At 38.6% G+C, this 144,179-nt stretch overlaps 1 protein-coding gene and 1 long non-coding RNA gene across 3 annotated transcripts; one reads left to right on the top strand and one right to left on the bottom strand.

Moving 5' to 3' along the window:
• The first annotated feature begins 36,123 nt into the window (after window positions 1-36,123).
• LOC143271846 (uncharacterized) lies at window positions 36,124-41,343 on the top strand. The gene is made up of 2 exons (XR_013049099.1): window positions 36,124-36,307; window positions 41,179-41,343. It is a non-coding gene; the product is annotated as an uncharacterized LOC143271846 (long non-coding RNA).
• Window positions 41,344-51,747: 10,404 nt separating this feature from the next.
• Smc2 (structural maintenance of chromosomes 2) lies at window positions 51,748-103,356 on the bottom strand. 2 transcript variants are annotated; one of them, XM_006995097.3, is made up of 25 exons: window positions 103,157-103,356; window positions 102,155-102,379; window positions 101,418-101,567; window positions 98,336-98,458; window positions 96,526-96,564; window positions 95,423-95,533; window positions 95,181-95,225; window positions 93,939-94,172; window positions 93,595-93,744; window positions 85,926-86,159; window positions 84,851-85,010; window positions 84,282-84,399; window positions 83,126-83,264; window positions 82,007-82,126; window positions 80,434-80,638; window positions 78,370-78,505; window positions 74,919-75,043; window positions 73,127-73,320; window positions 71,954-72,097; window positions 67,414-67,608; window positions 65,111-65,311; window positions 63,518-63,634; window positions 58,607-58,767; window positions 55,902-56,049; window positions 51,748-53,525 (listed from the first exon to the last, which is right to left on the bottom strand). In XM_006995097.3, the coding sequence occupies exons 2-25, from the start codon at window positions 102,320-102,322 to the stop codon at window positions 53,367-53,369; spliced, it is 3,576 nt and encodes a 1,191-aa protein (XP_006995159.1). In that variant the 5' UTR covers window positions 102,323-102,379; window positions 103,157-103,356; the 3' UTR covers window positions 51,748-53,366. The 2 variants fall into 2 exon arrangements, with proteins under 2 accessions (XP_006995159.1, XP_076420323.1); XM_076564208.1 differs by having other exon boundaries at window positions 103,239-103,331.
• Window positions 103,357-144,179: the final 40,823 nt, after the last annotated feature.

Raw genomic sequence — 144,179 nt, 5'->3', positions numbered from 1 at the left:
TGTGTGTGTGTGTGTGTGTGTGTGTGTGTGTGTGTGTGTGTGTGTAGAAGCTAAAGCTAAGTTCAGAATACAAGTTCCCAAATCAAACCTGAAGGAATATTCCAGGGGATGGTAGGGGTAAAAATTCAGAGATGCATATCCAAGGAACACTTTATGTAGGAGAATCAGAAGCAGACAGGATTCAGCTTCCAAAGTTGGGGCAGGAGGTCAGCTGAAGGATGACTTTTCAGTCAGCAAAACTAGAGAGAACTTTCCAAGCCAATATCTAAGGAAAAGAGTTTTTTGTACTATAAAAGAAAGTAAAACAAAATGACAAAAACATCCAAAGTTTATATCAAAAAGACTGAGTTAAAGTTCAGCCATTTTCTGGGTAATCTGTCCTTGGATATGTGAAAGTTGTGACATTAACATTTCTTGTCAAAGAGTGGGAGAAATATCTGTGACATTAATATTTGGGTTTCTAAGACTTCAAAGCAATATGCACATAAAATATTTGTATCATGCACATTAGGCTCTTAAAAGCTCAACATAAAATCAGATATGTAGCAAAACCCACGCTATAAAAAGCTAGTTTATAGCTACAGAGCATCAGGGCAGGAACAAAGGAAGCAGATCCTATGCTAAGATGGTGAGACCATCCTGCTTTCTCTTTTCCATTTTCTCTATGTTATAAAACTGTGCAAAAAAGGAAAGTTAAGAAATAAGAGCCCATGGGGATCTAGCAAAGCTGAGTCATATCACAATCTATTCGACAGGCCTAATTCTCACTAAGAAGACTGCATGTAGTCTCCAGGACGAATGCCTGGGTTATTTCTTGAGCTGAACTTCCTCCCTTGCAATACTGTGCAGGGGGCAAGGCCAAAGAGTTTAACTCAAAAGTGATCCTGCGGCCGGGCGGTGGTGGCGCACGCCTTTAATCCCAGCACTCGGGAGGCAGAGGCAGGCGGATCTCTGTGAGTTCGAGGCCAGCCTGGTCTCCAAAGCGAGTTCCAGGAAAGGCGCAAAGCTACACAGAGAAACCCTGTCTCGAAAAACCAAAAAAAAAAAGTGATCCTGCAACTGGTGCGGGCAATTAGAGGTTAGTTTTGGAGACACAGTGATTGAAGTATTTGTTAATAATTTTTTTGAGTATATGTCTAGGAGGGTTATTATTGAGCAAGATTTTAACCATTAAACCTATATAACTGTTGCGTCTTATTTCTTAGCCTTCCATTATTTTAAAGTGTTTTTTTTACATTGGAGAAGTAAAAAGTTTGTGGGTATTTTCTTGATTAATAATTGATGTGGGAGGGCCCACCCAGGCCACTGCAGGCAGTGCCACACCTTGGCAGACACTCATGGGTTCTGTAAGAAAGCAGGCTGAGCAAACCAGGAAGAGCAGGCCAGTAAGCAGCATTCCTCCATGGCCTCTGCTTCAGTTCCTGCTCCCAGGTTCCTACCCTACTTGGGTCCGAGCTTTGGCTTCCTTCAATGGTTAACTGTGAGCAAGAATTTTAAGCCAAATAGACCCTTCCCTCACCAACTAGCTCTTGGTCTTGGTACTTATCACATCAGTAGAAAGAAAACTAAGAGAAGACCTACAGTCTTCCCTTCATTCAGTGAATCAAGGTCCCCACACTTTCCAGAATTCAACCTTTTAGGATGGCATTTTGGGATTGAATAATACTCCCCTCACCTTGTTGGAATCAGGTACTCTTCACATGTGATTATAACCAATCCATAGGAAATGTTTATTTTATCATCTCGATATATTAAAGTTAGGACAATGTAATCAGAAGACATTTAACAGATGCCCAATTAATATTTCAGTTTTAGTTTAGAAATGAAACTGTGAATGGACCCTAAAGTGAAAGAATGTGATGTAGTTTGATGTTTTTAAGATGCCTGTGCTATTTCCATATTCATGTGCTCCATCTAGAAATATGGCACCATGGTCAGAATGAGAAGTGGCATGAATCAAGAAGTGTGACTCGGTAAATGAAAGAAAAATGTTAAGCAGAGAAAACTGGCATTTGTGCCTTTCTAATGAATTTGGGCATTATACAAATAAAATATCCATGGGCCTGGCATACAATTCCTAACAAATGAATTCTGTACTGTGGTGGAGTAGTTTTTGGCTTAGAGTATGCTTGAATTCATTTTTCATTGCCCAGAATTCAGCAGCCTAAAATAATAATGAAAGTACATCTTTCCCCATGAGGGATTATGACAATATCTTAATTATAATTGAGGAGCTTTCTAAAAATGAGTGAGTAGGTTATAAATTATATAAGTCTATATTCACCTTCAGGGTATGGGGAAATAGAGCTTTTTGATGTATATAGTTTTGTGGGAGGGGGATGGGAATTGAAGCCAGTGCTTTACCCAGTAAATGTTCTACCATGGAGTATTGCACTATTGCTAAGGAGCAGACTAACTGCTACAGCAAATGGCCTCCAACTTTCATTGCTTTTCTCACATACATTGTGGTGTAATCCTAGCTAGAGGAGAGTCATCTCTCTGGGGATCTCTGGGAACCCAGGCAAACAAGTTTTGTGATCTCTCTCTTCCAGGCCTTTGACATCCTCTGTGGGCTCCTTACATGACTATGGAACAAGACAAGTGAAGGACATGGAATGGGACACGCACATACAAACATGTGAGGTTTGAAGCCTGGCCTGCAAGAGGATTTGTTATTTGGTCATTTGTGTTTCCTTGGCCAGGAAAATAGGAAAGAATCCCAAGATCAGATCTTTTACAATATGGCCTTCTTTTCTATAGAAGAAGGTTACTGGCTTAATATAAATTAATGTGTTGCAATGTATTACCTCAGAGGTCTCCCCTCAATGTTTTCCTGGGCTGTTGGAGCAAGATAAAATAATGGGGGAGGGGGAGACAAAAGAGTTACATAGGGTTCAGCAACCACTTAGTTTATTCTTACTACTCTTTAGCTTTTGATATCAGAAACATTAAACACTGATGTTGAGGTTCAAACACTACTTAATGGTAGAGCTGAAATGGTAATCCAGTCATATGTCTCCTTCAGTGTTCTCTCCACACACCATGTGCTTCCATGAAGAGATTTACTTGTGGTACACATATTTTACAAAAAATGGTGTAACTCTAAAAGTCAAATTGAGAAACAAATGTTTGAAATGAAAAAAAAGTGACTTATTTTTATACAATATAAAATGTGTCCAAAAATAAATGGGCTGCTAGTAATGAATTTACCATTAATGGAATATATGGTGAGAACTTCATAGCTATTTCTAAGAATGTTATTGAAGGGAAGATTTTTATCATCAGGTAATGTCTGGGGTTCAACTAGTACAAACTATAATAAAAACATTGTCTGTTCCCATTTCCTTTTGTGACCAGAAATTTAAGCTTCATATATATATATATATATATATAGATAGATAGATAGATAGATAGATAGATAGATAGATAGATATAGATAGATAGATATAGATATAGATATAGATATAGATAGTTCATGACTAATAAAAAGCTAATCCCTCTATTTAAAAATTGTGTACCTGTGTTTTTTAACAAGTTCTTAGGGTTGGTGAGAATTCATGAGGCTAGTCTACAGGATCTACTAGCAGGTGTGATAAGATGAGAGGCAAAATAGTGAAGTGGGAAGTGGAGACAGGCAGATCCCTGAGTCTCACTGGCTGGACAGCCTAGCCCACTTGGAGAATTCAGGGCAATGAGAAACATAGGTGGATCACACCTGAGGAGCTGCACTTGAGATTATATTCACAAACAGAGAGAGACAGAGAGAGAGACAGACAGACAGAGAGACGGAGACAGAGACAGACAGAGACAGAGAGACAAAGAGTTAGAGAGTTATTGGTCCATTCAGATCCTTCTCTCTCTCTCTCTCTCTCTCTCTCTCTCTCTCTCTCTCACACACACACACACACACACACACACACACACACACAATTTGAAGCTCAAGGTAATCAAAATCAAAGTCAAACATGGTCACATATATCAAGATGCAGAGAAAAGGAAGGAAAACTCAAGCTCAGCCTTGCCTAACCCCAAAGCTAGATAGCATAGCAGAGATTTGGTGTCATTGGCTTCACCAACCATGAAACTCTGAGAGAAAAGAATCAATGGACATTCTCATCCTCATCCCTCACTCAAGATGCCCAATGTAGAACTTCTGAATCATTTTCTTCCCCTTTGATCTTAATGCAACAAGTGACAGAAAAGACCTTAACTCATAAAACTGAAAAATGTTGAAGCCTGGAGTATCCTAAAGGATAAGCTATTTGCCCTTTAGATTTCCTCTGTGCCTCCCAACAGCTCATCAAGATGTGCTTGTGAGAAAAGACACTAGGAAAAAAAACTCTGATTCAATAATGTATTTCATTTTAGACTTTGTGAACAGAAAAACTACTGCATTTGACCAACAATAAATGTCAAAAATAACTTTGAGATCATTCTCTGGGGCAAGGTCTTGTTTCCCCATAATATTCTAATATGCCATATTGACTGTCCTTTGATCACAAATTAATAAATATTTTAATCTACTGAGAAGCTATATGTAACATCAATAGGATGCCCTTTGTTACAAGTGTCGCTATGATGACAGGGTCTTTCTCATGAATAAGAGATGTGTGTAGTGACACACAATGAGATTAGCATTTGGAATCGTTTTTTCTGTCCCACAGTAGCTTTCTTTTCTTTAACCTAGCACATGCTTTTTGATTATGCCTCTGTTCTCTAAATAGGGAAGGAAATACTCTATATTTGCATACAATATTTAAGTGCATATTTATTTATTTATTTATTTATTTATTTATTTTTATTTTTTTTTTTTTGGTTTTTCGAGACAGGGTTTCTCTGTGTAGCTTTGCGCCTTTCCTGGAGCTCACTTGGTAGCCCAGGCTGGCCTCGAACTCACAGAGATCCGCCTGGCTCTGCCTCCCGAGTGCTGGGATTAAAGGCGTGCGCCACCAACGCCCGGCTTAAGTGCATATTTATTATCATATAATTTTAATATTATCTTTTGATAATTATTTTTATAAAGACATGAAGGTGGAACTTTCATAAGCAGAAAGAAATATACCTGAGATATTAATTTAGATATAGCTGACTCTAAAGACCCATTTTAAAAATAAAGTTCAACTTGCAAAACTGGTTTGTGAAACTGAATGATCACATCTTCCTATTTGAATTTCAGCATAAATATAGGACTGCTTTAGAGCTTTTAGATTTATGTAACTTATGGACAGCTATCTTATGGACAGTTATCTTAATCCATTATTCCCCATGAACCCCCAAAAGATATACAGCTCAACAAGGGCAAATGAAACTACCCCAACCTACATATGCAGCTTAAGTAAAAGACAGTGAACACCAAAGATACTTTATGTGTATCTAGACCTTTGATAATAGCATTCATGAGACAATCTTCCCTTAAGGATATGGTACTCCACCTAAGACACAATGAAAATTCGGTAAAGAAAGATAAGATTTGTAACTTTGGGTAAAAGGGAAAGAATGCCTACAATAATGTACAGCAAGAAGCTGTGGTGGGACAGGGGCACATTTTTTGTTGTTTTTGTTCTTTGCTAGTGGTATCACTGAAGGAAACTGGACTCTACATATGATCTATTCAAAGTAGTTCACTCTGTTTAAGAATAATGATACATGAAGCATCTTCACACATTCTATAATTTTACAAAGGATTCTAAAAAGAATGGTGAATGGGCCACTTTTTTTTTTAGCATATTCAAAGGAGCTCTGGCTCTAAGCAAATTGAAGAGCACAGCTATCCCTTAATTATACAGTACTTAAACCTGCCTTTCTTACATGTTTGAAAAACCTTCTCAGCCCACAAAAAAACACAGGCAGCTTTACATGCATTACCTATGCACATTGGTGGACTATTTCATCTTTGCAGAATACTGAAGGCCCTGGGATCTTCTTAAATTTGAATAATATGCTATTAAACATGATTTACATATTTTCTGTGAGTAGCTAGCATTCAGCTTTTATATTGCTTGCTATATTAGGAGGCTTCAAGTTACATCTCTGAAAAGCATTGTTGCTTATCCCGATCAGTCCTTTTTAACATTTACAAATCAGGATGGCATGGAGGATTTTCAAAGTTTATTGTAATGACATGTTTCCATACATACATCATTCTTCTAGCCATTCCAGTTTATATGTTGTGGTTTAGTACAGTGACAGACAAAGGAGAAACTCCTCAATATTGATTGCTTGTGTAATATGGCTAAATTACTCTCAGAATGTTGATGTAAAATTACCCTCTATAAGAGTTAGCCAAGAACCAACTTCAAATCAGGTAAGGGTGCCTAGAAAGAGAGATGACCAAGCCCACGAGAATATTTATAGATGTCATGTTTAGGGAAGTTTAGGATGCAATAAATTTGCAAGGTCTTAGAATGTAACCAAGGACAGCATAGCTAAACGTATGTCTTCTTGCCTCTCCATGTAACTCAAAGTCTACTGATCCCCTAGAGTAGTCCTTCCACACAGGGGTCCCTAAAGCCATGGTGTCCTTTGATTCAATCTTAACTTACTATTACAAGCCAAGCCTGAATCTGCCAGAATGATTACATAGGGAAACACAGAGTTAACAGAGCCTAAAGAGTACAGAGTACAGATTATCAGGTTTGAGGACAAAAGCAAAGTCACAGAGCATCTCAGCTATTAGTTGCAATATCGACTGTGGAGCAGAACACAAAAGGGTACGTAGGCAGCCTTGAGCCACAAATGCATAAAGCAGGAAGTAAAATTGAAGAATTAAAGGGCAGACTGAAGATGACATGTGATAGATTTACAAGTTTACCCAGGATAAGGGACTTTCTCAAAGCATTCCCCTCAGGAATTGAGTCTCTTGTGCTCAAAGTGACTATTCTGAATGAGATAAATACATAAGGTGGCATTAAGCAAGATACTACCCAAACCATCACATATAAGTTATGACTAGAGTTAGACAGGTACTGTGTGGTTTTAAATGTGGAGTCTAAAGGAGTAGAACTTGTGACAATAAAATTGAAGGGTGCTGAAGGGTAGAAAAATGAGGAATTTTGGCAAAGGGGCATGGACTTTCATTGATAAGATAGTAAATTCTGGAGATCAATAATAGAGTGTCATGATGCAGTCAATGTATTATATAGTTGAAATTTGCCAGCAGAGTGATTTTCATGTGTACTTAACACACACAGAGAAGTAGTAACTATAGGGGGTGTTGGATATGTTAATTAGTTTGATTTTGGTGGCCATTTTATTCTGTATGCATATGCTCAAACGTCAAGTATATGTCACTTTTATTTGGGAATCATTTCAGTAAATCCACAAAGAAGGGAGTAAAATGGGCATTTTTTTTCTTCCATTTTGTTCCTTTGTGAAGGCTTGAGACTTGGAACTCTATTATTTTCCTTATATCTAAAGAACTTCTTTTAACATTTCTTCTAAGGTACATCTCCTGACAGCAAATTCCTCCAATTTGTCTGAAAAAGTATTTTTGCCTTCACATTTGGAGGGCAATTCCACAGAGTACAAAATTCTTGGTTGATGGTTTGATTCTCTCAGCACATTAAATATTTCATTCTACCCTCTTCCTGCTTGCACAGCTTCTGAGAGGAGCCAAGTGTAATTCTTCTGTGTGCTCTTCTGGAAACAAGCTGATTTTTTTCTTATGGTTCCTTTCAGGAAATGCCTTTCTCTGTTTCTCATTTTCTGAAACTTGAAGATGATATGCCTAAGTGCTTTCTGACGTGTTCTAGCTTCCTGGATCTGTGGTTTCATGTGTGGCATTTAATTAGGGAAATCCTAGCCATTGCTGTTACAACTATTTCTTGTTCCTTATATTTTTCTTTTTCTTCATTGCTATTTTCTGTATTTGCACATTACACCATTACACATTACACGATATTTTTCACCTGATCCACAATGCTCAGACTTGTTTGGTTGTATGTTATTTACTGTCTCTCCTCCTTGATTTTCTTCCTTTTTTGTCTTTTCAAGTCAAGATTTCTCTGTGTCATTCTGGCTGTCCTGGAACTCACTCTGTAGACCATGCTGGCCTCGAACCCATATTTATAAAACCCGAGATTTGCCTGTCTCTGCTTCCCAGGTGCTGGGATTAAAGGTATGTGCCACCACCACCTAGATTCCCTTTTCTCTTCAGTTGTGAGGTTTTCTTCAAGCTGAAGAACACTTTCTTCAGTTGTGTCCACTCTACAAAAAAGCCCATCAGAGAATTCCAGTTCTGTTGTGATGTATTCATCTTGAATTAAGAAAAGGTGCTGGGTGGTGGTGGCGGCGGCAGCGCATGCCTTTAATCCCAGCACTCGGGAGGCAGAGACAGGCGGATCTCTGTGAGTTCGAGGCCAGCCTGGTCTACAGAGCAAGATCCAGGAAAGGCGCAAAGCAACACAGAGAAACCCTGTCTCGAAAAACCAAAAAAAAAAAAAAAAGAAAGAAAGAAAGAAAAAGAAGGGGCTGGAGAGATGGCTCAGAGGTTAAGAGCACTGACTGCTCTTCCAGAGGTCCTGAGTTCAATTCCCAGCAACCACATGATGGCTCACAACCATCCGTAATGTGATCTGGTGCCCTCTTCTGGCCTGCAGACTTACAGGCAGGCAGAACACTGGATACATTAATAAATAAATAAATCTTAAAAAAAAGAAAGAAAGAAAGAAAGAAAGAAAGAAAGAAAGAAAGAAAGAAAGAAAGAAAGAAAGAAAAGAAAAGAAAAGGCAATAATGCCTAGCATATGAAGGGTTCCAGTGGATAAAGGAGAGAGCATGTGAAGACTTTCTGCTTACATTGCCCATCTATCTTTACATGCTCTTTCCATTAGCCACTGGAATCCTGCATATGCTACTCATTATTGCTTTAAGTTACTAATCTGATCATTCCAATAGCCCTATTACATCTTTTCTGAAACTTGCTCTGCTCCCCTAGATAGATAGATAGATAGATAGATAGATAGATAGATAGATAGATAGATGATACAGGAGTGATAAAGGTTGCACTGGATCAATAGAACTAGTGTTCTATATAATATATATATATAATAAATCCAGTGTTGAGGATTGTAGGTAATCCTCAACAATGGGGTGGTAAGGTATGGAATGAAGATTGTTATTTAAATATGCAGTTCTAGGCTTTAACTACCTTTATTATATTTACTTTGCATTTATCTCAAGTAAGAAGTTCACTATTACACATAGACATGAAAATGCCTGAAAGATGCAGACAGGGTAGAGAAACACACAAGCACAAAAATGGAGTCTTAATCATTAACCCTGTCTGTTCAACAAGCAGTAATAGTCCCATCTCATGGCTAACCCCGACTGTCATAATCCCCCCAGCACTTGTCACATACTTGTATCTCCCCAGGAGGTGGTGCAGACATTTCTTATAAAAACACTGGAGGGGTCTCCTATGTTGAGAACCAAATATGTCTCTATCATCCAGCATTGGAGACATGAAGGACATTCCTTTCATTGCATATATATCACTTGCTCTTTAACTCTTCTTTCCTAAATTGTACTGACATGCTTGGTCCTTTTAGACTCATACTTAGAAATATGTTGAAGTCTCCCAACTGGCTAACTTTCACAGTACTGCACGGTGCTATGCAGGCAGCTGGGGAGAAGATGTCGATGGTCTTCTATCACTGGACCTATCTCTATACAACACTGGCCTGCTGGGCAAGATGTGCAATAGTGGCAAGACTATTATGGGGTTGACCGACTGCTTTTGTAATTGGCGTTGAGCCTTGCTCCACAGGAAAGAATTCATAACTGTGCTGTGGTGTAAACAACATTAAAACCTTGTCAAGGGAAGTCATGGGCACAAGGGGTACATCTATTGATGTTGTTCTGCTAAATGGCACTATTTTCAAACTGACTTCTAAGTATTTTTGAATGTCCACAGAGTTCTGCTGTTCCAATCTTGGTCGTAGGAGTTTGTTTTTTTTTTTTTTTCTAATTACAGTGGTTAATGTAGAGACTCATAACTATTAAAAGTCTTAAGAATAAATGACTATGAATACTCAGCTGTAGATAAGACCCCTACGTTAATCCCTTCCCCCAGGCTCAAGGAACATCATGGAAAATGGGGCAGGAAAAAAACATAAGAGCTAAAGGATGGGGAAGAGTGTTGAGAAATGCTGTCCTCTGGACAGCATGGCTGTTGCTCACATGACTCACAGCAGCTATGGTTACATACACAAGACCAAGCAAGTTTAAAATTTCAGCATGGAGGGGTTAGGGTCTCCTAAACCCCCACCCCTAGCAAGTAGCTATTGGCAGTTGATGGCTGCTGGGGGAGGATGAGTCACTTTTCCTTAGTAGGTGGCCTCTGGTAGGCTGCCTATGTCCCAGGGTGTAACAGCTATGTGCACATGGGCAGCACTAATTGTATTTTGTGAGTTATTAAAAAACAAGGAATAAAAAACGACATGGTGTTGAGGGAGATGCCTTGGGGGTAGTGGTAGGGCAGAGGAGTTGGAGGGAGGAGGTCAGGGGTAGATATAAGATACATTGTAATCATGTATGAAATTGTCAAAAACTAGATAAACAAAATGTTAAACTTTCTTGCTACTTCAGCAGGCATATTGGTGCCTGCCTTTCTGCATTTACTGCTACAGGTGTTTAGGTAATTTTTATGAAGTTTCTTAAGCACACTGCACCCTAGAGTATCTACAGGGCTGGATGAAAAAGTCTGTAACACTGCTGTTCAAATTTCTTCAATGACGCCAGTCATGGAAATACCCTGTAATTCTGAACCCTCCAATACAACAACCACTACAGAGGGGCTCCTGAGCACTTGAAATTACAAACAGCAAACGCATCGCATAGTAGAGTCATTGATATTGAAAGGGGATGTTAAGCTATAAAGTATTTCTTGTGAAGTTATAAAATGATTCCCATAGATTGCCATACTCCTTAAAGCTCTATATGGCACCTCAAAACTCTTTGTTATTTTTTAAAACTCACTTCTTCTTGACCCTAGAATAGGTAGAAATTCCAAAGAATGTAGAAGTTTACCTCCATACACCAGGATTTCTGCAATACTCGATGAGCATGCGTTCCTCCTACATAACCTGTATCAGGAAACTATGGAGGTCTGATATTAAGTCCTGTTGTACTTTTAGACCAAGAGATCTCCTTTGTACTATAAAGGGGGACTATCTGAGAATGGGAGGATGCCAATGATAGGCAGCTTCCAGCTTCTGTGCATTAGTTGTTCATTCATTCCAGATAGTCTGCAGTTATTTTAGTCATTCGGTGAAGATATGGAGTGAAGAGAAGGGTTTCTGCTTTCATGAAGTTAAGGTTGTGGTTAGGGGAGCTTACCAATAACTAAGCAACTATTTATTAAAAGAATAAAACTATGTCAATAATGTCATATGTTGATATGTGACTCTAAAATTTAAGGTAAATTCAATTTGAAGACATCATGGCTATGTTAAGGTAATGTTGGAGCACAGACTGGAATGAGGTGAGTCAGAGGAAATGTTCTCTAGTTATCTGGAGCAGGAATTTCAGGGAAGAATCTAAAGCAGATGTGAAATTCCCCGAGCCTGAGATATTTTTTTCTATATCCAGGAATAGTTCCTTGAGAAGATGTCTAGCTAAAAATGAGAGTATGGTCACAGCAGAGTGAGAGGGAGGTGGGCTGAGAACAAGATAGCCCTGAGCTGTAGTGGAAGCTCCTGGGAAGGTCCTGAGAACAACCATTTAAGTCAGATCCACACCTACACCAAGAGCTGAGCTATGTCAAGGATCCCTTTCAGCCTGTCCCAGTAAAGCTCTCTGGTGACTCAATGTCAGTGCTTCTCAGAGATTAATGGCATGTGACTTATTTGAGGATCATTACAGCTCAGAACACACAGGTCTAGTATGGAGTCTGAGGCAGAACATAATTCTGCACCAACCGCTGTTTCTCCCTTTTGAAATTACATCCTCAAGTCTAGGTCACTCTCAGGCTCGGGTCCAAACTCCTTTACACAGCTTATAGAGCTTTCCCTTGAATGACGTGTTCAGCTTCACCTCTTGCTTTCTATTCCTACTCATCTTCTCTTTCACTGATTTGTTCCGGGTATGACTCTTTAACATCCACAAGCACTCTTACCCCTTGTCCTTCATACAGTCAGTGACTCTCTTCCTACTGCAAACATCTCTACTCATTAGGCTGTTACTTAGTGGCCTGTTCTTAGTTTGGTTCTTAGTTCCCTAATGTGTGGGCTAGCTGCCTTCCCACACGGTACCAAAGAACCTAACATTCTCCAAAGCACAACCTTCACTCATTCTTGGACTATTTTTCACTTAGTCTGGTCCATGGAGAGGGAAAGGAAGAATCATGTCTGTGCCTTCATTTTCATAGTTCTAATACATAGTGTAATGTTTAAAACAAGTTTCCAGTGCATATTTAGTGAGCAAATGTCTGATTGAAGGAATTAACTGAACCACCCTGTATCAATCTACAGAGAAAGTGTAGCAGATTAACAATTATATAGGCTAAAAATATAATGAATAATTTTTCAGTGAACAATTCAGCATTCTGACAATTTTTGCTGTTAACCTAGATTAATTAACCTTTTTAAATTCAATGATACATTGTGAATTATCCTCACATTTTAATAAAATATGATAAATAACAAGGATGACTAATGCTTTCATTAAATTTTAAAACCACTTAAATGTTTTCTCTGTAAATAAAATCACTGCTCCATGAATATGTTCCATATTTTTTATAGTTGATTCAATGTAATTGCTGTGCCAGTAAGTCCAAAATTAGAGGTCAGGTAGAAACTCACACAGAAGTTGATAAAGTCCTGATCTGAATCGCCTAGAAATGGGGGAGAAACTGACCTTGGAATCTTATTAAGAATGTCTTCCCCAGATGACAAACACTAAGTAATGGAGCACCCAAAAGACAGGAGATCACATGGCAGGAGGCTTGCTATAAAGAGGATACTTGTGAAGTGATGTGTTTTAAAGTCAGAGATGCTGAACATAACAACACATACCTGTAATCCCAGCACCTGGATCAGAAGAATTGGGTTCAAAGTCATGCTTGGCTATACAACAAGTCTGAGGAATAACATAAAGTATGTGTTTAAGGTAGTTCTCATAATAAATCTTCAACTTTTAAAAAGCCTTTCTTTTCCTCCCGATCGTTAAGGAAACAAAATGAGATTGGAGTAACTGAGGACCCAGGTAGGAGCAGAACCAACAGCAAGCAGGCACAACTCCAAGCTGTAATAACTGACAGTCTCCTTCAGCTTCTCCTTCCCATGCCTCAAAAGTCTACAGCTGTTTCTCAGTAAAGGTAAGGTGTGGTCCTGACTCAGTGATAATTATGAAAGTTGGAAATTTTTCACAATTAAAAAAAATCTATTGTATCTAAGTTGAGTTGTGATCTTTAAATCCCATATGCCTCCCAGTCAGAAGTTTCCAATCATTACTCAGTACTTACTGAGCAGGTCGGTAATTCCTGTAACATCACCATCGTATGGTCCCAGATGGTAATCCAGGAGCTAACACTGTAACTGTAAGACTCATTTCAAGGATGAACACCACTAGGTCACTTAAGGGTTATCTGAGAGAACTAATTCCTTCAATTCATGCTGCAAACTGGCCATATGGTCCAGACTCTCTGAGATGATTCTCCCAGGGCAAATGCCACTGGGTCATTTCACACCATTAGTCAGAATCCTCTGGAGGTACAAAGTGTAACTGACTCATCTCAGTATTAAAGTCAGGTACAAACAGAGGAGATGAAGTGCCTTTGAGGTTTGCACACAGGCATTTTACCGGTTGTTAGGACTTGTATAAAATCCAATGAGAGAATGAAGGCATCCCATCTTCCCATCCTCTGTACATCTTAAACACCTCCCCAAAAGAGTATGCAACAGTTTTCACAAAAGAAGCCAAAAGCCAAGCAGAAAGTCATGAACACAAGTAAACTGTTATTGTAGTACTGTCAATGGCTAGAGGAAGTCACGGGGACTCGAGACATCTAGAGGGGACTGCAGGACTCTTGGACTAGCACAGCAAGAGAGACTTTCACTCAATTCAGTGGGGGAAGAGCCCGCTGGTTTTGTGTGAAAGACATGCAGGGGCGTCTTTCTGTTTTGACTTTTAGAAAACATTAAGAAAGTTTAGCCAGAAAGAACCATAATCGTCCTTTATAAACTAAGCATCTGCCATCTATGGTTTTCCTTCATACACCATATTTTAGAGTTGTAACCAGTGGCTGACATTTCATACTCTGATAATTCAAAAACTGTGTCAGAACAGTGTTTTTTCACTACAACAAAAGGTTAAAATTGTTATATTTCTGGTTATTAGTGCCTTTTGTTGTTGTTACTCTCCAGATTGTTAGAGATAAGTCTTGCGGTGATTCAATGCCTCGCTTCACATGGAAAACTTTAGAGGATCCGATTGTCAGCAGCACAGTGGGACATCTACTTCAAAAGTAAAAGGAGTTAATGCCATGGAGAAGGGCCAGTGTTGGCAAGGCTCTTCCGGTAATGGATGCAGCCTATTTTATGCCTACGGATAATACATAGTTAAAACACAGTAAACGTAAGACAAATATATTTGAGTGGGACCATCTCTGAAATAGGACCAGTTTCTAAGTTCAAGGAGACCTGTTTTGAGAGTGATACAGCCTGGTAGATTTCATAGCAATGGAAATATCTAATATAGGAAAAGATGCTGTGTAGAGTTTGTGATAGGTTCCCATCAGGGAATCAAAATGATTACCTTGGAAGAAAGGCCAAACATAAAGTAAAGAAAGTTGATATACAAATCACACTTCAGGGCAGGCACCATGCCAGGCAGTAGGTAGCTAACACAAAACAAACCCAATGATATTTTGGGAGGGTTTTTGTCTCATAATGCTTTGTCTGGGCATTTTTTTTTTTTAAACATTACAGGTCTTTGGGTTATAAATTATGTTTTCTGGTTTTTTTATTGGGATTTCTGTATGTACCAGAGTATGTGTTTCTGCATCTGCATGTGTTTCTTTTCTTTTTTGGTCTTTTAAGGCAGGGTTTCTTTATGTAGATCTGGCTGTCCTGGAACTCGCTTTGTAGACCAGGCTGGCCTCAAACTCACAGAGATATGCCTGCCTCTGCCTCCCAGGTTCTAGGATCAAAGATGTGCTCCACCACTGCCTGGCTCTATATGTGTTTCTTGTCCTTTTTCTTCGGCTATTTTTTTTTTCCTGTTTTATTCTGGTTGATTGCTTGGTTGGTTGCTTGCCTGGTTTCTAGTTGCCTGTTTGTTTTCTAACAAGAGGGAAAAAAAAGGGTGTTGATTTGAGTGGATGGTGGATGGAGAGGATCTGCGAGGCCTTGGAGAAGAGGAAACTGTGATCAGAATATACTATATAAAAATATATTTCCAGTAAAAATTAAAATTATACAGAAAAGAAAGTTAATAATTAAAAGTGATGATTTATCATCACTTCTAACTTATATGACTCTTAAGTATTTTTTCAATAGCCTTTAATGTAAAATTTTGTCATAAGATTTGTTTAAATTCAATCATCACTTTATTAGAATGCCAATAGCTTGTTCTTCTGACTCCTACTTCTTTTTTAGATTATCATAGACTTTCCTAACCTTCCAATTATTCATTCCTTAATGTATCTACAGTTACTTTGGTTCTTGTTTACTTTCATGTAGTACATGGTGTTTGAATAAATATGGACCCAGACTCATGTGTTTAAATCCTTGGCTCATAGGGACTAGCTCTATTAGGAGGTGTGGCCTTTTGGAGTAGGTGTGACCTTGTTGGAGGAAGTGTGTCACTATGAGGGCAGACTTTGATGTATCTCTTATATGCTCAAGCCTTGCCCAGTATGGCACACACTCTCCTTCTGTTGCCTGTGGAGCAAGATGTAGAACTGTCAGCTCTAGCTCCAGCATCATGTCTGCCTAAACACTGACATGTTTCCCACCATGATGATAATAAACTAAACCTCTGAACTGTAAGCCAACCCCAATTAAATATTTTCCTTTGTAAGAGTTACTGTGGTCATGGTGTCTCTTCACAGCAATAAAAACACTAGGTAAGACACATGGCAATAATAAGTGTTGAATAAATAAATATTATTTTCTACTGTCTTTTTTATACCTTCTTGTATATAAGTATCATAAAATGCATTAGTTTAATGGAAACAGAAGATGATCTAGTTGGACACGTAGAAAGAATCAACTGTACTCAGAGAGCCAGACAACAAATAAATAAATCAGGTAATTTTCAATAATAACCATGAGTATAAACCAAAGCTTATGTGGCTGTAAACCAAAACTATATATTATTATAGAGCACAACTGTGAAGAGATGGGAGGGGTTTTTTATTGGATAATTTGGAAAAACTTCTTTGAGAATGTGGCACTCTAGGGTGTAGGTAAAATAGAGAACTGCCCTGAATAGTGGGGTTGGGGCAAGGAACATTCAATGTGGAAATAAAAGCAAACGGTGGAATCAATCTTGAAAGATAGGACAAAGAGGAGGGTATCCAGGGGGTCCACAGATGAGAGTAACAGAGTTGATTCCACAAAATGAAGCCAGGAAGGTAGGCGGCACAAGAGTTACTTGTGGAGAGTCATAAATGCTAAGCAGAACAACAGTATTCTATTTCATCTTGAAACTATCATTCTTCCTTTAAAGAAAATAGAATAAAATGAGATGTGTGGGAAGCTTGAAAATAAGGCACCAATTAGGAGAGGTTTTGTCTTCATATAAGAAAAATATGGTGATTAAAAAAACAGAAATCATTTGGAAGCTCAAGGACAATATATTACCTAGTCATATTCTCATTAATGGGAATTAAAGGTGCTGTTTGTGACATGCTGAAGGGAAAAAATGAATCAAAGATGACTCACATTTTGACTTAAGAAAGGAAGTGGGCATGAGAGTCATTTGTTGAGAGTAGGCAGATGTTCGGTTGATGGCAGAATTAGAATTCAAAGCTTCTATTAGGGTACATTAAGTTTGAAATGTTTACGAGAAATCTAGATGAAGATGACAGTTGGGTAGCTACATTTAGAGACAGGAGAGGGCTACTGTACGTGTTTGGATACTATCAGCTGGAGCTGAGAACAATGAAATGTGAGATGAAGAAACAGAGGAAAGAAGATGAGAGCCAGCCCAGCTCAATGGCTTCAGCCCATTAACATTTACAGATTCACTAGAAGAGCAGCCAACAGTGGAGACTGGGGAAAGACAGTGAGGTTGGATGAAGGGAAATCTACATCAAAGATGCGAAGAGAGGAGCCACAGGGTGAATAATCTTTAAAAACCTGCTGAAGAGTAGGGACCATCAGATCTAACAAACTGAAGCTTGCAGGTGGTGTGCAGGTGACGGTAGCAGGGTGCTTCTGGGGTCTGGAAGACTGAGCCCTGCCACTATTTGACCCTCCTATCCACAGCAAGTCAGAACCCTACCCAATAATTCCACAATGCAGTCAGCCACTTGACAATTCTCTATGAGTTGGACGTGAAACTTCAAGATAATTAACAGATAGCCCCTGCCTTTGAAAATATTTTATTTTAGGTAATTCAGAATGGCCAGGAATGTATCATTCAAATTAATGCCATTGTCCAGTTTTATTTCTACCAAAAAAAAAAGGATTAAAAATGTAACATTTCCCCATACCTTTACTCCGTGAAGATTGGTACTGATGTTTGATTTACTCACTTGCCTTCTCCCCTTTCCCATTCTTTGCCTTGGGTGTTTTTAGTCACTTGTCTTCCCATGGCTAGTACACATTAAAAAAAATAAATCCTCTTGTGGATTGAAGTTGAACAGAAAAGGACTGCTCATACAAAGACTTTCTCTAACAAGTTATCTTCATTTGCTCTGGATCTTGTCTTAAATGACTTGGCAGTTTGGGGTCAATAACTGACTATGAATAGATATTGTGATTAAATCCCCAAGCTCTTCGATAACACCAGAGAATTTATTACAATAAATGAGAGTTTCTTAGTGCAAAATTAGAGCTTTTGACAATGACTTCCTATGCTTTGACAATTGCTGGCATTTCTGTGACAAAAATAACTACCATATTTTGAGAATATTGTTAATAATAGAAAGAAATATAAGATTGAAACCTAGACATACCAATTATTTTACCAGAAGTAGTTAACTATTTTCTTTATCATTTAAAGCTATAGAAGCATTCTTTTCCCTCCTTACTTGAGTACAGGTAAAAAACCTTTTCACAGTTGTTTACTTTCAATTTGGAAGGTGCTTTGCTATTTATTTTCGCTGATACTGGGTAACAATTAAAATTTTTGACAGATAGAAATTTAACAATAAAAACATGGTTTGGGATGCTTATCGGTTTGCATAATGTTACACCATGCACAGTCCCTGGGTTCTATCGACCAATACCACAAAAACCAAGTGTGGTGGTATGTGCAACTTAGGAGGTGAAACTTGAAGTTCAAGGTCATTTTTTAGATACATAGTAAGTTCTAGATCACTCTGGAATACTTGAGGCCCCTGTCTCAAAAATAATTTTTTTAAAGTGACCCATGATCTCATCAAAAATATTATTTTTTTATGTTTTATATATGACTCCTTATAAAAGTTTTGGTATGCTTATGGCTTTAAATTTCACAGCTAAGTAAAAGTAGACTTAGCTTCATAAAATAGCACTTACTGCTTTTCTTTGCTTGTATTGATTTTTTCTATTTTTAAGGAAAATAGTTGTTTTTATAGGACTCTGAGTTCTCAAGAGACGCCTCTCAACACCCATCTTGTCACTATTAACTTTCAGGAGCACTTCCTTCCAGGATGCATTTTGCATCTTTAGTTATGACATTTTTTAATGGCAGTGAAGATGTAGCAGGGTCTTTCCATGGCTAAAACTTGTCATTTAGTCAATTAATATTGAGCACTTAAGTACTTTTCCGTGACTTTTTTTTTTGTGTGTTTAAGTTGCAGAGGGACATCCTTACGTTCTCATCAGTTTATCGCCTTTTCTGCCCTTTATATCATAGTAGCTCTCTCTTAAGTTATGGTTCAGCTGCTCTTGAAATTCAGATGATGGCAGCAATAAATATTTATGATATTAACATTCTCCCATAGGGCATTTTGGTCCTTATTCTTCTCCTTGGTTTTCTTTTGTAAGGAAGCCAGCATGGTCAGATGCGGTCATTAAATATTAGAATGAGTAAGGGAGACCTAATACTGCTAGACAACTGAGTAAGAAGTAAGTAATTTCATGTGCATAAATTGCCACAAAATGCAAATAAATCTATGGATTCAGAAGCCTTGTTTTGGCTGGAGATGAGGAGGGGCAGAGGGGAGATTATGGAGATGAGAGACTTTGGAGGTGATGAATGTGATGACACATGCCACAGGTTATTATCTGTATATCGTACATCATCTGTCAATCATAAATCTGTTAAAACAAGCCAAGAAGAAACATTAGTAATTTTCATTGACTTTTCAAATAGTGGCTGAATTATTATCTATTAAAATTTGCTTTTTACTGTATAAAGTATTTTAATCACAATTTCCCATTTTTTTGTTTTCATGACAGCTTGGTGATATGTTAAGTAGGCATCTTATTCACAGATACAGATGAGAAAACTGAGACTCAGGAACATGAACTTTCTGGAGCAAAATCTGTCAAAAACTGGGCTTAAAAACAAGCAAGATGGCTCAGTGGGAAATAGAGCTTGCAGCCAAGTCTGACATCTGAGACTGATCCCCAAAGACCACATGGAGGAAAGAGATAACAGACTTCCAGCAGGTTGTGTCCTGACCTCCACTCCTCTGATATAGTATACACTCACCTTCCTCTAAGTTAAGTAACTAAGTAAGTAAGTAAGTAAGCAAACGTAAAAAGGTGTTTTAAAGCATTGGGTTTAATTTTTACCTTCTAGGTAGTTCTACAACACATCATATCCAAATGAATATATCTTTTGTCTCCTCTTTTCATAATCCCTAATTTTACTCTAGGTATTGGCCAGTATATGAATTTGGAGTTATCAGGGAGGTGTGGTGTCATATATTGATAATCCCAGCACTAGAGGGACTGGAGCGGGAGGATTGTGAGTTCAAGATCAGCCTGGGAGACTTTGAGCTCCATAGAGAAAAAGAAAGAAGGAAAAAATGATATTAAAGCTATAATTGTAAAAAAAAAAAAGTCATTATCAAAGCATACCAAGTTGTCATCTAGAAGAACTAAAACATGGGCTTTACAAAATATGTACCTTTCACTTACATTCACAGCATTTATATTAGTTAAAATACCACAGGATGGAAGCGACCCAATAGCTGAGTGCAACAACCATGGATGAATGCAAAAATGGGATATTTGCATAGACTAGAATAAAATCCAGCCTTGAAGAAGACGACTCTGCCAAGGGCTGCCACGTGAAGGAGCCTAGAGGACATTCTACTAAGTAAGATAAGCCAATCAAAAACGGGCAAATAAATTATTCTGCTTTTACCTGAGATGTTTAAAAGAGTCAAGAACATTAGGGACAGAAAGTAGAATTTTAGTTTCCAGGAGTTAAAAAAGCAAGGAATGGGTACTGAATTTTACTTCGGTAAAATAGAGTTTTGGAGATAAATAGTGGTGATCAATACACAAGGAAAATGTCATTGAACTTTAAATTTAGAATAGCTAAAATTGCAAATATTGTGTGTCTTTTACCACAATGAATTTTTAAATATATGAGTTACTTTTAGTACTTTTATTTACTTGTAAACTGAGGTATTTAGTGATTATTTGGTCTTATTAGAAAATAGACACAAATCTTCAATTATTTATTTTATTTGCTCTCCAAATGCTCTGAGCCATGACAGAGCCCTCTAGCAAACTCAAGCTGTGGTGAATCTAGCTGCTGTCAGGTGGATGAGGACAGCATGTGTCTGTCCTCTGTTTGATATGAAAAATCCCGTAATTTGGAGCCCTATTCAGTTAGTTGCAAAAGTCAACTTCTGTGCTTCACCAACGCTACTTCAGGCTTTAACTGAAGAATGCATTTCAGTCGGGTGGTGTGGCACACACCTTTAATCCCAGCACTCAGGAGGCAGAGCCAGGCAAATCACTGTGAGTTCGAGGCCATCCTGGTCTACAGAGTGAGATCCAGGACAGGCACCAAAGCTATACAGAGAAACCTTGTCTTGAAAAACCAAGAAAAAAAAAAAATCTCATATCCATTCACTTCTCTTTATCTCAATTCCTATTACTCAAATCCAGTTCATTATGTCTCAGTTAGACACTGTAACATGCTTTCTTTGGATCACTAACCAGCTCCCAAATCATGACATGAGACTTACTATTAGTTATCAATGCTTGGCCTTACAATCCTTTCTAGCTAGCTCTTATAACTTAATTTAACCTGTTTCTATTCATCTATATTTTGCCTCAGGGCTTTTTACCTTTCTTTCATTCTGTATGTCCTACTCCATTTCTGGCTGACTGGTGGCTGCCTGGCTGGCCCCATGTGTCTCCCCCTCTTTCTCCATCGTTCTCCCTCTCTCTCCTTTTCCCCAGAGCCTAGATTCTTTTTTCCTACTTATTCTCTCTGCCCACCAGCCCTGGCTAACCCTCTGTTGTTCCCTAGCTATTAGCGGCTCAGCTTTTTATTAGACCAAACAGGTGCCTTAGGCAGGCAAGGTGAAACAGCAACCCATCTTTACATCATTAAACAAATGCAACATAAACAAATGTGACAAATCTGCGCCTTGTTAAACAAATATTCCACAACAAAATACAGCCCGGATTCTCGCTTTACTCTCTGAATCTCCTTTTGGATAGTTCTCCACACAGCTGAAGATTGTACTGTACTGAAGATTGTACTGATTGCTTCCGGCTTCCAGTTTCATGTAGGATAAGATCAGAGTTCCTTGCAGCTGCTCATAGCTCTCACTGATACTCTTAGGACCTTATACCATCAACCATTCATCTTTCTGCACTCCACAAGCTCTTGCCATGGGTCATCTACAGATGCTAGCCCAGTCAAAACAGTTCTCTCTCCTCCACATTTCTTATGGGGCATTTGTGTATTTGGGTCTCCAAAATTTACTCTTATCAAGGTTTTACTGAACACTTTATCTAACATGTGATTTCTCATTATTCTCTGTCTTTCTTCATTTTTACATCATAGCCTTTTGTTTTTGTTTGGCTTTGGTTTTTCAACACAGGGTTTCCCTGTGAAGCTTTGGCTGTCCTGGAATTCACTTTGTGGACCAGGCTGGCCTTGAACTCACAGAAATCCACCTGCCTCTAGAATGCTGGAAATAAAGGTATGAGCCACTATGCCCAGCTTACTTCACAGCATTTAACAAGAGAAGATTAACTTTGTTTTCTGTTTCTCCTCTTGGAGGTCTGGAAATGTATTTGTTTTATACTTAGCCTGTGTACCAGACAGACAATAGGTACATAATAGGAAATCAGTGAGCTCACTAAATGAATGAATCAATCACTCAACAAAAATGAAATGACACTTAAGTGGACATCAGTGAAGACATGCTTTGTGTATCAAGTAGGCATTAATTATTTATAAGGATGAGCAAGATGTAGCATGAATCTTAGAGGGTCATATTAATAAAATCAAACCCAAGGCCAGTTATTGGGGAACACTGGAAGATCAGAGAGACAGAACAGGCCACAGCTAACCTCACCTGGCTAACTTCTTAGCTGATCCTGTTTCCTCAGACTGGAAGCTTCTGAGTCCTCATCTAGAATGAATGTCAGCTGAACTGTGCTGCTCAAAACCTAAAAGCTTAACCAGCCAAATGCTTCTAGTTTCTGGTCTTCATGCCTTATATATCTTTCCTTTCTAACATCACTCCCTGAGATTAAAGGCTCGCTTTCTGGGATTAAAGGTGTGAGTCACCATGCTTGGCTGTATCCTTGAACAGATGGATTTCTGCCTCTGGAATGCTAGGATTAAAGGCGTGTCCTACCACTGCCTATCCTAAGTATCTAGTGGCTTTTCTGTTCTCTGACCCCAGATAAGTTTATTAGGGTACACAATATTTTGGGGAACACAATACCACCACAGCAAGATTTCTGTGTACTGTCAAAAGAGCAAGTTTACACAGCAATGTATTACAGCAATATTTTTACAAAATTTGAATAAACATATGAATATAATATGTGTGTGTGTATATATAGAAACAGGTAATATTAACATAATACTAAAATAACTGGTTATAGTCAGAGAAAGAAATTATTTCAGAGAAGAGGAACTGGAAGATAGCAGATTTCAGCTTTTCATTTTATTTATCTCTATTACATGTGAGTTTTTAATTCAGTAATATTTAGTTTTGTGTGTATGCTTCAAAATTAAATTTATATTTTGTTTGTTGTGACTTAATTAACTGTTTTGCAAAATAATTGGGTAAATTAAGTAATCAAATAGGAATAAAACATAGCCAGAATCAATATATGGTGTAAAATAGGGATGTTATATTTAGCGATTAAGGCTTCAACCTGAGATTGTTAGATAATAATAAATTTCCAATAATTTTCACATTTTCGCTGCTTCAAGAAAACAAGTTGTTTGTCACTGTCATGAGTTTTCAGGCCTGAAATATTGATTTTTTCATTTCAACAGAGAATAAATATACTTGTAAATTTTACATTTTATTTAGCAGCACCACAATTGATGACCAGCATAGAGACATGAGAAGATTCTGCAGTCAGGCAGAGAGGATATGTTCTGTCATAGCCACCCAACTTCTAAAGCAAGCTGCCATACGAAAGCTTTACCTATCTGTACAGAATGTTGTCTCGGTTTGGTAATAACACATACAATCTTTACATAAATGTGAATTCAAATAGAAAAATGATTGCAAAAATTCACTGTGGGCTTCCTGAAAGGATGTTAAAAAGTCATCATAAAAGATAGATTAGAGACATCTTTAAGAATTCTACCATGGAAACCCCCAAACATCACAGGCCAAAGCTATTGGTTGTTCTCTACAATTTGATGGTTAGGACCTATTGCTGATGATAATATTTACTTCTGTTATTGGACATGGAGAAGTTAGATGATGCCTAACTAGAAGTTTCACCCCTACTGATTAGCATTCATAGTACTTACTAGAAGGTACTCTGCATGCTACCAGAGGAGAGAGGTAATCATCAATATCACCCAGCAACAAATCCTTTGACCTACAACAGTGATCTACCTGCAATATAATAATGGCATGAATATAATGAGAGTAGCAAACAACTTTTTAAAATTGGATTTAAGTTTCACTCCATGAGATCGAACTGGTACTTGATACTGCTAAGTGGCCAAGAACTTGAGACTAGATAGGTGATGGGCCTAGGGAAAAACCTAATGCTATTACTCTGCTAAAGGCACAGAACAATAAACCAGATCCTAATGACTTGTTGCTACACTCACAGATCAGTGCCTCGCTCAAACCACATCAGAGATGCTTCCTCTTGCAGTAGATGGGAATTAACACAGAGGCCCACAACTGGACAGTATACAGTAAGGAAGAGACTTTGGAGTATTCAGTCCCAAATGGGATGTCTTCATTAAAGCCCTCCTCTCAAGGCTCAGCAATCTATGCAAAAGAGGGAAGCAGAAAGATTGTAAGAGCTAGCAGTGAAGGATAACTCCAAGGAAACAGTGGTTTTCAGATACAACAGTACATATGAACTCACAGAGTCTGTGGCAACACACACAAACGAACTTGTTCCGTTTTTTGTTTTGCTTTGTTTTGTTTTGCAGATATGGGGGGGGGAGGGAAAAGGAGGAAGGGAAAGAGAGAGCAAGAGAGAGAGAACATAAAGATGGGTGTGGAGGGTCTAAAAGGAGTGGAGGAGGGCAAAGGCACATGAAAAAAATCAAATTAGAATATTTTTTCAAAATTAGACAGCTGACCCTTATTATTTTAAGCCCCTCAATTTAATGAAGTTATTATTTAGTTATGTTTTCAAGAGGAATCCACTTTATTGGCGGGATTTGAAACGTGCACCTGCTCACACAGAACAGGCACCTGTGCAAGAAAAGCCTCCATGCTCCAGGAAGAGCACCAGGCCACCCTGGGGACTTCTGCAGTGCCGCCGAGCTGCGGGTGGCTTCTTTTACCTTTATCTTTGTTCAGTAACAGAGTCATTCTTTAATCCCTTTCATTTTCCCTGAAGGGCAGAATAGTCTCCCTACCATCTCCTTCATATTCTGAAAAGAGGATCACCCCTGTGCCTGGTGGCACAAGGTAGTTCATGAACAGTGCCTCAGGGTCCCAGGTTAAGTGCGAGTGGTGGGGGAGGTCATTTTAATGCACTAGAAGGACTGCATGAAACCGGGCTATACACCATTTTAAATCGGGGCTGAAAGAACAATTTCCAGCACAGTGTGGCTGGCCATCAGCGCACTGCTATACCATGAGCTTGGATTTCTAAAGAGCATTTTCTTGTTGTAACTGGAGGCAAATGAAATCTTTACCTCCAGTTCCTGACTATAGGAAGAACAGTCCTCCTCTTATCCTGTGAGCCCTGCAGCTGACTCTAGGACAGGAGATTCTCCTTTCTTGAACATATTAGAAGAAAATCCTCTGCTCTCTCCCCCTTGCTTGCCACCTACAGACAGAAGGTCTTAACAATGCAAGGGTATCACTAAGAGGAAGGTCACCACCCTTCTCCAAGGGCCTGCTCTCCCTAAGGTTATACACACCCTCTTCTCTCTGGAAGACATAGATTATTCTAGTTGCTCTCTTCCTGAGCAGACAGCTAAATTCAATTTGTAGAGAAAACAAAAAACAAAAAGAAATAAAACATTGAGCTCATTCAGACCTTGAGTCCAGACAACAGATATTTTTCCCCCATCCAAAGTAACATTGATCAACATCGTAAATGCATCTTCTCCTTATTTCTCTCACTAATAGCATAAAACCCTGGGAGTGTTATGTGTAAAATAAATATTAGACTGAAAGCTAAGAGAAAAACACAGACCTGCTAGAGACCACATGACTCAATAAAATAATGGTGAGTTTATACCTTGTATGATGAACTTGGAAATCTGGTAACACTAATAAAAGCAAATAAAAAAACTCCAGGTCAAGACCAACCATATGTGTATGGCCACAACACCAGGAAAAAGGCAAATGTAAGAGGCAGAAAGTTTAGATAGTACCACCTTATGCCAGACAAAGAAAAATTAGAGCCACTCCTATCCCATTCAGAGGCCAGGTTAAAGTGTAAGCTATACCTTCACAAGATTGCCATGAACGTTTTCAGCCCTCCAGTGTAGCCAAGATAGTATTAAGTGGAGATAGCTGAGATTTTTATCCCCACACATTAACCACAAGGTCCTCTTCCTTCATCATGTCACTGAAGGCCATGTGGGGATCCTGCTCTCCCACCCCCTGCCTGGTGGCAACAAGGCAGCTCTTTCCTTCACTGCCAGTATCAGACAAGGCAGAGTCCCCACACCCACAATTGACAAAGCCATCCTCTTCCTTCCTTGCTGGTAGTGGAGAACACAGGAGGAAACACTGTGTCTCCTTTTCTCCCAGCCATGGGTCAGGAGAGACTTAACACAGAGAGCCTCAGATCCCTCCATCATTCACCAGCCATTATCCAGCCCTACCCTTACCATACCCTGCCATAGGCTGTCTCATAACACAGTGTACAAAATGTTCAGGCTTCAAAAAAATCACCCATTACACCAAGGACCAGGGAAATCTCAACAACAAAAGAGAACCAACAGGCGATAACAGATGGGACAGAGATACTACTGTAGTCTTGTAGATTTTTAAAATGCACACTTCTAACAACCTTTCATAAGGCCTTGCACGAGAGAAGACAGCTCTGAAGATGATGGATGGGTCAGTGACGGGTAGACCACATACTAATCATGTGTTGCATATCACTGCAGAGCTTTGAAAACAGTCTTTCAAGTCAATAGACTATTTTTCTTTTCCCATTGTGGCCATATTGCATAAAACTCTTTTTTTTTTTTTTTTTTTTTTTTTTTGCTTTTCACTACTAATTTTCCTATAGAGGGTAGGTGGCTGAGCCTAGGACATTAGGGTTGCCAGAGCCATAGGAATCAGCCTGCCAAGGGAGTGTTGGCAATGTCTATAGAAATCTGCTCTGGGACACAGCAGATCTTATAGGAAGGCAGAGATTGGGAAGGCAACCAACAGACATGCATAAAACGTAACTAAACTTTCAAAACTTACTTATGAGACAGAAGCAACTATTCTCATTTTAGAAGTCTAAGCTGATATTCAAAGATGGTTAACAACTCATTCAACTCCTAACACTATGGTTTGATGGCTATATGTCCTAGACATACTGTGTATCTCCCCAAATATTTGCTTCAATAATTAATTATTTGGATGTGGTCTATAGTTGGTGTGATTAAGTATGCATTGTCTTTCCATATGTAAGTTAATTGACTACAGAAATTATTTGCTGATGCAAAAGAAATGACTTTCCTCCCCAGAGATACCAGAGGCTAATTAGGATTAGGAAGTAAGTAAATGACTGTTTAGGATTGAAGTTCAAGAGCAGAGGAAAAGGACAAGTTCACTTTTCCCAGGAATCTGACAGTGTACTTCTTAACTGAGGTCCCATAAGAGTTCCTCTGCCCCATCCTGTAGTTCAGACAGTCATTCTGGTGTCCTGAAGATGTAGCCCTGTCCCTAAATTTCTGCTTTTGCACATGCTGCCCTTGAACCTAGGCTCTATCTCCTCCCTCTTTACCTGATGTAAAAATCCCCCTCTTCATGCTTCAAAGCTAAGTTCCAAGCCATTTCTGTGTGACACTTGCCACCTGCCTGGAATACAAGGAAAATGCCTTGCTTCCATGTGCTCTCTGTGTCCCACAGATGGTCTGGGAAATATACATCAGTTGGCAAATTCATTAAATGAATTAAAGAGGGAAATGAGAACTGGCTGTGAAGGGTGTACTCTTTAAGGGAAGCAGTGGGTAGGGGCTTGACATTGAACTAGGCTAAGTATTAGAGGCAGAACAAAAAGAGATTTAAAATAAAGATTGCTGAGCAAAATGTATGGCCTCCCCTCACAAACATACTCCTTCCTTTAGTTGCTCCTAAGTCTGCAAAGGGCACACAGCACTAGCTAACCAATGTCTCCTTTATATTTGTTTTTCTTTGAATAATTTTGTCTTGAGCCATCTTGCTTTTTGTGTTATTCATCCTTTATCAATTTACAACAAAATTGCTTGAATCAATTATTTTGATAATGAGTGAAAATATATTAGTTTTTTTTCCCTAAAACAGTGATTCTCAACCTTCCTAATGCTGTGACCCTTTAATACAGTTCCTCATGTTGTGGTGACCCTCAACCATAGAGTTATTTTTGTTGCTACTCATACCTATAATTTTGCTACTGTTATGAATTGTAATGTAAATATCTGTCTTAGGTGACAGATGTCTTAGGTGATGGTCTTAGGTGACACCTGAGAAAGGGCTGTTTGACCCTCAAAGGGGTTGAGACCCACAGGTTGAGAGCAGAGGTAGCAGGCTGCAGGTGGCTGGAGCAGCAGCTGAGAGTTTGGATCTTGCACCACAAGCAGGAGGCAGAGGGTGCACTAGGTCTGTCAGGTGGCTTTTGAAGCCTCAAAGCCTTCCCCCAGGAGCTACATCTCCTCCAACAAGGCCACACCTCCTCATCCTTCCCAAACAGTTCCATCAAATGGGGACCAAGTATTCAAACATGAGTCTATAGTAGCCATTCTCATTCAAACCACAACATACTTTAATATAACAGGAGTTTCTAAGTACAAACCTAACTGCTTACTGGTAAAAAGATGAGGAACTCACAAATGAGCCAAAAATCAGTAAGGAACCCTTTCTGGAATTTATTTTTGTTATTTTTCCATGAAATGTTACTCATTTATATCTACTATGTATTAGCTTATGTGCTGCATATTAGTGCTCTATAAATAAAAGAGAAAGTTATTTTTTCCATAGACAAATTTCCATTTTCTTATGGGCATATGATTGTGTGGGGAGCCATAGTGTAAAAGAAGGACGCAGGAGCTGGGAATACAGCTCTGTCACTGGAGACTGGCCTAGCATGAGAAGAGCTCTGGGATCAATCCTCACTACCACATAAACTGGGTATGATGGCACATGCCTGTAATCCCAGCACTGGGGAGACTGAGAAAGAAGGGTCAGAAGTTCAAGGTCATCCTCAACTACCAACTAAGTTCAAGGACAGCCTTGGCTACAAGACTACCAAGTAAGTACAAAGACACCCTGGGCTACAAGAGACCTGTTCTCAATGTAAACAAATAAACAAATAAAAATGAAGCACTTATCTACATTACACTGGACTCCTTAGCCACTAAATAAATACATAAATAGAATGAAGTGCTCATCTATGTTACACTGGACTCCTTGATGCCTTCAGTAGAGATGACAGTGTATTGTTTCTTCTGCTGTGGACAAATACAGTTCCCATATGCCACTTAGAATTTGAAGAGAGACTGAAATATGATTTGAGGATCCTTTCACATTAATTTACTTTTCAAAAAGTTTCTGTTTAACTTTAAGATACTTAGTGATCATCCCTTAAATTATGTCATGAAGTTAGCTCATATTGTTGCCAAATACTGAGAGAAGTTCTCCCATTTTTACAAGCTTGATAGAACTGGTTTGAAAAGCTCTAAAACTGTCCTCACACAAGGCATTTGCATACAGACTACAGTGAAATCAGGACTGTGCCACCTCATAAAATTTCCTTCCACCAAATCCCTTCCCTGTACCCCAATTTATTGTGCACAGCAATGGACCCTGGTTCAGCATCCCAACACCTATACCACCGATGAAATGGAGACTGGAGAACTTTAAAGACAAATATCATTCTGTCATTCATTCTCTGTCTGCTACAGTCCTCCATAGAGGAGGTCAGCAGGGAGATTTATGCTCATACTCCGTGGATATCCTCTAAGTGTGCCAAGGAATTAGAAAGCTGAAGTAGTCATAGTAATTGTAATTATCACTTAAACAACCCTACTGTGCTCAGCCATTTATCTTTATAGACATTTTAGCTTAATACAAAACCAAAACCAAAGAACACTGTGGTTATTTACCAGTCTTTCTTCCTTCTCCATTACTTCTTCCATTTATTTTTTTTTCAAGTTCTTGTCTTGGTAATGGCAACCATGCAGACAGCATACTTTCCCTTTTTAAAATGTAATGGTCCTTCATGAGAACAACTCCATGCTCAAGGGTCCACTCAAGCTCAGGGCTGTTAGAGGCAAAGTGGACCCCAGAATGTCAGTGCTGGTGACAGCGTCCTAAGCGGAGGAACAGACAGGTATAGAGAAGTGTTGCTATTGGAAGTATTGAGGGTTGTCAGAGGATAGAAGCCCAAATTCAGCATTCCTCTGGAACCCCTTAAAATGGCTTTCTGATTGACCAGGAACCTCCCTCAGTCACCCCAAAGGTCAACTGCCTCACGCAAAGGCATCTAGTTGCTGATTTATCAGCCCAGAGATCCCATGCCCACTGTTATAGAAAATCCACCTGCTTTCTGCCATTTTGTTTCTCTCTGTCCCCAAGAGTTAGCTTTGGCAGTTTGATACCCAGTGGACCTTTCTTTCTATACATGGAGTGGTCTAGCTCAGTGGTTTCACTGTGCCCTCATTTACAAAGACCACTTTTTTTTTAATTAAGATTTTTTTCATTCATTTTACACACCAAAGATCCCCCTCTTCCCTCCTCCTGCCCCCCCTAAGCCTCCTTCCCCAATTCTCCCCCACAAGAAGGCCAGGCCTCCCATGGGGAAGCACATCCAGTAGAGGCAAATCCAAGCCCTTCCCCCACCTCAAGGTGGCACGAGGTGTCCCATCATAGAAGTGGGCTCCAAAAAGCCTGATCATGCACCAGGGATGGATTCTGATCCTACCGCCTGGGGATCCCCTAAGCAAAGCAAGCTACACAATTGTCTCACCATGCAGAGGGCCTACTCCAGTCCCATGCAGGTTCCACGTCATTAATCCAACTTTCATGAATTCCCACTAGTTTGGTTTGGTTGTCTCTGCAGGTTTCCCCATCATGATCCTGATGCATTTGCTCATAGAATCCCTCCTCTCTTTCTCTCCAACTGGACTCCTGGAGGTCTGCCTGGTATTTGGCTGTGGATTTCTGCATCTGCCTCCATCAGTCATTGGAAAAAAGCTCTGTGATGACAGTTAGGATATTCACCAATCTGATCACTGGGGCAAGCCAGTTCAGTTCAGGCACCCTCTCCACTATTTCTAGTAGTCCAAGCTGGGGTCATCCTTGGGGATTCCTGGCAACTTTCCTAGCACTGGGTCTGTCTCTATCCCTATGATATCTTCCTCCATCATGGTATCTCTCTCATTACTTTCCCACTCCATCCCTGTTCCAGCTTGACCATCCCATTCCCTTATGTTCTCATCCCCCATCCCCTACCCTCTATTGCCCACCCCTGACAACCAGTTCACTCATGGAGATTTCATCTATTTCCCCTTCTCAGGGTGATCTATGCATCCCTCTTTGGGTCTTCCTTATTAGCTAGCTTCTCTAGTCTGGTTATTCTTTGCTTTACTTCGAGTATCCACTTATGCATGATCACATACCATGTTTGTTTTTCTGAGTCTGGGTTACCTCACTCAAGATGGTATTTTCTAGTTCCATCCATTTGTCTGCAAACTTCATGATGTCATTGTTTTTCTCTGCTGAGTAGTACTCCATTGTGTATATGTACCACATTTTCTTAATTCTTTCTTCAGTTGAGGGGCATCTAGGTTGTTTCCAGGTTCTGGCTATTACAAATAATGCTGTGATGAATATAGCTGAGCATGTGTCCTTGTGGTATGATTGAGTATTTCTTGGGCAAAATTCTCTATTAGGAAAGTCTAGATCCCAGAACCTTTGAGATCCCATCTCACTCTTATGATTTTAAAATAATATTTTATGTTGTATATAACCAGAACCTTAAAAGATGTCAGGATGTGGAGTTGAAGGGACACACCAGAGCTGTGATAAATCCTTCATACTATAGCCATTTACCTCAGCACTCACTGGAGAGCAGGCCTATGCACTCACAGCTCTTCTGTAGATTTTTATACTCATCGACTACTGTGAGACTGGAAAACTTTACTGTAACTGTAAAGAAACTCTTCACACTGTAAAAGGAATTATCTTCTTTAAAATATCAAGTATCTCTTACAGGTTAATTTCTTCTTTCCCCAAGAGCCAGAGCTGGACCCATCATCCCAGGTCTTCCCTGATGTAGCTTAAAGCCATCTTCTGTAGAAAGGTAAAAGAGACTCAAAATTGTCTCCAGGTCTACACTTTCTACATTTTCTACATGCTGACTACATTTCAAGCCTTTTTTTTTTCTTTTTGGTATCCTACCCTCCTGGGTTTTCTAAATATGACAATTTTCTTTCATTCTTGCCAATTGGTAGCCATTTTCTGTCTTTCTTTTCATGATGACTGTCTTAGTTAGGGCTCCTACTGCTGTGAAGAGAAACCACGATCATGGCAACTCTTATACAGAAAACATTTACAGTTCAGAGGTTCGGTCCATTATCATCACGACAAGGAGCATGGCAGAGTGCACGCAGACACGGTGCTGGAGAAGTAGCTGAGAGTCCTACATCTTGCAGGCAACAGGAAATGGTCTGTGTGTCACATTGAGTGAAGCTTGAGTGAAAGAGACCTCAAAGTCTGCCCCCACAGTGACATACTTCCTCCAAGAAGGCTACACCTACTCCTACCAGGCCATATCTATAGTGCCACTCCCTGTGAGATAATGGGTCCAATTACATTCAAACTACCACATTCTACTTCCTGTCCTCCATAAGCTTGTAACAATATCATAATGCAAAATGCATTTAGTCCAACTTCAACAGTCCCTATAGTTTCTAACAGTCTCAAACTTATTTAAAAGTCTAAAGTTCAAAGTCTCTTCAGAGATTTATGCCATCTCTTAATTGTAATCACCTGTAAAAGCCAAAATCAAGGCCGAGTGGTGGTGGTGCCCACTTTTAATCCCAGCACTTGGGAGGCAGAGGCAGGTGGATCTCTGTGAGTTTGAGGCCAACCTGGTCTACAGAGTGAGTTCCAGGGAAGGTGCAAAGCTACACAGAGAAACCCTGTCTTGAAAAACCAAAAAAGAAAAAAAAAAAGCAAAAGCAAAAAGCAAATCACATACTTCCAACATAGGGAAGGGAGCATAGTGAGGAAATGCTGGACCCAAACAAGACCAAAACCAGCTGGGCAAACTCCAAACTCTGCATCTCCATGTGTGATGTCAAATGGCTCTTTAGATCTCCAGCTCCATTTAGCTTTGTTGACTGTAAGACACTCCTTTCTCTTGGGCTGGTTCCACTCCCTGTTAGCAGTTTTCCTTGGTAGGTATCCCACAACTCTGGCTTCTCTGACATCTTGGGTTCTTCAAGGCAATCCAGGCTTCAACTTCACAGCTTCATGTAATAGCCTCTAGGCATCGATTCAAGTACACCCCTGATCCAGAACTGATTTCAGCGGCTTTCCTTAATCTCAGGGGCAGATTTCACAATCCCTTTCTTCTGTCCTTAACTCTAAAGCCATTCCACTTCTTACCTAATCCAAAGTACCAAAGTCCATATTACTCCAAATGAAAACTTGATCCAGCCTATCACAATACCCCAGTCCTTGGTACCACCTTCTGTCTTAGTTAGGATTCCTGTTGCTATGAAGAGACACCATGGCCATGGTAACTCTTATAAAGAAAACATCTAATTGGGCTGGCTCACTTCGAGTTCAGAGGTTTAGTCCATTATGGTGGGACATGGCAGAGTGCAGGCAGACATGGTGCTGGGGGAAGTAGTTGACAATCCTACTTCTTGTTGGCAATAGGAAATGGACTATGTGTCACACTGAATGAAGCTTCAGCAAAAGAGATCTCAAAGCCTGCCCTCACAGAGACATACTTCCTCCAACAAGGCCACACCTCCTAACAGTATCACTCCCTATGAGATTATGGGGACAATTACATTCCAATTACCACAATGATCAATAGCAATAAACAACTGATTCTTACTGTCTTTCATATTTTCTTTCCTACTGTATCTGTTATGTTTGGCTATAAAGAATCTCTTCAGAAGGCTCCTGTGTTGAAAGCTTCCATTCCCTGCTGATCAATTACTGAGAGGACATTACAAGTCGGTGGCTCTGGCCTGGTCTATGGGTTATCTGCAGACAGATTTGTAATTGGACAGTAATTTGGGGAGATTGAAACCTTTGGAGGTGGGGCCTAGTCAGAGGAAGTCACTGGAGCTATGTCCTGGGGGTTGCAAATATTGTTACAGACCTCTTTGGTCTATTTCTGTTTCCTAGCTGACATGCTGTCTTATGCTTCCCGCCACCATGTCTTACCACAGATGCAGAAACATGAGACCAAGCAAACATGGGCTGAAACCTCTGAAATTCAAACCAAAGCAACCTTCCTCTTTTAAATTAACCTCATGTCAGATGCTTGTTGCAGCAATGACAATGTGATTTATATCACACTGGAGCATCATCTCAACTAACTGCTCCATTGATTTGTCAGTCTTTGCTTTCCCAGAGCTGTGCTGAAACGGCAAAGCTATTGTTACATATTTGCATTCAGGGATTTATCTGAGCTATATGAGACTGCTGATATTCTACCATTTCCAACCTGTAGATATGGCTCCTCTTGTTTATATTTTTATCTTACTCTAAAATCACTTCTCAAAATTCTGTCAAAATACGCCAAGGGGGCTGGGCACATGGCCCTGTGGGCAAAGTGCTTGCTTTGAAAGTATAAGTATGGTTTAGGTCTGATGGCACCCATGTAAAAGCTAGGTATAGTGCTGCAGTCTGTAACTCCAGGATTGCATGGGTGTACACACAAGTGAATCCTGGGCAATTCCTGGTTGGCCAATCTTGCCAAAACAGTGAGCTCCAGGCTCAATAAGGGACCCTGTCTCAAACAGTAAGGTGGAGAGTGAGAGAGAAATACACCAAATGTCAAACTCCAGCTTCTACACTTCTATGTACTGACAAGCACACCCACAAACACAACATGCACAATACACATGCACACACTTCTATAGATGGAATTCTAAACGGTTTTATTAAATAAGAAACACAGAGCCCAATGCAGAGTTAAAAGCCCCAGAGGTCAGAGAGCAGTAACCAAAAGCTGAGACCACCTTCTTACCACCCAATGCCACTGCCGTCCTTCCCCTGAGAAAGAGACCTACTTCCTGTGTGTCTGTCTTTTTATTGATTTTCTGTTCTGCCTTCTCATTGGTTGTAAATCCAACCACATGACCTCAACACTGCCTGTCTATACAGGCCTCCAGGTCTTCTATGGTTGGTATTGAGATAAAAGGCGTGTGGTGCTATCCTTGAACACACAGAGATCTGCTTGTCATGTGACTGGGATTAAGGGCGTGTGCTACCACTGCCAGACTTCTGCTATTGCTTGCTATTAGCTCTGACTCCCAGGCACTTTTATTTATTAACATACAAATAAAATCACATTTCAGCACAAATAAAATATCACCATACACTTCACTAAGACAGAGATAGTATACTCACCAAATATTTTTTTTTCTGAATCTTTACAGTTCCTGACTCAATTGCCACTGGCTGGAAACTTGTCTGCAGTCTGGTCAGTAAAACAACAAAAAGGCAAATAGGCACATGCTGTTTTCTGAAGGAAAGACTGATAATAAATGTGCATCTTTCCCAGGTACTAGCTTGCTACGATCATGAAAGAGGCATGATTCTTGATAGGACTGACAGAGATGGCAGAACTTCAGTCTGGTCTTCTGAATAACTCAGGGAACAGATTCCTACACCAATATGTCATACCCACAAGCAAGGACTGAGCTGCTACTGTGCTGAGCCAGGGGGATTTCTGCTTTACTTACAGACAGTCAGATGAAATAAGACTCAGAGGAACTGAAGTAGAGAGAAGTAGAAAAAATAGACATGATCAGATTACATCCAATGGAAAAGCCATGTGTCCTCCATGCTCTAAAGCTATGCTACTTCCTTCCTTCCAAGTTTCCATGTGGTTGACAAGCATGCCATCCCCTTTGCAAAGTTCTAGAAGTCCATCAAACAGAAGTAACTCATCACAATGCTTCCAATGGTCACTATACATAAAGTGAGTGCAATATTTCTGTTACTATTCATGTGGAAATCATATTTCTGGAGAGTAGAGAATAGCTGCATTACCTTCAGAGGGCTCAGAGCATCCACACGAGAATACCTGACTCCAGATCGACTGCTTTTCTATCTCTAGAAGTTTTGACTTATAGGAGACTCAAAACAACAGAAGGATGACAAGGTAAACCACTTTTAATAAGCTTTTTAAAAAGGTATTACTAGTATAGGTAATGTTCAATCAAAATTTAACAAATCCATGACATCAGATTTTACATTAACAAATTATTAGGTGGGAGGTGAAAGTAATACCTCCAATAATTTTGTGAGAATCATAGGGCACAGAAACCAACAAGAAGATATTAATAACTTTATTCTCCAAACTTTTCTTGAAACAAAGAATAATATCTGAGCTGTTACCAGTTAAATATTTTCATATTAAGATACAATGTGTGGATCTATAATACTTCTATATGGAATAGAAATACTTCACATGGATAGAAAGCTTCTAACATTTGGTTACATTTTTAATATCTCCTTTATATTATGTAGTATTCAATACATTCAATTACAAACTCACTTTTTTTTATATTTTTTTATTTTTTTGTGTCTGTGTATCTATAGGCATGACACAGCTTGTGTGTGGAGTTCAGTGGACAAATTGAGGTAGTCAGTTCTCCCCTTCCCACCATGCAAGTCTGAGACCCCATTACCATAGCAACTCTCATAAAGGAAAACATTTAATGGGGATTCCTTACATTTCTGAGTTTTAGTCCATTATCAACATGGTGGGACATGGTGGCATGTAGGCAGACATGGTGCTGCAGCTAAGAGTCCTATATCTTGATTGGCAGACAACAGGAAGTGGTCTGTCTCACTAGGTGTAGCTTGAGCATAGGCGACCTCAAAGCCCACCCCACAGTGACAAACTTCCTCCAACAAGACCACACCCACTGCAACAAAGCCACGCCTCCCATTAGCACCACTCCCTTTGGGGGCCATTTTCTTTCAAACCACCACAAGATCCTAGTGATTGAACTCAGGTTGTCAGGCTTGGCAGCAGGCACCTTTACCCACTGAGACATCGTGCTGGCCCCTAATCTGTTTTGTTTGTTTGTTTCCCTGAAGAAATACAAAAGGCTACAGGGATAATACTTGGTTACACAGAGCTGGTAGTAATATTTGGTACAACTTCTTTGGAGGTATTTTGTTTGTTTCCCATAATTTATTCTGGTGAGGCAATAATAAATTATACCAGTGCCTACATAGGATTATCCACATTCTAAACTGCTAAATTTTATTTCAAGATTCCTCCTTGAAATATTTTCTGCATATTTAAAATAATTTAAACCCTTCTTTCTGTGTTTAGATATAAGAATTTCAGTTTCTGATTTGAGAGTGGATCTTGTCCAAAGGCAAAAGACAGAACTGGTTGTCTCTTTTCTTAAATTTTGTTTTTGTTGTTTGGTTTTGTTTGCTTCTCATTGAGGTGTGTGATTTCCTTATATGTTTTGTACATTAATTGCATATTCCACGTGGCCCTGCAAACAATCTTCCCTTTTATGGGTTACTTTGCCGTGCATTGCTTTCTTTGCTGTGTGAAAGAAAGCTTTGTGGTTTTGGTAGTTCTTACTCACTTGCTCTTATTACATTGCTTATGCTTTTGGAGTCATAGTGAAAAAGTCACTGGCAAGGTCAATATCAAAGACCTCCCCATGTTTCCTTCAAGGAAATGTATGGTTTTCAGTTATGTCTCAAATCCAGCACAAATGGCTAACTGAAATGCTCATTATCATATCAAAGCTGAAGCTGGCTGCCAGGTTGTCCCTTCTCCCCACAGGCCCTACCTCTTACAAGACCCCCCCCCCCACTGGCTGGCATACCTCACCCCTACCATAAACTTCTCCAGCCTAGGGACTGGGCTGCCCTTCCCTATATAATCTAGTCATTTTGGTACCTGGCTTTTTGGTCTACCCTTTACTCTCTTGGTCAGTCTCTTAGTCCAGGCTGCCCCTCTTTGTTGGCAGCTCCTCTCCCCTCTTCGCTTTCCTCACATGGCTCAGGGTCATGTCTACTCTGGACTCTCCCGGATGTCCCTGCCTCTGGCTATGCTCTCCCTTTTAATCTACAATAAACCTTCTCCACTATACCTAGGAGCAGCCATGTCCTTCCTTTTTATTTCTTTTTTTCATTTATCTGGTGCTGAAACCAGGGACCAATCATGTCCTTTCCTTTTTTATTTCTTTTGTTTTTATTCAGTTTTAATCTCTAATCCATTTGATTTGATTTTTGTGAATTGTGTTGGCTAGTTTTTATGTCAACTGGATACCAGCAAGAGTCATTTGAGGATAGGGAAACTCAGTTGAGAAAAATACCTTCAAAAATCAGGCTGTAGGGCACATTGAGGGTGATGCCACCCTCGGGCTGGTGGTATTGGGTTCTATAAGAAAGAGGCTGAGCAATCCACAAGTATCAGGCCAGTAAGCAGCACCCCTCCATGGCCTCTGCATCAGCTCCTGCCTCCAGTTGCCTTTCCTTTCCAGTTCCTACCTTGGTTTCTCTTAATGGATATGTAAGTGAAATTCAACCCTTTTATCTCCAAGATGTTTTTGATCATGGTGTTTTATCACAATAATAATAACCCTCACTAAGACATAGATAGTATAAAACAGTTTTGCTATATTCTTTCAGAAGTAGATGTCTTGTTTCCCCAACATCTAAGACATGTTCCCCTTGTGCTTGTTTGACCATGCCAAGGGAAACTCACCTCCTCCAATAAAATTTTACCTGTAAAGGACTGTGAACCTGAAGAGAATAGACATATCCAGACTTTCACGTAGTGAAATCCACTGAGGACTTAATGACAGACATGTGGTCCTGGGTGACAGACAGCAAGACTAATTTGAGTCAGAAGACAACAATTTATGAAGTGCTTGGTACAAAAGTGACTTTATCCAAACTGAAATGTACCTGGTGTAGCTAAAGCTAATATCAGTTAACTGATACCAGGTTCTGATTGGAGAGCTCAAAATACAGCTGTAACACCTTTGCCTGTCTATAGTCTGGTAAGATTGTGTAGGAGAAATCACCCAGTGTTAACCCAGGGCAATCACTGTGGTTACCAGTCAAGATGGTTGTGGTTAGGTAAAACTGAATCCAGGCCATGAAACTTCTGTCAGAGATGAATTTAAATGTTTGGTTTTGCATTCATAGTCTGTACTTCTAACTCTGTGTATCTGTGTTTATGACAATATCATATTCTTTGATTAATAAAGCTTTATCATATAGTTTGAAATCAGGTAGTCTTATTCCTTCAGTTTTGTTCTTTTCTTTTCTTTCTTTCTTTTTTTTCTTTTTGGTTTTTCGAGACAGGGTTTCTATGTGTAGCTTTGTGCCTTTCCTGGAACTCGCTTTGGAGACCAGGCTGGCCTTGAACTCATAAAGATCCACCTGCCTCTGCCTCCCAAGTGTTGAGATTAAAGGTGTGCGCCACCACCACTTGGCATTCTTTTCTAAAGACTACTTTGACTCCTCACATAGTGTGTGTGTGTGTGTGTGTGTGTGTGTGTGTGTGTGTGTGTAGGGGGGTGTACATGTGTGAGTATATAATAATTTTGGACTGTTTTTTTTACAGTTTTACTGTATTTGTAGGCACTTTCCCCAAGAAATCATACAAACACGTGTGTGAAAAGATCCTATTAACTACCAACAAAGTGGAAATCAAAGCCACAATGCCTTTAACACCTCACCTGTTAAGATGGCCACTATCAAGCACACAGGAGATGGTATACATAATGGAATTTTAGTCTGCAGTGAAGAAAAATGAAATTTTAGGGAAATAGGTGGAACCAGAAAATATTATATTAAGCGTGGTAACCCAAGCTCAGAAAGAAAAATATCATGTCTTCTCCTATGTTTTAGCTTAGCCTCTGGACTGTTAACTATGTGTGTCCAGGTGGAGTGAAATGTGGGTAAATTCCAGAAAGCTACAACGGAGGCCATGAGAATGGAAAGAGGAGGCATTAAGAGAGGGGTTGGGGAAGACAATAGAGCGAAACAGAAGAAGGGGAGCAAAATGGGCGTCACAGAGATGGGAAGGCAGTGTGGGGACAGTCTACCAAAGTGCAAACTGTGAAAAGTGCCACACAGAAACATGTTACTCTATAAGCCAATTTAAAACAAAAGATGAGAGATAGTAAGTGTTGATGAGGGTTTCCTTTAACATTGCTGGAGGAAGATACACGGTAATAGCCAGGATGGAAAATAGAAGTTCCTTGAAAACTAAAAACAGCATCAGCATACAACCCAACAATCCCACTTTGGGGGATATATTCAAAAGAAGTGAAATTAGTGTCTCAAAGAAGTAATTGCACTTTGCTATATAATTGCAGAATGATCCATAATAGGGAAGATTCAAACCTAAGTGTTCAATGACAGATGAATGGATAAAGATCGTGTGTGTGCACATGTGTGGGAGTAGGTACTTAGAGGAAGAGAGATGATAAATATTATCCAGTCATAAAAACATGATTCTGTCATTTGTGAGAACACAGGGGAACCTCAGGGATGTTATGCTAAGTAAATAAGAGGACAAAGAATATTCTGTGTGATTCATTGATATGAATTCTGAAATCAAAGATTTCATGCAACTATAGGGAGAACTGTGGCTGCTAAGGGTGGGGAATTAGGGAAAATGGGGAGACTGATAAAAGACTACAAATTTTCACTTCTATAGTGAGTTCTGGCAGGATGATGTCCATAGGTCCTATTTAATACCGATATTGAATGTTTATTTGAAATTTAACAGGAGACTAGATTTTGTGCATCTTCACCTCACACACAGAATAACTATGGGTAACAAATCATATCAAACTGAGTATTAACATTTTTATTTATCAACTAATATTTTACTAACAGCATGATTCAGATAATGATGTGGAGTAATCTCACTTTTTTCTTCTTCTTCCAGACTGAAGAGAACAGTGTTATCAAAGTCAACATTTGTTTTAACAAGTGTGCATCTTGGATACTGTTGCTTTTTTTTTTTCTTTTTAGAAGACCTACATTCAGTTCCAAGCACCTACTTCAAGTGGCTCACAACTACCTCTAAGTCCAGCTTCAGCTCCAGCTCCACAGGATCCAATGCCCTCTTCTGGTATTTACAGGCAACTGCACACACACGAGACATGTACACAATTTAAAATAATTTTTCAGTGTGTATCTTGGTCAGAGAGCTCCTATATGTAATGAGTGATGGTTCATGCACTGGTAGCTGGTCAAAGTGCTGAGAATAAGTTATTCTCCAGCATTTGACCCTAAACTAGATGACTTTAGTCTAGTCACCCTCAAGAACCAAGGAACATTAAGGAAGAGGGATGGAAAGAAAGTAAAAGCCAGAGGATGTGGAACATTGTCTACTAGACATGCCATGCCCATTGCACTCATGAACTCATAGCAAGTGTAGTGATGTGCATAAAAACCCGAAAAAGTCTGAACCTGTCAATATTCCATGATGGATGAAGGAGTGGCACATGAGACCTCACTCTCCCTGGAGGAGTTACTGGCAGTTGCTGGTTGCTGGGGGAGGGGGCATTTTCTTCGGTGGTATAGCACTATGAGGTTGTCCATGCTCCAGGAAAGAACATGCAAGTAAGCCTAATTGTTGTTTTTGTATTGTTTTGTTTCAACACAGGGTCTCACTATGTAGACCTGGCTGTCCTGGAACTCACTATGTAGACCAGGCTGGCCTTGAACTCACAGAGATCTATCTGCCTCTGCCTCTGCCTCCTAGGTGCTGGGATTAAATGAGTGTGCCACCACACCTGGCTAGGCAACCCTAATTAAGCTCAACAGATAACATTAAAAATACGGCAAATTAATAAAAGGACTAGAAAATAGCAGGGGGACTTGTTGGGAAGAAGTGTTAAGAAGGGGTAAGAGATACCAATGGGGACCACAAAGAGCAAAATACATAATATATCTGTGCCAAATTGTTAAACAATAATTTTAAAAATGGAAATCAGGGTATGAAACATTTAGATTTCCAGTACCCATGTGAAAACACAGCAAGAAGAGAGCCATCTGCAAGCCAGAGGGGCCTCAGAAGCTGCCTCTAAACTAAGAAAATACATGTTGGTTAAACAAACAAACAAAATCTGTTCCCATCTGAAACAGTCCCTGCTGGAGTCGCTTTTAGCTGTTCAGTTTGGTGATCTATACTTGCTCTTTTGTACACTTATAAATCACCAGTCTCCTGGTTTAGTTTAATTGCTAAAAAAAAAATGCCTCAGTAGCAGCACAAATATAGAATCATTGTTCTGCAGATTAATGTTCTTGGGAATAACTACTGGCCAAAGGTGATGGTAGCTGGCACTTAATGAAAGGACTGGCCTATGCCAAGATATGAACTCCTGAAAACTATTTCCTCAATCAATAAATATCTCTGAAGTCATATTTCAACTTCAGAGTTCTCCAGGGAACTGACTGGTGGAAGAGTAGGCTGAAGGCCAGGTCAGACTTACTTGCAAAACTCATATTTAAATCCCCAGGGAAAGCACAGTGGACTTCGTAATCAAAAGACATGAGGATTGGAATCTGGTTTGGAAACTACCTTGGTCATTTGAACAGAATTATTTAACCTCATAAAGCCTCAGTTTCATCATTCATAAGTGGAATAATTACTACCTCCCCCCCCCAATATTGTGAGGTTTAAATAAGAATATTTTGGAACATAATAGATATTTGTTAAAACAAAAAATACACCAGCAGAAACAGTAGTCAGCCATGAAATAATCTGCCAGCATGTCCAGTGAGTTCTTGAATGTCTCTTTTATAATATACTTTTTTTTCCTGTTTCTTGTGACATTCTTTTATTGAGAGGGACATGCACAGGAAAATAATACTGTGGTGGAAATGAAAAGACACAGGCTTCTAGGCCAGCTGTGATATGGAATAACCCTGTCTGGTTTATAATGACCTTACCTGCAGAGCAGGGCAGTTATGACCTTGTATTTTCTATATTTTACACACAAACTTCATGATGAATCTGGCATGAACCAACAACAGCAGCCCTCCCCAAGACTGCCTTTTGCTGTCTTTAAATATCCCAGCCACGGTCAGCAGCAAGGATGTAATGAAGGCTCCAGGAGGGAACTTGGAATGCTGCAATGTCAATTTCGGCATAAACCGCTGCCCATGAAGCCACTGGCACACGGACCTTTCTCTTCCTCAATTTCCATATCGTGCACTGGGTACTGAACTAATTGTGTCTGACTTACTAGATGTCTCCACTGACCTTCTAGCTCACTGGCTAAGATTTTATATTATCCTTGAAATCAGTAAACGTTGGGTCCCTCTGGTCCTCAATCGGGGCCTTGGGCATCATACAAGCATCATTCACCTTGATTGTCTCAGTCAGTGACCTTTCTTTTGAACTCACTAGAGCTTCTGGGATGTTTTCTTTTCATGTTCCCAAATGAAAACTCTTCCACAATTGAGATCTCAGTGCCTCAGATAAGAAACCATCTAAGGTGCTTTAGGCCTTTTTTTTTTTCCCAAGAAGATATTATTCCCATAATATATTACTTTCTTCCAACAGAATTTCCCCTGTGAGACTTCTGTGTGTCTCTTGGCGCCTTTGAATAGAAGCTTTCTAAATTTAATACAAAAGATCCACACTGACAGTCCATGCCACAAGTCTAAGGTGCTTTGCAGATTATGTTTATAAATTTACCTGGCACCTCTAAAATTGATTAAATGTTTCTTTTTGGCTATGAGGCCGCTACTTTAACTTGGTTTATTTCCTAACAGAAATTTTATAATTTATTTATGAGGCCACATGGTAAGGAGGAAATAGGCTATTATTTTGAGTTATGAGCTGAACGTTGGGGCTGTAGGTTCTAGACAGTCCTCAGCGGAGAAAATCCAAGTGAACTCTGTAACAGCTGAAGGCCCTGCTGCCAGCAAGGCTTGCATCAAGTGTTTGTCGACAGGATCAAGTCCAAGGTGCAGGATTACTATGAAAGAACTGGCATCTACACACATCCCAAGGCAAGGCTTTAGCTACGCAAGCCAGTCTCTCCAGCCGCTGTGTGGAAGCACACGCCTGCCCCACCAGACAGTGCAGCAAAATACGTCTCTCCAAGAAGAAGCTGAGAGTTTTGTACCGATAAGACAAACTTGGGATTATCACAATGGGGTGTGAGTGCTTTATGTCAGGACAGTATCTGTGTGTTGGAGAGTGATGCCAGGACACAAGAAATCAAGGAATCTGTGAAATCATGGAGGTGATATGCTATCTGTTCAGACACAGCTAACAGCTCACAGCACCCCTCATTGTGACCTCTGCAGTGCTACCCATACATCACATTTTCCTGCTCTGTCTGATCTAAACCTAAACAACTCAACTTGGAAGAGAAAGGTTCTTCCTTCTATGGGTCTTAGCTGAAGAGAATTTGGTTTAGTGTGAACATTCACCAGCAAAGTGGTCCAGGACAACTTCAATTTTCTACATCTTGATTTAGATTAGGTAGAAGAGATTAAGCCAAATAATACTAGATTAGACAAAGTAACAGTGAAAGTCAATGTGAGGATTAAATTGCATAGCATATGTAAAATATATCCATTAAAAAAAGTGCTGTTTTTTTTATGATAGTCAGTTGTCATGAGGAAAAAGATGAGGCTAATACTTAATTTTGAAAAAATACTTAGCATACTTTGGTATACTGTAAGAACTCAATATTCACTTCGTGTGATTATCTCATGTCAAATAGTTACAGTATATGATGCTTACAGGCTTCCCCTCTAAAGCCCCAAAGAAATATATATTGTACATTTCACTTACAGTTATCAAAATCTTCTTTTCAAATTCTTCTCTTCACAAAACAATCTATTTGGGGGTAATTTGTAGGAAGATATGAAATTGGAATTTAGAATAGCTGGATTATTTATTTGTCACTAGTCTCTGGGGATTCATGAACATCTGTGTTAGAGTTACTTTTCTCTGATAGGCAAAGAGCATTAATTGCACTGTTTCTCAGTCTTGACTCCACTGAAATTATAATGACTAGCTACCACAAGAGAACACTTACCATGAGTGGGTGTAGTATCTCATTTAATCCTTGCAATTCCATTAAGTGATTACTATCACTGTTCTCATTTTACAGATAAGTGCAATTTGGCTAATAATAATAATAATAATAATAAGATAAATCTACACATGTAGGTAATAGGCCAGAGTTGGGATTTGGATTTCCAAGTCTCACATCTTTGCTTACACCCATTATGCCATTAAATCTCAGTGAAGATGGAAACTCCACCAAAGTTTATTCTCTTAGTGAGCTATAAAATAATAAAAATCGAGTGCATCAAATGTCAGCTTGTTCATTAAGACACGAAGTACAAACAATATAAAAATGATAAATCACAGTTGACTTTTTACAACCTCGGTGTTCCCTGAGAAAACTGAGCTCATCAATCTTCCTCCCAACTAATCTTTTCAACATTAATGATTTCCTAAAGTAAATTAGAAACTGGGAATTAATGAGTTTTTCTTCTTAATGACACAAGCCTCATATCATTCCAGTTTCCAAACCAAATTACCGGTTAAGTTATCAAAGAATATGTGGATCACAATCCTCTATGGGCCTTAGTTAAATACAGACTTTAATAATTAAAATTTCTCACTAAAGTGGACACTTTCCATTCTCAGAAAAATCATGTGCTTTATTATAGAGGCCTCATTTCCTCTGCAGTGTAAAGTTGTTTGTTTCTTGTCATATGTTACGTGGTCCACAAAACACATGCTTTCAACATAAAATATGGCTTATATGCATTTTTAAATACACAATTATAATTTTCAATGAGCCACGTGCAAGAGATGCATTGATCCATGTCTTTTGCCTGGAATGCCAGTCAAACTGGCAGCTTCTTCACCCTTTTGCTGTCCTTGACGCTGAGCACAGACTGCCAAACCCCACACAGTCATTAATGATGCCAATCAGAACAGGAACCACTTACTTTTAACAAGAGAAATGAAAAGTGTAATCGCCCCAGATTTGTCCAATCATTTCACAAAGTAACAATACCACTAATAAATCATGGAAGCCCTACAAAGAGACCAGCATTCCCAGTATTACATTTATGGGCAAGTCATTATATTGCAGAAAGAAGATTAAATCAAAAGACTTGGATACTTTAAGCAGTTCTCGAGAAGATTAGATAAATCGTAGCAGTATCTTTCTAGTTACTTTATGTATTTTTTATTTTAAAATTATACCCTTTCTAGAAAGCCAATACTAGAATGGCTAAACAACTATAAGGTGTCCCTAGGATAAAGTATTCTAGCAAGTTTATAGGAGAGATGGAATAAGATGTTAAAAATGTTGCAGCATGAGAGGAATGATTGAGCTAACTCAAACACTGGGTTTGGATTGCTTCCTGTCATTTGAAGAGTTCCCTTAGGAATAATCTCTACAAAAGAGTTAAAAGGAAATAAGATTAAATAGAGGGTCCAGTCAAACCTACTCTTTTAAAGTTGCTTCTCAGTGCTGGAGAGTTGTGTTAAGACCAGACTTCTCCCATTCTGCATGTGATCTGTTACTTTGTCTGAATGACAGAGTCCTTTGCCATACAGAAGCTTCTCAGTTTCATGAAGTCCCATTTATTGTTTTTCTTAGTGTCTATGCTAACAGTGTATTTAGTTCAGAAAGTTCTTTCTTGTGCCAATGAGTTCCATACTAGACCCCACTTTCTCTTCTATGAGATCCAGTGTAGCTGTCCTTATGTTGAGGTCTCTGATCCATTTGGACTTGAGTTTTGTGTAGTGATAAGTATGAATCTAATTTAGATCAAATCCATAAATTTGGATTCTTGTTCATGCAGATATCCACTTTGACTAGTACCATTTGTTTAAGATTTTTTTTCCAGTGTGATTTTCTGGCTTCTTTATCAAAAACCAGGTGTCCATAGATGTCTGGATTTATGTCTAGGTCTTCAATTTGATTACATTTCTCAACATGCCTGTTTTTGTGCCAATACCATGTTGTTTTTATTATTATAGCTTCACAGTACAAATTGAAATCAGGGATGGTGCTATCTCCACCAGTTTTTATTGTTCAGGAATGTTACATCTATCTGGGTTTTTTATCTTTCCATATGAAGTTGAGAATTGTCCTTTCAAGAGCTGTGAAGAGTTGTGTTGGGATTTTGATGGGGATTTCACTGAATCTGTAGATTGCTTTTGGTATAGTGGCCATTTTTACGATATTAACCCTACCAATCTATGAGTATGGGATATCTTTCCATCTTCTGATATCTTCATTTTTTTTCCCTCCAACATCTGGAAGTTTTTATTATACAAGTCTTTCACTTGCTTGGTTAGTTATCCCCACGATAATGAAGCTATTGTCAAAGGTTTTGTTTCCCTTATTTCTTTTTCAGTCTGTTTGTTGTTCTTTGCATATAGGAAGGTGTCTTAGTTAGGATTTTCATTGCTGTGAAGAGACACCACGACCACAACTCTTATAAAGAAAACATTTAATTGATGGAACTCCCTTACAGTTCAGGGTTCAGTCCATTATCATCACGGCAGGGAGCATGGCAGAGTGGGAGCAGACATGGTATTAGTTATACATCTTGGCTTGCAGGCAACAGAAGTTGACTAAATGCTGGGCGGTATCCTGAACATAGGAAACCTCAAAGCCAGTCCCCATAGTGACACACTTCCTCCAACAAGGCCATACCCACTCCAATAAAGGCACATCTCCTAATAGTGCCACTCCCTATGAGATTATGGGGGCCAATTAATTATACTAAAACTACCACAGGCTACTGATTTTTGTATATTTATTTTGTATCTTGAGTTTCTTGCAATTTTTAGGGTCATTTCCTTCAGTTGTCTTATTGCACTAGCTAAGACTTCACATACTGTATTGAATAAGTATGGAGAGAGTAGATAACCATGTCTTGTTCCTGACTTTAGTGGAATGACTTTTGTGTTGATATTGACTATGGCTTGTTTCACTGAATCTCTAGGACTCTTATCTTGAAGGGGTGTTGGTTGAATTTTGTCAAAGGCCTTTTCTGCATCTAATGAGGTGCTAATGTTTTTTTTTTCTTTCAATTTCTTTATATGGTGGATTATGTTTATCAATTTACATATGTTGAATGACTCCTTCATTTCTGGGATGAAGCCTACTTGATCATGGTGGATGATCTTTTTGATGTATGCTTTGGTCTGGTTTGCAAATATTTTACTGAGAATTTTTGCATCTATATTCATAAGGGAAACTGATCTGTATTTTTCTTTGTTGTGTTTTTATGGGGTTTGAGTGTCAAGATAACTATGGTTTTGTAAAAAGAATTAGGCAATGTTCCTCCTATTTCTTTTTTGTAGAATGATTTGAGTACTGGCAGTTACTCTTTGAATAATCTGGTAGAATTCTGTGCTAAAACCATCTGGCTCGGGCTTTTTTTTTTTTTTTTTTTTTTTTTGGTAGAGAGATTTTGAATTAGTGCTTCTTTTTTATTGGGGATTAGAGGTCTGTTTAAATTGCTCATCTGATCTTGATTTAACTTTGATAATAAGTAGTATATATTGAGAAAATTATCCATTTCTTGTGGAGTACAGGTTTTTAAAGTATGTCCTTATGAGTCTCTGGATTTCCTCAGTATCTGTTATGTCCCCTTTTCATCTTTAATTTTCTTAATCTGGATATCTTCTTTCTGCCTTTTATGGCTAAGGGTTTATAAATCCTATTGATTTTCTCAAAGAACCAACTTGGTATTACATTGATGATATGTATTGGGCTTTTTGTTTCTATTTTACTGATTGCAGCCCTGAGTTTATTTCTTGACATCTACTCATTTTTGGTGTTATTTGTTCTTTTTGTTCTAGTCTTTATGTGTGCTTTGAAGTTACTAATATATGATCTTTTTTTAAATGTAGAAACATAGTATAATGAACTTGCCTCTTAGAACTGCCTTATGTCCCATGTTTGACTATGCTATATTCATTTTCATTCAATTCTAAAAAGTGTTAATTTTTTTTCTTCATTTCTATCTTGACCCATTTTCCATTCACTAGAGTTGTTCAGTTTCCATGAGCTTGTAAGTTTTCTATTGTTGTTGAGATCCAGCTTTAATCTATGGTGGCCAGACAGGATGCAGGGTGCTTTTTCAATTTTCTTGTATTTGTTGAGAACTGCTTTGTGTCTGAGTATGTGGTCAATTTTGGAAAAAGTTCCATGAGGTGCTGAAAAGGTGTACTCTTTTGTGTTTGGGTGAAATGTTCTGTAAATATGTTAGGTCCACTGGGTTTATGACATAATTTAGCTCCAGCATCACTGTTTTGATGACCTGTTTGTGAAAGTGGGGTATTGAAGTCTCCCACTATCACTGTGTGAGGGTCTCTATGTGATTTAAGATGTAGCCGTGCTTCTTATGAACTTGGGCGCCCTTGTGTTTGGTGCATAGATGTAAAGAATTGCAATACCCTCTTGGTAGATTTTTCCTTTGATGAGTATGTATTATCCTTCCCTATCTCTCCTGATTAGTTTGGGTTTCAAGTCTATTTTGTCAAATATTAAAATGGCTACAATGGCTTGTTTCCTGGGTCCATTTTAATTTACCATTTGTTAGATGTAGGCCTCCCCGTGCAGAGATGCAATCGTAGGTAAAGTAATTCTTGGGAGCTAAACCAAAACCTGCAAGATGACAGCTGAAGACTCCAACCAGTGGCATTTGCAACAATTGTGATAAATAGTCCCCTAAACCAAATCTATCCCATCCCAATCAAGTTTATTTATAATCTGGTAAGTTTCTAAAAGGTCACAGCAAACCTCTTATTGTATAAACTCTGTAGCATAGTGACAAACAACAGCCATAGTAGCTAGTTTCCAAACCAAGGGTGAAGCTTATCTCCTTCCACATGCTGGACCATTATCTCCAGTAGACACCCCTCAGCAGCACCATGAGCTGTGATAAAAAGGTGAACACACACCAATGGGCAAAACATAAATCCCATTGCATTCTGCACCTCCATCTCCATACTAGGGAGGCTGGAAGCACCATCTTGCTGATAGCTGCCCAGCGCACTGATCATTTAGCTCTTTGGTGCCTCTTCCCTGGTAGAGTCTCTGGTGGTGGTAGTGGTTAAATATTTTTACATCTGTTACCATTCTTATACCTACTTACATACTATCTGTGTACCTTGGAGGATGGATTGCACTTAGTTGGCCAAAACTTCTCCTCCTAGTCTCTACATAGCCAGACAAGCCATTCACCATTACCTAGGAGTCTTTGTACATTCTAATTTCAGGTCTTGTTTTCACACAATGTACACTACTAGGTGCAGTATTTAAATCTCCCCATTGAACTTCCACTTGCCAACATCTTTCAACACATTCATATCTCAGGCATTTACTGTAAATTTCATCCATAAGCAGTGTTTTCATCTGTGACTGGAGCTCATGCTTTCTCCTCTTGTCAACCGGCAGGATAGGATTCCCAAGTCCTGAGTGTGACAGGCAATGGTGGATTACCTGGGAATATTAGGCCCACTGAGGGGACTTATTCTTAATGCACCAACTTCATCCTCAAATCTATTGTTTTGACTATTTGACATATTGACTATTATGAGTTGGCAAATCTGGCAAAATAGAGCTAAAAATGGACTTTGGGGCTATATGATCATTTTCTACCCCATGGTTAGGTGCTCCTCCTCTACAGGGGTCTGGTAACACATCAGTGTCCTTCAGAAGATAGTGAAGTTACTACTGTAGATGGCATGGCATGGTCTTGCCTTAGGGATGGATCTGTGTTGTGAATATCCCACTAGAGTTTACTGTAAATTCTACACAGTGCCCTTTACAATGGTACTCACACCATGGAGTCTCTGCCTTGTCAAATGTTCTTAAGGGATAAAGATGCTTTACCTTTTTACCAAGCCTTTTCTTTCTGTTACATGGTACATAGGTCAAATAGTATTCCCAGCTGTTCAATCTGCTGCCTTCAGAATCAGATTAGGCCTAGAAGGTACTGTTTCCTCCTTGGCAATAGAAAGTATAAAATGTAACCTTACAACATTCATCAATATAAAGTTTGTCACTATAGTTTTTTCAAAAACTGGCAGTTACTCTGGATCAAAATGTGAGCTCATAGCTTCTACTCCTATGTCATGCCTGCCCACTTACAGCCATGTTCCCTGCCATGACAGTCATGAACTCTAACTCTCTTGAACTATGGGCTCCAAATTAAATACTTTCATGTATTAGTTGCCTTGGTCATAGAGTTCTATCACAGTATTAGAAAAATAAATAAGGCATCTCCCAAATCTGATACACTTCTGGCCCCAAGCATTTTTGGATGAGGCATGGTCATTCTAAGTATCCAGTGCTTCTAGAGTTAGCCATCCACTAAGTGTTATTACTGTGTGCAAGTTACTTAACCTCTCTTCAGTTTCCTCAGTGATAAAGATTACCTCACTGAGTTACATAAGGACTAAGTAAGAAAATACATACAAATGAAAAGCGTCTGGCTTAAGGTATTGTTAGCTCAACGTCTTATGGATATATGAAATGCCGCAACTTTCTTATATTGAAAAAACACTACTGCAAAAAGTTAATATATGCCTTACAGAAATTTAATATATGCACAAGAATTTTCAAAGAGCAAAATTATACATAATACAAAAAAAAAAAAAAACAACAACAGAAAAGCATACAAGGAAATAATTTATAGCCAAAGAAAGGAAATCACACAAAATGGTTAACCTTATAAGTCATTTTAAAAATGCTGGCTAAAATAGCAATTCAATGCTATTTTATAACTGCCTAATCCAAAATATTAACAGCTGACGTTGATTAGATTGTGACCAAAGTAGAATACTGTATCAGTGACAGTGTGAATAGATACAACTGTCTTGACCAACAGCTTATAACACCGTGGGAAACAAAACACTGTGTAGGTCCATTATCTGTGCTCCACACTGTCTGTAGGTCAGTATTTACAGTTTAGTGTCTCTTCCCTCCCACAGATGAAATCATTTCCAATATGTCACAGGGTAAAAATTACTTAAAAATCACAGATATGTATGGCAAATGAAGTTGGAGAAATATCCAACTCAGGGCCTGGATAATGTATCAGAAAAAGTAGAACACCAAGGAACAAATGCTTAAGTATCAGGAAGAAATATGGGCCCAAACATGTAAAATCATATTAGATCACATCAGAGCTCTGAGAATTCCAAGTGTGGAGGTGTTGATGTGGAAATGTTATCGAGAGAGACTAAGAACTGCAGATGAGGATCTCAGGGCGAGTATTAGCTCTGCCTCCTGCTTTCTAAAGGAGTGTCACCCTTTGACCTGGACAAGCAGAAGGCACTAAGAATTACATCAATCATCAAGCCTTTGAGCTATTTTGGTAGAAAAGGTAGATTTGTTTAGGTTTATCAGATTCTTAGAAAATATACTTTTCACTTAATCTGCTAGGTCCTATAATCACCAAAAGGTTAATGATTAGATTATGAGAAGTCTGATAAAAACCTTAAAAAATATTAGAGGACTTTAGATAGAGCAATACAAGTGTAATATGGTGCAACACATTTCCCGAGCTTCTATTAAAATACTCAAAAACCAATTATTGCACACACACAAACATGATAGTCCAACATCATTGAAGTGAAAATGTTTCTCAAGTTCCATTTCCCATCTGAGAATCTGGCATGGTATCCATCCCTACAGGACTGGACCAGGACTGGCCTCAAACAGCTCAGTGCATGCATAATTGCTGTGTTCCCTTTGTTGGTCCAAGGACATGCTTTATACATATCCATACTCAAATGATTTTATAAGCAAAAGAAAATTCATCAATACCGTCCTTAGAAATTAAACTAGTTAAAAGCTGACATCAGCTATATTTTTTCCTATAACTTCATCTGTTTCTTTGTATTTTGGCTTTTGCATACAGAATTTACCAACTAGGCAGATCTCAGGTTCCTTAATACATAAAAGATTTTTGTAAGAAAAAAAATTGATGATATTCATGTAATCACAGCTACAATAATTGGACCACAATCACACTAGGTAAGGAAAGAGGATTCTTCTTTTACAAGTGATAAAAGGAATTAAGTAAGAAAATAATGATAATATTACCATATAAACAACTTAGACTTCAAATTCTTGAAAGTTCATGAGTAAAAAACAGGTCAATGGGAGCAGTCTGTAGTCTGAACTTCTAGCACGTGCTCATTTGGGTCCTTTTCCCTTGGACTTTGCTTCCTTTGGAATCCTCCCATTTTGACTCTGAGTAAATCTGGCTACTGTAGAAACACCATCCACGAACTTAGTTTTGAAGAGAACGTTTGCGTTGTTGAACATACCTTCTTTGAGGGACACCACAATGAACTTAAGGGAACAGAAAGAAAGCAAAAACATTAAAAGAGAATATTCTTAAAGAAGTTTACTCATACCTTCTTTGAGGGACACCACAATGAACTTAAGGGAACAGAAAGAAAGCAAAAACATTAAAAGAGAATATTCTTAAAGAAGTTTACTCTCTTAAAGAGGATTTAGAAATTGAATGGGACACAGAAATCAAGATGTCAAAACAACGTGGGGGACAGGATGGGGTACAGTAGTGGGAGGACAGCACAGCAGGATAAATGGTAAACTGTGGGTGGTGGTAGGCTTTAATTAGGAAGGAAGTTCAATACAAGTTCAATATTGTATACACACACACACACATACACAAATCTATACACAGACATAAATATACACATTAAATGAAATTATCCCAACTGGGCTGACAATGCGCTCCTCTCCTTAGAGCTAAGGACCAATAAACTAATATTTTCGAGTTGTTGGTCAGGATTGTCTAAGAAACTCCTAAAACATTATATAGGCTATTGTTGTTGCCCCTGGTGGAAGGTACCCTACTGCTAAGGACACCATGCACTTTGGACACAGGATCTGAAGATACTCGATGGTTTTGACCTGAAAACCTGTTCCTTGAGGCTTAGCTTTCATGGTGTCAGAAGGTGCTATCCAAGTTTCCAAGGAAAAGAAGCAACCAACAGTCCTACCCAGCATGGCAATGGATACAATAGTGGCATGCATATCTTGGCAGTAATCAACAACTCTCTAATTATACTTAAGGCCCACAACAAGAGGGAAATCACGTATGGCAGTGGGAACCTGGCCAACTAAACAGGGCTAATGAGGTCGTGGATCTCCAGAGAACCTACAACTGCCATTTACTAAACTAGCATAATTCCTGATTCTGAATGGTTATCCTTATATCCACAGATAAGTGTACCTCTCAGCACTCATCAACAAAATTTCTCTTAGAAAACCACAACTGATCACAATGCAGAGAACAAGTGACTTATGGTGCACAGCTGTGATGCATCTGTAACACAAGTCTTGCATCAAAGGTCAGACAATACTGAGGAAGGGGAGGGAAGACTGTTAGAGCCAAAAGAACAGAAAGGCTGCTATGAGAGTGTGTCCCTTAGAAATGTCTAAGAAGCTACACCCATAAAGTCTCAGTAACATGACTGCCTAAACAAGATCTAAATAAGGGCAACACCAACAGATGTGCTTATACAGAAGAGGGAACCATCATGGGAATCCACAGCAGACAAAGAACTACAGGTAACTAAAAAAGAACCTCTGCAATAATTGTCTGTTCAATACCAAGTAGTAAGCCTTCTCATATGGACTAAGCAGGCTACATTTACATATTTAGGAATATAAGTTTGTGGTGTGTAATAATTAAAAAAGAGACCATCAATTTGAGAGCGCAAGATAGAGGGTTACATGATAAGGGAGAAGAGAGTAAAAGGAAGGGAGAAATGATGTAATTATATTTGAATTTAAAAAGAGAATTATCTGGAGGTCATTCTGTTCTTTCCTTAAACACATACCACCAAAAAAATGCACAACCTCAAATGCTAACTGAAAACAGTTATGGTCCTATGCACCCAAATAGATAGTAATGTTCTTTTATCTTAGAAGTTTCTTCATTTTACCTTCAGTGTTTCATTACTTAAGGTTATTATTTCCCAGTAGCTGACTCTTGTGGCTAGCATTCCATATTTTATTATTAACTCTAATCATTTAGTGAAATAATTTTCTATGTGATGAATTTAATAATACCAAAGAAGATTATAAATTCTTACAGTTCTACCTGAGTCCAAACACCACCTTCACATACTTAGGAAAAGGCACCACTTCACTGCAGGTACCCAAAATCTGCCATAATAAACACATATTCTAGAATGAGTAGAGACTCCAGAACTGTACAACATGTAGTTTTATTCAACCGTATATGGCAGCTAAAGCTCTACAGCAACAATTAATTTTTTTAAAGGTCTTTTTAGCTTGAAGGGTTTTCTGTTAGCCGAGCGAAACCACAGTCCCCTATTATGTGCTACATGTTTCTGATACCTTAAGTATATTCTTGAAGCAGCTTTAGTTGATTGGCATCCTTGTGGCAAACAGCTAGAGAAAGCAGTTACATCATCACTAAATCAATTATACGTTGTGTTCTCCATCATGCTTAAATCAAGAGTGTTAATGTCTGGTTCTTTCCTTCAAGGGAGACTGACCCCTTTTTTTGACAATTTGCATAATGGGCAAGGACTCCAGCATTGAGCTACAGTCCAATCCAATCCCAAATATCTAACTCAACAATGATTACTAATAAAAAGACTTGGTTTCATAAAATAAACACAAAGACCATTTCACTTCTACTGAGACATTTTTTGGAGTGGTCCTTACCTGAGAATGTGTGAAGTGAGTACGCAGCATCTGTCCAATATTCTGGGTATGAGAAAGATCCAAGGCAGCATCCACCTCATCCAAGATATAAATTGGAGCAGGTTTGAAGAGGAGCATGGACAATATTAGTGACAGAGCCACTAGAGACCTGAGAACAGGTTGGGGGAAATAAAGTCATAGACATTTATAGACATTCTACCAAAACACTAAAGCAAATCTGCAATGTCCTTAAGATGATATATAGTGTAGACTCATCTGAAAGTCGTAAGGAATCTGGGTTCCAAAGCTCTCTTTACAAGCATACAATTTCCATGAGACAATTTTAACACTCTCATTACATTTGGCATTTATACTTCATTAACATGAAGAACATGTCACTTTTTGAAAATAAATTTATTACATGTATTGGTGTTTTGTCTGCATGAATGTTTGTGCACCACATGCATACCTACTGCCCTCACAGGCCAGAAGAGGGTATCTTAACTGCTGCGATTGGAGGCACAAATGGTTATGAGTTGCCACGTGGGTGCTGGCAATTAAACCCAGGTTCTCTACAAGAGCAGCCAGTGCTCTTACCTATGAGATATCTTTCCAGCCCTAGATCTTGCACCTTTTTATCAAGTGACATTTATCCTTATCTCAATTGCTTACTTAAAGCCTAGACAATAGGTAAGAGAGTGGCTATATATTTATTAAGGAAGCAATAACAACTTGGTTACCCCTTTAAAATTTTTATTATACACATACCCACACAAATACATATATACTATACTCATTATATACATATACATATGTATGTATAGATTATATCTCTATTCAAAAATGACAAAGGGCTTCATAAGAAAAAACAGGTCTCATTTTTTTTAAATAATTTTCTGAATTATCAAAGTCTTTTGGCTTTTGTCTACAAAAGTTTATTGGCTTCAATATGAATGCTTTTCTTAGATACGTAATTGTAGGTTGACTCATTTTCTTTTGGCACTTCTAAATGCTCTAATACTTCCACCAGCTGGAAGTTTAGGATAAGAAGTCTGAAGTCTCAAATCATCCTAACATCTATGCTATGTGCTTTTTTGCTGGCTTTCAAAGTTTTATAACTATACAGGTTTCCAATAATTTTGTATATGCCTTGCTGTATCAGTATGTCTATGTGCTTATCTTACTAGCTCAAATGGTGGTCTTCGCAGAATTCATCATATCTGGGAGATCTGCTGTCATTATTTTTTTAAGTATTTCTGTTTCTTGTTTTCCTCTAATTTTCAAACACTAATGTCATGTGTACCAGGCAGCTTCCACAGGACACCAAACTGGTTTTGAGTTGTTTTTTTTCCCTCCTCAGTTTAGGTTCAGTAGATTTGACTGCTACATCAAGTTAACTCTTCTTCATTTTATGGTGCCTAATTCATTAATTTTGCGAACTTTACATTCAGTTATATTTTATATCTACAGTTTCACTTGATTTTTTTAAAACAGGTTTTATCTAATTATTTGTTAGTATTTTTTTCCTGCGTAATTCCTGAAAACAGTTACTTTAAATTTCACATCTATTAATCTCACCATTTCTAGGACTGTTTCTTTTAAGGAATTATTCTTCTCTAGATCAGCAAACTGAATTTTCTCTTGCAAATTTACTGATATTATTATTATTATTTTAAATAGAGGACTTTGCTGTGTAGCCTAGGTTGAGCTAGCTCACTGTTGTATATCAAGATGGTCTCAAATTTGTGTAATCTGAGCCAGGCAAGATGGTCTCAAATTTGTGGAATCTGAGCCAGGCAGTGGTGGTGCACACCTTTAATCCCAGCACTTGGGAGGCAGAGACAGGAGAATCTCTGTGAGGCTAGCCTGGTCTACAGAGCAAAGACAGGCTCCAAAGCTACAGAGAACCTCTGTCTTGAAAAAAATCAAAATACTACTGCTATTACTACTAATAAAATAAAATTATGTAGTCTTTTTCCTTTGCTTTTGGCATTTTGGGATCACAGGAGTGAGGCAGCACACTGGTGTCTTAGAATTCTTATTAAAGGCTGGACACCATGTTTAGTGTCTGCTTTGCTATCTTCTTTAAAGAGCACTACTGTGTATGTGTGTGATAAAACTGAGGTCAGGGTCCACTGTTCAGTTTTCCAAGGTTTGTCTAAAGCAGTGTTCACTTCAGGACCATGCAAACCTAACACTTAGTTCTCTGTGGCTTCCTCAAACAAAAGTCCAATTGTCCTAAATGTACTGAGACTATTAAAAGCCAGTTGGCTTCCCTCCCTGCTTTTGATGACCAGTAATTGTCACTAAGGAGTATGCTGGGTAAACACAGGATTGACATTTCCATTTTACTTTTGGGTATTCAGAGACTATATGACTTGCTCATTTTTAAATGTTTAATGAGTGTTTCTCCTATATTTTGTTTAGTTATCTGGTTGTTTATTCTTTTTTTACAGTGTTAGGGAATCAAACTCAGGGCCCTGTATATGCCAGGCAGGCACACCAACACTGAGTTATACCCAACACTGAGCTATATCCCTAGCTCTAGTTGTTATTGTCTACTAATTTAAACAAATATTTCAAACAAATAGTTCTATATATTAGGCTTCTCAAATTCTACAAAGGCAGCCAAACAAATCAAAATTGAAAGAGAATTACAGAGTAATGAAATGATGAATTATATTAAATAGCCATAAGAAATTATAAATTGCAAAGAGATTACTTACCTCTGACCACCACTAAGCTCAGTTAGATTTTCTTTCCATGTATTTCCTAAGGCAACCTTGAACTCCAGACCATCTAAAACTGTCTGCCCTTCTGGTGGTGCAAGCATAGCATTGGCACCAGGCAAAAGGGTAGAAAAAATAGAGCCAAAGTCTTTGTTTACCTAGATCAAATAAGATTAAAAAAAAATCACATTAAATCATCAGAATGCTTTCCAATTATTAATATACATACATGCAACTCAGTAGGTCCACTGTCAGAAAGAAAAGGTCTCAGGAAACTGTTTGGCCTGTCTGAATTGCCTGATTACACAGAGATTAGGCCCAAATTCATGGCATACAGAATGGTTCAGTGCATATACATGTACACCTGATCAGCATTTAGCCATCTGTCTATAAATATGACAAATAACTTCAGCATTCAGAAGACAAATGTGAGTATACCACAGAGAAACCAGCATTGCTCCTTGTCAAATCCATGTCCTCTAGGATTTGATAGCCATGGTCTCTAGGGAAATCTTCAGATTCAGTGGTAGGCACGCAAAATAAACAAGTAAATATAATTAGGAAATCTCTTAAGAGGCAAGCAGTATTCCTGGATATGGAAGTAACTAGATAACATGCTACCTCAGCCAAAAGAAATATATATGCCAATATTAATAGCTTCTACTACATTAGGCTAGTTGAAAATTGAGAAAATGAGGAATGATGAATCCCATTCTGAATAACCAATAAACATCAGTTGCAATGCAAGAACCTTGGGAATTAGGAAAGAGAAAAATCAATTTACAAAATATTCTCATTTGTACTAAATTTGGGAACCACTGGGGGCATCTCTTAGGACCCATTATTAACTCTATATGTATTATAAGAATACTTGAATCAAGTTTCTGCACACAAGGAAATTGACCTATAATTTTCTTTTTGTTTTCAGTGTGTGTGTGTGTGTGTGTTTCACAGGATTTGATATGATCAACAGTGACTTGATAAAGATAGGTTGGCAGCACTCCATCCATCTGATTTTACAGAATCATTTCTGAAGCACTGGGATCAGTTCTTTAAAAGTTTGGTGGGATTCAGCAGTGATTCCCTCCGGGCATGGAATGGTTCTACAAATTATATAATTGTTTAGATATTATATAAGTACCTTAAAGATGCAGCTTAAGACCAGCAGTATTCTTGAATATGAACCTAACTAAGGAACTTACATTATCTCCAGCAAAAAGCTACATATGCCAATATTAATAGATTCTACCAAGTAGGTTATCATTGAATATTGGGAAAAAGAAGAATGATGACTTGGATGCTGAATACTCAAAGTTGCACTGGTAAACCTTGGGAATTAGGAAAGAGCAAAATGAGCATCATTTCTTCAATTCTACTGCTTGTTGTATGTCTGGTTGTTTATCTCACTTTGATTTAATTTTGGTAGGTGTGGTAGTTTGAATGAGAACAGCCCCCACAGGCTCATACATTGGTCCCCAGTTGGAACTATTTGGGAGGAATTAGGAAGTGTGGTCTTGTTAGAGGAGGTATGTCACTGGGGGTGGGCTTTGAGGTTTCAAAAGCCCATACCAGGCAGCTTATATCAGGATATAAGCTTTCAGCTACTTCTCCACTGCCAAGCCTGCCTATGTGCCACTATGCCTCCTATCATGATGATCATGGACCCTCTGAAACTGTGAGCCCCCAATTAAATACTTCCTTTTATAAATTGCTTTGGTCATGATGTTTCTTCACAACAATAGAATAGTAACTAAGACAGTAGGCCATGAGTCTAGAAGTTCATTTCTTTTACATTTTCTAATTTATTAGAATATATTTTATTAAAACAGACCCCAATTACTTTCAGAGTTATACTGGTAGCTGTTGTAATGACTCTATTCTTCCTTGATTGTTATATTTTCTTTTTCATTTCTAATTCATTAATTTGTGCCCTAACATTGATATTGCATCTACTGATTTGGCCTTTGACTTTCTCTTGTTTTTCTAAAACCCCAAGTGGCATCAGTAATACATATTACTTATATTGTACCTCTCTGACTTTTTCAAATGTAGGGGTTTTTTTTTAGGTCAAAATTTCCATCACAGTACTGTTTTTTATTATGCCCCTTACATTTTTGTATATTGTATCTCATTCAATTCTAAGTTGAAAGTTTTGTTAGTTGGACAGTGGTGGCACATGCTTTTAATCATAGCACTAGGTAGGCAAAGGCAGGCAGATCTCTCTTAGTTCGAGGCCAGCCTAGTCTACAGAGCAAGTTCCAGAATAGCCAGGACTACACAAAGAAACCCTGTCTTGAAAAGCCAAAAAGAAAAAAACAAAAGTTTCTTTAAGTTTTCCAATGACCCATTCATGATTCAGTAGCTGGGTCCTTAGTCTACAAATTTTTGTATGTTCTGAAGTTTCTCTGGCTACTTCAATACTTTTATTTTATTGTATATTCAGATAAAATACAAGAAATGATTTCAATTTTGCTAAATATGGAGTGGTATTCAAACTTGTGAAAACTGTCAATCAACACAAAGCTAGCCTGCAAAGCTTCCATCAGGGAAAAAAAAAAAGACTTTCTGAGGTAAAATGAACTAAGGGAATTTATTATCACCCAACTGGTCCTGCTTTAGAGTTCTACACTATAAGTAAACAGATGCTGAATATAACCAGACAAAACAAACACAAAAGTTTACAACACAACAGAACAGATACAAATAATAGACAAATAAGAGAATAAAATTCTACTATCACAGAAAATCACCAAACAACAAAGATGAACAAAGAGGAATAAAGAAATGAAGAAGATATGAAATAACAGAATGAAGCAGTACATCTTTACTATTAATATCTCTGAAGGCAAAGGGGTTAAATTTCTTTAAGCTACAGACTAGCTGATGGGTAAAGACAAAAGCTAGATACAATGATCTAATGCCTAGAGGAAACTCAGTTTACCCGTAAAATATATATGAAGATTGAAATGAAAAGATATAGCATGCAAGCAGAAATCCAAAGTAAGCAGCAGCAACCATACTTAAATCAGATATAATAGACTTTAAATAGAAAAGTAAAAGACAGATATTTGGAAAATAATCTTAAAAACTAAAACTTAAGAATGATGAGGAGTTAAGAAAGAATCTGAAGAATGGAGAGAAACAACTGTAAACTTACAAAGCATTACTATGCTGAATATACATGTAACAAACTTAGGAACAAAACATGATTTAAAAATGGGTAAATGACTTGAATAGAAATTTCTTCAAAATAGCTATACAAAAGACCAACAAGGAAAGGAACAATGTTCAACATCACTAATGCAAATCAAAACCACAGTGACCTACCATCTCACTCAAGTTAAAATGATCAACGTGAAAAAGACAAGTTTCTGCCAGCAAAGATGCAGGGAGTCACAAGATGAAACCAACTGTGGGGCTACTGATAAAGAAGTACACAATGAAATGGGATATAGCTGATAAGTATACGGAACACTTAATCTTGACTGACACCTGACAAGATTTACAATCACCCTGGAGACAATTCCCTGGTTCTATCTGTAAGTCTGTTTCAAAGAGGTCTAACTGAAACAAGAAGGCCTATCCTAAATGTGGGTGTTCACCATCTCAGGGGGTAGAGTGCCAGACTGAGTTCAAGAGTGAGCAGACCACCCCACAGCGACCTCTCTCTGCTTCCTGTCTGTGGGTACAATGTGATCAGTGGCCTGCTACTCCTGCCTCAGGATGTTCCTGCTGTGATGAAGTACATTCCCAAAATGTGAGCCAAAATAGCCTTCTGTGTCACAGCATGAGAAAAGTTAGCTAACACCTATATGAAAGATAAAGCATTAGAAGGAAAGAGGCATTATGAGGCCAGGAAGGGTACCCCTGGGTAAGGAGAATGAAGAGAAGATAGTTGTTAACAGGTGTAGGCATGCCTTTGGATAAGAGCAATCAATTCCCCTGTTTTATATCACAGGATGATAACTATTGTTAACTGCAATTAATGGAAAATTCAAACTAGCTAAAAAACACAAACAAAAACCGGATTTTGATTATCTTAGTACAAGGAAGTATTAAATGTTTGAAGCGAGTATGTTGAGTGCCTATGCCTCATTATTACAAATTGCATATACTGAAATGTCACAGCATACCCTTTAAACATGTATAGTTACTATATGGCAATTAAAAAGGTATTTCTTAAAGTCTTTCTACTTTTTTTTTTTTTTTTTAATTTTTCAAGACAGGATTTCTCTGTGTAGTTTTGGAGCCTGTCCTGAATCTCGCTCTGTAAACCAGGCTGGCCTTGAACTCACTGAGATCCGCCTGGCTCTGCCTCCCAAGTGCTTGGATTAAAGGCGTGCGCCACCACCACCAGGCTGTTTATTTTTTTAAACTTCAATTTACAGAACTTGCAAGTCATTGTTATTATTATAGCAACACTAACCATACCCCAAATCTGTATTTTGGCACAGGAGTTTATTGAGCTATATAGATTTGGGGTACAGAAATGTTTTGGAAATAGCAAGAGAAATAAACAATGGTGAAACTGAGTCCTTGGAAGGTCCTTATTTCTAGCTAGCTGTCTGAGTGAGATGCGCTGCTTTCAGAGTTAAGCAGCTGTGCAGGGTGTAGCAGACACTGGAGAGTACTGAGTTTCTTCCAATATGAGAAACTGCAGTCTCACAGAGGAAGGAGAATAAACAGTGTTCCTTTTAAAAGTAACAGTCATGATAAATGCTGATGTGACATAAACTTGCTTCTCTAAGTCTTGTAGTAAAGTCAAGACAAAAACACATTTACAAAGTCTAGAAGGCTCAGGTGTGAGCACATGGCTCATTCAAGCCACACTGAACTGCTCTTACTGTGTAAACCTACTGATGTGATCCTTCATCCTTGACCTGAGGTTACATTTTGAGATTAAAGTACCTTTTGCCAAGCAATATTTAGGGCTTGGTTTTTCTTCTGATCAAGATCTTCTATAGTTGCAAGGATTTTGGATTTGTCATTTTCTACAATTCTTTTCTTCTTCATCAAATCATTATACTGTAAGGAAAATAAGATACTTAATTTGTAAAACACAAAATGTCTTCCACATTCTGGCATTTAGTCAGTCAAAAAGAAGTTTCATTGTTTTAAACATAACACAATTTTATTTACTAGAAAGATTCAATGTACCAGAACTATAATAAAAACCAAATTATGAGAAAAATAAATATATTACCAATATATAGGTAAATTCAACTACCAGAACCAAGAATTTAGAAGTCTTAAGAGTATTTAGACTATACTAATAGCCCTTTTCTTCTAGTAACCGAGGCAAACTGGAAAATGTTACATGAAAACTATAGTACAAGGGGCCAGATTCAGTAGCACCACGAATAAGCTTTTAATTCTTCACTGTGCTGTGTATGTCCTGTGTAATACAGTAATTGGCCTTTATCTTTCTGACTACAGAATCTGGGTCTTCATTGGATTCTGCAATCTGGGTCTCGTTCAGTCCCTTGGACATAATAAACCCACTTGTGGTCTATGTTCCCTGCACTCCTCTGTCTTCCTGGAAGGCACTCTCTCTGTATCTGAGTAAGTAGTCCCTCAGTTTCAGCTCTCATCTACTGCTTCACACTAGCTTTCTGCTGAGGGCTGCAGTGGGAAAGCTGCATGCATGACTGACAGTACAGAACTTTCTACTACCCTTCCTGACCCATTTCTCCTTACAGTTCTACAGTTCAAGAAGTCTTCATACCTCCCCTATTAACTTGAGCCAGTCCTGTGACCTCCACATTTCTACCTTATTTATTCCATAAGTTCAGTTCTTATATAAGCAGACACAAAACATGAGGGGAAGAGGTCAGCTCTTCATCAACAGAGAACCTTAGTGCTTCTTACGGGTTTACCGTTTTTTCGTTGTGTCAGCTTGCCTAAGCTAGAGTCGTCTGGGAAGAGGGAACTTCAGTTAGAAAATGTCTATCACACTGGCCTAAAGGGAAGTCCGTGGAGCAATTTCTTGATTAAGCAAGAGAGCTCACCCCATTGTGAGCAGTGCCACTTTTGGGCACATTGTCCTGGGTTCTCTAGGAAAGCAGGCTGAGCAAGCCAGTAAACAGCATTCCTCGGTGGCCTCTGCTTCAGCTCCCGCCTCCAGCTTCCTGCCCTGACTGAGGTGCTGCACTGGCTTCCCTCAATGATGGACTGCAACCATGACCGGAAGGCAAATAAGCCCTATCCTCCCCGAGTTGCTTTTTGTAGTGGAGTTTATCACAGCAAGAGTAACCCTAACCAGGACAACCTTCTAATTCTTTCAATATTTCTCTTTTAACATTTGTTTTAAAAAATGGTATTAGAGCTCAATTATCACAATCTAATAAAAATAAACAAGTCCTACCATGCTATGCAGCTTAAATATAAGAACCTACTAAGTTAGGCAAAGGGCTGAATCTAATAACAGCTTAGAGGTCATATATCATCACAGATGGCTACGTTGTTCTATTATGGCTGAACAGTGATAGGAAGCAGACCTACCCGCTCTTCAGCTTCTGTCAGTACATTCATAGCTCTCATATTGACACTTCTTCCTAGTTTCTCTTTTACTTCTTGTAACTTCTGAAGTCTCTGACCAGCTTCTTTTGGGTTGTTTGTTTTGAAATCATAGGCACTATTAGGTTGACCAAATAGGTGTTTCTCAGCATTAATCCAGTCATAATCATTCAACATTTTGGATACCTGGTCACATGTGAAAAAGGAAAGAACTAAAATCATATTCAAAAATGTTTCCCGAATGCTTACTACTTTTAAATCAAATATTTGGGAGGGAAAAAAAAAGAATCACAATAACATAGACAAAGAAAGCTAGGGCAGCTCATTTACAGCAATAAGGATGGATTCTTGGCCAGGGATCGCAGACCCAAGCACAGACTTCATAGAGAAGGATCTTCCCACCATGCAGGAGCAGGGAGGAGTGTTAGAATTCCTAGCCACCCCCACTAGCTACATGACCATACATGCACTGTCCAGTAGCCAGGCAAGATGCTTAGTCATCCTAGGGCCTTACGTTCTACATAATCCCATAATCTGGGCACCTCGTGATCATGTAATCTACGCACAGCGTGGTCACACAATCTATATATGTAGTAATCATGTAGCTACATAAGCCCATATGCACATGTGTAGGGGGGAACCATAAAAGCCGGTTCCATCTATTCCTCCCCTCTCTTCCTGCATGGTCATTTCATAGGCCTATGTACACTCCTTCTGTTCTCTTTCCTTAATAAACTCTTATAGTGGGTTTTGTGGTACCCCCTGGCTTTTCTCGCACGGTAAACAGCACAGCTTAATAAATAACATTGCATAGCTTAATAAATAACAATGAGTGAAAGAGAAAGTTTTACAAAGTTGAGTGTCCTTTGTTCCAAAACACTTTGGTCCAGAAATGCTTTGGATTTTTGCTGTTATTTCAATTTTGGAATATTCACATATATAGAGTAAGCTATCTTAGAGATAGGATCTAAGTCAAAACAGAAAATTCACACAGTATCTGAAGACAATTTTACTTGACATTTTTACTGCTTCTTTACTTTCATTCTGACCTGGTACATGAGACCAGGTGTTACATTTTCTCCTTATGGCATGTTGGCACACAAAATGTTTTGAATTATGGAGCACTTAGGATTTCCAGATTGAAGATGCTTCATTTGTATACTCAAAACATCTCCATTAAAATATAAGTTAGATGAGGCTCATTCAGATTTTACTAAATCCAATCTAATATGGCAAAAAGTAATCTGTATGTAGGGAAACTTCCTTAGGAACAGTTATATATTTGATGAAATCATAGAAGCCTAATTGTGACTACTTAATAATTGTCTCAGAATTATAATCTAAGAAAAAAAAAAAACCTCAAATGTTGACTATCCCTACTTCCACCCCTTCTGACAAAGTAAAATGTAACCTTTTCATATAATACAACCAATTCAAACTTAAAATTATAATCCTTAATGGTTGTTCTCTACACCTGGGTGAGATTCACTCCGATCAGTTGAATGTAATATTGCCAATCTATTTGCCCTCACCACTTCCACTGCAATGGTACCTCTAAACCACAAAGTAAACTCTCAATTTAATTTAAATTGAGATCCCATTTTAATGACATTAAATTGACAGATCCCAATTTAAAGTCTAGCTTCTGAGATGATCTGTAAGATCTCTGAAGGTACTGCGTGGACATGTTACTTTTCCCTGCATCTTCAGCGTAGGGTCTGATACAATAATTTTTACAACATCAACCTTATACTCTTTAAAATACTTAAGGTACTGTGACATAGCAAAAGAAGATTTCAAATGCAATTAAAACTTGGAATAACTTTAAAATAACTGCAATGAACAATATATTTTCAATAAAGTTGTATAAATAGCGTTGACAATGTATAAGGATACCCGAAAACCAATGTCTTTTAAAATGAGATCTATATACATATTTTCGTGAGTTCTTCAAATTCAACTTGTAATAAAATAAGAATGTATATTATCATTACTAAGTTCTATCAATGAGTATGGATAAAAATACCAATCCTATTGGATATCAATATTATAGAAATACATCTCATAATGAGGAATAAATGTCTATAATTAAATTTAAAAACAAATCATTTGGGTTACTGAAAACTTAATTCTTAGTGAGAAACAGTTAACACAGCAATAAACTCAAATAGACTTTAGGCTATGGTTCTGCCATTTGTACCAAGTTTCCTATTGAACAGTTACTAGAATTTTTTTAAGAGCTCAGAAATAAAACCTCATCCAGGTTGTAAAACTGAACATAACCATACCTTGGCAGCAGCATCATCAGCTTCCCGCTTATGTTTGCTGATGCTGTGGTCTAACTCCTTAATTTTAAGCTGAGAATCATTGTTTTGCAAATTGTGCTTCGCCACTTCCGCACATTTTTCTTTAATTATATTGTCTTGGGCCGTTATTATTTCTTTTTGCTTTGTCAGCTCTTCTTGAGCTTTATTTACTGATTCCTAAAACAACAACAAAAATTAAAAAGCACAAGGTAAGGTAAATAGGTAAATATTTTAACTCTGCTCCAAGTTTGTCTGACAGACTTCTAGAAAACATGTCAATGTGACTACAGGTAAATGGCTGTCTAAAGCTTCACAGTTTAAACCCATGTAAAATAAGTCATGAATCCAAACACAAGGTAAATCTCAGCTTACACCTAAACAAACCAGGCTTTTACTGTATGTAGTGTTGCTGGATTGAAATGCCTGGGAGGAGGGACTACTTAAAGCTGACCTGCTGTCTCTAGTTTAAAAAGTGCAGTCTGAGCAGCTAACAAGAAGACAAGCTGACAGATCCCTGAAGAACATAAATCTAGTAAGGACAAAGATAAGGGCTCAAGACAAGGGAGGTTGATTTATGACTTTCCCCTTCCGCAGATGTAAGGTGATGGAGATGACCAGTGACAACAGAATGTTACAGCTCTTGATTTCAACACAGCAGTCAAATCAGAAATGAAGAGAACCCTTCTGTTGAAAGACCTGTTGAAAAGAAATTTTCTTACCCTGAGTTTCACTACCTACCTGGTCTCTAGGGTGGAGGCTACCTAACTTCCCAAGTACTAATTTCAGCATGGTTTTTAGGATGTAGGACATTCTGTCTTCTCCAGCACCATGTCTGCCTGCACACCACATTGTCGCACCATGATGACAATGGACTAAACCTCTGAAAATGGAAGCTACCCAATTAAATGTTTTTCCCTTATAAGAATTGCCGAGGTCATGGTGTCTCTTCACAGCAATAGAAACCCTAACTAAGAGAGACTCTAAGAAATGATCTCCTTAAGTAATCACAAACAAACAACAATTTAGATGGGGGTGGGGGGAGAGAATTTGGAAAACAACATAATTCTGAGCCAGTGTTCTACGTCAGACTGTGCTCAGAGTGAGTGACCTAATCTTCTTACAGTACCTAGCTGTGTTTGTTAACTGTCTTCTGCAGGAGGAACGACATTCAAGACTTAACATAAAATCTAAAGATATTTTACATCTCAAAATCCTTCAAAGAAAAGAACGAAAGTGCGTAAAATTCTGATACATTAAAAGGGAAATACTATATAGTCCTCTTAGCCTTAGGTATGTCTGACAGAGCATGCTTATGAAGACTCTCATGCCAACATACAGGTGCACGGTAGGTGTGACTGTCAGTCTGTTCTGCACTGGTAGAAAACACACAGGAGCTCTGTCACTTCAGATTGAGCAGGAATAGAGTTTTAATCTTGTTTGTATCAAGCCAATTAGTCAACAGCTCCCAGGGAGCATGCTAATCTGCCCTATCAGCAAAAGGAAACAATTTTTAAGGTAAAGCCCGATTGAATAAACTTTAAAGACCAATTCATCTATCTTACAGTTTCCTATTAAAAGAAAAACATGATGTTGATAGGGCATAGTAGAAGACAGAGGAAGGAACTAAGATGAAAAAAATACATGTTCAAAATGAGGGATATCAGAACAACAAAAAGTGAAATTTACCTTGGAAGCTAGAAAGAAAAATTGAACAGAAACTGTAAAACATCCAATCAACACGAACCATAAAGCTGAGACAAATTATAAATTCTTAGTCAGAAAAGGAGTAGTTAAAAATTGTTATTCTGCCACCAATGCAGTATGTAATGTTTTCATAAAATGTGTATGTAATTAATACGAAACTCATGCCACTAATAAGAATACATCTCAGTGATAAACTCACATACTTGAAAAATTAAGGTTGCATTACAGAAGGAGTAAAAATACAAGAGAATTTAGGATAAATTAAAAATAGGTATGAGTAGGGAATATTCATAAGACTCTCTGAATCTTAACTTTCACAGTCCTTCTTCTGAGAACTGGTCATGTCTTCCTTGCCAGTTGCAACAATATTGCTTCATTACAATGCTGCATCACTATAAAGATGTGTAGTGCTTGCTGGCCGGTGTGCTTATCTCAAAGGTAGACTTACTATGTATAGGGGACAGTACCATGCATGGCTCTACCTGGCATCTGAGCACAGGGTTTTATTTAGTTCCAGGTGAATACCATCCAATGACCAGTGTTCACAGAAAATTTCCCAGTAGGCACCATACATATGCAGTCTTTTTGTGAATAGTTTTTTCTGGCAAACTTAAATCTTTACTTACCAAGTCAGTCACACCTCTGCAGTGAGACCTACCTGGTGTTCAGCCCTATAGGAGGAGCAGGGCTCCAAGGCAGATTTGCTGCTACTTCTGAGGGCCATCACCTCAGTCCTGGGGGTAACACCTATTTCTCTCTGTTGTTCTTATATGCCTTAGATTTCGCTCAACCCCTGTGATCAACCCTTTCACACAGTTATTATTTTTTCTTTAAACTTGGTTCATTTTCCTGTATGGATTTGTTTCAGTAGACTCAGTCTTGTAGGAAAAAGGGGCTGGTTAAAGAAACCCACCCTGACCCTGGGGCCCAGAAATAGGGAAGGATGGCTCAGATAAGGCCAATGAAAGAAACAGTTTGGCTCAAATCAGAGGCATCTCTGCCCCTGGCCACCTGACTTGTGAAACCAACCAATCACAGAGCAGGACAGTAGAATCCTGGCCCTGGAGCCCAGGACCAGGGAAAGAAATACAGCCTGGGTTTGGGACCTGAGCCAGAGAAATGAACACTTTATCCCCAAACCCAGAACCAAGGATACATGTCCTGACTCTGAAACTAGTGCCAAAATAACACTCTTGGTTCCTAGAATCAGAGTCAGTGAAAGAAATGTGCCCTGGTCTTAGAGGTAGTGTCAAAAAGCTAAGAAAGGCCAGTGAAAAAAACACAGTTTGGCCCTGAAATCAGGGCCATCTCTGTCTCTAGCCCACAAAACTGACCAATCCCTGAGAAGAAAAACTAACCAATCATGGATTGACTCCCCCCACAGGCCATCGTATATAAACTGCCCTGCCTGGTCAGTTGTGAGCTGTTCTCTCCACCCTGGTATAGGCAGCTACTCTCCTGGACTCCTCCTCCCCAAATAAATCTCTTTCTCAAAAGAGTTTTGGGTGTGAAGACTTTCATTCACTACTGAACAGAAGAAGCTTGCTGAGACATCCCTCAGTGGACAGAGCAAGGAGGAACTAAATAGAAGATCCTTGCTGAGATGTCCCTCAGTGGACAGTTACTGAAAAGTAACACTTTTCTCCTGAGCCTGAGATTTGCTACATTTTTGCAATTTCTTAGGCAGGAGAAGAAGAGCTCTGCTAGGAAGGCCCCTTAAGTGGGGGCTGAGCAAAGCTCAGCTGTAGTGGCTTCCCAGGAGAGAAACAAGACTGCTGTATCTGTGGGGAGATCTCCCCCATCACATCAGGTATAGCCCTGACTTTCCTGAAGCAGTTCCAGGCCTGAATTTCGTGAGAAAAGTCAGAAAAACTTCCCCTCTAGGGTTGGGCTGTCTCTTTGCAGCTCCAGCCACCAGAGCTGTCCTAAGCAGCTCAAGGTGTTGCCTGACTCCCAGGTAGCCAGGACACCTCTCCCCAGAGTTGCAAAATTCATGTTTTGGTGCCGAAATCTAGGACCAAACCCACAGAGTTGCAACAATTTTACTTACAAGGCTGAACCCCTGATGTCATTTCATAATTTTCTGGAATCCCCATTTCACCTCATGCTCTGATCATAAGTGAAAAGACCTAAAGTACTTGTCAGTTATCTTAGTTCAACATTTCCTAAGTAGATGAGTGTTAAGTTTCAGGCTAGGAACTAATTAGGCCCTGTCCACCCACAGCAGCCCCCCTCTCAAAGCTGCTATGCAACAAATGGCACCCCCACACACACACACACAAGAGCCTATCAATAACAGACACTCCAAGTGACCAATTCCAGGAAAATAGCATAATTCTCACTTTCTTAAGAAATGTATAGGCTCAGGTTATGAGATTCTAAGAGACAGAGAATGACCTCGACCCATCTTTCACTTTGATAATGATATACCTTAACTAGGTATGCTCCTTCTCTCTCTATTCCCCACATCCTGCAAGTCCATTAACAAGATGCCTTCCTTTCTTCCTCACACTGTAAGCCTCACTTCCCCAGACACCCAAGTCTAGCCAGCCTGACTGAAAGCTATTCCTGTGAATTACTCAGCATCCACTTAGCAAGGGAACTCTCCCTTTCTCTGACATCTGGGACCTAGCTCTCCTGGGAGCCTTCTACCTCTACCCTTGGTGGCCTGGCCTCTAAGATCCTCCAGCATGCAGTCTCTATGGTGTTAATAAATCTCTAAGCCCAAAGGCAATCTGCTTCAGTGTGCTCTTTGAACCCAAACCCAAAACCTTTCTGAGTGGTTTTTAATTTTTCTAATTTGATAAATAATCCTTACCTTATTTTTAGCTACCTCAGCTGCCATCATTTCAATCTGACCTTCGTAGGCTTTGATGGCTTCATTCACAGCGTCAAGCTGCTGTTTATTAGATGCATGCTCTCTTTTGAGCTCTTCTAGCTCCAGAGTAATTGCTTCAACTTCCTACAGAAACATGGCAGTGAAGGTTAACTGCTAGCCAAGAATTTAGCTTCAGAGATAAACATTAACAGTATTCCCATTTAAATAAGACTAACCATTTAGTATTAAAATATCAACAAACCAAGTTGTTTCCTCAGAAGAAAAAGAAAACAGAAGCTTATTTCCCCTTAAAAATGTATAAGTTTTATGAGGTTAGGAAACTGCATAAATTATTTCCTTTACCATTAGTTATACTAAAGCAAAGTAATAAAATTCTACATAACCTATGCACTAGTGAGCTTTATTGACAAAAGTATTTCAGCATGCAAAAACTTAGGTTTCTTGCCGGGCGGTGGTGGCGCATGCCTTTAATCCCAGCACTCGGGAGGCAGAGCCAGACGGATCTCTGTGAGTTCAAGGCCAGCCTGGACTACCAAGTGAGTTCCAGGAAAGGCACAGAGCTACACAGAGAAACCCTGTGTCGAAAAACCAAAAAAAAAAAAAAAAAAAAAAAAAAAAACCAAAAAAAAAAAAACAAAAAAAAAACTTAGGTTTCTTGATTTTGTTTTCCAATATACTTTTAGTTCACTAAAAAATTATTGTGAAACTATTTAATGAAAGAATTTTAAGCTGGGTAAAGAGGCAAAATTTAGAGTGTAGGGTATAGTCTTTGGAGATGTAAAAAAGTTCATGGCACTATTCAAAAAGCTCTGGCACTCTACAAAAGATATTAAAGGTAAGTCTACAATCCTAAGACACTTTGTAAATATAGCATGTTTTTTCTTCAGTTTCTGACAGTGCACATCCACAAATGTAGTGATAAACAGGAACATAACCTGGTAAGACACATGCCACATTACGATTTGCTCCTGATTTGTGAGACTCTCAATTGCAGGGTTTACAGTGTTTGGCTTGTAAGATGCATAATTTACAATTTAACAAGGTGCTTATTTGGAATCAGCACTAATGAGTAAGGCCAGCCAATGACATTTCCTCACCTTCCATTCTATGCCGATTTAAAAAGACTGCCACCATTTGAAGGGAGGTTCTTACCTGTTGTTTTTCTTTCATTTTCCTGTTAGATGCATCTGCCTTTGTTTTGGCACAATCCAGTTTTTTCTGAGCATCCTTCAGTTCTTTCTCTCTTTCAGCTTCTGCATTTTTCATTTTATTCTCCAATGCTTCATACTTTTCTTCAGCTTTCTTTTGGATTTCTTTGGTGTTTTTTAATGTCTCCTCACTTTCCTCTGAATCACAAGGTAGTTAAACATGGCTAATTTAATAACACAGATAAAAGCTTATAAATCAAATTAATATAAGCATTGTGGCTGTTTTAGAAATGCAATAATGAAACATGAATCCCACTAAAAGCTGTATTTGAGATCTGTGAAATTATTTCTACTGAAAGATCACAGTTTTATTTGTATGTGAGAGAGTGCTTTTGTTTTTAAAATGCTAAGTATGAAACTCAACCTTGCATATATAAAGCACATGGTACACTACTGAATTATGCCTCCTATCTTACAGCTCAAATCAACACTGGTACCATACTATTTTCCATGATTTTATAGTTAGCATGAGCTTACAGTGATTCTATCTACTTATAGCCACCAAACAGCCTTCTACGATGAGAGAGAAGGACGATGAGAACATGTTTAGATTGAAGCTGAGGTATTAAACATAAGCAAACAAGGAAAAATGGATAGTCTCCTATCATGGGCGACATCAGTCAGAGCTAGGACCCGTTATGCAAATGTAATTCCAGAAGCTAACACTGGATAATTTTCCATTACTTTTTAGTACAGAATAAAATATTAGTAGAAAAATACACACACAGATTTTTGTCACAATGAATGACAAAAACAAAACAAACTGCTATATACAATCAAATTATAATGAAGAGGGAAAATAAATATAGAACAGTTCAGGAATTTGCATAGGAAAGCATCGAAACATGTTCATGAATGAAGCTGTGTGAGCTTTCTGAGACCTTTGAGAAAGCTCCAAGTAAACAAGGTAAGAGTTTAGTAATCCCTGTTCCTCCATAACATGGGTTCTTCTTGGAATGTGCTTTTGTGCCCCTTCCAGGAGTGAGTTTTACTTTAGATTACCCATCATCTTACCCATTACTATTCAGAATGATGTTTCCAAGCATGGATTGTCCTCCTGACTGTATACAGTGTGAACTAATGTGACCTTGCCCTCCTGACTGTATATAGCCCAAACTTGTGACTTTTGCTCACATGACCTTGCTTAAGCCTCAAGAATACTCTCAGACTATAAATTGTCTGATGCTCTGAATAAAGTTAGCTATTGTATGAGAGTTTAGTTTGCCTCATTTTTAGGATCACTCTCCTAGGCAACAGGTAAGTAGCTATAAATTGAATTGTACTGAACATTAAAAACTTTTGTATGTAAACAATGAGAGAAAACAAGTTACTTACAGGAAAAATGGGCAAATGAAAAGCTTACAGGAATAGAAACATAAAGCTCCAATAAACATACAAAAAGTATACCAAACCTTATATATGATGAGCAAAATGCAAATTAAATCCTAGCTTGAATGCTATGCGACCTCTTCACAACTGTAAGATTAGAGAATCCTAAAATGTCTGGAAAAGAACTTAAAGAAATGAAGATTTTCCTATATTGATGTGAATATTGGTTAAAAGGAGACAAATTTTGGTGTTGCAAAATAAAGACAAGGATGATCACACCCTAAGTTCTAAAAGTCCCACACTTGAACTTGTCCTGCAGAAAAACACCCACATGTGCTCGAACTCTTTAAATCTTCTGAGTATCAGGGAGAGAACAGCACAGAGATTAGGCACAGTGGGCATCTCACCAATGGTTTTTTTAAGGGCATCTAATTCTTCTTGTTGTTTATGATAAGAGCTTTGCTGAAGTTTGGTTTGCAACAAATCTCCCTCCTCTGTCTTCATCTCCCATTGCTGTTTCAGTTGCCGATACCTTAAAAAGACAAGTTTATAAATCTTCTTGGCATTTGAGACATGCATTCAAACTTGAGGCTCTTACCTGAAATGAACTCATATGTAATACAAATAAAATGAACTCATGTAAAATAAATAGAACGACATGCCAATGGTTAGCATGGAGAGCTATCACTGAAGGTAAACTGTAAATGATCAAATAACTATTCTCAAAATACCTTTAATTTCAGAAAACATTAAAAGTAATCTTTGAATAAATTAAGTTTATTTAAATGTTTAAATATACCTATAAATACCTAGACTCAATCACTAATTACTATAAAAATAAAATTAATGACAATTACATAAAAAATCCCCCAAATCTGGCACCTACTTATTAGTTCCCATTTTCAAATGTCAGCAATAATACTACTACCCACTCTTCATAGGGAAACTGACAGCTTAAGTAGTCGTGTATTCACCTTAAGCATCTGTAATATGCATTTTATCAATGCTATACTTCTACCCATGTTCTGGCTCCTTATCTCTTTGCAAACAAAGTATTCAGCTAGCTCAGTTGCAATGAAATTTCAAGTTCATATAAATTCACAACATACCCTAGTTACTAGAAATTCATGAGCTTTGAGGAGAAAAGGATTAACCCAAATATAAATACTCTTGAATATTCTTACTTGAAACTGCTTGACAGTCAATAAAAGAGCACTTTCTACTCCAAGTCATTAAAAAAATGTTAACACAGAAATTTTGAAGAAAACCGTACCAATGTTCTGATACAATATACAAGAATGGCTTTTGCTGATCGTTACATTTCTAAATTTTCAAAATCAGTTTGTTTTACCTCAGTGCTATTGTTAGTCACTAACCAAGTCTGAAGAATAAATAATCTCCTGCACCTGAAAGAAATGAGGACTGCGAAGTCCAAAGCACTACAAACTCAGCAGTACCTTGATAGAGCTTCCACAGAACAGAAAAACTTTGTTGTGCCTTTTTACAGAAAAACAAGTCAGTTGTTCTACAACCAATCAAGGTAAATGAAGATGTGGAGGAAAAATGGGTATTTTTGTACTAGAATGGCCACTCTAATGGAATATGGAGATCTCTTCAATATATACAGAGGATCTCAAGTCTTGGTGCAATTTTAAACTTCAAAAATTAAATGCTACTGACTTACACAAATTTAGATTACTTTCATTCAGTATCGTAAATTCTGAACAGTGTTTTTATCAATCCCTGTTTATCATTTTCAAAGGGAATGGGAAAATTACAATTACATTTTAAACAATGCTTATAACTTTGCAGCACTCAGTGCTGAAGCTTTATGGCAAGCACAGACTTTGAGGTGACTATAGGGCCATTTACACACTATTAAGGTGTTTGCTTTGCTCAGTAGTTGTATTTAGTAAAGCTGTTCATGGTCATCCTACTAAAATTTCAGTACCTCCTATTTCCTGGACAGTTCCTACTTCCTTTCCAGATTTACCTTTTGCTTTACAGAACTATGAACTATTTAACATACTTTTACCAGTTTATGTCTTTTTCTGAGATATAAAAACCAGGAAGGCAAAAATATTTTAGTCACTTTCATATGAAGAGTATCTGGCCCACACAAAGCACTCAATCAATATGTATTTGAGTATATAATGCCAAGAGAAACAGAGGTGAAATCTATTATTGCAATTTTGGAAAAAAATCTGATAACTGAATTATAAACAACTGAGGTTCAAAAGTAGACATGCATGCCAGGCATGATGGCACAACTTTAACTCCAGCACCTGAGAGGCAAAGCCAAGTGGATCTCTGAGTTCTGGTCAGCTAGTTATATCATATGGTGTTATTTTATTTGTGCTGAAATGTGATTTTTATTTGTATGTTAATAAATAAATTTGCCTGGGGATCAGAGCTAAAAGCAAGCCATTTAGCAGAAATCCAGTGTTGGTGGCACACGCCCTTAATCCGATCACATGGCAGGCAGTCTCTGTGTGTTCAAGGACACAGCCAAGCTGGTGACCCGAACCTTTAATCTCAGTTAAGAACCATAGAGACCTGGAGGTCTGTATAGACAGGCATTGACGAGGCAGTCATATGGTTGTGTTCAGAACCAATGAGAAGGCAGAACAGAAAGGCAATAAAAAGAAAGGACACAGGAAGAAAGTCTCTTTTCTCAGGGGAAGCACAAGAGCTAGTGGTAAGACAAGGTGGTCTTGCTCTGATCTCTGGGCTTTTAACTATTTGGCTCTGTGTTTCTTATTTAATAAGACCGTTTAGAATTTCATCTACAACATCATGAGACCCTGTCTCAAAAAACAAACAAACAAATCCAAAGTATACACAACTATCCTATACCTACATAAAAGAAACACTCTAAGAGAACATTCCTGGGCACATACTCAGAATCAGAATATTTGCACATCCATGTTTTATTGCTGCTTTATTCACAACAGCAAGAAAATAGAAACAACCTCGATGTCCACCCATGTGATGTATATATACAATAGAATTTTATTTAGCCATAAAAAATGATATTATAAAATTTATAAGCAAATTGATGGACCTGGAAATATTAAGTGAGGTGACTCCAGGATTACAGAGATAAATACTCCAGTGTCTCATATGTAGATTCTAGCTTCTAAATTCTGTGTATGTGTATTTGTGTGAGGAGTCGAGGTGTGTGTCCTGAGACTATGAAGGGTTCCATGAGGATGGAAAACAAGGTTTTAAGGAAAGTGTGCTGAAGAATAACAGACTACAGGTGACATGAATGTGGAAGGGGAATACTCGGGACAGAAGAGCACACATAAGGAGTGGGTCAGAGATGGGGGTGAGAACTTTGTGGGGAGAAAGATGGGCAGAACCACCAAAACAAAGTATGAATGAAAGTGTCATAAAAAAGACCTGCTACATAGTATGCTAGTAAGAGATAGAATAATTTTACTCTTACTCTTTGACCTCCTCCTCAGGCAACACAATGATCTCAGTATCGAAGGACAGACAGAGTACTGCTCACTTAGTGCTGACACCTGATCAAGCCTGCTACACTGAGGAAATTCAAATCAAGATCTCAAGTATCCTCTGGAGTCGATCCAGAGTATCAAAGCATTCCCCACCAAGTCCGGGGGACACCGATGCCACGGAGTTGTTCAAGAAAAGAGGTGTCTTGTTTCTTTTCCTATTTGCTTAATTAGACTCTGTTAACTTCTTTTAACACAGACATTATTTTAAATCAGAAAAAAAGTAGATAAAAAATTAGACTCAAAATTTACTCTAAAATTAAAAATAAAGTCAGTCAACTTCTAATAGTTTTCTATCCCACAGAACATGTGTAGTTTGGTCCAGCAGAAGTCTTACTTTTCAGCAACATTTTTAAGACCCGCTAATTCTTCTTCTAGAGCATGTAGTTCATTCTCCTTGATCCTCAGCTCATCTTGAACATCTTTGAGTTCTTGAAACTTGGTTAAAATAGAAGCTGCCTGGGATCTAGCACCTGGATAGAAGCAAATTAACAGAGGCTTTAGATATTATGTTAACACACATTTATTAAACAATCTTTTCTAAGGGAATTATACTAGAAATGATGCAAAATCAAATCTTCCGGTGAACTAAAGACGAAAAGGAATTTATTCCACTAACCAAGGCTTAACAAAGAAGAAACTGACCAAAAAACAAACAAACCAAAAAAAAACAAAAAAAAAAAAAAAACAAAAAAAAAAACAAAAACAAAAAAAAACCAAAACCCAAAAAGCTTTGTATATGTCAATAGTTTACTGATTCAAAAAAATCACTGCCCAACCCATTGGGTCTATCTTGCTAAGGCAAATTTTCCACTCCAGACATTGAACTTAGTCATGTAATTTGTTCTGACCAATGAAAGGAAAACAAACTCCCCTGAACATCAGTATATAATTCACCATTTGCCCTAAGGAAAGCATACTGAAAAGAGGATTTCTTCAGACTGAGTTACAGTATGAGAACAGGGACCAGAGGCAACTGACGTGTAGTAATTGTAATATAACTGAAATAAACTAGCTCAAGCTAGTAGAGCTATTATATACTACCTCATAATTTGTCATAGGCTCTGAAGATGCAGCAAAACCATCAGAATCAACTGCCTTCACATACCTGTACTTATCCAGCAGTGACAGCCTGAGATACTACGCTAACAAGGAAGCTCTGTAGGTTTGATGCAAGAATGCTAAGGTTAATTAACAATGCCATTAGAGCTAATAAACTACAGTATCATTTATATGACACTTCTTAAACAGAAACTCCAAGTACATCTGAATCAATTAAATCTCAAGAATTTCTTCTGCTTGAGATATTTAAAAATATTTAGTTTATCTTCCATGCAGGCAGTACTCGTGATAATGTACTGAGGAGTGTGACACTTGATCACTTAATTAATTCACCTTGCCTAAAAAGACATAAGTCTTTGGCTGGAGAAATGGCTCTGTGGTTAACAGTGTTTCCTGCTCTTCCAGAGGACTAGAGTTCAGTTCCTAGCACCCAAGTCGGGCAGCTCACAACTAACTACATGCTCCTGGGAATCTTGTGCCTGCTTCTGGCCTGACACACAAACACAAACATTCACATTATCAGACATATAAGTAACAACAAATCTTACAAAATAATATTTAAAAAAATATTAAAATGGGTTAAGAACACAAGGTGCAACCCGACTGCTAGGATTTCAAATCCAAACTTTGCAAATTACTAAGTTACTTAACTAGTGCTTTTTAAATTTCTAAAACTGCACATTAGTGATGATAATATATTCCTATCTTAAAGTTGTTATAAGGATTAATTTTGTATTTAAGACCCATAGAATAGGCTTTACAGAATGTACTATACATGTATAATCCAATTACTATTTGTGATTATTGAGCCCCTGAAAAGCTGCTAGTACAAGTAAGAAAATTACTCTCATTTTATCAAATGTGAAGAGTCACATGTGGCTAATGGCCATTGTACTAGACAACATTGTCTTCAATATTCCTGACACAGAATAAATATTATTTATTGTTGTTATATTATTGGGACACAGCATTAGAACATAATCATTGTGTGAGTTACTAAATTTGCTAAGAAAATAGGTAGTTAGACTAAGAAATTAAAAAATTAAAAAAAAAAAGTCCTTTTTTTTGGTGACTGCAACTGAGCAAAAAGTATGCACAAGCAAGACTATATACTAACATCACCACCTAAGTTACTGGAACAGCCTAAGCACAAACAGGGGCAAGCTGTAGAGGAAGAAGCTACTTACTGAATTGACTCATGATAGTGCCATAAGCCACTGGAGGGCTGGGCACTACTCTTTTTTTAAAAAGAAACTGGGATATAGAGACAGAGAGGAACTGCTACAGAGGCACAAACTGTTTACTACAGAACTGTTACACAAGCACATACACAACATACCTCCACTCAATGTCCCATGAGGATCAAATACATCACCCCCAAGAGTTACAGTTCTAGTCATTATCCTTTTATCAAAGGCCACTTTTTTGGCATTATCCATATTGTTACAAACAAATGTTGTTCCAAAGACAAATTCCATTGCTTTCTGAAGTTCTGGTTTGTATTCAACCAAGGAAAGAGCTACATGAACGTTGTTAGGACCAACCTGCAAAAACAAAATGCGTACCACAGGACATACTATTTTCTTTGAAGTATTATTATATAAAGTAGTAAGGTCTGCTACAATATATATTTAAATCATATATACCTACTATTAATTTTTTTATTTAAAATATAACTTCAAATACTGAAAGATCTATTACTAACTAAAAGAGTTTTAAGTACAAAGTGCTATCAGTTTTTATCAAGAAGGCAATACCAAGTTTGCACATCTACGTGGGCTATATAAATACAACTATCTCTTCATTAGCACACTTAAAGAAATTGTCTTGTTTCAATTATTAGTAATCTGTTTCAGTGAATGCTTTTTCATTCAAACTGTACGAGAGCAGCCACTTTGAAATGACAGAAATAAACACTGAAAGAATAAAAAGGCAGGGCAAGCCCCAGTCTTTCACCCGACCCATGGCCTCTTCCTGAACTCTGTTTACAATGTCCAACTTTCCCATCTTTTTAGAAGAACCAAGCATTGTTATGGCAACAGCAAAGCACAGCAACAGCTGTTGTTCAGGTTTATCTTCTGAGGCAGTGGACACCATTAAACAGGCCTGGCTACAAACTCTAAGTACCTCTGCTGGTGTGGGAAATTCCTGCTCCCTAAACCAGGGCTGAACTACAGGCAAATTAAGTGTGTGAACATCACTTACACAAACTAACCCAAACAAGCACTTTTAACCTCCAGGACATTTTGAAATTTTCTCAGTAATACTAAATACACTGGCTATCTGCTCAGTACCTTAACTACAAGTGTTATTTCTGGGTTTCACCTAACTTTTTCAACTCAAACACTCTGCTTACTAACAAGCTAATTTTATTGATAAATGTCATTAGCTTCATGTTTTTAATCAGCATTCAACACCCATGTACGGGGCTTGAGAGACAGCTGTTGAGAACACTAGCTGCTCTTCCAGAGCACAGTTCAGTTCTCAGCACCCACATCAGGAAGCTTGGAACCCCAGCCTCAGGGGATCCAACATCCTCTTCTGGCCTCCAAGAGCACGGGCATATGACATATAGTCATACACATACATAAATAATACAAATAATATTGTCCTGGAACTAGATTTGTAGACCAGGCTGGCCTTGAACTCAGAGATCCACCTGCCTCTGCCTGCCAAGTGCTGGGATTAAGGGCATATGCTACACTGCCCGGCAGAAAATCTTTTAAAAATAAAAATGCATGGTAAATTTAAAATGTATTTCCTTGTACATAACTATTTTCTTACTAGCAGATACACTATAATAGGGCTACCTCATCAGTTGATTGGAATTCAACATGAGTATGTCCCTTACAATTAGTGTTTCCTATTATTAAAAGAGATTAAACATTTAATTTAGACAAAATGAGACTTACAAGATTCTGAGCGACCCTCAGAGTTTCAGGAGCAATACATCTGGCTGAAATTTTATTGAGAGGGATTATTGTGTATCGACGCTTCAATTCCCCCTTTTCTAGCAGCTTCTTACCAGTAACCTAAAAACATGCATTTGAAATTTGAAGAAAAATTACTAATGGTAACTAAAAACAGCAAAATGGAAATGTATAAAAGTTTAGGAATACATTATCAAATATATCGATGGTGTGTTTATCTCAAAGAAGTAGACTTAAAGTATATAAAACAGATTATAATTCAGCCTTACTAAAGGAGATGTTGACCTTTGTGGACATTTTTTTTTTTTTGGTTTTTTTTCGAGACAGGGTTTCTCTGTGTAGCTTTGTGCCTTTCCTGGAGCTCACTTGGTAGCCCAGGCTGGCCTCAAACTCACAGAGATCCACCTGCCTCTGCCTCCCGAGTGCTGGAATTAAAGGAGTGTGCCACCAACGCCCGGCCTTTGTGGACATTTTGAATGAACTTGGGAGGTATTTTTGCTAGGTGATGTAAGTCAGAAAAAATATCGCATAATACCATGTACACACAGAATCCTAGAAGGAAAAACTGTTACAGAGTAGACCAGAAGGTGAGAAGCAGCATGGAGGAGGGCAAACGCATAGACGCAGGGAAAGGGATACATATTTGTAATTTGAAAAGTTGAATGAATCTAGAGATAAAATGTATAGGATGCCTTCTTCTGGCCTCTGCAGGTACCCACACATATGTGGTGCTTGTGCAGACACATAACACACACAAATTAAAGCTAAAAAATAAAATGTAAGATGATGGGCTCTGGTTAGTTTACAAGAACAAGAATAGTGGGAACTAATAAATATAGACAAATCCAATGTGACAGTAGTAGGAAAATTGGCATTCAGATTCCTTTACAAATTTAAATATAAATTGGCAAGGCAAAACAGAAAATAAAAAATAAATTGGAACTAACGTTATCAAAAAATCATTAACTGATTAATTCCATGATATGATTAAGCGGCTTGGAGTTAAAAAAAAATTTAAAAAGCACCAAATTTCTCTAGTAGTATATAAATTTTCAGGCTAAATATTAATTTTTAAATTTTCTTTAATTTAAATTAATTTACCTCTGTGTCTACTACAACATTGTAAAGTCGTTCCCCAGCTACCAATTCCAAAGCTGTGGCGGCAGAATTATCTTTCACACTTATCAGAGAAGCTACAAGTCCTTTCACACAATTCCTATTCCAGTTCTTCTCTGGATCCCTAAAAATAGAGAAATTACCAAAAATTAATTTCAGGTAAATATTGTAGTACCTTAGTTAAGACCTCTAAACAAACAAATTAGTAGTTTTACGAAAACCAAAATTTAAAAATGTCAGCTACTGTTTGAAAAGTAAAATATTTCATTTAAGTCAAAACACATTTATTGTTTAAGTTATAATTATGTGCATGCATGTGTCTATGTGGGGGTAAATGCATGTGAGTGCAATTCCTCATGGAGGCCAGAAGAGGGTACTATGTGCCCAAGAGTTGAAGATAAGCCTCCCTCACCCATGTGGGTGATGAAAACAGAACTTGGGCCCTCTGAAAAAGCCACATGTTCCCTTAACTACTAAGCCATCTTTCCAGTCCCTTTCAGCCAATTTTTTTTTTTTTCTTTTCTTGATTTTCCGAGACAGGGTTTCTCTGTGTAGCTTTGCGCCTTTCCTGGAACTCACTTGGTAGCCCAGGCTGGCCTCGAACTCACAGAGATCCACCTGGCTCTGCCTCCCGAGTGCTGGGATTAAAGGCTTGCGCCACCACTGCCCGGCCTCCAATTTTCAATGTAATGAAACAACGTTGGTGTTCTAATCTCTCCACTGCAATTATGATTAGGATTGCCATAACAAGGCTGGAGCTCGAGCTCAGGGGTTGGCTCCCTCCCATGCCTGACACCCAGGATTCAATGTTCAGTACTACATTGAAAAAAGATGAAAACTGAACAAAGATCCAAACTGGAAAATGCAACAGTGATGCGAGACACCTCTGAAGGCAGTCTGAGCAGAGGGAGACTAAATCACCCCATCTGCCTTAAGATGAGTGATACCAGTCACTATTATTTTCACAAGAATCCCCCACACCCAATATTTGATGTCCATCAATTAATATTTAAGGAAAAAATACGAAATAAAGAAATGTAACTTAAAAATTGTGTGAAAAATTTCCAGCTTGCCTTCCAGTGTAAGTAAAACTGTGTGTGGGTTATTTACTGTTTGAAAATGTAAGGTTTAAATCTCTTACTTGTATGCAAACCGAAGGTTGGGAAATCTGGCCAAGAGAGCTTCGTAAGTTCCTTTCAGATTACTGATGTCTCGAGAGAGCTGTCTATGCTTTTCCAGAAGCCTTTCCTCTTTGTTTTCTGAGGGGTAATCACAAGGAGCTTGAAAGCAAGTCTTAAAAACATTTCCACTTAAGGCAAGTAGGGCTTCAACCTCTCCTTCTGAAGTACTCAGGAGCAAAATGTAAATCTCTAGCTAATACTAAGGAAAAGGCAGGTGTCCTACTAAATTCCTATCAAGCATCAAATGGACATGTTTCCAACTTCAAAATCATACAATTTTCAATCCAAGAAACAATATATAACTGGATGCCTATTGAAGTGAAAACAGATAAATGCCAGTTTTAAACTTTCAAGGAAGGGATCAAGCAAGAAATATCAAAAGTTAACTGGACTATTTTAGATAATTTCATTGTATTTATAAACACTTCTCTAATGTCTATGAGTAGGTTAAAAAAAACCTTATTTCCTTTGTTAGTTTCTATGCATAAAAACCTCCTAATGATTTGACCTTAAATCACTTAAAACAAACCTTCATAATTTAGTTTCTTCATTTCAGTTTCAAGTTTTTCCTTAGCTTTCTTTACAGCTTCAAAAGCTTCTTGATCCTTCTTGTAGCCACTATCCATCTTCCTAACTTCTGCTTGCTTACTCTTTAGTTCTTGTTGGGCATGTTTCAACTTCATCTGTGCCTGTGACAGAAGGGTATAACGGACTATGAAGGCACACAGCCTTAGCAACTAAACAGTTAGAGATTCAAATTAATTTAACATGGAGACATCAGAACTGAAAATAGAACTGGGTAGTTTCCTGGATTAATACTTAAAAAGGGAATCATTTCTCCATATTCTTGTCTTAAAAACATTACTATGAGTAATTTAGTACAAAAGTGCTTTTAATATTCATAAAGTATGACATTATTAACAAAGCTGAGAAATTTGATGAGAGTAACTCTCAGTAGCTACTTAAAAATACACCTGACAGTTGCATACCACTATTTGGATCTCTTCCTTTTCAACTCACGTGTTTCTAACCTTATTTGCATATCTTTGTGAATCCTGTCTGTCAACAGCAAAGAAGCTGAACAAGACAATCTGGAAAAGGGAAGGTACACTAACAGAAATGTAATGCCAAAAATCTGATATTGAATGGTGACAGGAAGTTTATAAAAAAAAATTTTTTTTTAATTTTATAGTATTGAGTTCTTACAAACTTCATGCCTGTCATTTCTGAATGAAAAATACAAATATTTGCAAATACAAATGTTTTAAGCTGATTAGAATTAATTAATAAAACAAATGTTTCCAAGTAAATTTTTTAAAGGTGGCCCCTTCTTAATAAAAAAGCATTCATGCATAATTCCAAGCACTGCTAAAAACAGCAAAGTATTTATCGAATTACAGCTCTTGACAATCAAAGGTTACCAATATTTAACAATGAACAAAGTGAGATTTACCATATTAGAGACTAGACATGTACATTTTAAAAAAATCCTTCACATTCAACTAATTATTTTCAAGATTTTGCAGCAACCCAAAGCACACTTGTGAAAAGTAGCTTCTCACACACTGCAGCCGTCCCCACCCATGCTCAGTGTCTGCGTGTACCTGTTTGGCCTCGGTCTGAGCTTTACTTATGTCATTTTTACAGGTTATCATCTGACCGGCCAGAGTGGCTTCTGCTCCATCTTCATTACTGGACAAGCCAGCAGAAACAGCATTGAAGTGCTGCTGTGCAGCGGCCAAGGCGTCAGCATCTTTATGACTCGCTTCTTGAAGGCTGTGCAGCCCATCTGTTATCTTTTTAACTTCTTTTTCCTTTGCTGCTAATGTTTTAGAGTCCTTTGGGAAAAATGTTAAAATGAAAAAGTATTTTTTAAAAAAATTCAATTTACGTGGTTATTAAAGTTCATGGCATTTTGAGGGGGCATAATAAAAAACGTAATTTAACTGTCATTACTTCAAATTCTTACTTTGTAACTCACTGTTTTGGGTGACACCTATATAATATTTTCTTTCCATATGGGACAATAAATCCAGGAGAAAATGGGATAAATTACTATATATTAAGTAAATCACTTAAGAAAGCTAAAAGTCAGTTCTGAAATCCATAAAAGTAAAACAATAGCCACCCCACACCAAGCTTAAAAGTTTTGTGATTAAGAAAATACATAAAAAATATTTTACACAGTGGCGTAAGATTCAAGCACTGCAGAATAAGTACTGCTAATACGTAACACCTTTTAAGGAATATTAATTAGCTATCTCACAGTAGACAAGATACCAACTAAGGAAAAAAAGATCTTTCTACATAAATATGGCCAGATATTTTGGGCCACTTGATTATTTGTGATTCACCTAATATTTACCAGGTACTTACTACATATTTGGATACTGTTCCATGGCTTTAAAAGACACAGATTAAACCCTGTGTTTAGGGAGTCTATATTCTAAGGCAGAAAATATGGTAAAATAAGGGAAGGTCAGGAGGCATGAAGTAGTAGAAGGCGCTATTTTAGGAACAAAAACCTGTATGAGCAGAAGTCTAAATGAAGGCTGAACATGTCAACAGTCAGCACCGTCCTGGAGACAAGACTTTGAGTAACTGTGGTTGGAGTAGAGAGAATATAAAAGGAACCAGATGTCATAGTGTGAAGCATACAGGAGGCTATGATAAACATCTGACTGAATCAGATATGACTCTGAAATGTTTGATATTAGACAACTTATATTTAGTTTCTGTAAAGAACAAACTATCGAGTGGCTAGAGTAAAAGCAGAGCACTAATAAGCCAGTACTGCAACAGCCCCAATGGGAAGGAGTAGCTCAAGTGAACTTTCAGTGATGGACGTGAGATCACGACCAACTTGAGGCTTTCTGGCCTAAATAATGAAGAGTGTGGTCGTATCATTTACTGATGTGGAAAATTCAGCATTGGTAGGAAAAATTTATGACTTCCATTGCGGATATGGTAGTTATACACTTTGTTAGTTACTCAGGTAAAAATATTAAGTGCTGGAAAAATGAAAATATAATTAAAGGACAATTCTCCAGACAGCTTTGAACTGACCCAGTTCATTCCCCACTTAGATGAAGTTCTTAAAAATAACTGCAGAATGTGCGGGTAATGCAACTTCCCAAGGGTATGTTCTAATCCCTTTCCCCGTTAGGAATATATCTTTTAATGCTTTAACACAGCCTCTCACATCACTCTAGGTAAATCCCACTTCACTCAGTGTATAAGTCCCTCATCAGGGTGCTTCCTGAGGTCCCTCAGTTGCAGGTCAAATGGATATACACAGATGTGACTCCATTCACCCATGACAAATTTCGAGGGTCATGTGGGAAAGGCCCGCAATATAATCCCGGCTCCTACATAATCACCACCTGTAGGACAGAAATCAATCTGCTTCCCATAACTTGCTGTGTCACTGCCAGGCTGGTAACCAGTGCACAGCAAATGAATATGCTTCACAAGACTGGGGATCCCGTTTGCTTTACTGAAAAAGCAAAAGTGGCTTTAGCCCAATAAGCAGCACAGAGTAGACTTGTCTCACACTTTGTGGACAGACATGGCCTGATATTTTAGGAAGAAAGACACAGTAAACTGGAACTAGGCTACTCTCTCCACACAATAATGAGTTGGCTACACACATCTGATGTAGAGGGGTGGGGGGATGTACAAATGTGGGAGTTCAGCACAAGATCCAGTTTGGGGAAAATGTAACTTCACATCCCAAAGGTTAGAATTCTCAGAAAATAGGTTATAGGCCCTGAGCCATGTGAGAGGGAAGTTAACACGCAGTATAGGCCTCCAGAGAAACAGACTACCTAGAAGAGAGACAGGGAAAGGCTAGGGATGATTTATACAGCCTGCTAAGGTATCTGTTTGCTAAAGGGCTACTGCAGACCCACAGGGCTGTTCTGGTGTTCACCTCAACCACCACCTGATGAGATCTAGAATCAGCTGGGAGATGGGCCTCAGGATGTGCCTGTGGGTTATCTTGATTAGGTTAAATGAGGTGGGAAGGCCCACCCACCGAGGGTGGCGCCATTCCCTGAGCTGGCATTCTGAACTGCACAAAGAGGGAAAAGTGAGATGAGCACAGCATTCAACACTAGTTGCTTCATGTGTAGTGGGTAGCCATTGCAGCTTTGACCTGGAAGTGTCACACAGCCCCACCCCCATTGAGGCTTCGGTAACTGTCATGCCTACAAGGCAGAGGAGCCGAGAGGACCCTGAAGACCCGAGATCCGGATGGGCTGGCTCTCTTGGTTCCTGGATCCTGGACGCTGGAGGTAGACCAAGCAGAGTTCTCCAGGGAACACTGCTGGACTGTGCCACACCTTTCCCAGACTCTGTTACCTATCCCTTCACTTGTAAGTTACCCCACAAAACAAACCTCCCTTTTAACTATGTGGAGTTGCCTTAATATTTAAACCAATATCCATGACTGAGAGCAATGAGAGCAGCCAACTCAACCTCTTGCTGTGGAACTTCCCTTCAACTGTGAGCCAGAATAAAACCCTTTTCCTTTAGGTTGCTTTCTCGGGATAGTCTATAAAGAACAGTAAGAAACTAAGACAGTGGACACTGGCACTGTTACCTCTGTCAAGATGAGATACAAAAAGAAAGGAATTCACTTTTCAAGGTTTTCTTAGAAAGAAAGTTACGATGATAACACCAGATCATGAGATGAGTGCAGTGATCTACAGTGCTTCTTTGTTTTGAGTGGAGCCCTTTAGGCCATTTTGGGTGCCAGTGACCCTGGTTCCCACTGCAGAATATATTATTTGCACCTTCATTTTGGCTGCTTATGGAACAGAACACCATCACAGTCTGAAAGGGTATGTCCCCTCACAGCTAAGGATTCACACCACAACAGTGGCATATACTCACTTCATGCCACATAAATTTCCCATGGCCCAATAGGCTACTCAACAAAAACCATGATCAAACAGACAGACACTAATCCCCAGGCCACATAACCAGGAATGGTGAAACACACCTATATCTCCGCATTTGGGAAAGTGAAGACAAGGTCAAAGTCCAAGGCCATACTTAGCTACACGGTTACAAGACACCCTGCTACAATAACATCAGGACAACCCCTCTAGTCAGAAAGGCCTTCGAGGCATGGGGACTATACTATCCAACAGGCTGACTGCCAACACCACTCGGGTCAAATCTCTAAGAAGTATCCTAGATTCAGTCTAAACAAAAGTGTTGGCATTGGTGGAATCTATTCATAAAACTGGTGTCTTGGTCCTCTTAGTAAAGCTGTCAATTTTGAATAGGGCTGTTCAAAGCACTGAACAAGTTAGGGTATGGACACTGCTTTTAAAACCTTGTGAGTCTGATAAGCCCAATGGAATTAGATGTTTCTTCAACCTCTATGCATGCTGACTGGAGCCTGTGCAAACCGGGGGATGGCCTATGTCATGCCTGGAGAGCTGGAATCCTGTACACTGGGTATGTAAGAGGTATCTCAAGGTCTGACCCCTAAGAGTGTGATGCACCACTAGGTTTGGAGCCTACAGCTGTATGCTAGGTATACTGGGGACCTACCTAGAGGTATAAATCAGTTTGCTATACAAAGCAGTCAGTGTTCTTAAAAGAATGGTAAAATACTTGTGGCAGATCATAGCAGCTGATTTTTCACCACTCTCATAGTCTTGGTAGCCCATTACAATCTTTCAGTTTCCTCAAAACCTACATTTACAACAACAGCGCTCCTGTAAACTTCCTGCTAGCCCAACTGAAAGGAGTGATGTGTGCCTGGAAATCCCTGAAAAGAAGCTATGTCTGGCTGTGAACAACAACAATGAAAAAAACCCTGGAAGGAGTCTGAGTTTGCAGAGACTAATGGATTGATTGGAATTTCAGTACAGAGGAGAGATTAGAATTTGGTAGGTTCAGAGACTGATTGCTTTATCTTGGGCTAGTTTTAGCCTCTGGAACAGCCACACCTTGCCCCACTCTATCTGAACTAACACCTCTGAGAATAATTAAGAACCTCTTAGAAGCTATTAACGTAGCAGAACACTAGATTCTGCCAATCCAAGAGCTAAGTGTCTTCGGATAGCATCCTAAACAGCTCCCCAATGTCATTATACCTGCCTCCCTAGTGTACCCCCCAATGTATTTTAAACTTGTCTTGATTAATGACTTCTTTGTTCTGTAAAACTATAAAAATCCCATGAAACTGCTTCCACGTTGGAACATGGAGTCTGGGGTAACCTATATCTGTGTTCCCAGGCCATGGTCACTTAAAATACCTCCAGAATAAATTATTTTGTATTCCCTTTAAAAATGAGAGCTGTGACAGGGTGTGGCGGCACTTGGGAGGTAGAGAAAGGTGGATCCCCGAGTTGGAGGTCAGTCTGTTATAATGAGCCAGTTCTAGGACAACCAGGGCTACACAGAAGGAACCCCACCTACCCACCATCCACCCTCCCAAAGAAATGATGAGTGCTATAGTTTTTAAATCAACAACTACCAGCACCTCTAGCTTTGAAGCCAGCCCTCCAACTTGCTTTCTGATCTCTTCTGTAACAGTACTTGGACACCAGCATCTGGGCCAGGTCATTGCTCCAGGCAGGCAGGATGGTTTCTAGCTTGCATATGGCGGTGGTTCTCCTGGGTCTCTTTAGGTGTGTTCTGGCTGAGGCTCAACAAAGTTGCACTGTGTATCTAGTAAAGTGTTACACCTAATGAGACAAACCTCTTCCTCCAGACTTCCAGCTGGCCTTAGGCAAAGGAAATGTACTAGCTTTGCTAAGGGGATTTATGTAGGAATCAGGAGAGAACACAGAACAGCTTTCTAGCCTGCCCTGAACTAACTAAAATTTCCTCTTCTAGCTTATGGACCCAGTGGATGGCTGTAGAATTTGCTGGTAATGTAACATCCTGACTTATAAAGGAACTGGTATTCCAGTCCTCCTCCAGCCACTGGCCATCCTCAATCTAGTGTAGCACCTCAAATAATCTTAGGACATAAAACCCAGGGCAGGCGGCTTTCTGAGGTCCAGTGACTATGATGCAGAAGGGGTTCTACCTCCCCTGGGGAAATTTATCTGAGCTTGAGGAATCAGCTCACAAATTCTAGACTGTTGTTGACCTTCTTTAAAGTAATAAACCTGAGCCAGCTCCACAAATTATCTTGTGTCTGTGTTCTTTGTCTTAATAGACTTTTCAAACAAGCTGATAACCAGACAACCAGTACACAGTCAAACTGTTTCAGAGTTCATGGAAGGAGTCAAGTCGGGCTTGGATTTGAAAGCGTGAAATTTTTGACTATATTTAAAGCTATAGGAATAGAATTCTCCTAAGAAACAAGTGTAAACAGAAGATGTCTATGCACCAGCCTGGGGCATGCTAATATTTACAGATCAAAAATAAAGGATACAGAGAAGGAGACAAAAATAAATGTAACAATCAATAACTCTTGTGTTGAAGCTAAAGAACCATGCAAAAATAAGGGGAAAATGAGCTAAGACCAAGGCAGAGGACCACACATTTAATTCTTAATAAACCTGATTAAAAAAAAAAAAAAAAAAAAAAGAACTGAACTCAAAAATGGATTTCTGCATTTGGGTACCACAAACATAACTGTTATAACACACTAACCCTGTTTTGGTATTTTACTTAAAAATTATTATTACTTGTATTTATAGATTATATATAACAGTATCTGATAGAACAGTATGAATATTTTGTTTTCATACTTTAAAGTGTCTACTTTTAGTCACCTAGTGGGATCATCCTTGAAAAACTCATGTGCTCCATCACACACATCCCCTATTGAGATCAGATACTTGACTTCTTGTTACATGGATGATCTATTCTTTACTAGCCATTGCAAAGTCCGCCTCCTCTAACTTTACACTCATTCACCCTATTCTCACCTTCTCCCATCTGTTTCTGAATCATCAATGTTCCCCCCGCCTTTTTTGTTTTTTTTTTGTTTTGCTTTGTTTTTCTTCAGACAGTGTCTCATATTGAAGCCAAAACTGACCTCAAATTTGTATCTCAGCCTCCTGAACGCTGGGATTAGAAGTCTGAGCTACTATATCCAACCACTGGGTTTTTACCACCAGTGTACATTTTATTAATTATTTTGTATATTCTATTAATTGTTCCAAGTAAAGCCAAGCACCTCTTCCAAATTCTCCTATATTACCGGTCAGTACCTCCATTTTTTTCTTTTCAAGGAAATGTATGTTAAGAATAATTTTTATTCACTGGGCATGATGCATCACATCTCAGTAATCACTAGGCTAATGTAGTAGAATCACAACAGATTTGAGATCAGTCTTCAGTACAAAGGGAATTTCAGAATAGCCTGGAGTACAAAGTGAGAGCCTTTGAAAACAAATAAAATGAATAAGGAAGGAGATGGAAGTTACGAGGAATGCAGCTCAGTTGGTAGAGTTCTGCCTTAGCATGGAACGAGGCCCACATACTTGCCATGACAGTGTACTCCTGTAATCCTATCATTTGGGAGGTACAGTTAGGAGACCAGAAGTTCAAGATCCTTTGAGTAGTCTGTGCTAGGAAGTTAAGACCTCGCCTCACAAAAGAGGAAAAGAAATCCTTTAGTCTCACTCATGTAGTTTTCTGCTGTCAATCTATACCATGTGACCACATTATAATTAGGATCTCATTTGGCCTTCAGAACATTTACTGGCACACTTCCCTTACACCTAGTCTTTCCTCACTTTATTTGTTCGTTTGTTTATACCACATCAGTTATCACTGTACAACAAGCTTTATATTTTACTTACCATTTCCCCAACTGGACCCAAAAGGGAGATATTTTTTTCTTTTTAAATCATTTTTCCCCACTTTTGTATTCCTGACTCAAACAACTTCACTTACCTGGTAGCAGACACTAAATATGAACAGACTAGACTGTTAATATTCTGACCTACCCCTTGGGGCCGCCCTGTGTCCTGACTGACGTAAAATCCCTCCCCTTCCTCTCCCACACCCCCTCCACTCCCATGAGGTGTGCGCCCCTGGGCACACACCCCTTTCCTATCTTCTCTTCATCTCTCTATTACAATAAACCATTTCTGCATGGTCTGGGTTGTGAATGTCCACCCGCTGCCCTGCCACCATGCCCACATGGTGTAGATCACCCACCAGCCCGCCACTCCATCTACTCAGCATGCCAGCATGTTTCCCTGCACAGCAGAATACCCTCGGGGACCCTGTGCATAATTCATAACATAGACAAATGAGCATTACTGGAAATAAGTTCTATTTGCTTACCTCAACCATGTTTTTTTCTAGCTCTTTGCGTTTGGTTTCTTCACTGGCCAAGTTTTTCTTCTTGAGGTCAAATGCACTTTGAGACTTAGTATTAACTCGCTGAGCCTCTGCAAAGGCATCCTCCAAAGATCGGAGTATGCCGCCAGTTTCCTACAATCAAATGTACACAACTCACATCACTTAATGTGCTAATGTTACAATTTTCTCCTGTGATTTCTATGATATACTAACCTTTTACAAGCTATATCACTGTTTTCAGATTAACAAACCAATGTGGAAAATATTGCCCAGTGAATCCTAGTTATGCCATAGTTTTTCTAGAGGGTTTATCTAATTGTTCTGACCTTATCTTTTCTTTTCTCCAACTCTTCTATCTCACAATTGAGAGCCTTTATTTTTTTTTCATTCTCTGATAGTACTTCTTGAAGCTTTAATATTTTATTCTGCATTTCCTTTAGTTCCTCAGCTGAGCGCTCCTTGGTATCTTCAGCCAGCAAAAACTGGTAAGCAATATATAAACGACTCAGGTGCTCTATTTCTCGCATGACTTTTTGGTACTCCAAGTATGAAGATCTTTCCTGAAAGAAAAATTATAGTAAATAATAATTCAAATTTCATACTCTTAAACAAACTTAGGAAGAACCTCACTATAGCAAACTTGGATCAAATTTCTCTTTATATGATCTGATAGTTTTTTGTCTTTAATGACATCACTTTAAATTTTTAGAGACTTTAACCTCAGAACTTTGACTTTTAAGACAGCATTATTACATCTCTAAAGAATCCTATATGCCCATTTTTATTTTTGTTTTTTTTTAATTACGTCAAGCAGTTGAGATTAACAAGGAAGTGTCTCCAAGGTTTATAAACTGGTGGTATAAGTCTATAAAGTGCATATACCCACTGGGACACACTGTTAAATGTATTTGGCGACAGTGTCACTATGATTCCTACAGAACTTTCAAGTACTACAACAACTTGCTTGCATATTAGTGACACAACTGATTCACATGTGGACCCACTGAAGCAACATAGCAACTAAACTCCAGAAGCTGCAGATAAAGAAAAATTCACAGTACTTCACTGTCTCTCCCTCCTACCAGATTTAAGAAGAATGTGTCAAATAGGGGTCCAAAGGCTAGGTTTATATTTCTAATCTATTGTTTGCTACTGATGAAAAGGGGGGTGCCTTCGGACCACAATTTTTCAGCTTTTCCAAATTATCTACACTATCAAGAGTTAAGCAATACCAAATTTAAATGAGTACTTAGTAAGTCTTAAGTAGGCACATCTTCAAAAACAATGTGCTTTACAAACACTTTTTTTTCCCATTTAAAGTTTTATGCCTGGGGCTGCAAATATTATATCCAAGATTATGAAGATTATTCTCTAATATCATTTTTACTTAGATAGGAAATGCATATCTATGCAAGTAGAAGGCTGCTTATAGAGTACTAATTTGAATGTATTTTATCTCAGAAAAATTCCCAAGAAATGGTAGAAACTTCTGCAGTATTTATGTAACTTAGGATCTGTCGGCAATATTGAGAACCATCCAAACTATGTATCAAACATATAGCATATACCTCTTTTAATTTTTGGATAGTTGGAGTAATCTCTTCTTCCAATATCTGGAAAACAAAAGGCAGGCAATATTTTCAGTAGGTCAAGTACAAATAGAAAATATATCTAAGCATTCTGGTTTTAAGACATGGTACATGAAAGACTATGGAGAAGAGAACCAAGAAGAGCAATGTTTACTCGCTTTACAGCATAAACTCCAAATGCAAGATTCTTCTCCAAAACTGTTTCATGTCTATTTAATTACCGTTTTTATTTCTTTCAGCTTAGCCTCCTTTTTTTCTATAGTTTTCTGGGCAGCTATTTTTTTGTACTCATACATCCTAGTTCCAGCAGCTTCTTCAATCATGGATAATATCTGGAATGACAATTGTATTAAGAATTCAAAGCAATGTGTCTCACTAGAATTTAACATTAATTATACCACTACATTGACCTCAACAGAATTTTACTAAGTAATATATAACTCCCCTATAAAAGTTAACCAGATTAAAACATATATATGACCATGGCACTTAAAGAAATATTTATGGCTTCACTCTTATTTTCTGAATCAAGCCTTCTGCTATACTAATTTCCCAATATTTATCTCTTCTAAAAAAGCTACTGATTTTTCCTATTTTCCTGATACAAGTCTAAAAAAGGCAATTAAAAAAAAAAAAGAAAGTTTTTTTTATGTTTTAAGCTTGACTTCAACAATTTTACTTCGAGGCCGAAGCATGGCATATATGCTTAATGACTATGGCACATGCATTAGTGACAAGTTCTGACAAGTAACTTTATGCTTCCGTTTCTCTATTCAGAGCGAGGGCAGTGTCTTGTGCCACCACTAGTAACTAAACAAAGCAATGCAAATGCATGCCAGCACCTTTTACAAAGTTCCTAATTATCTTCAATCCCCATCTGCAGAGGATCATTCCTTTCCTGGAATTCACTATGATGTGTACACGTTCACCAGGCTTTAAATTAGCAATTCTCACTAAGACATGACCTTAGTGAGAGTACACTTGACCTTATTTAAATAGAGTAGTGATGTCGGTGACAGACTCTTAAGGAGTAAAGAGCTCATCTCATCGCACCAACTACTTTCAAGGCGGTGGGTTACAAGTCCCTCGCCCCACCTCATGTTTTCTAGAAAAGAAACTAATTTCATATACTTTTTTTCCATCAGGTTTTCCCTTGGTAATTCATCCCAACATAGAACACTATTAGCTATACTGTGTTATACAGTCAAGATCTTTTAACTATGGACACAGTGCTAAATATTAAGCTGTTTTTCTAATAAGAAACTACTTTTAAAATCAGACTGCCTAGAATAAACAGACTGATGTTTATAAATAGTACTCTTACCTCTGGTGGTTTCATATTTAATACTTTTGTAATTCTGCCCTAAAAAGAAAACAACAAATTTAGTTTAACTACAATGAGCTATAAAAAAATGTCAACTAAGTAGGTCATTCAATGGAAGCTGTTGGAACTCACTCATCAGAGTGACACAAATTAAGTTACTAAGTGATACAAATTACACAAGGTTAATTCAGGACATTTACTTCTGAAAGGGTCAGTATAATGTATAAGTAGAGATTCTAAACTAGACATGTGGGCTTATTAAGCATTTCTTGATTATTTTTTAAGCCCTGCAATCTATCTTCTGAAAGCAGATCATCTGACTCCAGGCCTAAAGTGGAACTTTATTTTTCCCAGTGGCAGGAAATCATCAACTATATTCACTTCCCAAACCAAAACTAATTTATCCAGGCCTCAGATTACAAGTCATAATTTAGAGTTGGTTGAAAGTAAGCTGTCAGCTTTGAAGCCAGATTGTAGTAAATACATTTTTATTTTAGTTAGTTTGGATATATTCCTCATAATTCATGCATTACGGACTTAATCACCAAGCGATGATGTTGGGAGGTGGGATGTAGTAATAGGTGGCTAGGGAAGAGATGAATGATATTTAGAGTGGGCTGCTGTTTACTAAGCACATAATAAAAAGTGAGTTCGTCCATGCTTGCTCCCCCATTCTCTTGCCCTTGTATACCTGTGCCATGTTCACTGTCCTGCAATAACCATGAACCAATTAAAAAAAAATTCTATTGTTTAGAAATCACCCAGTCTGTGCTATTCCCTTATAGCAACATAAAATGGACAACCCCATGGTCCCATCAGGATCCTGACTTTGGCACTTGCTTTGACTTTCTTAATGGATGGTTAGATGAACCAAATAAAATAATGCTAGCATGTAACTTTACTTTTCATTTGCTTAAGTCTCTGAAGGACATTATTCAGTTTATCCTTGAAATATTAAAATGCTTTAAAACTAATCATTTATAAGATAACGATTCTATGATGTTGATATCAAGTATTCCTCCACAGGGTTCAAGAGCTGAAGATGTCATCCTCAATGTAACATTCAGAGGTGGGGCTTTAGGGACAAGATTCAATCATGAAAACACTGATCTAATCAATGGTCTAGTCCACTGATGTAGCCATCACTAGACTGTGAGGTCAGAAACTATGGAAGTGGAGGTCTCACTTGAGAAACTGGGTTTCTCTCTCTCTTTTTAAAATTTATTTATTTATTATGTATACAGTGTTCTGCCTACATGCCAAAAAAGAGCACCAGATTGAATTATAGATGGTTTTGAGCCACCATGTGGTTGCTGAGAACTGAACTCAGGACCTGTGGAAGAGAAGCCAGCTCTTAACTTCCGAGCCATCTCTCGAGCCCCAAGAAACTGGGTTTCTAAGGCACATCTCTCTTTGCTCCTTGAACCCATGAGGTAAGCAACTTGACTCTGCCATGGGGCTCCACTTGTGACACTTCAGCCTCACCTTAGGCAAACAGCAATGGAGCTAGTCAACAATGGGCAAGAAACCCTGGAAACCTCAATGAAAAATCTTTCTTCCTCTGACTTTTTTGGGGGGAGGAGTGTTCCATTCTGTCAGCTATAAAAACCTGACACACTTTTTTTAAAACTTATCTAATATTAGCTTCACTTATAAAATTAACTGCAAAAAAGCATCACGTAACAGAAAATGCAAATAAAAATAGACACAGAAAACAGATATTAAAAAAATCTCATGATTCTCTTATGTAACAAATGAAAAACAAAAGTAAAACCATTATGAAAGATACGAAACGATCCCAACAAGATACCTGCATGATGAGGAAGTGAGGGTTGTTAACATTCAGGCCCACAGAACAAAAGAGATCCTGGACTCTGGTGTTATTGGCATTCACTCCATTGATTAGATATTTATTTCTGCCACCAATAACCACCTAAAAAGGAAGTATTTAACAATCTTTAGGATAAAGGAACGTTTTTGTGCCAAAATAATAAATGACAAGATCTATTACCTTGCACTATTCTACATGTAATGGCATACCCAATCCTGAGTAAATAGTGGAAGATGTGTGTAACAGTCAAAAGGAACACTAACTCAGGTTAGGACAACTCAGGTACTTTGACTAACTACTAGTTCATGTAACTGCACAAGCCTGTTAACCTGCACTGGACTAAGTATCTCATCTAGGTCACATCTAACTTGACTTTTCCAGTATGTATAAAATGTATTTTTCTTTCCTGATCATGTTCTGAAATTGACTACACTTGGAGGTTATTATCTGTCTTTCACTTTTTAATGGGAACAGAAGATACTAAAAGCTAAACACATGGATTTTGGTATGAATTCTTGGCCAAACTCTAAAAGGAGTTCATTAAGATGGCATCTGACAACTTCAAAGAAAGAGAGTAATAGCACTTCAGATTGGGCTCGTCACAACATTCTAGATCCTGTCTTGTTCACATTTTACTATAATTCCAAAATCTCCATTTAGGGTATGACTGTCACAGTTACCAAGTTTGAGAGACTTGCTTCTCAAAATATACACCTAACTGTATTCAAGAATCCCCAATACACACCAGTAATTAATAAATACTGAATAAAGTTAGTTTACTTTTTTTAACAGGATTACTAGGTTGGGAGGTATATCCATATATAAAACAAGAATTTTATACCAAAAAAAAAAAAAATTGGTAAGAATACAGTCTCATGACCCAAATAAAGATAGAAAAAAAATTATGTAGATTAAATAGGTATGTAGAGACAATTCCCAAAAAGTAGCTGTTATGGCTACTAAAAACCTAACAAAGAGCTGAATTCTATCCTGCCCTAGCCAAATAAATAAACAAATGAATGAATAAATCAGAAGCTTGATAAAAATAAAAAGAAAACCTGTATTAACAAAAGTTAAAACAGAAAGTGAGAACTAATAGAATTTTTAAAAACTAAGAAGCTGAAAGCATTGACTATAAGAAAAAAAATTAAGGACTAATGAAAGATCTGTAATGATTTTAAAAGAAATGTCAGTAATGAAGCTAAGTAATAACATAACAAATTCAGAGCAGCTTCAAGTCATGTAGATATTGAAATGAAAACCTAAGAAAACCAGTGGAGTATCTAAAATGAAGAAAGGCTAATTCTGTTCATATCTGTTTTACTACCCTTCTTTGTCTCACTATATCTGAGGCCACATAGGTTAAAAAATTTATATGGCGGGGGTGGGGGGTGATTAGGCTAATGAAGGATCCGGAAAGAGGTTTAAGTGACAGCTCTGATAAGGTTCCACTTAGAAAATATTTAGACCTGTAGACAATCTAAATAATGAAATATACAAAAAAAGTCCAATTTCATCTTTAAACTATCAAGAGAACCAAGATTAATACATAAAACTAAGTTAGCAGATGTCTGCTGAACTTAAGATTAGTTTTTAATAATTTCTTTACAAAACTAGACTAGAAAGCAAGATCTGAAGTAACTGGAGGTGCTCACAGGGAAGAAAGACCTGGCAAAGCTTAAGTTCTCATCATAACTGAGTGCTTACATGAGATGAAGACTCTCAACATGTCTTTCCATTCTCTTACAGATGATACATTTACATCTTACAGGGGCACTATCAAATATACAGTTCATTATTGACAGAAGCACCATTCTGCAGTTCAAGACTCTAAGAAAGATATTCTACGGTTCTAGTCAGTATTCCTAAGTTGTGTTCATCAACACAGTCCCAGGCAGCTTTTACTGAACGGTACTGCCAAGCAACACATTAGACTTGAAACGTTTAGAAGGTGTTAGGTTGCAATTTCCTCCAAGAAAGAACATTCTATCTGTGAGACACTCCTTGAGACACAGACTGTTCTTTCTAACTAGAGATGAAAACATTCCATCCTGCAGGAAAGCTCCTTAAAACTGAGGACATAAACAACTTAAAACCTTCAGGAAATCCCTGGAACTGAGAAGACTCACGGCCCACCTCTACACTCCATTAATCTAACATAAGAAGCACTGTTAAGAGACACTCTCACCTAAGACCAGAAACTGTCTGAAAGATGTTCAGATCAGCTGAGCTGCCTTGAAGAGAAACTCTCTAATGCAGTGGTTCTCAACCTTCCTAATGCTGCGTCCACTTAATATAGTTTCTCATGCTGTGGTGACCCCAACCATGAAATTATTTCATTGCTATTTCCTAACTGTAATTTTGCTGTTATGAATTGTAACATAAATATTTGTGTTTTCCAATGTTTTTAGGCAACCCTGTGAAAGGGTCATCTGACCTCCAGGTTGAGAACCCCTGCTCTAATATGCCATGGTGCAGTGTTGTATAAGTTTCCTCCAAGGCTGAATGAAATGTCCCACTCTACAGGGAAGCTCTTTAAACAGGAACATAAACAACTCATGATAGCTTCGGGAACTCCTTAAAATTGACCAGACTCACTAAGCCCCTCCCTGTGAGAGTAAGCAATAGAAGCTGAGTGCCCTCAGAAGGAAGGATGCTGAGCTGCAAAGAAGACTCTGAGAGGAGAAAAGTTGCAAAGGCGACTGAGACCAGACCAGCTGCCTGGAAGAGGTTTAGATCAAATAAGATACCTGGAAAAGATACTTTCCAATCTGTTGAGCTGCCTACAAGCTATGCAATATGCTTCAGGTTCCTAGCTTTGCGAGCTGCCACCCATGTTGGATGATACAGCTGTCTTTGAGTCATTTCCAACCCTCTAAGTAGTAATCCCTTGCCCAAATCCTGTGAGTATCCCTAGTATAATTCACTGGTCCATCATGTTGAACTCTGGTGGTATGCACAACTGTTGTTGATGTTGTTGGTTCCCTATCTGGGATGTGTAAACCTCCCCAGAAATAGTGTTACACGATATAAGGTATCCAAATATTTGACATCTACTTACCTGTCTTGTTACTGTGATTTCATCATGAGCTTCAAATCCTAAAGGGCTTTGCTTTTTGTCAGAATTATCAAAAGTGATTGAAACAGAGGCTTTGGTAATTCCTGCCTGCCCATTTTTATAAACTAGATCTTGTAAATTAGAAGCCCGCACCTATAATTAAAGAAGAAAAGTTCATTGACAAAACTTCATATTGTACAAAAGCAGCATTAAAAATACATGGTTTTTTTTTTTTGGAAAACCCACCTATGTAGTATTAAGTAAAACACAGGCAGTCACATCCATCAGCAAGAAAAACAAGGAGTGCAGACAATAAATAACCTATAATAGTTACCTTTTTCAATAAAACTTTGATTATATTTTGAACTGATTTTTACTAATGTAGTAAAAGTTAATTTGCAAAACTCAAGTAAGTCGTGTCTATGAACTTTACTAGCTACCCTATCCATTAGTACAGCCTAAAAGGTACACAACTCTAAGCTGAGACTACACTGAATAGCGCTGGTGTGGGCATTACTACAACAGTTTAAGAGGGGGAAACTGAGGCAAGGCCTCAAAGTTTCTACCTTTTCATCTAAAGGATGGAATAATAATAGTACTTGCTTAAATGGCTGCACTGTGATATACCATAATCTCCATGAAGTCCAAACATGCAAATAAAAAAAAAATTCAATAGTCTCCAAAGAGTAACAAAGATGCCCCAGCCAAACTTTACAGAAACCAGAAAGTTTACACTTTACCTGAGACAGGTTGGAGATGCCTAGGAGAAAGCAGATGGAGTCCAATATATTGGATTTTCCACTACCATTTAAACCAGTGATAGCATTGAAGAGGGGGTCAAATCCATTGACTTCAGTCCTTTGTGCATAGGACTTGAATCCTTCGAGAATGATTGACTTCACATACATTTTCTATACTGTCTTGGGCCAGTAAGCCTCTGTTGGACAACAAGCTACAAGCCAGGTCTGTGTAAAACAGAAATAACAGCCCATAAGTAGATAAAACAAACAAACAAACAAACAAATCACAGTAAATATGACAGAATACATAGGGATGTAGAACACTGGAAAAATACACTTGCCAAACTGCAAACTACTTCTATTTCTAAAAAGGGCTTCCTCGGATTTAAAAATGACCAGCAGTTAGCCACTGCCTGGAAGTCACCATCTTTATCACTACTGCCCACTTTCCTAGGCTTGTGCTGCACTCTAGTAACAGTGTAGTTGATAAAGACTACTGGTAATTTCACATTTCATTCTCCTCGGCACAAATGTGCTTTCTTGGTACTGGAATCGATACCACTTTTACCGCAGACGTCCTGGCATAAATGTCACCTCAGATGAATCTCTCTGGCTCTCCCTAAGCAAAAGCACACGCACCCTCTCCTTCCGATTTCCTCCATGGCAGTAAAAGACGACACTAAGCAGCATTTGCCTGTCTGTCCAACTCGTCCTAAGTTCCGCTATGCTCTGTGCCTGCAGACGTCCATGAATCTCTGAACGCAAGGCACTCAGGACCCGGGTAGTTAGCGGACCTTAAGGACAAGGTGAATCCATTCTACAGCCTCTTTTTAAAAATTCAGTGTTTCCTCGCTTCCCCCAAGTATTTCCCGACCCACTTTAAGGATAAACAACCGTCAAGACCTCTAATTATCGCTAGAAGTCCCTCCTTGAACCCTCCCCCGCCCCCGGACCCCATCTCCCGCCTAGACACCAGGCCCAGCCAAAGGCCGCACAACGCACCGGCCACAAAGCCGCCCTGGGCGGCCGAGGAGAGCAGCAAAGTTCCTGCACAAGGCGAAGGCGGAGAGCGAGGACACCCGACCTGTATTGGGGTGCTACGGGGCGAACGCCACCATGGCGGGGACAGCATCCGCCGCAGCCCAACAACCGTGCCGGAACTGTTCCTTTGAATTTCGGCGCGAGCAAAGGACCCCGCCTCCGAGGCGTCCGTCCTCTGTTGGTGCCTAGTATATGCCTGACTGAAGCGCTTCATCTTTTGACCCCAGTAAAAATACGGAAACAACATGGCGATAGTAAATAACGTTTTCGACAGTGGATGGTAGGGGCTACAATGCTGTGGGCATGGAAAGTGCAAAGGAAGAAGGGTCGCGCTGACATTCGTGCCAGGCATGCTCGGGCAGCACGTCTCCCCGGTCGGGGCCTCGCGCGTCCCCGGCCCCGCCCACTTTCTTGCCCTTTCCGGCCACCGGCTTCTGTCCTCAGGCTCCGCCTCCGCCAGGTCGATTTTTAGGAGGAGGTTACGCTGTAGAAACACAGGTTGCCCAAAACTGACTTCTGAGGCTTCTTTTTCTTCGGATTACTACGATCCCTGGGAAATGGAGGCTGTAATTAGTTGAATCAGGAAGGCGCTGGCTTTGGGGAGAAGTCTCAAGTTTCCAGAGGGGACCCTTCGCCTGCAATAACGTGAAGTTGGGGAGCAGCTGCTGGGCAAATGGCTGTTACGATTCCCTGTGCCGAAAAGCTGTTTATTGACAAGCCGTGGCTAACCTAACGGTTCAGGAACTCTTGCAGAAGCTTCTTACGACAGTTGACATTTACATAGTTCTGTGTATTGGGTAGCTGTGTTTCAAAGGCTGTCAACAATTCCTCCACAAACATGGTATCATCCTAGTGTTCTCGTTGGTTTTCGTTTCGTTTGGTTCAGATGAGTACTCTGAGTCACTAGGTTAAACGACTTCTAAATCAAGTGACAGATTTTGTTCCCAGGCAGCCTAACTGCAGAGCATGTGTTCTTAAAGCATTATCTACAATTGCTAATTTTACAGTGCTAGTAATAGCTGATCCCGTCAACAGAGTGTATAGTTTTTTTTTTAAAAAAAAACAACATGGTGTTACGGTAATACTAAGTTGGGAAGGGCTTGGCTTTGTTGTTTTTATTGAAAATATTTTTTTTCATGCCGTATATTCTGATTATATATAGAGAGGCCCCAACTCCTCTCAGAGCCTCACTCACCCAAACCCACACCCTTTCTTTTCTCATTAGAATACAAACAGGATTCTAAAATAATAATGATAATAATAAAATGATGAAAACAAGCCAGAATAGGAAAAAATAAACAGGAAAAAAGAGCCAAAGAAAAGGCACCAGAAACATCATATGTTGTGACACATTCGAACACACACACACACACACACACACACACACACACAAGCAGAAACCATAATATATAAGCAAAAGATCTGTAAGATTAAAAAAAAAAAAAAAAAAAAAAGCTGTCCAGACAAACATTGTGAGAGAAAAACTCTTTTTTTTTTGGTTTTTCGAGACAGGGTTTCTCTGTGTAGCTTTGTGCCTCTCCACCACCGCCCGGCTGAGAGAAAAACTCTTTAGGAATACCATTGAATTTGTTTTGTGTTGTCCATTTATTGCTGGTCATGGGGACTGCCCTTATGTGTGGTTTTTATGCCCAGTGAGACTTCACTGAAAAAATAATCTGTCCTTTGCAGGCAGTTTTCAATTGGATATAGTTTCTCAGTTAGGGATAGGAGATTGTTTCTACTTCCTCTTTCAGCACTGGGACCCCATCTGGCTTAGATCTATACAGGCCCTGTGCATGCTGCCTCAGTCCTATGAGTTCATATTTGCATCAGTCCTGGTCTGTCTTAGAGACATTGTTTTCCTTGGTGCCTTCCATGGCTCAAAGAATCTTTCTGCTTTCTCTTCCCTGAACCCTGAGGAGAGGGATTTGATGGAGACATTCCATTTAGAACTGAGTGTTCCAAGGTCTCACTGCACATTGTCCAGTTGTGAGTTTCTGTATTTGTTCCTATCTCCTGCAGGAGGATGCTTCTCTTGATGATGGCTGAGCAATATACTCATCTTAAGTATAGCAGAATGTTGTTAGGAGCCTTGTTGCTACAGTCCTTTAGCAGGACAGTAATATTTGGTTGTCTCCTAGATCCATTTTCTATCTAGTCTCAGGTTCTTGGCCACTCAGGCAATATTGACCATGAATTCTGTCTCATGGAGTGGACTTTAATTCCAATCAGACAGTAGTTGGTTACTCCCACAACTTTTATACCACTACTGTACCAACTTATCTTAGAGGCAGGTCACTATTTTAGACCAAAGTTTTGTAGCTGTGTTAGTGTTTACCTTTCTGATCTTTTAGTGTGCAGAGTACCTTTCCATACCATGAATACTGTTCAGTAGAGGTGAAGGCCCTAGGTAGGCACCAGCTTGACTTCTCTGTGATTGGTGAGTTGTGTTGGTGTTGTCTTCAGTATTTGGACCTTACCATCAGTTTTTAGAGAGCAAACAATAGCCTGTGTTACTTGGAGGTTTCTATAGGGCATCTTTGACCAACTTCATAATTTGATGGAACCCATTCCCAGCACTAGAGGTTTCATTTGTTGGTGAGAGATGTCTAATTGGCGCTTTGTCTCCCTCATTATTAGGTGATTCCAATTTAGATATCTTTTTTATATATAATTTATTTTTATTTTATGTTCATTGGTGTTTTGTCTGCATACATGTCTATGTGAGGTTGTCAGAAGCCTTGGAATTGAAGTTACAGACAAGTGCTGGGAATTGAACCCAGGTTCTTTGGAAGAGCAGCCAGTGCTCTTAACCACTGAGCCGTCTTTCCAGCCTCTTATATATCTGAAATATATTTGTTAAAGGAGCTTCTAATGTATCAGGTTTCCTCAAGACCCCCCAAATGGCCCTGTGTTTTAGCTGTCCCACCCTTTATCCCTCCCTTACTCCCTTCTTGCTTCGTCCCTGTTTGATACTCCCGTTCCAGTGCTCCTCCACCCCCTGTTCATCTGTAACTATCTATTCTCTTTTTCTTCCCGAGAGAAACCCTTCCCTCCCATCTAGTCCCTTAGTCTATACTTAACCTCTGTGCTTATATGGATTGTAGTTTCTTTACCAAGAACTTCACAATTAACATCCACATATAAGGGAATACATACCATATTGGTCTGCGTTACCTCACTCAGGATGACTTTATCTAACTCCATCCATTTGCCTGCCAAATTAATGATTACACTTTTAAACAGCTGATTGATATTCCATTTTATAAAGGTACCACATTTTCTTTATTCATTAATCAGTTCAAGAACATCTAGGGTGTTTCCAATTTCTGACTCCTATGACTAGAGCAGCAATGAACATAATTGAGTTAGACTAGTACAAAGTGCTTAAATTTGGCTTTATCATGGACTGTCTTATTTTCATCTATAGTGAATGAAAGTTTTGTTGGGTATAATAGTCTGGGCTGGCATTTGTGATCTCTTAGAGTCTGTAGCACATCTGTCCAGGCCCTTCCAGTTTTTAGTCTCCATTGAAAAGTCCAGTATAATTCTAATAGGTCTGCCTTTATATGTTTCTTGGTCTTTTTCCATTGCAGCTTTTAATGTTCTTTCTTTGTTTTATATTTAGTGTTTTATTATTTGCCAAGGGGACTTTCTTTTCTAGTCCAGTCTATTTGGTGTTTTGTATGCTTCTTGTACCTTGAAATACTTCTTTAGGTTAGGGGAATTTTTTTTATGATTTTTTTAAAAAATATTTTGTGTGCCTTTGACTTGTGTTTCTTTTCCTTCCTCTATTTCTATTATTCTTAGATTTGTTCTTTTCATAGTGTCAAAGATTTCCTGGATGTTTTGTGCCAAGATTTTTTTAGATTGAATATTTTCTTTGACTGAGGGATCCTTTTTTTTCCTGTTGTATCTTTAGTGCCTGAGATTCTCTTGTTCATCTCATGTATTCGTAAGGCTTGCCTCTGAGGTTCCTGTTTGAGCTTCTAAATTTTTAATTTCTAGATTTCCTCAGTTTGGGTTTTATTAATGATTCTATTTCTACTTTCACATGTTAAGTTGTTTTCTTCCTTTAATTTCACTGTTTGCTTGTGTTTTCATAGAATTCATTAATGGATTTATTCATTTCCTCTTTGAGATCTTTGACTATATTCGTAATAGCTACTTGAAGTCCTTGTCTTGTGCTTCAGCTGTGTTGCATTTCTCGGGGCCTCCTGGAGTATGGTTTCTGGCTTCTGGTGAAGACGTACTGTTCTAGTGGTTATTGTCAGTGTTTTTATGTTGGTGTCTAGACATCTGGGTTTGGGATGATTGTAATTCTAGGTGTTGATACCTGGCTTTGTCTTTGTTGTGGGGATTTTCTATTCCTTGGTTTTTGTTTCCCTTTCTGGATCTTAAAAGAGTATGGTAGGTGTGGGTTGCCAGAGTCCTTGCCAGGTGTGGCTACTGGGGGGTCCCTAGTAGAATGTGTTTCTAGGTGTTAGGGTCTGACAGGAAGGGATAAGGAGGATTGGCTAGAGTGGGGTGTGTGTAAGAGGATCCACATGAGGAGAAAAGTTGGGCCTGCCTAGAGAGTCTGTGGATTCCCTCCCCAGGGAGTGCAGTCAGAGAGGGAAGGCAGGTCCTTGCAGGTGGTCTGCTCTCAGGCTGGGGACAAGACTGGAGAATTTCCAGTGGTGAAAAGGGAGGAAATTGACCATCACCTACTTGATTCCCAAGCCAGCCTTGTCCAGTGGGTTCTCAGGTAGAGTGTCCTGGGTAGTGGAGGCTTACACAAGGATGGGGTGCAGCTAAGTTTGGTTAGGGTCTGTGGAGTCCCTAGGGGATGGAGGCAGCTCGGGAATATGGGCCTCTGCACGTGGTCTGCTGGGGTTTAGCTTTATAATGGGGCTTCTGTTGTAGGTGACTGTCTTTTGGGGTTTCTTGTGCTGTTTTCAAACACCATGACCAAAAGGAACTTGGGGAGGAAAGAGTTTATTTCACTTGCATTTCCATATAATAGTCATCATCAAAGGCGGTCAGGGCAGGAACTCAAACAGGGCAGGAACCTGGAGGCAGGAGCTGATGCAAAGGCAACAAAGGAGCGCTGCTTACTGGCTTGCTGTGGCTGGCCTAGTCTGCTTTCTTAGAGAACTCAGAACCACCAGCCCAGCGGTGGTATCAGCCACCATGGGCTTGGCACTCCCATAGCAATTGCTGATTAAGAAAATAATTGCCAGCAGCCAGACCTTATGGAGGTATTTTCTCAGTTAGGGTTCCCTCTTTTCACATGACTAGCTTATGCCAAGTTGATATAAAAACTAGCCAATACAGTGAGGTATAAAAACGTGAGGCATGTGTGCTATTTTAATATAGTACTACAGACATCTCATGAACAATAGGAATTTACTGCCCCTGGTTTGTGGAATCTGGGAAGTCCAATGACAAAGTACTAGCAGAGTCAAGGCTACTTTCTGGGTGGCAGTTCATACTTAGCTGCATCCTTATTGTTTGAAGCAACAATTCTCAACCTGTGAGTAGCAACCCCATTGGGAGGTTGAACAACCCTTTGATAGGAGTTGCATATCAGATACTTACATTATGATTTATAGCAGTAGCAGAATTAAAGTTATGACGTAGCAACAAAAATAATTTTATGGTTGCGGGTCACCACAACATGAGGTATATTAGAGGGTTGCAGCATTAAGAAGGTTGAGAACCACTGGTAAAGATACAAGTTTTGCAAGACCTATTTTATAAAGGCCAATAAATCCCTAATCAACTGCCCCACAAACTCCACCTGTTAATACTGTTGCTTTGGATTTAGGATTTGAGAATGTGAACATTGAGGCAAGAAGTTTAAATCATGGCATTTTGGGGTATGTATTTTAATATTGTCTTCTTGGTCTTACAGCAATTTTGAACCAATTTTAAATGACCAAGAGTAGGTCTTTTGTTTTGAAATTGTTTTTCAACTTTAGTTAAGTTTTATGGATTTTTGTTTAAGAAATAGTACATTTATCTATACTAGCATGCTACCTACCTTCCTGTGGTATCAGCTAATTTGTCCTGTGGAATTAGCTAAAATCACTTTAATAAAGATATTTTGTCCACTGTAATTCCTATAGCTACTGAACTCCAATGAGTTCACTTCACGTACTCTGTTGAATTATAAATTTTTACCTTCAGCTCTGCTGTATTACTTGAATCACTTTTTTTATGAATAAGGAATTTTAATTTTTGAATGGATAATGTAATGTTGATTTTTCCAAATTGCATAATCTATTTGAGGGATAAAAATTTAAGTATCAAGACAAATAGACATCAGTATTTTGGCTATTTTAATAGATTAATAGCTAAGAGATATCCTTAGGTCAAATGAATAAAAAATTATAGGTAGGTGTACTTTTTTATTAGGCTATATTTATCACATAAAATGATGGATTTCATTATGATATGTTCATACATGTATAGTATGTATTTTGTTCATATTTCCCCTCCCTTAATGTCTCTTGTCTATTCCTCTGCCCTGGTGTTAAACTCCTTCTTCCCAAGAGCTAGCTTTCTTTCTTCCTTTCTTCCTTTCTTCCTTTCTTCCTTTCTTCCTTTCTTCCTTCCTTTCTTTCTTTCTTTCTTTCTTTCTTTCTTTCTTTCTTTCTTTCTTTCTTTCTTTCTTTCTTTCTTTCTTTTTAGATCTAGATTCCACATATAAGGATATAAGAAAATATAATAGTTTTCTTTCTGAGTCTACTTCACTTAACAAGATGATCTCATGTTCCATCTATTTTCATGCAAATGACATGATTCTTTTTTCTTGTGCATGAAGAAATCTAAGTCAACATACAAAAGAGACTTGGGCATCTGTTTATTGTGGTGCTCTGAATGCACTTTTTCTGGATAAGGACATTGAGGTGTTTAATGCCCATCCTAACTACTTATTAAAATTGCTCACAAAACTTGTGATCTCTGTCAGTTTTAGTCTTGGTTCATTCCAGAAATAAGAATTCCTCCTAAATGTGGTTCAGAGGAACTTGATTAAGGGGTGAAAAGCTTATGGCTCTGCCTTCTGAGATCACAAGTAAAGAATGAAAAGGTACAAGCCAATGACACTCCCTCATTTGTAGAGGAGACGGCTGGGAACAGACTATTGAGTAGATACAATGTAAATGTCTTGTTACATCACTGTGAGCTAAAAACTGGTGGATGCTTTAAACTGTAGAAGCCTAAAGAGCTGGTAGACTTTAGTCATTTTGTGGGAAGCAGTAGCATGAATACTTTCAGGTTCCAAAGAACTCAGGACAAATGGCTAACTGAGGTGCTGATTAGCATACCAATGCACTGACTGGCCACCAGGGTTACTCAATACCCTGACACCTCTCAGCTCTTCTCACCACACCCCTATGCTAAACCTCTCCAGCCCAGTGGCTTGGCTTCCTTTCCCCAGCTTCTCTTTCCTATAAAAATCTGCCATTTTGGCCACATGCTCTCTTTTGTCCTGTTGGTCCTATTGGTTCACTTAGTTTCCCTAGATGCTCTATTGGTCCCTCCTTTCTCCCCTCCCTCTCCTTTCATGGCCTGGTTCAGTTTATTGGCCATGTTCAGTCTGCTGTTTTCTCTCCTTCTCTGTGCTCTACCAGATGCTTCTGACTGTATTCTTCCTCATATCTACAATAAAAACCTCCTCAAACATACCTGGGAGTGGTCATGTCTCCATTTCATTCAAATACCAATTTGGCCTGAGTTTAGGTCCCTAAAAGGTAGTGGGACTTCTCAGGTTGCTGAGGGTGACAGAGTGGAGTTTTGCCATCTTCCCTGTTACCCTTATTCTGTCACTTATGGCTAGACAAATAAATGTATTATAATTTCAATGATGGCATTCATTTAAAAACTCTTTGTTTGTTTGTGTTTTAATTGCCCATTCTTTTGTTATGACTTTTTACTGTGGCTCATTGATCAGATCCCTCACAAAGGGACCAATCAAATGTTGGGTGAGTCTTGTGTTCCTGAAGATATCAGGGGTCATTCATTACTTTGCTTTTACTGACTCCAACTTACAGATTCTCACATTCTGTATTGGTGAAATTATTAAGGCTACCCACTACAATTCTGTGTTCAACATAGCTATTCCTAAAACCCAGTGATTACTAAAGAAGTCTGGTACCATCTCGTAAGAAAATATTTTTAAGCATTACTAACAAAATCTAGTCTAATCTTACACATGTCATATTTATCATTCCATCTTTCCACTTTTTGTTAGCTTATAAGCAGAGCTATCATATCATCCCTCTTTACTTTGTCATACTCTTTCCTTTTATTGCCTCTTCCACAAGTTTCTTTCTCTTAATTATTCTCCCTGCCATGGTGGCCCCTTGCTATGTTTCTTTGATTGGTTTTTATTTTAAATCAATGGCAGACCTACCTGTCCTTCCAACAGTTGGTTTCTTTCTGTTAGCTCAATTCTTATCAGATTCAAAAGAGATCTGCACACGTGATTATTCCCACAAGATGTGCAATTTTTTCCCCTCTATTTGTTACACAATTTTATGGGCCTCCATGGTCAAAATAGCTCTTCTTCACATTCTAGTTTCATTCTTGTTTTTAAAATCTAAGACAGGGTAGCAGCCTGTCTCTGCCCTTTCTGTGGTCCTAGTATTTGTTTTGTTAATCCCAATGATAGGAGGAGAAAGACCACAGACCAAAAACATCATGGCCAAATTAATTCAAGTGAGCTTTTTTTATTTGTGTACATAGGCTGCCTCCCATTAGGATGGGGTTTGAGAGATCAGCATTGGATGTGAGAGACAAGGCTTTATGGCTCAGGGGTAGGAGGTTTCCAAATAGGATATTTGGTGGGCAAAAAATAGGTGGGGTAACAGGGGCAGAACATAGGCATAACAAGCTATTTTTAATGACCTCCTGAAACAAAGACATGGTTGCAAGGTGGGCATAGCAAGGTAGTCAAAATAACATGTAGTGATAGGTGATCATATAACCTTTTAAAACAAAGGTAGGATTGTAAGATTGTTATAAATAACTTTTTGAAACAAAGACATGCTTGCTATTACTGGAACAGACTGTACAAATGTATTTGTAGGTAAGATTACAGGTGGAGCAATGACCAATCCTTGAAAAAAGCGGTTTAATCATAAACAGGAATGAACCTACTTTGTCTTTACTATAAGGTGGTCTTTATGCCTAAAAAGGGAGGCAGACTGGTCCTCTCCTGTAAACATTTTTGGTGAACATTTTAATTAACCCTGACCTCTTTGGCTGAAATACTTTTTATTATCTCTTCTCAAACTGTATTTGTTGTCTGTTTCTTCTGATTATCATCTGTTCATGACTGTAACCAAGCACCAACTGAAGACAAAAAAAGAAGTGCTTCATAGTTTTTCTAATGAATAGATGAATTAGTGAGTAAATTTAGAAGTCAGTTATGAAATAGTTAATGTACCATCTTATTTTTAACTTTGATATTACTGATGGATTGTTTGTATCTCCATCTTTTTCTTTTCTTTTTGTGGGGGGAGGGGTTTGAGACAGGATTTCTCTCTGTAGACTTGGCTGTCCTAGAACTTGCTCTGTCGACCAGGCTGGTCTTGAACTTATAGAAATCTGCCTGCCTCTTTCTCCCAACTTCTGGGATATTAAAGGCATGTGCCATCACCACCTGGCTTCCATCTATCTTCTTATAGGCACTTGTTTATTCTTTTAACTCTTTATCCACACTTTCTTCTGATATATATTCCTTTTGTGGTAGACCGTTTTGACACACCTCAGTGTCAAACACTTAGTAGGAATATACCAAACATTGGTTAATATGAACAGGTTCATAGTATTTGTGTGAGCCAGGGTTCAGTAAAATCACTGAATTAGACCACTCTTTGGGTAGAGAGAAAGTCTTATTGGGGAATCAAACCACCAGGCTGTCTCTTGGAGTGTGGGTAGAAAGAACAGCAAAAGAAGGGAAAACCTTGTCTATTTTAAGAAGAGGGGTTCATGGGAGCTTGAATAGCTTGGGAGTTAGAGCAGTGGGAGGTGGGGTGCAGGCCAGAACAGCCTGAGGGCTAGTGTTGGGCCTTTGATCTGTTACAGTCTTGTTTGAGTTGGCTGGAAACTAGATGCCCATTGCCAGTAGTTGGCTGTTGGGGGCAGATAAGTGAAGTAATGGCTTTTCCTGACAAACATAAACTCACTTCAGAAGACTTCTGAGGAATGCTAAGATTTAGGATTTGTTTACTTGCTAGTAATTGTATTTACCCAATCAGAGTGCAGCCTGAGCTAGGCCAGACTGCCATTTAGGACATTGTCATTGGCACTGCTACTTTGGGGTCCAATTTAAGAATGTGCAAAATGTAAAGACTTAAAATGCACTGAATACTGAAATATACAGTATGGCCCACAAAATATACAATCTTTGAAGGTTCTGAAGCTTAGTAATAGTGGTCATTTTTCTTAGATCTCATATTGAAGGCCTTGAAAGCTCTTTGCTGGCTAAATGAACAGACTGTGTAATGCCATCACTGGCTACCGCAGCATTCATAAAGTTGCATCTACTGTAGATGAATCTGCCAACGTATGCTTCAGAGAACTCTCAGCATCACATCCTTCTCCACGTGTCGTTTGTTGGGGGGAGCTAGAAACAAGCCTTTCCTATGCTGTAGGACAGCTGTGGTTTCATAACAAAAGACTAAAATTCTAAAGCAGGCATTGTAGACACCTGCAATCCCAGCCCTTAGGTAGAAACAGGTTCAGAAGTTCAAGGTCATTCTCTGTGATAATTGAGTGAGTTTGAAGTCAGCCTGGTATACACATGATCTTGTCTTAAAAATAAATAAAAATCAGTAAGACTGGAATCCAAGGCTTACCTCCTTAGCAGCTGTCACTGCATGACTACCCCTTCTTTGTGCCCTTTATTATGTAGACAGACTCCTGTTAAATGTTCTCTAGGTTATTTCCCACTATCTCAGTTTCTCTCATGTTGTTTTTTTTTTTTATAAATTACACGACAAAAGCAACTCCAAGGATAAAGGGTCTTATTTCACCCAGAGTACAAGTGTAAAGTCAACTATGGTAGGGAAGTCCAGGCAACAGAGGCTTGAAGAAGGTGGTCACATGCTATCCACAATCAGGAAACACAGAGACGAGTACCTATTGCTGCTAAGTTCCTTTTCTAGAACATTTGCGTAGTCAATGACAACAACCTGGAAATGTTGTCTGCTCTGGGTCAATCATCCCACTTCCTTTGAAAATAACCAAGATAATTCCCTATTGGCATTCCTGGACGTCCACCTGTAAGTACACTGTTATTGGTGTTAGTTCTGGAAATATAGAATACAGCCAGTTCCTTTCAGAATTACTAATGAATGTTTGTTGAGTGGGCAAGCAACTATATAAACATACACATAAAGATGGCCAGTCTTTCCAGGCTACAGAGCATCCATTTCTTGTCCATATTTTTCAGTTTCTTCCCACATTTAAATTTCTTAATGATTATCTCCACAATTCATCAAAAAATAAAGTGCATGGGAAGTTAGAAGTCATGTTGGTCACTACTTCCCCTCTCTTTCTCATTCTGACCATATCTACACATTGATTTCTGCTTCACCTCTATCCAACTGTGGGTAGATGACAGATTGGGACTCCTACACTTCAGTTGGTTGCCTTTAAACCTCTACTCTTAATCAGATAGAGAGTGGTTTTGCCCTTTGGACTTTGATGGTCTTCAGAATATGATTAGATACCATCAAGACATTTTTTTGGAGTCTTGAGATTTTTTTTTTTTAAACTGTTGCCATTTGTATGACATAGTGCAGTTCAGGTGAGGTATCAGCATCAGTGCTTAGTTCTGATATCCCTTTTGAATAGTTAATAAAAATCATGTCTCTGTGTTCTTTCTGGCACTTCAAGAAATCCTCTCCTAGTCTTCCTTGGGCAATTGCTTGGGGAAAAACACAGGTTTTTATGAAAATAAGTGACGTATAGACCTAGTATGACCTAGGTACACATAAAGGCCAATACATTATAATATTAAGGCAATTCATTTATTTGCCTACATGTGTAAAGCATTTGTTTTGCAACCAGAATGTTGTTATAAATGGTGTTCAGATGATTTTTACAAAAACAAAATCTTTTTGAGGCTAAAAGTAAAAGTTTCCACACTCTAGGATAAAGAATAATGTTTGCACTTTTTTTTGTTTGTTTGTTTTAATGTTTGCACTTTTAAACATTTTTCCCTTGCTGTCCCTCTTTGGGAAATTTAAATAACGTTATTTTTGGACTTATGTTATTTAAGATTATTGTTAATAGTAATCTTATTGCTCAAAATCATGACTTGTGCTTCACTAAGTCCCAATCACTTTTCCTAAGCCACTTCATGAAGCACTATTTTATTGTTATCATCTCTGTTTTATAGATGAGGGAGGGAAGTCTCTGGTCTAGACTTTGAACATAAGCACTGCCTAGACTAAAAGGCCATCCATTCATTCACAAAGTATCTGAAACCTTACATTGTCAATGAACCTTAACAATTTCTGCCACATACATTTTACATCCTGGTGGATATCAGTTCTTATTGATTTAAAGCACAAATGTTTACAGTAATCTTAGGCTACCCTTGCAGTGGTTATTAACTTTAATACTTGAGGCCACTGCTCTTCCCATGTGACTCCCAAAGTCCTCAAGTCATTGAAACCCCAACTATTTTAGCTCACCAGCTGGTCCAACATTTCCAATCTAGTATGTGTTTATAGTTGGTGCCCAGGTTTCAGACAAGAACATAAAATTGGAATCATTGTAAACAGTGTAGAATTCTTATTGTAAAAGCAATGTTCATTAAGAATAAAAACCATAACAAGTTAATAGGCAACTTTACAAATCTTTATAAAAACCCAATTGAATGTAGTATAGGTACAGTGCTGAGCAAGGGAGAAAAGAGGAGATGTTCCCATTAGTGCTGGTTGGTGGCATCTTTTTATACAAAGAAATGTTGTCTTCAATTCTGCTTGGAAGACTAATTTGGAGTAATTTTTATTTTGTATATTTTATGAGTTAATGGGATCTAGGAGTATAATAACCTGGTGAGAATTTTTTCTGCAAATGGCAACAAAGTTAGTCTTATTCATGAAACTCATAAATAAGCTATAATTCAGCATTTTATGTCAAGGGAAAATAAAACCAGGGTCATGCTGCTTAAGAGGATAAGGGAATTAAACAAAACACTGGGAGATCCATAGCAGATTTATGATGAAGATACATTCTAACTGGAAGCTTAATTGTGATTTAAATTACAGGTCAAGCTGTGCAATGTGTTTGCTGTTTAGAGGAAGATCTTTGGGGAGACAGAGCCTGCGTGATTAAAGAGGAAGCAAGAAGCAAATGAGAAAACAGACTGTGGTTTCTGCTTTTCCTTTGAAATTTCAAGCCGCTCTAAGTCAGATTGCCCCCTGAGTTTCTAATGATGGCTCTTGTGAGGTTGCCTTCTTTTACTTTGTTTTTCCAGAGCTGTTATTTGGCCTGACAGCAGCAAAAATGATGTAGGCAGTCTGTCCGCCAGCAAACTAATGTGGGAAGCACAGATAAGGCATTCTTAGCCTTTCTAGAACCCTGACATCCTACCATTTCAGGCTGATTCACACAAAATGAGCAAGTCGTGCAGATGGAAGAGCCTTTGAAGAATTATAGCCACTCATTTCTACAAATGGGGAAAATAAGGCTTCTGGTGATTTCCCCAAATTTACTTTTTATCTCTAGTAACTTCAGGTCTAATGAGGCAGTAAAACTTGTATACAAATAATTTTAATTGTAAGTGTAAAGAAATTGCTTTCCTAGAAAATAAAACTTAAGACAAATAACCCAAGGTTGAGCCTAGAAAGGGTTTGGAATAGGAAAAGGAGACATAGTAGCCCAGAGTTACCTCCCAGTTTTGCCTTCTTCTTTGGTAAAGGTTCTCAATAATTGATACCATGACCAAACTGCAGCCATGGCTAGGGATTAAGTCAATGATGGCAGACCAAAAGTCTGAAAAGGAGTTGAAATGATCTATTCTGTTTAAAGCACTGAAGTAAAGAATAAGACTAAACAAGCCTTTGCTAAAGCTTTGTGACTAATGGGGAACAGTTTGTAGAAGAAGATGAAAAGAGAACATAATCTAGCTTACAAAACACTTTGTATCTGTTGACAAAATAATCTGGGATGCACAGGATTGGTGTTATCTGTATAAGACCCTAAAAAACACATAAGACCTAGAATGTTCTTATTCATTCCTTAATTATTACACTGCTCCAGTCTGTCATTTTGGATTTTTTTTTTCTCATAGCTGAGGAGCAGTTGATTCTACCATCATCTGCTTACAGAGCCTTTTCCTCAATCAAAACAAACCTCTACTATGGGATTAGTATAGAGCACAAGAATGTCCACAAGAATAAGTTTCCTGGAATGGTTTTCCCAGGTCATAGTTGAGCTATATCTTTATGGGAGTTATACTTTTTCTAGTTGGAGACAGAAATAATAGCCAAACATACATACCATAGTAGGCAAAAACTGAAGAAATACTTTTAATAGGAAATGATGTGGTGTTGAGTTGCCCATCCTATTAGAAGTGTTTGGGGTTGGGGATATTGCAAATGTCTGCTGTGCAGGCATGAACATTTGAGTTAGATTCTCCAGCACCCATGTAAAAAGTCAGGTTCAGTGGCATAAAGAAATATATATATATATATGAAAATAAAGTATAGGGCAATAGAGAACACTACCCAGTGCTGTGGGATGTTCTGTATGTCCTGTGGGAGCCCGTCCTCGGGTTCTTCGTGGCTTTACCCAGCAGGTCCACATAGAGGATGATTAGGACCACGGGCCTGAGTGCAGGTGTCTGAGATGGTCTGCACTTGGCTTTGCTGTGGGATGGTCTGTATGTCAAATTGCTCTGATTGGTCAATAAATAAAACACTGACTGGCCAGTGGCTAGGCAGGAAGTATAGGTGGGACTAACAGAGAGGAGAAAAGAAAGACCAGGAAGGCAGAAGGAGTCACTGCCAGCTGCTGCCAGGACAAGCAAAATGTAAAGCGTGGTAAGCCACGAGCTACATGGCAAGGTATAGATTTATGGAAATGGATTAATTTAGGATATAAGAACAGTTAGCAAGAAGCCTGCAACGGCCATATAGTTTGTAAGCAATATAAGTCTCTGTGTTTACTTGGTTGGGTCTGAGCGGCTGTGGGACTGACGGGTGACAAAGATTTGTCCTGACTGTGGGCAAGGCAGGAAAACTCTAGCTACAACCCAGTGTTAATCTTTGTCACCCCCATTTGTACACATGTGCACATGTACCCACACATACATTTGTACACACTTTTAAAAAATGATAAAATGGAAAAAATTGATATTACTCATATAGTAGAGGCGTGTTGCAGCATTCAGAAACACTGTTGGGACAGGATCCTTCAAGTTGAACATGTAGTAACTACTGACACGGGACCACTGAGCACCCTTCCCCAGACCTTGCCTTCACTGAGAGAGGCTGTCCAACTGGGATTACCCCTCCTTCTCTGTGGTGATCCATATCTGAGACTGTTTGATGTAAGCATGTACAAGCTCTGCTTCACACACTGCAATACTCAAGCGTCCTCTGAACAGCCCCTGTCTCCATCAGGTGAGGCCTTTGTTCTGACCCCACCACAGTTCAAATTCTGCTGACCAATTCTATCTTCTTCACTTGGGCACAAATATTTTGGATGGCTCTCCCTAAAAATCTTTCTAAATAAAATTTTCTCATCAAGTGTTTACCCTGAGGAAATTATCAAAGACAACTCCATATGTAATTTGGAACACAATTTTAACATAATTTAATGTAGAGTTTGGAAAGCCTAAAGAGTTCATGTGATTCAGTCATTAGAAGCGTTATGTGGTCTCTATAGTAACAATTTGGCATCCCAACTTCTGTGCTGAATTGCTAAAGCAATTTAGATTCCACTGATAAGGAAATGTAATGGAGAGAAATTGTACCTGAGCTGTGATTTGTCTGCTATCAAGCTTTGCCAAACTCATCCATCAACTGTGGTCACTAAATGTATCAGCAAGGCTATTTCAGGAAGTGCTGCAGGGGGAAAACAGATGACTAAATATCAAGGGATTAAAAGGTAACAATCATTTGTTTTCTATTGATGCTACATTTGTGTTTCAGGTCATAAGAGGATGACGGTATTTCTGGTTAAACACTAAAGAAGCAGGGCTAATGGATTAGCCACCGAGGATCCTGTGAGTCTATTACAGGGAACAAGAATTCTGGGAGGCTTTTGGACCAGAAGTTAAATGCTCCACCCAATGTAACACACATTACTCAACTTATAATTCACTGTGATTAATAGCTATTCATCACATGGAGCTCAGAAATCCAAATCCCATATGTGCCTGAATAGGAGGGAGGGGGCTAGGACTAGAGTATTTGGCAGATTGTTGGAAAACAGAAAAACTGAGGAGAAACTAGGGTAAACAGGTAGTTGAATTCTCAATTAAATAAACAGGAGATTAGTAATAAATAACCACTGATCTCCCATATTAATCAAATCATACTTGTATGTTTTGAATTTAATATGTTATGTACCTTTTATTTACAAAATATCACACTTTCAGTGCATGACTTTGAATTCCTACACTTTCTGTTTAAAGACATTTACATCTAGTTAAAGATATGGACATTCAAAATATGTAGGGCAAGGATAAAGAGTGGATGGCAGTGGGCAGTTCAATGGGAATAACACAGGAACAGCAGGAGCACATGAAGTTACACTTCTCACAGACGTACTTGAAAATGCCCTTTAGTCTGCGCTATACAAAAGGAGTAGATTAAGAAAAGCAAATATCGCATTATTCTTTTTAAATCCACTTGTTTTTTTATTTTCCATTCAAGAAATTTCTATTTAAATTTTTGTAGCTACGATAAATAATTGTAAACTGAGAGCTAATATCATTCTCCTTGAGGTTAGCAACTTGCTTTTTTGGTATTCTGTACAATCAGCTCCTAGCTAATGAGGATTTATAGTGATAATTATAATAAATCGTTCCTTTAATGCCTCTTACAGCTTGTAAAACAAGTTTACACATACTATTAATGTTATTTCCTCAATATGGTTAGATGTAAGATGAGTTCAGGGGGCTTAGAAAATATTCTCATGTAATAAATCAAGAAATTGAGAATGAGAGGATTAATTTCATTAAGTTATTCTTGCAGCTATTTTGTATCTAGAAACAGTCTACCCTGAAACAATTGCTTAACACAATAATTCACTTATTTTGCTCACTGGAGATTTGCCTTGGTTCAATTTATCTTTTTTTTAAAAAACAACAACAACATATTTTGATAATTTTCCCTCCCAGCTCCTTCCAGGTCCTCCGATTCTACTTGATACTTTTCTCCCTCTTAAAACAAACAAGCAAACAACAACAAAAAAACCAACCAACAAACAAAACTAAACTAAAAGCCCTACAATAAAAATGAAGAAGAAAGTACACACACACACACACACACACACACACACACACACACACACACACACACCAAAATGAAAGCTATTTTGTGTTACCCAACTGTTCCTAAACATGATGCCTACCCTGAGGTGTGGTTGATATACCCAGTGGCACTCCGTTAGAGAAAACAGATTTTCTCTCCCCTAGTAGCTATCAATTTCAAATAGCTTTTTGGCTAGGGTTTGGACTTTGTGCCAACTTCCTTTTTTCCATGCTGGGATTTTGTCTGGCTTGAACTTGTGAAGGTCTTGTGCATGCTGTCACAGTTCATATGTGCCTCAGCTCTGTTATGTCTGAAAATTGCTGTTTCTCTGGAGTTGTCCACCACCTCTGGCTCTTACATTCTTTCCACCTCCTCTTCTGCCTAGTTCCCTGAGCCTTGAGGGGAAGAGTATGATAAAGACATTCCATTTAGTGCTGAGTGCTCCAAAGTCTATCACTCTCTGCACATTGTTCAGTGTGGGTCTTTATATTAATTACCATTTACAGCAAGAAAAATCTCTGCTAATCGTTGAACAATGCAGTGATTTTTGGGTATATTAATATATCATTAGGAGTCACTTTTATCGTTATGTTCATTTATCAGAAGTAGGGGGACAGAACTTATGGGAAGAACCCTAGGGCCCATGACCTATTTAGTCTTAGGTTCTTGGCCTCATTAATAGTGTCATGTATGGATTATATCTCAGAGCAGGCCTTAAATCCAATTTTAGAAAGTAGCTGGGTACTTCTGTAACATTTGTGCTACTATTGCACTAGGGGGCATGTTGTAGGCAAGTTGCTATTGTAACTCAAGGGTCTATAGCTGAGTGAAATTGATGATTTCCTTTCTCCTCACTAGTGACTTGACTTTCAGGATGAAGAAGGTAATCAATGTCATTGACAACAGCATGTAAGGTTTGGGGGGCAGTCTATAAGACTCCTTTGATCAACAACTCAAAAAGATGTAACCCATTTCTGTCACTGTGGGTTTTATTTAGTAGCATATGATACCCATTTAGCGTAATTTCTTTGCTATTCTTTAGATATGGACTCTCATGCAATTGCAACTTCATATAAGCTGGAACTGAGTTTACCTCAAAGGCTTTATTTGCACATTCAGTCACTGTTCAAGGACAATGCAAACATCTGGGAGCTAAGAACAGTTAGAGTTCTTTAGATATGGGTTTCCTTATGGTCTCATTACTTGATCTGTCACCATGGCAGCTTCATGGAAGTTAAATTTCTCACATGGTAGCAAAAGACTTTCAGAATGAACGTCCCAAGAGCAAATAACAGAAGCCCCATGTCCTTTACTCCCGTGTCAAAGTCATACATCACACTAAAGCCTTTCCTACTATGTTCCTTAGTTCACTGAAGCAGCCATAGCCAGTTAGTTTTACAGGTTGAGAAGGAGAATCTGCCATTTAGTAATAGTATCAAAAACTTGGTTAATAGGTTTTCAACCAACCACAAATATATTTATATGGTAAATAATGGAGTTGAAAAATAACATGGACTGTTGTGAGTTGGGTACTCTAGAGAGCTGATACCAGGATATATTTTAATACGTGCACTGCTTATTAAAAACTGTCTTTGACATCAACATCTGTGAAGAGAGGAAGAGTAGCAGTACTGAGCATGAGGAAAAGCTGGGCTACAAGAAATCCTAATGATAAGAAACTCTACCAGGATAAATTCTACAGAGTTCTCTACAGCATCATACTGAACTAGGTCTAGATGCTTGCTCTAGTTTGATTTCTGATGCAGTGATAAAACCCTCTGACCAAAAACTATTTAGGAGAGGAAAAGTTTATTTGGCTTATACTTCCAGGGAACAGTCCATCAATGTGAGAAGTTAGGGCAAGAACTCAAGCTGGAACTTGAAACAGAAACCATGGAGGAACACAGCTTGGTGACTCATGCTCATGTTGGCTATTCTCCTAATATAGCCTAAGACCATGTGCCTATAGAATGGTGCTGCCTTCAGTGGGTGGGCTATCCTACATCAATTACCAATCAAGACAATCCTGTAGAGACTGCTTACCGGTTAGTCAGATCTAGGCAATTTCATATTTGATGCTTCTTCTCAGATGACTCAAGCATGTGTCAAGTTAAAAAAGCTAAGACTCCAGCATTTTTATTCTTTCATAAATCATTCATGGAATGTGAGCCAGTGCAAGGAGTATGACCTTAAGAAATGTGACTATAGGTGTAGAGCTGCGTGCCACACCCTAAGATGGCCCTGGGTTCTGCCCTCCACCCTCCCGACGGTGAGTGCTCTCTGTTGTAAACAACTCCATATTTGGCTTGGCTCTTGGATCTGGCTTGCTTCTGCATACCTGGACCTATCCGTGATGCCCCCGTGGCAAGCTAGGGTTGGCTACCCAAAGGCTATTTAGGCTGAGGGAGGCTTCTCCCCAAAATCAGAAGATTGTTCAAGGTTCCTGAATAAACTGCTGAAAGAAGAGCTCGGTGTTGCATCTTTCTTGCTGGTTGAGGTGGACGCAGCATATAGGGGCTGGAGATACACAGTGGTTAAGAAATTTGTTGCTCTTGTAGACGATCAGAGTTTGATTACCAGCAACCACCAAAGTATTTCACAACCATCTCTAACTTCAGTACCAGGAACTCCAACACCCTCTTCTGAACTTGACAGGCATGGTGGTGCACAACTATACATGTAGGCAAAACATTCATATATGTTTTAAAAATTAAGTAACTAGGGCTGGAGATATGGCTCAGAGGTTAAGAGCACCGACTGCTCTTCCAGAGGTCCTGAGTTCTATTTCCAGCAACCACATGGTGGCTCACAACCATCTGTAATGAGATCTGGCGACCTCTTCTGTATACATAATAAATAAATAAATCTTAAAAAAAATTTTAGCCGGGCGGTGGTGGCGCACGCCTTTAATCCCAGCACTCGGGAGGCAGAGCCAGGCGGATCTCTGTGAGTTCGAGGCCAGCCTGGGCTACCAAGTGAGCTCCAGGAAAGGCGCAAAGCTACGCAGAGAAACCCTGTCTCGAAAAACCAAAAAAAAAAAAAAAAAAAAATTAAGTAACTCTTTAAAACATGGTAACCATAGCTGAGTCAGTCCTTCAGTGTGCAGGCAGGAGAAGGTTGTCTGCCCATTTGACTCATGACTCACATCAATTGAAGCTGTATTCTGTAGCAGGCCTTCTCAGACTAGCAGTGCCCAGTGATGTATTATTAATTATGAATGTTTGGCCTTATCTTATGCTTGTCCCACTAGCTCTTTAACCTGTTTCTCTTTATCAAATTTTGCTTGGGACTTTTTATCTTTCTTTCATTCTGTATGTCCTATGTTGCTGCTTCCTCTGTGTCTGTCTGTCTGGTGGCTGCCTGCCTGGCTGATCCTGGGTGTCTCCCTTTTTTTTCTCCCTCATTCTCTCCTTCCTTGTTCTCTCTCCTGAGCCTAGATTCCTCCTCCTACTTATTCTCTCTGCCTGACAGCTCCGCCTATCCACCTACTCCCTAGATATTGGCCATTCAGCTTTTTATTAGACCAGTCAGGTGCCTTAGGCAGGCAAGGTAAAAGCAATATATCTTTACATAATTAAACAAATGCAGGGTAAACAAATGTAACGCCATTATGTAGTTAAAGTAATATTCCACAATATTTTCTTCTGTGAAAGACTACCATGTTCTAGTTTAAAATCCAGATCATCCTATTATATCACAATGTTTCTACTAACATTATTTGTCTATAGATATTCAATAACTATTAATTTAGCCTGTCTTCACACAACTCTAGTAGTAAGAGTTGGCATATAGACTATAGGTCAAGCCAAGCAGTCTCTATCTGCTAGCCTCTTTATTACAGGATGCTCTATCAATTTGCCCACCCCCTCATTCCATGCTTGTTATAGTGGAGACCCTGCTATACTTCAACATATCCATCAAACTTCAGGCTACTGGGTCCAACTGCCTAATCATTATTTCCGCTATCTTGTCAGTATCTCCAAATTTACTTTGCCTAAAACCCAATGCCTAATTTGGACTTCTTGTGAAACTCTCTTGCCTCTACGTTATGTGGTACAGCCACTCATCTTTGATTCATGTCTTTCACATCTTGAGTGTGAATACTAGAATTTGTATTATTTATTTATTATTAGTTATTTATTCTACTTAACTATAAAACTCATGACACTGAGCAAGAAACATAACCTCTTTAGAGTTCAGTCACATTATCTCATCTGAAAATTAAGAATGTTGAGCTAACTTTATGGGGATCTGTTTCTGCTCTGTAACTGTTGCTGTAAATCAATAGGTTGAAAGAATGTTTCTGACTAGGCTATTGCCTGCAGTGTTACATAAGGTTGAGGTTAAAGTTCATACTTACAGAACATTACTAAGAATACATTTCAAAACTTAATTTGTTTAGCAACATCAATAGAATTTCAGGAGAAAAGCTATAAGAACCAAAGGGAATCATTTTGGGTAAATTGTGTAGTAGAAACATCATTTTGCTAAGAAGCAGAAAGAGTGAGCTGTGTCCCAACCTTCACTACTTTACAGCTGTTTTGAGGGATTGCTTTTATTCCCTTATTCTCAGTTGCCTTACCTATAATAAATGGATCATCTGGGAGTGATGAGGTTATGATCATGCTACTTATGAGACAAATATGATACTATTTGAAAGATCAGCACCAGAGCTAAGACACAAATAAGCCTATCACTTTGTGGGGAATGTCAGAAATTGGGGTGTTGGATCTTGAGCTGTAATACAGAGAAAATTAAAGATGTCTCTTTCCAAAACAAGAAACGCTTCCCAGTAAATAGGCTTTCTAAGAGAACTCAGGACAGCAGATTAACTATGCTTAACAAAGGCTGGGAGATGACTCAATTGGTAACAGGTTTGCTTCACAAGTATAAAGACCTGAGTTTGAACCTCAGAACTGACACAAAAAGCCATGTGTGGGCTGAGGAGATGCATCAATGGGTAAAGTGCTTTCCATGTACACTGGAGACCACAGTTTGGATCCCAGGGTTCACAAAAATGATGTTTGGAGATCTACCTGTCACCCTAGGACACAGGAGACAAAGACACGGAGTCCCTGTAGCAAGCTGCGTGCTTAAACTCGCCAAATTGGCAAGTTCTGGGTTCAAGTGAGAGAAATGACTGAGGAGAACACCCAATATCAATATCTGACTTTCACATGGGTGCACTTGCAGCTATAAGTGTACCCATACACACATGAACATGCAGATACACATGCACAGTAAACACATGCCAAACAAAAAAACCAGGCATGTTAGCATGTGTTTGTAGTCAAAATCCCAGGGAGATAGAGATGGGCAGATCTCTGGAGCTGATGGCTAGCCAGCCTAGCTTAATCCAAGAGTGCTGGGCCAATGAAGACTCCATGTGAACTAAGTGAAGATGGATAACACCCAAGTGCATTCTCTCCCTCCCTCTTCCCCTCCCTCCCCCCCTCTGTGCACGCATGCACAAACACACACACACAGACACACACACAGACACATAGACACACACACACACACACACACACACACACACACACACACACACACAATGGGGGAAGAGGTTCTCAACAATAATTCTAGGCTACAAAAGAAGATAAAAGTTTTGCTCTGTGATCTTTGGACCTCTGTAAACTCATTTGAGTAAGTCTTACTGGGATAAAATCAGCCTTTAATCAGATATTTTCTCCATACAAAGAAGTGCCCATTCTCACATTACTTACATCAAGCTAGCACAAAATAAACTCTTTCCTTGCTGTGAAACAAGGGGTCATTGCTGCTATGGTTCCTCCTTGTAGTGTCAGCATGGTTCACAGTTCTGATGAGATAGGTGGACAAGTGTCATAGTGGAGTCCTAGCCTGAGTTCTTAGTACAGAGGATGAAAGAGGCTAGAGGTGTCATTCTACCACGACAAAGAGGTACAACCTAACTTCTGTTAGAAAGAAAATTTGTCAAAAACCCAGATATTTTCAGATATAGCTGATGAACTATAAAAATATGCAGTAAAGCTGAAGACACATAATCCTCATAACATTTTTTTTTTGCAGAGAAACTTTTCCATACAAAAGAAGATTTGTTTAAAACTTTATGGCATCATTGCTGAAAAAGGGGAAGAACTGGAAATATTTAAAATGTTCACTGTAAGGATAAATAAGTTACAGTATGATATCATTTATATATTATTAATACTTAAAGATCAATATACCACTCATCTATTTATAGATGTTAAATATTAGAAACAAAAATAAATGATAAGCATTTGGTTAATGAAAGATTATCTTTGAGAAGAAGCAAAGATTGTGGAGACATGAAGGTTTTTGGAACAACTATATTTTAAATGAATATAAGATATTTTATATATAAATATAAGAATAGAACAAGGAAAATAGAGTAGGAAACAGCTGAGCTCATGATTTTTATTATTCCAATGTCTTGTCTCAGCTTTTTTAACTACTGCATGATTTTGAAGGGGTGACTCAAAAGGCTCAAATGCTCAAGCTGTGCTCTTCTTCATCGTATGTTCAAGCCTGGGTATAGTTTCACATGTTTAAAGACTGTCTTCTCTTTGAGTGAAAACTCTTTAGTCTAGGCTGGCCTGGACTCACTCTTTAGACTGAACTGGCCTTGCACTCACAATGGTCTGCCTGCCTCTGCCTTCAGAGTGCTGGATTGCAGGTGTGTATGACTATCCCTGGCTGAAGGGGCATTTCAGCATTCCATAGAACACCATAACCTGTAGTAGATTGATTAGGGAGGTAGCACATTTTGCTATTGTAGATGATTATATTCTCCCATCGTCTCAAATTTCAGCTCTGAGCATTATTACATATAGAAACATAAGTATCTTCAAACTGATTTAATCTACTCATTTTAAAAATGCACATATTGGCTGGGCGGTGGTGGCGCACACCTTTAATCCCAGCACTCGGGAGGCAGAGGCAGGCGGATCTCTGTGAGTTCGAGTCCAGCCTGGTCTCCAAAGCGAGTTCCAGGAAAGGCGCAAAGCTACACAGAGAAACCCTGTCTCGAAAAACCAAAAAAAAAAAAAAAAAAAAAAAAAAAATGCACATATTGTTTCAAAGTTCTTTGACAAGGAAAAATGGCTTCTAAAATTGTAAACAAAGTAGTAATATTTGTTTAGCTATTACACAGCATATGTGCTTTATTTCAGCAAGTAGAACTCATGGGAATGTATTCTTACCATGTCTGTTGCTGGCACGCTGAGGCAGTGAAGTTCGAATGTGTCATGTTCCTATAGATTTCTATTACAGCAAAAATCCTTGAAGCATGAGAAGTATGTAGCCACACTGATTCTTTCCCAGCACACGATGTAGAATTTATATACTCTATTTTCCTACTATAAAGAAAATCTATTGCCTAAAATAATGGTACTGCACAAATTACATATTGAGTATGATCCAATATTTCCTCTTAAAATTCCCACTTCTTATGTGTCTGAAAATATAAATTAGGAAACTTAGGAGTTGAAGAAAAATAGCTAAGTTGCCATAGATTTTAGCACCAGTATTTATTTGGCTGAATATTTTATAGGACATGAATTAAATATACTTTTGTGGCAAAATTGCATTTAATTAACTATGTTTTTATAACAAAGAATCTTTAAAATCTGTTTTCAGAACACATTCCAAAGATTTTATTATAATATATTTACTTAATATTCCTTTTAGACCTATTATACTGTCAAGTTTTGTGTCAACTTCAGTCATTAGAGATGAGGGAGACTCAAATGAGAAAATGCCTCCATAAGTTCAGGCTGTAGGTAAGCCTGTAGGGCATTTCCTTAATTAGTGATTGATGTAAGTGGGTCCAGCCCATTTTGGGTGGAGCCATTCCTGGGCTTGTGGTTCTGGGTATTATAAGAAGGCAGGGTGAGCAAGCAAGGCAGGAACAAGCCAGTATAAATATCAGTTCCTGCCTCTAGGTTCTTGTCCTGACTTCTTCCAATGATGAACACTGATGTGGTAGTGTAAGTTGGATAAACCTTTTCTTCCTCAACTTGTTTTTTGTCACAGTGTTTCATCACAGCAATAGTAACCCCAGTAAGATACCTACTATGGGCAGGGTTTTGGTGGCAAAACCATACAAAGGTTACAAGTTTAGCACATATTGAGAATGCATTAAACACACAGCTATTGCTAAGGTCTTTATAACCAAAATTCTGCCTAATTTTGTAATAAGCTTGAAGAGCACACATTCCATCATGAGAATTTTGAAGCTGTGTGAAGTGCAAGTTTGCTTTTTGCTGCTTGAATTTGAGCTGCACATGTGATTAGTGTTTGAACAAGAGAATGTTGAGTGTGAATGTCATCATCATCATCATCATTATTGTTATTTTTAGCTTAAGCCTGTATTAGAGTACTCTAGAGGCACAAACCCAATGGGATGAATATGAATATGTACTAATTCAGCTTTAAAATAGTAAAATGGTAACAGCATAATCACACCCAAGAGCCGAGAATCTAGGAGTTACTTGGTCTAGGGGCTAGATGCCTCAGTAGTCAGAATAGTCTCAATACGGTGTCTCTCACCGGGGGTGGGGTGAGGGACAATGACTGGTAGTTGCTCAGTCCACAAGGCTATATAGTGCCAGAAGCCCAGAAAACTGCTGGTCCTCAATCAGAATGAAAATTTGGAAGTGCTAGTTTTAATATCAGCATAGGAAGCAGCAGCAACATCAGCAACAGGCAAATTAACTCAGGGCAAGAGGAAGGCCAAGTAAGCAAAGGGTGAGATGATGTTCCTTCTGCTGTACCCTTTTTATCTGGGCTGCTACCACAAGTTGCTGCCCACAACTGGACTGGGTCTTTCTACATCAATCAAGGCAATCAGGACACTTCTTTCGATGAGGCTCCCTACTTAGGGAATTCTAATTTGTGGCAAGTTGACATTAGAACCAGCCCCAGTAAAACCTTAAGAGGCCTTCCACTTGCTTACTCTTAGAACATAATTATTTGCTCTGTGAAAAACAAACAACAAAAACCAAAAACAAATAAAAACAAAAATCTTTACTGGTCCCTGACTGAATAAGATTCTATGTGGGTAGACAGCCTGGTTCTTCTATGTGGAATTATCCTAGATCATTTTATTTCTACCTAACCATCAAGTACATAAAAGAGCTTCCCTGTCTTAGTTAGGGTCTCTACTTCTGCAATAAAATACCACAACCAAAAGCAACTTGGAAAGTAAAGGGCTTATTTCAGCATACAGCACCACATCTCATCCTATCACTGAAGATTAGCACAGAAACTCAAGCAGGGCAGGAATATGGAGTCAGGGGCTGATGCAGAGGCCATGGAGGAGTGCTTCTTACTGGTTTGCTCCTTATAGCTTGCTTAGCCTGCTTCCTTACAGCACCCAGGACCACCAGCCCAGGGGTGAAATCACCCATATTGAACTGAACCCTCCCATACCAGTCATCAATCAAAAATGCACCACAAGATTGTCTACAAGCCAATTGATGGGGGCATTTTTCTCAGTTGAGGTTCCTTTTTCCAAATGACTCTAGCTTGTATAAAGTTCACAAAAACAAAACAAGCAAGCAAGCAAGCAAACAAGCAAGCAAACAAACACAACAAAAAACCACCAAACCAAACCAAAATAAAACAAAAGAGCCAGCACCACCCCCACAAGATTTTCCAAGCTACCTTTTAAAAAGAAATTTATTCATTCTTCTCTCACACGTTACATCCTGGCCACAGTTTCCCCTTCCTGCATTCCTCCTAGTTCCCTCCACACCTCCCCTCTCCCCAAGATCCACTCCTCCTCCATTTTCCTTCAGAAAAGAACAGGCCTCCAAGAGATATCAACCAAATTCAAATCAGCCTCCATGGCATATCAAGTTTCAGTAAGACTAGGCACAAACCCTCCTATCAAGGCTAGACAAGGTGACCCAGTAGGAGGAAAAGGGTCCCCAAGAGTAGGCAAAAGAGTCAGAGACACCTCCCTGCTCCCACTGTTTAGGAGTCCCACAAGAACACTAAATTAATAATCATAATATGCATGCAGAAGACCTAGCCCAGACCCATACAGGCTGCATGACTGTCACTTCCGTCTCTGTGAGCCCCTATGAGCCTTTCTTAGTTTATTCTCTTGGCTTTTTTCTTGTGGTGTCTTCAACACTTCTAGCTCCTACAATTCTTCCTCCCCATCTTCTCCAAGGTACCTTCTGAATGGCATGTATTTATAGTTCTTTGAATGACCCCAGACAAAACTAGAAGAATCATGTGACTGACCCATAGATAAATAAATACAACTATGTTTTAAGCCACTGAGTTTGAGTTTTATTTTACTTTATTCTATTCAAAAAAACCTATTATTTATTTGAGATTGAAATTGCATAATTTTCTCCCTCCAAACCCTCACATATACTCTCTTTGCCTTCTTTCCAATTCACGGCCTCTTTCTTCACTAATTGCTATTATGTACAAAAATATATGGATATGTATATACATATATGAAGTAATTTTTGATACAACAGTCATTAACAAACATACCAATCTTTAGAAAATTAGATGTAACTAGAACTGAATATTGAATCACATTTATATGACTCCAAAGACTAAATTCCTCTCATATACTACCGAATATACAAATATGAAACACAAATTTAATATGCTAACTAAAGAAGTAGAACCAGATGTCATAGGCCAGGATGCACTTTGGTGGCAGAGTGCTTACTTAGCAGGTATAATACCCTGGGTTTTTTCCTCAGCATACCCCCTCCCTGAGTCAAACCAACAACTTACCATTACAACTGTTATGTATCATAAATAAGCTTTTCTTGAAAGTGTTATCTTCATGTACATGGCTGCGAATATAAATTATAGTAAACTTTTCAAACCAACAACAAAACTGAAAATGTTCAAGTTTTCTGTCTGACTTGTGGCTATTGCCAAAATTCTTCATTAGTTTTAAGGAATGGGGCGGAGGGAGGGATCACATGCAAAATGTTCATTAATTTACATATAATGCTGATAAGTTGAAATATAAAAATTTAGAAACTGGGAAATAATTTAGTAAATAACAAGGTATCAGTTTGTAGACTGAAAATTATCCATTAATTTTTTTTTTTTTTTTTTTTTTTTTTTTTTTTTGCTGTGGAAAACGCAACATGGAAAAATGGGGAAAATCCATAACATAAGGGTAAGGAAAAATACATCAAAGTGTATTGTGCACCTGCAATGGATAAAACAGACCTATTTATGAAAAAGAGCAAACAATGAACTTGTTAGGAGAACCCCACTTCCCTCCTTTTCTCTCTTTCTGTCTCTCTTTGTCTGTCCATCTCTGCCTTTCCCTCTTTGTTTCTTCTGTTTGCAGTACTGGGAACTGAACCCAGTGCTTCATCATGCTAATCATGGACTCTACCACTAAGTGGAATTGTAGCCCCAGTCTGTTCTTTCTAGTTCATTTTATTCCTTGTTGATAGAATGCTTCTTGTGCTAAAATAGAAGACAATGATAAATTAATATACAGAATTATTACCTCCATGTTTTCTTTAGTTTTCCAATATCAGTGTAATCACCCATCTACAGAAATGCTTTATCTTCCTTATTGAACATTCAATTAAATGTTCTAGAAACAGTAAACTAATATCAACCTGAAATTAATCCTACAAGAATAATTAGCTTGACTATAGACTGTAGTCTGAATTAAGTAAAATTATAATGAATGATAGAATAATTCCTAACCAGTTTCTTCCCCAGTACTTCATTTTGGACAGAGCAAAGAAACAAATTTTGTAAAAATTACGATTTCTAATGATTTCAACATCAGTCTTTTTTGAGAAATAAAAATACTTTCTCTTAATAATATTAGGTAAATGGATTTCATCTAGTTATATAATTTATCCACTAAGCTTCATTTACATATATTATACTTTTCCTCATTTATCCTCTTTTTCAATTAATTTCATGTAAGGACTTTTTGGTGGCTAATCCTGATTGGCAACTTGACTGGGTTGAGAGGCACCTAGGAGATTTGTAAAGCACACTTCTAGTCATGATGTGGGGGTGTTTTTAGGAGGATTATTCTATTGGGAGGGAAGATATGCTCCTCGTACGTGAGCAGGACCACCCAGTCTGCTGAGGACCTTGATAGAATAACAAGAGGAGGAACCCAGTTAGCGTAGGCATTCTCTCTCTCTACTTCCTAGCCACCATGAGATGAGTGCCCAACCTTGCCCTGCCTTGCCCTGCCTCCCCCACCATGAATGACTGAAACCTCTGCAGCCATGAACACAAATGAGTTTTTCCTTTCCTCAGGGGTTTTGATCAGAGACAAAAAGCTAATGCAAAGCTATGTAGTGAACATTTGAAAGAATAATCTTCATTAACAGGATGCTCTTATTTATAGTTCTTGCCTTACTGAACTAGTCAATGTTAATGGGTACCATGTTGGTTAAAATATTCCAAGAAGTACATTCTTAGGGGGAAAATAGTCAGCTATCTATAACTAAGCATACTACTCGCAGGTTTTACTTTTATAATTTTATTATGGTTGTTGTTGTTACATGTACACCAGTGTGCATGTGGAGACCGGAAGTCAGTTTCTGGGAATCTTCCCTCTCCTTCCACTATGGGTTGAAGGATTTCACTCAGCCAGTGCTTTGTCCACTGAGCCATCTCAACAGCCTTTTTTTCACCTTCAGATGATTTTTAGCTTATTAAATTTTTTTTCTTTGCTGGGCGGTGATGGTGCACATCTTTAATCCCAGCACTTGAGAGGCAGATCTCTGTGTGTTCAAGGTCATCCTGGTCTGTAGACTGAGTTCCAGGACAGACAGGGCTAGGCAGAGAAACCCTGTCTCGACCCCCCCCCCAATTTTTTTTTTTAAATTTTTAATTGTTTTGGTTGCATCATGAAGAGATGTTGAGTTTTGGAAAAGGCTTCATCTACATTTAAGAGATAATTATAAGAGATAATTCATAAGCTATATGAATAGCTTTTATCTGTATAATATAGCTGGTCATTGGCTCATGATTTATTATCCTTTTGCACACCTAGATATGTATACATTATGTATTTATGTATCTATGTTTATGAATGTATCTGCATTTATTTATATGAGGACATTGTTGGATTCTGTTTACAGATGTTTTGTTAATAGTTTTAATTATGTGTTAAGGAATATCAATTTGTAGTTTTGTTCTCTTTTAACGTCTGTTTTGCAGTTTTGTTACAAACATGATGCTGGCCTCAAATGAGTTTGAGAATGTGTTGTTCTTCCTTCCCCACATTCATGTAGGCTTTCGTTTTGCTCTCTTTTGAGTGTGAGTTTGCTTCTGTTTGACTTTAGCTCATGGAAATCCGGAGGGCTTATGCATGATAAGCCTTCCTTCAAAAACACTTGACAGGTGCCTTTGTGTGGAACTTGATGCCGCTACTCAATAAGTAGCCAATTCTGCTTGCTTTTCAACTTCTTAGCCTAATACAATTCTTCATTTTAATGCTTGTACTACATAGCTGATCTAAGGTAAAGTCTTCAGATAAGAACCTAAATACAGGGCCTGTTCATGCCTTATTATGGGAATACAATCTATTTTAGTGACATGCTGCATGATTATTAAACTTTATTGCTATAATTCTAGAAATACCATACACACACACACACACACAAGATCTATTTAGTTAGTACTTAAAAAACTCCAGAATATTTTGACTCTATGGAGCTTTAAAGTTAGTTCATCATTTGAGTTAGAAGTTTTATCATTTGTCATTTTAAATTGAGCCTTGGTCTCAGGTATCCTGGCTTAGCCTTGAACTTATTAAAAAAGCTGAGAACAACTTTGACTGTCTTTTCTTTTGCCTCTACCTCCAACTTACTGGGTTTTCAGACATGTTATACCTACCATACCTGGCTTATGAAGTGCTAGGTATGGAATCCAGGGCTTTATGCATGTTAGGCAAGCAATGCACCAGTTGAATATCCTAGGCCCTCCTTGATATGTTTTAGTAGTGAAAAAAATGAATAAAGGGGATATGTAGTCTGCCTACAACTATATGTCTAAGAAGTGCCAGAGATAGGGTATGAATCTAGAGTTGTCTGTATCACAGTCCAGGCTGTTTCCCTAAAACCATATTTCTATTTTCTATAGGGTACAGATGAGTATAAATATAAGGTATAATGACATTTCTCCTTCTTGTAGATGTGTTCATATTAGCCTATTTTGTGAAAACCTCTTGTTGGTTATATTAGAAATTAGGACTCTCTATTGTGAGGAGGGCACAAACCCTTTATATATATTTGAGCTAACCACATTTAGATCTGCAAAACTGAAAGTTTCTGCTTTGTGCAATGATTTCATGGTTCCTATATTCTGGCCATAGTCACAGACCATTTCTGTGGTCTGTCACATTTTAGCAAGTAGATAATTACATTTACTTTCATCAAGTCAACGCTGAAATCACAGCTATTATTTTCTTTAATTGGAGTACATTCGCACTAAATACATTAGTTTTAAGACTTGGTTGAAAGATTTTTATCCAAACATTTTTTGTCCTTATTACTATTTTGTGATTCAAACATTTTTGAGCATGTTGCATTATTGTATACTTTTCTTTCTTTTTTTTTTCAGTAATAAAAATGCACACCTAATTTGGCATGATTTCTTTGGCAGCTAATAAGTACACATTGTGAAGTTTAATGAATCTGCAAACTAAATAATGGTTGTAGTGGGTGTGAAAATAGGGATATTTAAATGCATAAGGAAATTTAGCACATATCCCAGTGGCCATGTAAATAGTCTTCTGATTCTTTTATAAATTGCAAATACTTTCTTGTGCAGAAGCATAGTGGAAAATAATTCTGTATCCATACATAGAGCTCATTATCATACCTCAGAATGCTCACTGCATGCCTATTATCCACTTAAAAGCTCCAATAAAACACCCACTCTCTTTCAGATGGAGCTAAACTGGTCAAAAACCAAGCCTCATTTGTCACTATTTATCCCCAGAGATTAAAGACAGCTGTATTAGTGAGGTGAATTTAAAATTACATTTCCAGTTATTTTGATAAAATGCTTTCAAATATGACCCCATGTCATACAGAATCAGTGTTCAAAAGCTCATTATCAGCATAAATTCTAGAATAGACAAACCCAAGAGGAATGTGCATAAAGAGAAATGACTGTGAATAATGAGCATTTAGTGGATTGCACTGTTAACTTGCTACAAGAAATGTAAGCCTTTTGGGGTAATAGTTGTCAATTGTTGTTTACAATCTACCTGCAAAGGTGTGGAACATGTTCAAAGCTTCACATGAAAGTAAAATAATTAATGAGGTAGTGTATTGATGAAAAACATGAACTGAGTTATAGCATAGGGCCAAGCTGAAACAGATGGCACTCAAAATGTGTCACAAGGGTGATGTATTTTGAAATAAAGGTGTTTTATTTATTTATTTTTTATTTTATTTTACAATACCATTCAGTTCTACATATCAGCCACGGGTTCCCCTATTCTCCCCCCTCCCACACCCTCCCCTTACCCCCAGCCCACCCCTCATTCCCACTTCCTCCAGGGCAAAGCCTCCCCCGAGGACTGCAATCAACCTGGTAGACTCAGTCCAGGCAGGTCCAGTCCCTTCCTCCAAGACTGAGCCAAGTGTCCCTGCATAAGCTCCAGGTTTCAAACAACCAACACATGCAATGAGCACAGGACTTGGTCCCACTGTCTAGTTGCCTCCCAAACTGATCAAGCCAATCAACTGTCACACCTATTCAGAGGGCCTGATCCAGCTGGGGGCCCCTCAGCCTTTGGTTCATAGTTCATGTGTTTCCATTCATTTGGCTATTTTTTTCAATAATTGAGTAAAACCGAAATTTATTATAAGCCACAGTCATCCTAGGGACCTCCATGCTATATAGTCTCCATGGTTCTATGGGTTGTGGTCTGATTGTTCTTTATTTTATATCTAGAATCCACTTATGAGTGGTACATACAATGACTGTCTTTCTGGGTTTGGGTTACCTCACTCAGGATGATTTTTTCTAGTTCCATCCATTTGCCTGCAAATTTCATGCTTTCATTGTTTTTCTCTGCTGAGTAGTACTCCATTGTGTATATGTACCACATTTTTTTCATCCATTCTTCCGTTGATGGGCATCTAGGTTGTTTCCAGGTTCTAGCTATTACAAATAGTGCTGCTATGAACATAGCTGATAAAAGTGTTTTTTAAACATTATATTTATTTATTCTCTCTCTTTCTCTCTCTCTGTGTATGTGTGTGTACGTGTGTGTGTGTGTGTGTGTGTGTGTGTGTGTGTGTGTGTGTGTGTGTGATTGTGCATGTGTGGAGGTCAGAGGACACAGGACATTGTGAGGAATTGATTTTCTCTTTCCACTATGTGGTTTCTCAGGATCACACTTATGTTTCAGGCTTGGCAGCAGGCACCTTATGTAGTGATGCATTTGCCTGCCAAAACTTGAGGTTTTAAAAACCCTGATAAGTTTTTCCCGTTCTCATATGTCTACATCATCTTTTACATAGTACCATTGACTAACGTTTTGCAATCTCTGTGTTGCCATTAAATTGGCAGATATTGACAGGACGTAAATTAGATGAGCTTGGCCATGCTTTTGAACTTGTACAAAGTTTGTATACAACTTGTCATGTGCAGATGTAGTAATTATATTTATTGAGATAAAATGTATTACTATCTGAATCCATTGTGCTATATTTTGTACAAATATGATTGTTAGAATTTCAGTATAAGCCGGGCAGTGGTGGTGCACGCCTTTAATCCCAGCACTCGGGAGGCAGAGCCAGGCTGATCTCTGTGAGTTCGAGGCCAGCCTGGGCTACCAAGTGAGTCCCAGGAAAGGCGCAAAGCTACACAGAGAAACCCTGTCTCGAAAAAACCAAAAAAAAAAAAAAAAAAAAAAAAAAGAATTTCAGTATAAATATAATATATATTATATATAAATTATATATATATATTTCCATGTGAGTGTTGAGAAAACATTCCTAAAAATAAAGTGATACATATCACAGTTTAACCATTACATTTAAGAATTTCTTTTTCTGCCTAAAAAAAGAAGTAATACCTGGATAAAAGCTACCATTTTGCCCTATCATGATTTGTGGATAGTTTGTTAGCTGCCTAACTACCATGGTCCTTTTCCACTCTCAATTTTTCTTCTGTTAAAGAAGACCTTTATTTAAACAAGAGTTTCATTTGAAGTAGAAAGTGGTAGGCTGAGTTAATGTCGTTAAGTTAAACTCTCTCTTCTATAGTCATGATTCATGAAGGAATGGATTGCCTGGCAGACAGGTCTTCTTTGAATATATTTGTGACTGGAGAGCAGAAAACAAGGTGGAACTGAATTAGTCAGGGTCCTCGAAAGGAATAGAACAGATAGAATGAATAGTAAAGGGAGAATTTATTAGATTTGTTACAGGCTTTGGTCCAGGTAGTTCAACAACAGCTATCTTACAGCAGAAAGGCTGAGAATGCAGTAGTTTTTCAGTTCGTGATGCTGGATGTCTCTGCAGTGCCAGTGTGGTGCCCATGTCCCAGAGTGTTGCAGGAGAGCTGCATCCTGAAGAAGCTGCATGTCAAACTGGTGGCAGCAATAGGAAAGATGAACTTGCCATCAAGAGTGACACATGTCCTGTTATGTGGGCTGCCACCAGAAGGTGTGGTCCAGATTTAGGGTGGGTCTTCTTGCTTCAAATAATCCCAGTTAAGAAAATAACTCACAGGGACACTCAGCAGCTCGGGTTTTAGTTGATTCCAGATGTAGTCAAGTTGACAATCAAGATTAACTATCAAAGGTACTTTCTTGACTCAAACGTGTTCTCCAAAAACCAGATGATAAAAAAAAATTATAAATCTGGTGCTAGAGCAGTAGATTGGAGGCAAGAAGAGTCATTGGTGAGTAAATGATTTCTGTGCAGGTCTAAACCAAAGAAATGCAGTGGTGGGAAAAGTAGATGGAATAGATTTTGGAGACAGTTGTGGGTGAAATTGATGAGATTCATGATGGGTTTGAGATTGATGTGGTGAGGATCAGTTGTTGAAGATGGCATTGAAGTTTCTGACATAAAAAACAACACAAGGTAGGCTGTTAACTGAGATTGATAAAATATAAGATTAAACATGTCTTTAAATGCCAGGGCAGTGCAGTCCAGAAAAGAATTAGGTAAAGCTCAGATTATAAAATTCATTGCTAGTTTAGACAAGACCAGACTGGTTTAGACTGGAATAGACTTGACAGTCATCCATGCCCCCTCTTACCCTTATTCCCACTTCTAGCCCTCTTAGCTTCTTGCATGGATTCTGGGATTGGAACTCTGGTCCTCATGATTTAACTTCTGAGCCATCTCTCTATTCCCTAATGATCATTTAGTAATCTTGTTCTGGTTTGTTCTTTAAGGACCATTTAGTACAGTTTATTGAACAATGATCATGGTAAAAATATATCACTAAACTTGACAAGCACTGAGAACTAAGGATTTTAAGTTTTGAGAACCATTTGTTAAACATTTATCAGAACACTGCTGAATCAGTTCAATCATATTTTAGAGATCCCTTACCTTTCAAAAACATCTCCTTGATCTTCCAACACTGAAATATCCCGGGGCTATCAGTTGCTAGACAGTTTTTCTCTTTCATCTGTGTTTATTCTCTAGGGAAGACCCCATATTTTAAATATATGTTTTTTTCTCATAACCTCGAAGTTCATAGCTCTATTCCAAACCTTTCCTCAAACTTCAAATTCTATCTTTTCAACTATTAAGTGAATGTCTCCAATCAAGTATTAATCTAAGCATTTAAACATAATATTCCATTTTATGTTTGTTTGTTTTGTTTTGGAAACAGAGTTTCTCTGTGTAGCCCTGGCTGTCCTGGGGCTCACTCTGTAGACCAGGCTGGCCTGGAACTCAGATATCTACCTGCCTTTGCATGCTGAATGTTGGGATTAAAAACCTGTGCCACCACACTAGAAACATAATGTTTTGAAACTGAACATTTGCATTATTCTCTCTCTCTCTCTCTCTCTCTCTCTCTCTCTCTCTCTCTCTCTCTCTCTCTCTCTCTCTCTCTCTCTGTCTCTCCCCTTCTCCCTCTCTCTCTCCCCTCTGGCTGCCTGTCTGATCTTGTAACATCCTCTAGCCTCCCTTTTCCCTAGGTGCCAGACTGGTCTCACTGTTGTTTCTACAGATGATGAGAGACTTCCAGTAAGAATCTGTGTCTGAGTTATCCCTTAGACTAAGTGTTCTGCCCTGGAGAGTTTATTTCCCTCAGCTCTTTGCTCAAATGTCTCCTTGTCAAAAGGGACCACCCTGAACAACTGAATAATTTTATTTTTCTTCCACAGCCTTCAGTAAAATATGCTACAACGATATATTTTTTTGTCTGATATGATTTCCCACATTAGTTCCAAAAGAGTGAGGACTTGACCCACTTTGTTCACTTCTGATTCTACAGTTCTTAGAACATTTTGACACAGTAATTATTTGCTGAGTAGATAGTAGATCTAAAATACATAATAACTTCTTTTTTGGCTTCAAAGCTTTATGAGAATCTACCAATAAGATTATATAGCTAATTAAATTACCACAGAGGCCTCTGATAGAAGCCTCAAAACACCTGCTTGATATTTTTCACCCAAATTTCACAGAAGAAATGAATTTAACATGTTAAGCCTGAATTCATCATTGTACTCACTGAACTCTCTAACTTTATGGTTTCCATTAGTGACTAGTCCCCAGTCATGAAATTTCAAATATTTAAGCTTCTTCTCACTTTTCAGTGTATATTATTGTCATATCTTATATCAACAGATGCTCAATTTTGAATTTCTACTTCTGTGAGAATATTGTCTTTCTTTCTCTGCCCATAACCATGACAGTGCTTCAGTCATCATTGCTCAAGTCACTTCTAAACCTTTTCTCAGTGGCCTTTACTTCTGTATGTGTGTGGATTGGGGGGTGGGGGGTGGGGGTCAGGGGGAGTGAGCACGTGTGTGTCTGTACTTGCATGTGAGTGCATGCATACAGAAGCAAAAGGTTAGCAGGAAGTGCCATTCCTCAACTGCTCTCCACCTTGTCTTTTTAGTGGGGGTGCATGCTCCCTCACTGGCCTCGAGCTTGTTGTTTAGGCTAGGCTGTCTAGCCTGGCAAGCCTAAGTGGCAAGCCCAAGGGACCAGCTGTCCCCTCTTCCCCACCATTGTGATTACAAGTATGTGCCACCATGCTAAAGCCTGTTTCCCCCCCCCCCACAAGTGTTCTAGGGAATGAATTTTGATTCTCATGCTGGTGTGTCAAGCACTTTACTGACAGAAGCTGTCTTCCTGAGTCCATCTATGAACATCCTTGACAACACTATTAACTAGTTAATTACTAAATCATATATTCTGTATTCTAATTATTCATGACTAGCACTATTTTAGTTGTATTAGTCATGTAATTAAGTGTCAATAGACAGGCTTTTAAGAGTGAAAGAAGGCGCAAAGCTACACAGAGAAACCCTGTCTCAAAAACCAAAAAAAAAAAAAAAAAGAGTGAAAGAAACACTATTCCTACCCTGGAACATAAGTAGGAACAAAAAGGGTTCATGGACTGCTAATTGTGACAGAATCTACTAATTGCATTAATTGCCTACTTAACAATCATTTCTCCCATTTATAAAAGAAAAGCCTTTTTTCTGTCATACATTCCTACTCAGTCTGATTTAGTAGTATACATGAATTCTTTAGCCAATATGGATGGACATCTCATTCATTTGGTCAGTAACTGATTTAGGAAGGATCATATAGGCACTCACCACCAAAGTTGATGACCTCAGTTCAGTCCCTGGTGCCCACATGATAGAAGGTGAGATGCACTCCTGCAAAGTATCCTTTGACCTCTGCCTCCCCACCCCACAGAGACAGATAGAGACAACAAATAAATGTTAATATTTTAAAATGTTATTTAATAACAAAATCTCATTGTTGAATTAAAGGAAATAAGAAGAAAAGGAAACATGTTGTTACCAATTATACTTTTCTTGCTAAAATTCCTGTGTTTACATAGATCAGAGTGGCTCAGACTAGTCAGTCATCATGCTCAGACCCATCATTGTCAGAACAATCACTCATGGTGAATACTATCATTTCCAGTTTAATTAAATACCCAGCCTACATTTCCCTTAGAAGTCAGAAATAGAATCATGACCACTAATATCAATATTCAATGACTGAGCCAAACTTTGAAGCCAGGAAACTAGATAGCTAAGCCTAGGCTACCTTTACCAACTGTATAGATATTTGTCTTGTTAGGGTTTCATTGCTGTGAATAGATGCCATGATCATGGCAACTCCTATAAAGGAAAGCATTTAATTGGGGCTGGCTTACAGTTCAGAGGTTTAGTCCATTATCATCATGTTGGGAATCATGGCAGCATGCAGGCAGACATGTTGCTGGAGAAGTAGCTTAGAGTTCTACATCTTGATCATCAGGCAGCAGGAAGAGAGAGTGAGCCACTGGGCCTGGCTTAAGCTTCTGTATAGATGTAATTCTAAACAGTCTTATTAAATAAGAAATACAGAGCCAAATAAAGAGTTAAAAGCCCAAGAGGAAGGCAGTGGTGACACACGCCTTTAATCCTAGCACTCGGGAAGCAGAGCCAGTCGAATCTTTGTGAGTTCGAGTCCAGCCTGGTCTACAAAGTGAGATCCAGGACGGGTTGCAAAGCTACACAGAGAAACCCTGTCTCAAAAACAAAAACAAAAACAAACAAACAAAAAGCCCAAGAGGTCAGAGCACTAGCAAATAGCCTTTAGCTTACCAGATGCTGCTGTTCTTCCCCTGAGAAAAGAGACCTACTTCCTGTGGGTCTGTATTTTTTATTGACTTTCTGTTCTGCCTTCTCATTGGTTCTAAACCCAACCACATGACTTCTTCATCACTGACTGTCTATTCAGACCTCCAGGTCTCTATGGTTGGTACTTGGATTAAAGACATGTATCACCAAGCTGGCTATGTCCTTGAACACACAGACTCTGCCTGCCATGTGATCGGATTAAGGGCATGTGCTACCACTGCTAGACTTCTGCTAAATGGCTTGCTATTAGCTCTGACCCCCAGGCAACTTTATTTATTAACATATGAATAAAATCACATTTTCAGCCCAAATAAAATATCACCACACTGCTGAAGCATCAAAGCCCACCCCCTGTGACACACTTCCTCCAACAAGGCGATACCTCCAATTACACCACTCCTTATGAGTCTATGGAGGACATTTTCATTCAACCTACCATATTTAACTCCCTGACCCCCATAGGCTCGTAGCCATATTGTAATGTAAAAGCATTTAGTCCAACTTCCAAAGTCTCCATAGTTTTCAACGTTCTCAACCCTGTTTAAAGGTCCAAAGTTTCTTTGGTGACTTATGGCACTCTCTTGACTGTAACCTCTGTAAAGTCAAAATAAAAAACAGATCACATATTTCCAATATATAATGGCACAGGATATACATTACCATTGCAAAAGGGAGGAAAGAGAACATAATGAGGAAATACTGTACTAAAGCAAGACCAAAAAACAGCTGGGCAAACTCCAAACTGCATCTCCATGTCTGGTGTCAAAGTTCTCTTTAGATCTCCAACTCCTTTCAGCTTTGTTGACTGTGACTCATTTCTCTCTGTTGGGCTGGTTCCATTCTCAGTTAGCAGGTCTCCTTAGCAGGCATCCCACAGCTCTGGCATCTCCAATATCTTGGGATCTCCAAGGCAATTCAGGCTTTACTATTACTGCTTCATGCAATGGCCTCAGTGTTAGAATTCCTAGCCATCCCCTGCCACATAAATGTGTAGGCATTGGCAAGATGCTTAGTCATCCTAGTGCCTTACATCAGGCACAGGGCCTACATAATCATGCACTGTGTGATCATGTAATTTGATCACAGGGTGATCACATAATCTATGTGCATGCATGGTGTAGCTACATAAGCCCATATGTACAAGTGTGGGGGGGGAATCTATAAAAGCGGGACCCACTTATCTCTCCGTTTTCTCTTCCTGTACAATTTTTCCATAGGCCTAAGCACCCCTTCTTCTTCCCTTCCCTTAATAAGCTCTTACAGTGGGTTTTGTTGTACCTCGTGGCTTTTCTCGCATGGTAAACAGTGCCACTTAATGAATAACATTGCACTGATTAATAAATAACACTCAGCAGCCTTCCTTAGTCATGGACAGAGATTTTATAACCACTTTCTTGTATCCTTGGCTCTAAAGCCAGACCCACATGACCAAAGCTGACAAGTTCTGCTGCTTACTGGGGCTGGAAAATGACTCCCTTGTTCAAATACACTTTTAACAGTTTTCTGTTTTTGAAGGTTTCCTTCATGTTCTAAACTTGGCTGTCCTGGCACTCTCCCTGTAGACCAGGCTGGCCTTGAACTCTGAAATCTGCCTGCCTCTGCCTCCCCAGTGCTGAGATTTAAGGTATGTACCACTGCACACCGTCCTAAGCTT

Source organism: Peromyscus maniculatus, chromosome 2 (genome assembly GCF_049852395.1).
Source record: "Peromyscus maniculatus bairdii isolate BWxNUB_F1_BW_parent chromosome 2, HU_Pman_BW_mat_3.1, whole genome shotgun sequence".
Classification (NCBI taxonomy): Eukaryota; Metazoa; Chordata; class Mammalia; order Rodentia; family Cricetidae; genus Peromyscus; species Peromyscus maniculatus.
This window is presented reverse-complemented; position numbering and strand designations above follow the sequence as displayed.

Bases quoted from the DNA above. Each gene is read 5' to 3' on its own strand.
- Smc2 (XM_006995097.3), bottom strand. From the start codon at position 102,322: ATGTATGTGAAGTCAATCATTCTCGAAGGATTCAAGTCCTATGCACAA. The intron at 86,160-93,594 runs GTAAGCAAATAG...TTTTTCCCAAAG, and splicing joins TAGAAAAAAACATGGTTGAG to GACTCTAAAACATTAGCAGC. The intron at 82,127-83,125 runs GTAAATTAATTT...GCATGTTTTTAG, and splicing joins ATGTTGTAGTAGACACAGAG to GTTACTGGTAAGAAGCTGCT.